Below are 117,116 nucleotides of genomic sequence, written 5' to 3' on the forward strand. Positions count from 1 at the left end.
GAATGATTTCTGTGGAATATGTTAGCTGGCAGATGAATTTTTTAGAGAAATTTTTTCATGGCAAATTACAGGAATTGATTCGTGTTGTGTTTGACTCCAACATTAGGCATACGACATTGCCAAAGTTTATTGGGAGGCAACCGAAAGAATGATATGCCGTCTGATCTGACTCAGCACATCAATCTTCCCCACTAGATTTCAGATCTGTGGCCACCTTCAAACCCAGACTGCAATTCGCTTGATTATTGGGGGACGCAGTTGAAGCGAAGCCTCTTAACACTAAGGGGCGACCACCAATATGATTACTATAATGGAGATCGAAGAGATTCGAGTATTTAAATGCCTGAGGGTCCGTCTAGATCAGGTTATTGCAGTTGACGGAAATTAAATTTAAAGTTTTTCAATTATAACATGTGGGGGAGTCCAATAGTCTTACTTTTAAGTTAAATATTCCGGATATACCTACATGACCCTGTTCTAAAAAAAATTACTTCATTTTCATCACGCTTTCTATATGATTTTTTTCTGAGCGCCAGAGTGATACTTCTATATTTTTTTTTGTGCTTTTGAATCTTTCAAAAAATAAAAAGCGAATCGCACAATTCAATTTCTACTTTACCCAAATGACTTAAATTGTGTTACAAGATCTCAATTCTAATTGAATGAACGGTCTACGTATGGTTGAGGTAATTGGACATAATCAGCAGCTGATGTCAGCGCAGTTGTAGAGTTTTTAACAACTTTTTTGTCTATAAACCACTTTTTTCTTTGTATTCTTTTTTTGTTTACGTTCACCTAACCTAACTTTTCATTTCTGTTTACGAAAGTAGACCATAGAGACTTTATATTGAGGAACAGTTTTTTTTTACTTCTCTTACACAACTCACCTACGATTATGTTACTACAAATATATGGGCATTTTCACAAAAAGGTCAACCACGAGTGGAAAACTCAAACTGTTCCTGAAAACTTTTAGTTGATGAATAATAAATCTCAAATGTGTTTACTTTATAAATATAAAAGAATTTTTCTTTTCCTTTAATTTTGAGCCGAAATATACAACGATTATACAAAATTTACAAAAATCTAACTCTTTTGACCAAATATACCAACTTTTTTGCGTGTAATATTCCCTTATTCAAAGCAATACTACGATGTTTTTATAATTTAAAAAGCTTCTACTGATAGTAACATAATGTTTAACAAGCAGAGAGACTTAATGGAGATCGAATAACGGTAGTTTTTTTTTTTGATTATTTCTGCTTATATTCGTATGTCGCGTCCGTTACCGAAAAATAACATTTATTGTTCTCATTAGTGCAAAAAGTGTTGAAGTATAAATTGCTTTCAGACTTTAAGCAAATAACTTATTTCACTTAAAAGTAGCCATTGACTCTCGACAAAAACGATTAATAAAATTTATTGGTGTTTGAAATTCGTCGCTCCCGTTACCGCGAACCTTAAATTTTAAATAAAGTCGTAGAGATTGCACAAGATTAAAATTTTATAGATGGCAAAAACGGTAAAAGAAACAAGAAAAGCAATAACAACGAAATATAGAGAGAAAATGAAAGAAAACCTCGAGAAATGGCAGGAATACAAGAAGAAAGAAGCTAAACGAAAGCAAGCGTACCGAAAAAGATTATCGCAAAAAATGAAAAGTGATAGCAATTTATTAGAAAAGAAGAAAGGAAAGGACCGTGTTAGGCAGCAAGTTTTGCGGCAAAACAAAAAGCGTAAATAATATTGATAGTTTGAATTGCGAAATTTACAGCTGTAAGCAAACGATGGGAAAAGCAATAAAAAAAGTTGAGCGTGCGTTACTCAAAAACCTGAATAGAAAAATAGCTGTCCACAAATCTTTATGCAATAAATATCTTAGGCCGACAGAAACGATGGATGAAAATACTACCAAGTCATCAAAAAGCCTGATGCGTGAAAAATTAATTGAAAATTCTTTTTGCAAGATGGAATCAGCGTTCAAGCTGATTCTCCTCCTGGGAGAAAGGATACAATGCTAATCAATGGGAAAGTAGTCTCAAAACGTTTTATGCTTATGATCTTCACAGAAGCATATCAACTCTTCAAAGCCGAATATGCCGAGGAAAAAGTCGGCAAAACTATTTTTATTCTTTCTAAGCCAACTTACATTCAGTTAATCAATAATTTACGACACAATATGTGTATCTGTAAGTACCATGCAAATTTTATTTTTTTACTAGAAGGCTGTGCAAAGATTATATCGCAGATTCCTGCCAAAGCTGGTTTATTTCTTACATCAGTTTGCTGCGACGTTATGAATGAAAAGTGCATGGCTAATACTTATGACAGCTGTGTACGCGATATTAAAGACGATCTAGTTCCAATACAGTTTATTAATCAATTTGATACGCAAATCAAATGGAAACAGTGGAGAAAAGTAGACGATTGCATAACTTTAAACTACACTATTGGTCCTTTAAGCGACTTAGTAGAGATTCAGCTACCAGCTTTTAAAATGCATTGTTTTTTTAAACGTCACCAACAAAATTACTTTGAAATTAAAAAGAAAAATTTATTGTAGCAGCTAATGAAATTGTTATTCAAGTTGATTTTGCTGAAAATTATCGCTTGACATGCCAAAACGAAATTCAAGATGCCCACTTTAGTTATAACCAATTAACAGTGTTTACGTGCGTAGCTTGGGTTCTTGGTCAAACCAAGTCCTAAATTCAACGTTTACTGCTTTATTCCAAAATTATCAATATCTTACAAAACCAGTACAAAGGAGTTACCAGCATTTATATTTTCTCTAATGGAATCACTTCCCAATTCAAAAATAAATTTATTCTTTCTAGTATTCCAAGACTTGCAGCTGAATTTTATTGCGGAATCTTAGAGTGGAATTTTTTCGCCACTTCACATGGAAAAGGTGATGTAGATGGAATAGGTGCCATAGTTAAACGAAAAGTATGGCAAATCGTTAAAGCAAGAAATATCATTCTCGGTGATGCCTTATGCTTCTATGAATGTGCTAAGAACAACATTGATGGAGTTAAAATTTTGTATATCTCTGGAACACAAATTGATAGTTTTTCTAATCAACTGTCAGAGTTATGGCAAAATGTTCCAAATATTAAAGGAGTTAAAAGTATGCATTGGTTTTCATATTTCGGCAGTGAATGTATTGAAGTTGCTCGGACGGCCATTCATTAAAGAAAATAATTAAAATAGACCATCCTAAAAACTAATAACTTTCTTCTTAATTTTTTAAGTCGTTTTTACTGTAATATTACTTGAGTTTTTATTTTCAATAAAATTGAAGTGTTATAATGAAAAAAATTCTATTTCCTAGCTCATGGAAAATTTTGTCGCGTCCGTATTTCTTCTATACTCAATTAAAAAAAAGCGAAGAGAAAATTATCATATTTCATTAACCTACGAATAACAGTCATCTGCTCGCATTTATTAACATATATATTGTATATATATAAATATCCTTAATTTGCTGAATTTTGTATATTTCTGAATGCCCCTCAAAAAACTTCTATTTTTTGTCGCGTCCGTATCACTTTATAATTGCTTATAACTACGTACTTATTTGTAAAAGATCTTTCCCGTATATAGGTATTAAAATCTATCCGTCAGCCCTTTAAAACAATATCAATATATATAAACTTTTACTTTGTCTTCATTGTTTTGGACGCACTTAAAAGCGTACAAATGTCGCGTCCGTTACCGTGAAAATGCCCATATGCTAATTTTATTTTTAATAATTACTTTTAATTTTATATTTTAATATTATTTATTATTAACCATAACCTTATAATTAAAATTGTAAAGCAGGCTAGAGCTATGACAACTACTACTCGTACTACTATCATATCATGCACTATATCATTATTTTCTGTTACAGAAGTAATTCATTGATTTAAAATCGGATAAACATCAATTTAAGATTTTGTGAAGAAAATATTAAATGTACTTTAAACTTTTATGCAATCCCCTCATTCAGTTGATTGTAGCTCCAGCACGTGTCGCCATTGCCGCATACTGTTTTTATAATGTTTACGGTGCCCCACTGTTAACATCGTGAACGACAATCGCCATTCCTATCGCTGCCGTCATCGCTGCTGTCGGCGACCTCGTCCTTCCGTCGTCCATCGGTCGGATTCGTTTTACATGTTGTCGGCATAGTTGTTGCCATCTCTACAGCTATCAACTTATTGTTGTTGTGCCAATTGCCTTTCGTAAGCTGGCCTTGCATAGCTTAGTTGCTGTTGCTGTTGCTGCTGCTCCTCTGTGCTCGACAACATTTTCCGCAACAGTGGTGGCTTGTTTTCGTTTTCTTCTTCCTCCTGTCCCCTCTGTTTAGCATATCCTTCATGCTTGTATAGCCATAGTGAACCGTTCGTATGCTGTCGCGCTGCTTCTTGTTGAATACCGACACATGTCCAGTAAGGTTCGGTTCAACGGCGACTGCGACGCAGCAGACGCAGTAACAGCAGCAACAGAGCCAACATCAACTGGTCTGTTTCAGTGGCCTTACGCTGCTCCAGCAACGTTCATAACTGGCAGTGACTGTTGGTACGGCATTGTTTTTGGACATAAATGTTGCTTCTACGGATGGCGGATGACGTGCGTGAAATGACGAAGTGTAGTCATTTGTTGGCAGCAGTGTGCGGAGGACGAAACGTAGTGTCAGAATTTGTTGCGCTTGTAGTGAGTTTGTTGTAGTTGTGTTTTGTTGTGCGATTTTTTGTTTGTTTACGAGTTTATAGGTTGCTGGCGCGTCGCGTAGATGCCGTTGGCAAATACATACATACAAGCACACGTAAGTGTATTTGCGTAAATGGGTGGGTGTGTGCCTGTGTGTTGTGAATGAGTGATTTGTGTAGTAAATTTGTACTATGTCTGATTTGCAACAACGGAAGAGTGGGAAGCAAAAGAAAAACAGTTAAATGAAAACAAAAAACAAAGGCAAAAAAAAGTAACAGGGAAGAGAGAAAACAACAACTACACGAAAACAACTACTCCGAAGGATTCCCATTTGTGCTTCTCTTTTGTTTTGCTGCATTTAATTAGCTTGGCAGCAGAAACAATTTAACAACAACAAAAGCTAAGCAAATTAAAATTAAAAACAGCAAGGAAATATATATATGCACGACAGCCAAGACAGACAACCAACAAGTAAAAAGTCATTTATGCAAAAAAGCTGTGAAATGTAGTGAATTCTGGAAAATGTTGCAGTGCAGGGGTGATTTAAATAAACGGTAGTACTCAATTTTAGAATCCACATTCAGTTCTGTTTTTTCACTTGTTTTGCTTTGCTTCATAGTGAAGCGCAAATTATTTCAAACACAAACTTCATTAATTAGTTAATTAACTAATTACAAAGGAAAATTAGAAATTCACACAGCAGTAAAGCAAACAAACCACCGAACCAGAGCGAGCAAGTGGAGCAAGCGGAAAAATGGAAAACGGAAGGCCATGACATGCAGGTGATGGCAGCGCAAAAGTAGAAGTAGGAAAAGTGGGGAAAGAACGCGCAACGGTGGCAGCTGAAAGGTGAAGGAAACAAGTGTAGTTGAGGCAAAGTTAGCTGAGTGAAAAAGAGCGTAGGCGAGGCAGGCAAGAGGCAGTGGGTTTGAAAAGAGAAGGAAAGCTGAGAAATACAGTTCTTTGGATTAAAGGTGAAGGTGGTAAGGAGAAGGGGCATGGACGAAAGAAGGCAATAAATGACGAAAAGCTAGGGTACAGGAAGTAACAAACAAGCGAAAAGGCTCAAGGGGAAAGGCGCAGTAAGGGCGCATGCAAATATTTGCATTTACGATGTGCATTAATATACTCTGTATGTAGAGAGAAAATGTTTCTTAAAGACATAGGATTATAGAGCGAAATTAGAAATACAAATGTGATAGAAATGGGCGTTTTTTTAACTTTTAGATAATGTCATGCGTGTGTTTAGCAGGCTATGTGATGGCCATTGCGGCTATGAAACATCGAATGTTAAGAGATAAGATCAAACCATTAGTACCTATCAGGGAAGCACTAAGACTTCAAGGTCATTTGCACCCTTTCCTCTTCATAATACTTTCTTCAGGCCAAGTATTCTTCTGCTTTTCTGAACTATTATATATTGTTTCCCTCATTCATGCCTCAAGGCGCGAGTCACAAAAGCGTGATTAGCTGGACCACATCTCGAACCTAGGGAGATGCGGGATCAGGGAATCTCGGCTGTGGGAATTGTTCGACGACCAGCTGAGAGTGTTCTTACTTATAGACCTGTACAATGGTCATAGCAGACTTGACAACTCGTTCATTTTACACGTATTCATAGACTCTTCCAGTCAGTCGTTGTTCAGACCATAGATAATAAGATGCAAAACTCTTTCATTTTGTGTGAGAGCCCGCGCAAGAGCTCGACAACATTACTAATCCCTGGGCTGATGAACAGCTGATAGTCGAATTGGCGGGTTGCCAAAAGAAAGGCACCAAACATAACTGAAGAAAACAGTTCGTTTTTGCATTAATGGAAAAATGTCCCGATTTAAATATATGTAATTGCATATTTAAGTCAAAATAAATTCAATTGAAACGTAATAATTTAAATTAAAGCTAGTTTTTAGAATTTTCCAAAGCTTCTATATCCTTTTCGGCGTCTTCTTTTAATTCGTCTTGGGTACATAGAATATGAATATATTTATATAAATTTAATTTTATTGAAAACTGTGAGTTGGCTTATGTTTGTAAATTTTTATATATGCGAATATTTTACGGCTAAAAAGCGTGGGTAAGGACATAGAATTTGAGTTTGAGATATTTTACAAGCATACTTTTGTTAACTGTTTTTAAGTTATAAAAAATTAAAGGTTATAATAAAGGTTATAGGCTGCCTGTAAACCATGGCAGTTCATTATTTGTGATACATATAGTGTTAGTGTTCAGTAGTGAATTTATATGCGCTGAATCGTGGTTTGCTGCCAGAATTTGTTTCGTTTTTTTTTCTCCCCCCCCCCCCCCCCCCCGAATCTTTCTCATGATCGCCGCTAGTAACGGCTCGAGTTCCATTTGCGTTGTTGCTGCAGTCTCTTTAGGCGATCTATCAGCTCCTCGTTCCCGTGAATGCCTTTGTGGCCTGGGCTTTATAAGATGAGTTGAATGTGACTGCCCGTAGCCAAGTGATTTAATCTTTAAAACTAGAGGACTCGTAACAATACAATATAGAGCTTTGTGTTCAACTTAACTGTCACTCGGAGTGGCGTTCGTGAAATGATAGAAAAAGTTGTTTACAAAAGCCAACCAGCAGGTAATGGCACATCTCCGAGCGCATTTCAGCTACTATTTCGTAGAACAGCATCAAGTCGTATACCATAGATTGTAGAAGAAGCTCGTCCAAACACTTAACAAATAATGTACAGACCAATCATATATGTACTTACACATATACGTCACTATTGACAGAGATAATCTCATGACGTTAAGGCTAAACTCTGCTACGAGACCGAATGAGCTGGAATTTATATGAATACCGAGACACTGTGGTCTTCAACGCAACGAACTGACCGATGAATTGGCAAATTGCGCTTACTTAGAGTGTTCAGTTGGACCGAAGTATAGCGAGAGCATTCGGGCACTTCAAGGCTCTCAGTAGTAAGTCTCCGTAATAAATTTCAGTAGTGAAAACAGGCGGCCGCCTTGAGATAATAAAAACAATTGCCCAGAGGCGTCGAATGACATGAGTTTAGAAGAAAAAGTACAAATTTATTGAAATTATCGACCTCCGCAACCACGTAATCTATTGTACTAATGCTGATCAGTAAGCTTGGCGCCCGCTTTGCATGCTGGACAGCGCCGGAAAATTGAAGTATGGGGAATTGTGCTGAACTGCAATGCCAAGCGCAAAGCACTGGAGGCTGTGCAACGAACAGCGGCGCTCAGAGTTGCCTCAGCCTACCGCACTGTCTCAGGCGCAGCAATTTTCGTGATCAGCGGGCAGATACCCGTCAACCTCATGGCCCGGGAATGAATGAATGTGTGGGACTCCAAGAAGAAACACGTCATCACTAGCTTCTCAGAACGGAGATGCCAAATCCTGCTGCGATGGCAAAACCGATGGGACACTGAACCGAGTGGCAGATGGACGGCGAAACTTATTCCATCAATTGACAAATGGGTCCAAAGGAACTTCGGGGAAGTGAACTACTTTTTAACTCAGTTCCTCTCGGGCCACGGATACTTCCGGAGGTACCTACACCGCATGGGCAAGGTAACCGATTCCAAGTGCATATACTGCGGCGCGGTGAGAGATGACGCTGAACACACTTTTTTTAGTTGTAACAGATGGCTCGCGGAAAGAAATGCTCTGAGGGAGCAGGTTGGCGACATCGCACCGAGCAACATAATCAGCAAAATTCTCGAACGCGAGGACAGCTGGAACGCGGCAAAGAAATACTTCGAGAATGTACTACGGACACAGTGCAACAAAGCGAAGCCGCGCAGATAGAGACACAAAAAGACGAGCCTATAGCATGAAAGCTGGCTACAAATATGGTGGGTGACTAGAATTCATCCTTTCCATCCATGTTCTGGGCCCTCCCGAAGTAATATAGAAAGCAGTTCCGGGAAGGGTATCTTCCCAGAAGGAGAGGAGGGATCATTTTAGTGGGCACACCACACGGCGCAGTAGACGACGGGGCGCAGTAGACAAGTGAGCGTTAAAATTTACGAAGACAAGAAGAAGTATCTCCTAACATAAACCAGAGTCTATATATATACCTATATAAGTATAATTGGCTCTTACACACTTTGGCAGTGCTTCTTCCTACTTGTGGTGTGCGTCTCTATGTTGCTCCACAAATGGAGGGAGCTGCAGTTTTAAGCCAACTCTGAATGTCAGATTTTTTTTATAAGGAGCTTTTTCATGGCAGAAATACACTCGGAAGTTTGCCATTACTTATCGAGGGGCGATCGCTATTGGAAACAACTTTTTTTATCATTTTGCTATTTCGAGCACGGAGATTCGAACCTACTGCGTTAACAAAATGAAGATTTTTTCCACTGCACGTGTGATTAAATAAATTGCTTATTCTACCCATAATATGGCATATTACATCATCTTGCCGAAACCAGCGGTCTTCCAGACGAAGTACACTCACTTTGGGACACTAAAAAATCACTGAGCATGAATTTTTTTCCATGTTTTTGAAGATATTTAAGTCCCTGGCCGACAAAGCTGTTGAGTTCAGTGCGTTTTTTGGAGCGCACCAGTACTTAGTTACTGACCTGTGATTTAGTGCCACTCTGCATGCGACAATTTTGCGTATTCACAAAATCAAATGAGCCTCATCATTGGGCGGACATTAGGCATTGAGCAAAGCACTAAACGCAGACTATAGAAATACATTCCGATAATGTACAAACGCAGCTCCAGCACGGATTCACAAATTAACTCGCTTAATGCCAAAATATGTACATATTTACCCGCTAAAAAAGGATTTAGAAAGCGCACTGTGGTTACAGGAAGTGGGTGGACGTGAATGATGCGATGAGAGCGAATACGTTAGAGCAACGGCCACAACCACAGCCACAGCAAAAACGACGTTAAGTTAGTAATAAAAATGGGAGGTGACACAGTGGCCTAATGGAAGCCTTAGCCCCGGGTGGACAAACAACGACTGAGAGTAGTTATACAATATTTTGCTGCTGATGGTAAAGGGGCTGTTGTTATTGCTGCTGATTATGATGATTGCCGAGCCGCATCACTTCGCAACCTCGCCAACGGGTGTACGATTATAAGCATGAGTTAAGTGATTGGTGAATGCCAGTGTAGCGCATAGTTTGCTTACTAGCTAGTAAATATTTAAAATGCCAGTCGATAAAGTGACTAAAGATTTAATAGGAATTGAAAATATAAGTGACAGCAGTAATCTGCAAACCGAAATATGTGCGTTTGAGCAATGGTGTACAATGAAACATTTGTATTTCAATATGAATCACAGTGTACTAAATCGCCGTTAAGAAATGCAAGATCTAGGTGTTATTTTTGAAGTCAGGTTATCATTCTCCAATCACTAAATTTTATTGTCTCCAAAGCATTCGCAATGATCTGTTTCATTAGAAGAAACTCTAGTAGCTCAAAGATCCTCAGACATTGAAGTCGCTTTATATTGTCTTAGTGAGAAGCCGTCTAGAATATTGCTCGTTAATATGGAATGCGTCCTACGAAATCCATTCTAAAAAGATCGGAAAGGCACACAAATGTTTACCAAATTCGGTTTGAGTAAGTTTGTTAGGCCAAACGAACCTCTTCATTATATCAGCAGACGGGAATTGTTAGGCCTACAGTCATTTTCTGATAGAAGAATCTACATACTTCTCATTAATTTTTGTTTATAATGTTATCAATGGCAACATTAACTGCAATGAGTAGACCAATCGCTTCCAATCGCACTTAGAAATATTCACATATTTGTTCAATCAACTAACAAAACCAATTATTGTGCCCGATTTTGTAATAATTAAAGCAAATTATATATTTTAATGTGAATATTAAGAGATTTGAACTTAATCTTTTTGTAAAATTTAACAAAAATGTATCAGTCCGTAAGCATCTCTCTGTAGACTGAAATAAATAAATAAAGAATAAGGCGAACTGCCAACACGAGGAAGCCAAAAATGGAATAAAATTAATATAGAAGTAACGCAGCGAAACAACTGCGCAAAATGAGAAAAGTTGGCCAATGAACAAACAGAAAGCGAATAAAGCCAAATAATAAAATAAAAGCACAAAATCAATCAAAAACAAAAAAAAAATGGATGGCAATCTTGTTGAAGTTTCGATGCACTCGAGACTGCATTCGATTTAGTAATAATACAATGCGTTTGTAAATGTGCGGCACGTTATAATTTCTGAAGTATGTCGCGATATGCGGGGCTGTGCCGTCTTAACATTATGGAATGCCCTGAAGCAATTTTTATTTTTTTTGGTGTGCGTAAATAACTTTGGAAAGCGATGTTTATAATGGAAGCAAGGGGGCGGAAGTGCGGTGTAATAGAGCGGACGAATTATAGACAGTTAGAATACGACGCTGTGCTCCGATAATGACATTTTTTATAGAAGTTTGTGTTCGGTTCCTAATTATAGACAACAAAATTATGAAAAAAAATTTAAGATTACGACGGCAATATAACGTCTTATTAACTCATATTTTTTTAAATTTTAAATCGTTGTTACTGATCCAGTGATGGATTCACGCCCAAAGTCCCATAACATTTATTTATTAGTTATACTTAATATATATTGTATATATACAGTAGATTCTGCTTTTATGCGGTACATACGTTCCGCAAGAAACAGCATAAAAAAACAGCATAAAAAAAGCAACCAGTTCTATAGTAAAACTATAGATAGGTTTCAAAAGTGCTAAGAACCGCATAAATCTGAAATAATGTCATAAAATAGCATAAAAAAAGGGTTCCATAGACCGCATGAATCTGAAATAATTAAATAAAATCGCATAAACAAAAAGTTGTATTTTTGAAAATTATATCTTTATTTAAGAAACGTCAGAATCGAAAAATAAATTTACGTCGTCAGAAATAGAATCAGACAATATCCGCATGTTGCGCATTCGTTTAGGATTTGGCGTAAAATCACTTTCGTCACTTGAGGATATGTACACGTCTGATCTAGATGGTGATGCAGGCGGTTCCAAACTTGTGGGGTTAGCATTTCTGATGTAATCTGTGATGAGTTTTTGCTTAGCTGGTTTAGAATCTTGTTTATACAGGTGGCGCAAAAGTAACCTTGCGATGTTTTTTGGCTGTAATTTAAAAAAATAAAATATAGCTTAAAAAAACTAAAAAACACGCTTTTATTGCTAATCGATCTAAAAGGTAGAAAATAAATTTTAATGACAAAGGGACCTATAATGAAGTAATAGCAAATCGAAGGATCAGTCATAGTCAACTACCTCAGAACAGAATTATAACAAAAATTAAGATACAAATAGAGTAATTCAAATTAGAGTTAAAAGCGTGGGATGCTTGATATAGTAAATATTACAATCATTCTATTGGCAACTACCTATGTACAGAGGGTTATGAAAGTGAAGCAAAATGCATCCCACGCTTTTAACTCTAATTTGAATTACTCTATTTGTATCTTAATTTTTGTTATAATTCTGTTCTGAGGTAGTTGACTATGACTGATCCTTCGATTTGCTATTACTTCATTATAGGTCCCTTTGTCATTAAAATTTATTTTCTACCTTTTAGTTCGATTAGCAATAAAAGCGTGTTTTTTAGTTTTTTTAAGCTATATTTTATTTTCTACTTTTTAGTTCGATTAGCAATAAAAGCGTGTTTTTTAGTTTTTTTTTTAACTATTTTTTATTTTTAGTATATGTAGGTGTTTACGAGTAATATACTATTACACAACCGCACACTAAATACTAACCTCAATGGTGGTGTGGAAACTAAAAATTCCCAATTTTTGTTTAAAAAAATACCCAATTCATGTTTCTACCGGTATGGCAATATTGGCAAATGTTATAAAAAATGCACATTTTTCAGCGCTCTCACGAGAAAAAGAGTTTCCCATCTAGTCATCTATGTTGTGTGTTCCGAGTCGATCAGATTTTTAGAAGCCAGTGAAAATTAAGCTCAAAGATTCCGTTACAGTCATTCATACATACAACCCGAGCTAATAAAAGTGTGTTAAAAAAATAAAATATTAATCCTGGCAATCCTAATAAGGATAATGGAAAATTTATCTCACATGTCTCACACTGCACTCGTTCTTCGTGACTATTTCGCCAAAAATTCCACGCATATCGTTCCGCAAATACCGTATTTGCCTGATTTGGCTCCGTGTGACTTCTGGCTATTCCCAAAACTCAAGAGACCACTACCGGAAATGGACTATTTGGAAAACTCGTTGGCATAAGTGTATTTCATCGAGAGGGCATTATTTTGAAGGGGATGAAATTGATTTATAAGAATAAATGACGATTTTTCATTTTACAACCAAATTCACCTTACTTTTTGCCCACAGGTAAAAAAAGAAAATATTAATCCTGGCAATCCCAATAAGGATAATGGAAAATGTTTATCAAATTATTGCATTGTCATCGGTCCTTGATAGGTGTGCAAAATTTCAAGTCGATCAGATGTTTAGAAGCCAGTGAAAATTAAGCTCAAAGACTCCGTTACATACATACATACATACATACAACCCGTCCTAATAAAAGTGTGTTAAAAAGGTCCGATACTCCTCCAGCGAAAACAGCACACCATACAGTAACTTTGAGCAGGTGTAATGGCTCTTCGTGGGTTACACGCGGATTTTCAGTGCCCCAGAAGCGTAAATTTTGCTTATTTACGTACCCGCTAAGATGGAAATGGGCGTCATCACTCATGATTATTTTTGATGAAAAATCATCTTCCTCTTGGTGGTGATTAAGGATGGCTTGAGCGTATGTTAGACGCGATTGGTGGTCAGCAGCTAACAGCTGATGCACCGTCTGGACTTTGTACGGAAACATCTTCAAATCCTGTATCAAAATTCGCTGTAAAGACCGTCGACTGATACCCATTTGCGTGGCAGTGTAGCGTAACATTGTCTATTTATTTCGCGTGTGTTTACTACACAAATGTCAAAACAGAACTGCCATTAGGGGCCAATCGTAAAATGTATAGCATTTTCTGATAGGAGGATTACTTTAGCGCCACTTGTTACAATTCTCGATAGGTCGAAATGAATTTTTTAATTTAAAAAAAAAACCGCACTATTTCAAAACCGCATAAAAAAGACCGCATAAAAACAGAACCTATTGTATATACATATATATTATATATCCGGGGGCAGAGGATGTTCTGGGCGAGTATCAATGAGAATTCAGAGCGAACAGATCAACTACTGAAAACGGTCTTATCATGCACAGTCAATTTGTGGATTTTAAGAAACTTTTAATAGCCTTTAATACCCATCGGCAAGGAGTGCCGAAGTACCTCGTTAGGTCTTTAAGCGCCCCACGCTATGGTAACCTGGAGGTTGGCCCTTGGCAGACCCCCGAATTGGCGTGAATGATAGACTACAAGGAGCCTATAGAAGTTATTTTGCTCACCTGAAATTTCTCAAAAATGAATTACTATCGAGGTTGTGTAAACTACAAATCCACAGACCAGTAGCATGGTTGTTGACATCTAAGATAAAGAACTACCATCTCCGCTTTGAACATAAAATCCTAAGAAGGATATTTGAACCAGAAAAGGAAGCTGGTGGGTCTGACAGAATTATATACAATAATGATCGCTAAAGCTCAGCGGCTGAGTTGGTTTGGACACTTACTCAAGATGGACGACAGCAGAATTACGAAACAGTTCTTCAACTCTCTTAAATATTATGGGCAGTAGAAAGCGTGGAAGATCGCCAAGAAGATGGGCAAAAGATGTTGATGCAGATTTACGCCTTATAAATACCAGGAGAAGCAGCGCAATGAACCGCAATGATATACATAAATATAATTGGCGATTACACCCTTTTTTAGTTTTTGGCTGTGTCATTTGGCGAGTTTTCTTTCAGCGAGAAAAAAATGTTTATAAGTGGAACAAACTCTTCACAGAATGTCGAAAGGATGTCAATGAAAAAAGTTAAAAGCTCAATTAAAATGGTAAATTGTTTTGTTCACTATTTTCTGCAACTACAATACATCGTGAGTTTTTGCCAAAGGATCACAAGCTTGACAAGGCATATTATCGTGAAGAATAGAAGTGTAGACAACCTATCATGGATATCGCATCATAATAATTTGTCAACTCGTACGTCACTGTATGTTTGTGATTTTTTGTTCAAAAAGAACATCATAATCGTGCCTAAGCCACCATTTCGAGCGCTGTGACTATTTCCAAAACCAGGAAGACTTTGTCACGCTTGAGGAGATAAAGACGGCATCGCTGGAAGATATCTGTACCGAATTTAACTTTATTTGAACAAAATCATTCAGAAGGCATTTAGTGATAAAAAGTATTATGTGGGTGTATCCCAATGTGCAGAGATTGTTGAATTTAGAACAAAGTTAAGATATTCTGAAACCAATTTTCCAGTAGAAATGTATATGCATTTGTAATAGAAAGATATGCTGACTTCAATGCCAGTAGTTCAGTGCAACTCCGGAACTCAAAAGCCCTCACATTCAACCACATACCCTATAAACTGGTTATTGAGTTCATTAGCAAGATAAGCACACTTAGCATGACCAATCAAGTTTGAACCCCGGAATACTGTGTGACATTTGTGTTAATGGAAAGAAGATTTCGGACAAACTTGCAAGAAAGGGAAGGGATCCAAAACCTTTCCCACATAGTTGGGATGAATTCAAACTAGTTTTTCCCTTTGTTTTAAGAAAACTGAATGTGTTTAGGATTTCTTTCAAATTTGTAGTGTAATGGAAATGGAAAGCCTTAATATTCCTAATATAAAATCTGTGTTTATTGCAAGTCACATGTTTAGATCGTGGTTTAGAGATTTACATTTAAATAATTTAATTCAATAAACTAAAATACGGTAGATAGACAAACGGTAAGTCACAGCCTTAATGCGCATTAACTCGTGCTTAACCCTCCTACTAATGCGTATTTACTTTGCTGCAAACACACGAAATCAATGAGCATTTAAACTGAATTTATCAATTCCAATATGACAACACTGCCCTTAATGTATATCTTTTTACAATATTTTTATTGCAAACTTTATATTGGTATTGACTAATATAATTTAACCCATTTTTTTTTTTATTTTTAATTCTAATTGTATGTTTGCACAACTCTAGCCAAAAAGATTAAAGCAGTGCAGTACAGCGGTAAAGTTGAAATACTAAGAACACTAGTCCTTCAAGGCATTGTTGTTTTCGTAGTTCTTCAGGCACCTCCCTTGTGGAGGTGTTTTCATATAAATGCACTAATTTATTTTTTGAGGCACAAGCGGGATATGCACCAAAGCCTGAAAGAACTGGTATGAAGTTCTAACTTAACAAATGAAAACAAAATCAGCAATTTGCTAAATACACAGAACTGCCAAATGTCACGTAAAAATGTCAAGGCCGATTAACGATGACTCGCCTTTTAGTTTTTAGCTCAAAGTGAAAAAATGCTTACGTGTGACCTATGTTTTTGGAACTAAACTTAAGTGAGATACTCTCTGCTGAAAGTTAAGTCCGGGGATGAATCCTGAAATTTTAGGATTGCACTGAAAAATCCCGAATACGTCGGCATTACCAATTACCGCTTTCAGAAAGTTATACACCAGCGCGAATTCCGGGATTTCGGAATTACACTACATATAAAATGGCATTCCGGGATCAACAGTTACCGCTGATATTGGCATCCTTAATAACCTCGCGAACTCTCAAAATTCATATAGTACATATACATACAAATGCACATATATTCATAGGCACACACATTCAATGCATACACATTTTATTAAGCAAAAATAACAACCGGGTCAAGTTATGACATCAAGATTCTAAAATAGAAACTTCGAATCGGGGTATCTCTAATGTAAAAACAAACACGAATGCGCCTATAAAAAGGCAAGCCACAAAACAAGATAAGAATGACAAAAAGGGGGGGCATTAAAGTGTAGGCCAAAAGGGAGGAAGCGTGGGGAAACTGCTGGAAATGGCGAAGCAGTGCAAAGCAACCCCCTTTATCGCTATTACGATGTTGAAAATTACACTCCGGCCAGCGAGCGGCAGGCAGCAGGCAACCATGTAACAATGCGGCTGTTATGCGGTAGTCGCTACAACAACATTGAGTCATAACAGAAACCAAGCACAGCAACTGCAAATTATGGTGGAGTAGTAGTAGTAAAAGAAATATTTTATATTGTATGTACATATACACGTATGTATGTGTATGCAGCTATCAAAGCTCATTGTGTGTTTTGGCCACATCTGTGAGTAAAATAAAGAACTCAGTTCGATCTATTGCGGCCACAAAACAGAAAATTTATAGAAATTACCTTTAGCAATCGCACTCCGGCAGCCAACCGCAAACTATTTTCATATATTTTTTTGTGTATTTTCGCATTCAAGACCGGCGTGAGGAGCAAGGATATCTAAATGTAGAAAAAAAAACTAGTGTGAAAGTTCGGCCTAAAACCGTCTAAATAATACCCCTCGCATTAGAATGATTACGGCATACTTAAATAAATTCACACATACATACACACATATACTTGTATAATACCTATATGCTTATTCCTGTCTGTGCCGAGAAAAGTACGTTCAACCTCGCCAGTGTAATAAAAATATGCAAAGCTTGTTCGGCTAAACAGGAAAGTATGAAGTGCCACAATGATTCAAGTGGCGGCATATGGTGGCACCTGTAACAAATGTTCATCGCTGTTTGTCGCTGGATTTTCCTACCTTTTCCATTTTGCGCTTGAACAGCCTCCCTTCGCCAAGGGAAGTTTGTCGGTGCAGGCAGCATGTCGAGGTTAGCCAGGCGCCGCAATTGATTTTCTTTCGACACAAACAAATTTACAGTATGCGCAAAAATACATACACACGAATACACTATACAAGTGAAGTATGTAAATATGTAGTTATGTAAATGAAAGATTAACTGTAGTGCAACTTGATGCTTCTGACACCTCTGTGTTTGTGTGTTTGCGTAAATTTACATACATTGAATGGTTATTTCGATCATTTTTCGCCCGTCGTTGTGTAAGCTTAAGCTAAGGCCAAAATGACCTGACAAATGACTTTTAACAGCATATCACACCTAATCAGCCACCAAACAGATGCCACTCACTACCCACTACCAACTACAGATTATCTACTACAAACTCGACGCTATATCAGCCACTCAATCAAGTCAGAATAGGGAAACACCCAACTAGTCGCTTTGCGGGCTAGCAAGCGAAATTCTGAGCTTTGAAGTACCAGCAGCCTGTTAGCAACGCAGCTCCTACCATATTTTATGTTGTGTATAGAGAGAATACAGTATGACGTCCAATAATTATAAACACAGAAGAAAAGTGAAATACTTTGAAATACTGAAATTTTTTAATCATATTATATATGCAAGGTGGCGCAAAATTAATTAAATAAAATAATTATATGAAGTTATACTAAGTTCAAAGGTTGCTCGGGAATGCCTGGCAGCTCTAAATGATATTGGCGCTATCTTCAAGGTCAATCTTATATGAGTTCCGAGAGAGATATTGTAGAAAATTGCAATGCCGATGAGTTAGCCTGAAAGGGTACTAATCCTCTACTGATTGAAAACAGAGCAATGTTGGAATTCCTTTGGCAACTTGCAAACTAAGGATAAAAAATAATATTCTCCAGGAGGTCAGTAGGTCATAGAGTGAAGAAAATACTTGTGTTACAACCAGGCTAATTTGGGCGCAACAGATAAAAAAAGGTCAGGAGAATTGATTAACCTCTCAACAGAGAACATCACGAAGCCCGTGGCTTGAGTCACTGGTCATTGGCTGTTATGTAGGCATTCTTCTAGGCTAGGAGTATACTCTCATGAATACTGCAGATGTTGTAGACGCGAGGAAGCGGAAGAATCAGTAGAACACCTCCTCTGTAATTGTCCTGCCTTAGCTAGGAGTAGCGCAAGGTTGTTAGAAAACTACTATTTTGACTCTTTTACGGAACTAGAGGGCATGGGGATAAATCCTATCCAGCGCTACATAAGGTCGTCTAAATGGTTCCGTGATAAATAACCCTAAGGTTCCCGTGTTACATAGTGGCAGCACAAAGAACCTAGATGGTACAAGTGAGTTGGCTACTCTAAACCGATTGTCACAGAAACCTAACTTAATCTAAATTTTGTTTAGGTCTTTTTATGTCTATACTTAGATACCTGTAGAGCACTCCTTCTGGGTGTTTGCCTGATCTGCTCCCCCTATTTGTGACATGCGTCTTGATGTTATTCCACAAATGGAAAGACCTATAGTTTCAAGCCGACTCCGAACGGCAGATATTTTTTTTATGAGGAGCTTTTTTCATGGCAGAAATACACTCGGAGGTTTGCCATTGCCTACCGAGGGGCGATCTCTATTAGAAACAACTTTTTCTTAATTTTGATATTTCACCGAGATTCGAACCAAAGTTCTCACTCTGAATTCCAAATGGTAGTCACGCACCAACCCATTCGGCTACGACGGCCGAACTCAAAAAAGTGGGCTGAATCTTGACTTAGCTAAGAATAGTTTGCACTGATGGGCAGACGGTAAGCAATACAAATGATGCGCTAAACTCAGAGGGTCTATCGGTGAAGAAACCTGCTGACATTAAGGGAGGGGTCTAGGGTTTGAGCATTTTTTTTAATGAGTGGAAACCGCCCTTAATGTAAAACAAAAAAGTGAAAAATCTCTCAGTGGGGGGGAGGTATTTTATATATAGAAGTTGTATACCAAATTTGAAAAGGATCGGGTAAATATTGTTGAAGTTCTAATAGTCACGGACTTTGAAAAAGTGGTTTCGAGAAAAACGCGTTTGAAAAAAACGCTCCGCTCGAAACGCTCGCAGCTGTCGCAGAGGAGTGGGGACAAAAACGTCTATAACTCCAAAAGTTTTGCTCCGATTGAGCTGAAATTTTGGGACAATATTTTTGAGATGATTTACTATAAGAAAACGCTATTTCCAAACAATCGATTTTTTGAAAGTCAACCCCTAGACCCCTCCCTTAAAATAACTTATGAGATTACTGATAGGTAATTTCGTTCCTGATCAAAACACTGGATAACGACATTTGCCCTGCTTGCCTTAGATACACCCATTTCGCTGACAATAAAAGCCTATCTTTATTATTTTGTATGCTTTGGGTAGACAAGAAGCAATAAAATAGTCCAATTTCTACCACATTGAAACTTTGAAATATTTATTATTTTTCGCCTTATTGAGCGTTAGCCAAGAAATATAATGTGAAAATTGCTATTGCAGCAAAAGATAAAAAAAATCGTGTTTATTTTTCATTTTGCTACCTCCATCTTCTAATATTTGCCGTGATACAGTATATGCTATAAGCTCGTAATACATACACAAGCATGCCATCTGTGCCTTTGAGTAAGCAGGTATGTATTTGTGCTGGGTGTTATACTAGTTATGAACCCATTCGCTATTATTAGCGCTGTCTGTCACTCATACGCCATGGCACACAAATAACTTACTCATTGGCTGGTATTTCTTGCCTCTTTCACTTCTATTATACTCTCTGCAGTTCTTTATTCCTCTTTTTTTTTTTTGGTTGTGTTATTTCCTTTTTGTTTCGTAGTAGGTCTTTTGTTCCATAAATTCCGCATAACATTTATGGGCAACATAAATTTTCCTCATGAACATAAATATGGTTTTAGTTTATTAAAACACATGCAGATATTTTTTAAAACGCTTATAAGAGACATTTTAAGTGGAATTGAGTATGAGTTATATATATTGAGCTACGCTTTGGATGAGAGATTTATTATAAGTAACGCGACAGAAATACAGAACTATTTCGCCACTTCTAAATATACATTTTTTCTTCAGTAAAAATTTAAAGACTTTTCAAATTTTGTAAATATGGCCAATATTAAATGAAGTAAGTAGTTCTGAATGTTTAGTGAGCCATATCTCTCGAAGCATGTATACATTCCATCAGATTATTTACCCAACTCTTTCATCGTTCCGTTTTATATATCGTCCCCTTTCTGTGTTAACCTCGTATCTACAACATTTAATTTTCAGTAAATCGATAAAAATGTATGGAGTTACTTAACTTCTTAAAAAATTTTAAAATTTATTTTATACGATACTTATAGTATATACGAGGTTTTTGAATTCGAACATGTAGATACGATAAAAATCGAAACACTCTGAAAAAAATTCTATAATCATTATAAACATTGTATCTTTTGTTTTACGCAACAAGAGTGCTAAGGAGAGTTTTTCACTAAAAATCTCAATTTCGAAAAAAATGAAGTTACGAGGTTAACACAGAAAGGGGACGATATCATATGTTGTGTTCATACTTTTTAGAGAAATAATATAATTTTATAGAATCAATTTTTTGCAACAAAAATTTGGTCTACCAAGGTAATTTCAATATTTATTTGAAAAAGGTATTTCAATCTATATACATATATTTTACATCTATTTAAAAAAAAAATTGGAAAAATTGCCTTTTGCTAAAAAAACTAACCAAAATAAGGAAAGACCAATCAGATAATGAAGCGGATGCCACTGATATGGAACTATTTGTTAATGAAAATGAAATAGAGGAGGAAGTCAATAGCACTAAATTTGTGAGTAGTAAAGAAGAGAATATTCGTTAAATAGTTCCTTATAAAAAAAGCGAAGATTATTTCTGGAAATGAATTAGATGCTATTGATATGTCTTGCAATGAAGAAATTTCCATCGAAAAAGCTGCTGACGGGACTTTATGGAAAACATTGAAAAAAGGTAGAGATGTAGGTAGATTACCGGGTTATACCGTATACAAAGAGGTCTCAAGCCCAACTGCCTAAGCTAAACGCATATTATGCTTGGTTTGGTAAGCAGGGCTTTTTAATTGATTATTGAGGAAGGCATGACATATATAAATTCATCCACCGAACTTGAAGCTTGGATTCAATAAAGAGTCCACCCAAGTAATGATTTCAACAAAGGTTTTTAACTAAAGGAAAGGTAAATTATAGAGACGATGTCGAAAACACTTCTACTTTCGTGTCGAAAATTCATGGTGTCGACGTACGGAAGATTTATCATTGAAGCTTTGTGCAAGAGAAATAGATGTAAGACAGTGTTTATATGTAAACAATGGTTTCCGTGAAGTTTTTAATAATGAATATTTTATTTCAATTTATTTCGAAAAACTTCTTTTGCAAAAAGTTGTGTGAGTGATATTGGCTCACTTCAGTAAAAATGGGTATATAATCAATGGCAAAATTAAGAAAAGTTTTTTCTAATAGCGGTCGCCTCTCGGCAGGCAATGGCAAACCTCCGAGGTTATTTCTGCCATCAAAAACCATAAAAATATCTGCCGTTCGGAGTCGGCTTGAAACTGTAGGTCCCTCCATTTGTGGAACAACAGCAAAACACGCGGCACTTATATATATATATATATATACATATATAATCAACTGTCGTAAATCAAGTGCTAAGCGTTTGAAGCCCGGCCAATTTTAATTTTCCAATCTTCCCAATCTTCAATTTTCGGTGTGCCTTTTGATTTTATTCCGCAAATAGTATATAGGTTCTGAATTCCAGTAGGCGTTTATGAGAAGCTTTTTATGCACGAAATATACTTGGAAGCTTGTCACTGTATTTGCTCTTTGTTTTTGGTTTTCTTTAATCCAAAGCCGTTACTTAGTGACATATTAAAAACTATGATACATGACAGATAAAAACTTATATAGACTTTCGGACTGAGCACCTGATTTTACACAGGAATTGGGTGGTCTGGTACTTGGCCAAAAAATATTTTTTAAAAATTGTTCAATACAATATAATAATAATAGGTCTCATGCTTAAAAGTTCAGCATACGCTGCGTCCCACTCTTTCTAGCTCAAGCACGAGTTGATATGTAAAAACTTAGTTGAACTCAAACTCTTGTATCAAAAATTGACTTTCGTTTTGTACTTATTATTGCTTCTTGGTAATTGATAATTTTATTCTGCGTGAATTTTTAGTTTAGTACAGAGTATAAGCAATGAGTGACTCAAAACATTTAAGTTTTCGCTTCCCTTAAACGCAACAATAAAATGCAAACAAAATAGAGAAAAGCTTTGAAAACTGAAGAACAGCGCAAAATGACTCATCCATTTTTGTTATTTTGTGTTGACATTTCTGTTCAGTGATATCATGAATAGTTTAACGCCAGAACAACTCTTCCAAATTGTGGAAATATACTTTGAAACAAAAATCTGTTTGCGAAGTTCATAGAGCATTGGCGTCGTCATCGGCTCTTATTTCTTTCGAAATGAGGGAGGAGCTCCCGTTTCGGTGAATAACGAGCGCTATTGAGCCATGCTGACTAAATTCGTGTTTCTAAAAAATAATCAGCTAAACACGACGACATTTGATTCCAAGAAGACGGCGCAACTTCGATTTATTGCAATATTCAAGTCACCATTCACGCCATACGATCATATTAATTGGAAAAGGGAGTCAAAAACCGGTTCGAGGCGGACATACATATATCGGATGGCATATGAAAAAATAAATGCCATGAAATTATCTACAAGATTATAATAAAAAAAATGTATTCCAACAATATTTGTGCTTTCTATTATCATTTTAAGTTCTCAAGTTCTTCAAAAAACACTCGCAGGCATGCACAACCTTGTCGCATCATGAAAGTTTTCCCAATAAGAGTGAATCTTTCCCGTTCGCGAGCCACAAGGCTCAGTAAATTTATCAAAACGTTTTTAGCCGCAGCCCACCGGCAAGCGTTAACAAACCTTACGAGCTTTCAACCTCTAATAAATAATCTTGGGTAACACTTCCTCAATCGCCGTTTCTCCTACTTTCCCTAAGCCAAACAATATGTTTTATGAAACGCGAGATATTTTCGCATCAAGGTAACTACTATAGAACATAGTATTTCAGCAGCGAAAGTTGATAGCCAGATCCATACTGACCATTGTTAGTAAATATCCTTGATTGAATGAACTATTCAGCAAAGTTCATATACATGCGGCGCGTGTTCATTAAATTTGATTTCGAACTTTCTGACATTTATGTAAGGCATATTTTCCATTACTCATTTTACTTGCCGTTTCACAGTCTTATTTTAAAGAGTAATAACTTCTGGCTTCAACCAAAACATTTAACATTGAATTGCCACGCACATATTCCCGGGCACAGTTAGGTGCGTAGAAGGACAGTCAGGTCGACAGACAAATAGCAACACAGTCAGTAAGTGAGGCAGTCATTCCATCATGACGACAGAATGGAGGGAGAGCAGCCAAGTATGGTCGAGCTAGCAGCGGAAGTACTGCAATGCCATCAGCACTAGATCTAAAACTAAATGAGAGCCGTTATACTTAGAAGTATTTTCTCTTTGCATTTGTATTAGTCATCATTTGACACACGTGCTTCGCAATTCGTCAGTCCGTTAAACCGTCAAACAGACTGTGGATTATATGCTTGTGTGCGCTGATATGTCTGTAGGCCTGTGTATAATTCAAACGCCACTCAGCGACGTCGTCGCTCCACTTATCATCAGCATTGCACCACTCACCTGCTTACCTACCACGGCTGTCTTGGCTGACCTAGCGTACTTTGCAGTCAAGTAGTCTATTATTGCTCCATTTTCGTTGGCTTTACGCACAAAATTAACATATATCCATATGTATGTCTGCATAAATGCATAGATTCGCAACTGGGAAAGACCGAGCGTACATATTATAGAGAATTATATTTGAGCATCGGTGTACTCGTCTAAGGTAAAAATGTACCGGGGGGGCATATTTCAAATAAATGTTAGAAATATATTGTATATATATATATAATTGGTGCGTACGCCCTTTTGGGTGTTTGGCTGAGCTCCTCCTCCTATTTGTGGCGTGCATCTTGATGTTGTTCCACAAATGGAGGGACCTACAGTTTCAAGCCGACTCCGAACGGCAGATATTTTTATGAGGAGCTTTTTCATGGCAGAAAGGCACTCGGAGGTTTGCCATTGCCTGCCGAGGAGCGACCGCTATTAGAAAAATGTTTTTCTTAATTTTGGTGTTTCAGCGAGATTCGAACCAACGTTCTCTCTGTGCCAGTAAACTTCGATCATCTCTGTAATTTTATCGACATCATCGGTATTTTCTTTAACATCAAAAATGCCTAAACGGAATCGGCGAAACCAAAATTGCACGTAAATAGCTTTTACAGTATCGGCACCATGAAGATCGCCTTTATCAAATAAATGGTATAAATGTAACGAAAGTGTTTGACCGGTACTTCTCGAGATATCGATCACTACAGCCATCTACCGAGAAAATAATGGATTTTCCCCTCAAACTAATATTTAATTAAAAGCAATTAAAATACTTGCATTTTTTAAATTGTCTTCCCGTTCTACAACTCAAAGCTAACGAATATTATTTGCGAAGATCGAACGAATTTGACCGGAAAATTCGAGGAATATAGTTGTAAGTTTTCGTTTGTCGAATGAACTATTCGAAAAAAAATAGAAAATACGACAATTAAGTTAGCAAGTACAAAAGTAAACTTATTTTCGAATCGAATTATAGAAGAGGCTCCCAGTGCTCATGGTTGCTTTATTGAAAGATTGACATTTGGGTGTCAATTTAGGCATTCGGCCTGATAAAAACAACGAACACTTGGTTATAACCAAGGCGCAATATACTCTTAAATAAAAACGCGAATGTCATAAAATATTATAAAATACGTTAATTAATTTATTGTATTGCAAAACTTGAAATTTGTATCATTCACAGCTAAATTCACACATTTCAGCCAGAGCCGAATATAATAAAAATATCTCCTATTTCCATTTTTATGTATCCACATACCGAAACCACCACAGTCAAGTGGCTTGTTTTATTAAAAGTCCGCAGATATGTATTCATCCAATTAGTGAATCTAAAATTTCTCGTTTTGTTTGCTGAATAGCTTCGCCATTCTATTTTTACCACAAACCATTTTTCTATTTGGCCAATAACTTTGATCGTTTTCAAACCTTTTTTTAGTGTGTTTTTTTTGGTTTTTTTGGTTTCGAGAACAATTCGCCTTACAATTTCGAGGTTTTGAATCCACATACATACATACACATACTCCCTTTACCCATTTACCCTGTAAAGAAAAATACTAGTTGTGAATTAGAATTCTACCAGTTCTTTTTTCATCCCAACCAGTTCGTGCTCTATCTCTAAAAGAACTAGTTTGAGACCATTTAAAATATAAAATAAACAAAGATCCATTCCATTCCATTCCAACGTTTTAAAATATCCTATTTTATATTACACCTATTAGGTTGTTCAATAAGTTTTGCGGTTCCATAAGAGAGGGCGTTCCTACTAACCTAAATTTTTGTTTATTATGTTTGTAAACTGTTCTTATGAATATAAGTGCAGCTTCATTTCAATCTGTCAATTCATCCTTTGTTTACAAGCCATTTAGGATCGACGTGTCACGTATTTTCTACAATGGATAAAATCAAGTATCAGTAGTGATTGAAATTTTATTTTTGGAAGGTTTAAAAGCAAAGGAAATTTATGAACGAATGTTGAAAATGTATATTATAAGTATTTTTCGCCATCAATTAGTACAGTAGAGAGATGGGTTGCTGGATTTAAACGTGGTCGTACAAGCCTTGAAGATGATTCACGTCAAGGACATCCAAGAATAGCAATAGCACCAGAAATTGTAGAAAAAATACAGCATATCGTATTGGAAAATAGTCGAGTGACTGAGGTAGATTTAGTAGAAGCCCTATGCCTCTCATTGGGCAGTGTAAGCAATATTTTGACTGAAGAGAGGTATTTCAGAAAGCTTTGTGCACAATGAATGCCGCATTCGCTACCAACGGAACAAAAACACATTCGAATGCGACTTTCTCAGTAAAATTTCGAGCGTTTTTGAAAGAATAAGGTGGATTTTATGCAATGATTCATCACCCGGTCTATTACTTTGATCCTAAATAAGAGGCTAAAGAGTGTTGTCAACCTGGTTCTTCGGCTTCGAAATGAATGAGTGTCCAGAAGAAGAAAGTGTTAGCACCAGTTTTTTGGGATGCGAAAGAACTTTTGTTGATGAATTACTTGCAAACTGGTTAAACAATAAATTCTGAATATTATTGTAATCTTTGAGGCCGGTTAAAGGAAAAAAATTCGTAAAACAGACCCAGTTTGCCAAAGAAAAATATTCGTTTTCATAAAGACAATGCACCGTGTCGCAAGAGCATTTTGACAATAGCTAAAATCCATGAATTAAAGTTCGAATTGTTGGAGCATCTACCGTATTCACCAGATTTGGTCCCTAGCGACACCTATTTGTTTCCAGACTTAAAAAAAATTTATGCGTGGAAAGCGTTTTTCATCTAATGATCAAATCATAACAGCTGTGGAAGCATATTTTATAGCCCTTCCCGATTCTCACTTCAGGGATGGAATTCATAAATTGGAATCACATTGGAACAAGTGTATTGATGTTCAGGGAGACTATACAGACATTTTCAAAATATCAAAATTGTATTTTCTTATCGACACTGAAACTTATTGAACAACCTAGTATTTCATAAAAAGCAACTGGAATCATACGAAATAATAGTAATAATTTCATATAAAAGTATATTTTTCCTTAAAATTGCGTTGCATTTATGCACCCATAGACAAGCCTTGAACTTTTTGATCTAAAAGAAAACCAACTCATTTTCAGACAAATTTACCACTGGTATTATTCTGGTCAATGGAGAACTAGTAAAATTTCTTCTATTAAATATCAGCAACTGAACTAGAATGCCTTCATACAAGTTTGGCTTTTCACTGGAGGGCACTTTTATATGCACATACATACATATGTATACTTTTATGTGCACTCCATTTTTTATTTGTCAGATTTAGAAGCACAGAATACAGAAGATAAGTGAGTGCAGAGTATTGTGCTCCAATAAATCAGGTTTACGTTTTTTTCGCAATAATCGATTTTTATTTGCCTTCTGCTTACAATGAAATATCACATACATACATACATACTTACATAATATACTATATAATCGCATTGCGGTATTTCGGTATTTGCTTAGGAGTCAAAAACTCAAGCCAAGCTGGCATAATTTAATAACAAAAATAATTGCTTATTGTGAGTTTAGGTTGAAAAGTTAATTGAATTCTTTGATTTCACTTTGATGCCTTTAAAGCTTTGGGTATGCCCAAATAAATATATTATATTTATAAAGGGTAATCAACTTGGTTTGTTTTTGAATAACTTTTTACTAAATAAAAATGATTTTCAGTGATAGAAATCTTTAGTTTGACCTTCAAGCGCTCCATCGCTTGTCTGTTTTACACTGCAGATGCCTACTTCACAAGTCTCAAACATAATATGATTGACGCACAATGCCATTTGAAAAAATTCCGATTGGTGATTAATTTTGTGCCACCTTTTATAAACAACTCAAGTGGAGCGCCATAAGTGCAGCCGAATGTGCAAGATTTGTTAAACTAAGGTGCCTACATCTAAGTTCATAAGCTGGTATAGCATCTCCTTGAATGCGTTTCAAGATTGAATCTCATATGACCCAGGCATTTTCCAATACATATGCAGTTTTAATTAGAATCATGGAGTATAAGAATCTTGTTCCGTGAGAAATTATGATGTTGCACTTCGAAAAATTCAACTGCATGCTGTTGCTGTTTAACTAACGCCTTTCGCAATATTATTAAATATACATATAATACAATATAAGTAAAGTAAATAAGTCATTGGAGGCTGATCTTCTCTCAGACTCCATGCAGCTGTGTTGCAATATGATTCCTAAATACATCAAGTAGCTGGTCATTGCCCAGTATATTCTTCGTCTTTAGAAGTATTGAAAGCTTGACTAAGTTTCTTAACCCGAACTAGTAAATTGGAGGTATAAAAGCCGGCTTCCATTCCTAAAGTACATTTCAAGGGACTTGCCAAAAATAACACTTATCGGCCAAAACGAGCTTTTAATTTGCCATAGGAGTTTTTTTGTTATTTTTCAATTTTTACTCCTTAAAGTTGAAAACATAAAACACCTACTGCAACTCGAAAATATGTTTAATAATTTTTGACAATTTTAAGACGTCGACCAGATTGTTAAGATCAGCTTGAGTTAGGAAATAAAGTTTCTTACCATCAAAATAGGTTCGATTATGAATTTACTTTTCAATTCCCTTACATGAAAGTAAATCGATGACGTAATTTACTTCGTTGTGTGTCTGATTTGGCACTGAAAGTATAGGTAAATCACAAGATTGATAGAATACAAGATTGCGCCATCTCAGGGCCGGGGCATCAGTACAGAAAACAAACAAACGAAAAGGAAAGAAAGTGCAGGCGAGAGAAAATGAAAAGCTAAGAGTCATAAAATAAAATTTATTATATATATATACATATATAATTGGCGCGTACACCCTTTTTGGGTGTTTGGCCGAGCTCCTCCTCTTATTTGTGGTGTGCGTCTTGATGTTGCTCCTCAAATGGACGGATCTACAGTTTCAAGCCGACTCCGAACGGCAGATATTTTTTTTATGAGGAGCTTTTTTCATGGCAGAAATATACTCGGAGGTTTGCCATTGCCTGCCGAGGGGCGATTTCTATTAGAAAAAACTTGTTCTTAATTTTGATGTTTCACCGAACCGACGATCTCACTCTGAATTCCGGATGGTAGTCATGCGCCAACCCATTCGGCCACGGCGGCCGCCAAAATTTATTAGATAGAAATATTTTACAAAAAGGCTCGTGGGTCCTTTAAGGTGAGGAAGGAAATCAATCGTTAAATTTCACGAGCTTAGAGTACTGTTAAATTTACGTTTCGAACTATAAAATACCCTGAAATAGCCACCTTTGATTTAAGGAGCTTTGATGACTGGACTTATCGTTGGCAAATGTGTATTGCTTCGAATGGAGCCTATTTTGAAGGCGACAAATAAATTTTGACGATTAAACAATTATTTTGCGTTATATTGAACAATTCCCGGTACTTTTTTGATAGAATGTATGTTTTGTTTTTATATTAATGCAAGTTGATGAACAACGTTTTTCGTCAATACCTCAGCTGTATAGATGAACAGACTTGACTTCAGCGCCACTAAGTGGTAAAGTTTTCCGCAAAATTATTTTTGTTACTATTCCAAATACCAGTCAAATTGGCATTAATCAGCATAAATACGCATTTTAATTATAACTCGACTCTAGTGCCACCTAGCGGTAAAGTTTTTCCAGAATATTTCTATTTCTAAATTCTACGGGCTATACCAACAAATCAACACCTGCACTACCACCTATAATTAAAATTTGAGCACCACCGCCCGGGTGGAATTATAAATCCAAATCACCTACCGACCAATCCAAACACACACGCACAGTTTTATCAAAATCGGCGCAGGCGTTTAGAACGACTGGTACTGAAAACCGAAATTTGGTAATGCCTTCAGGGCTTACATCTTTTTTTCTTGAAATATGGTTCACATTGCAATAAAAACAGTGTAAATCATAGTTCCAGACTTTTTTTTTAATTTTATATAATCAAGCTTTCTAGCCCATGAAATTTTAGTGTGTATGGTGAATGTATGATAATGTATAGGTACAGGATATATGTATGTACACATCCCCACATATGCACCCGGTATCTCGATTTAAGGCTTTAAAGTGACACACATTCTAAAGCTGTGAACTGTCAAGTTGAATTTTTGTTTTTAATTTATTAATTGCCTGCAATTAATTACTTGGCAATATTGTCCTCCTCTGCAACACAACCATTTTATATACATACATACATATGTACATATGTACTCATACACACATACATATGCAGTTAAAGTAAAAGCAGAAATGAGGAAATATACATAGTTGGATGAAAATATTTCCCCAACATTTTATATACAATGAAATGAAAACAACCGAAATGGGTATAAATCTTGTCAGTCTCCTGAGAATCTTCTCTTCTGATTTGGTTGTCTTAAAATTCTTCATATTTTACGTGCACCATGTACCTATATACAATATGTACATATGTATGTATGTAGGGTATGTGCGCATATGTATGCATAGCCTGTTGACTTCACAAGAAAAAAACTTATCAGCACTTGTTAGGAATCCCGAGCGGATATTGGTATGCAAATGAAGGGCCTCTTGAGTCGGGGTTACAAGCACGACATCTGTATAAGTATGCAAGTACATACATATATACATACATGTATGCGTAGGCGTACCCTGCAGAGAAAACAAGCAATAGTGAAACGATTAGGCTGTGTGTGCAACTTCCTATACATTTCTACCTAAATGGAGAAAAATTTTAAATCACTGGAAATTGTCGGTCATGCAGTAAATACAATATTTCAATTATTTTTTAGCATACTTTTCAACATGAATTGAACTGGGAAATTTATTAGAGTGAGCGTAAAATTGCACCAATTTTTTTTAGCAGTTTTCGTAGTAATCGTAAAGGAATGGCACAACATTTAATACTTTCCAAAACAGTAAAAAATACTCCACAAAATTATTTCTTTTGCATACGAGTATACATACATATGGTAACGAGTGATCAGATTGTGAAAAGTGGCTACAGATTAATGGCTACGTCAATAAGCAGAATTGCCGTATTCGAACTGAAGAGCAACCTGAAACCATTCAAGAACAGCAATTACATCCATTGAAAACAACCTTTTGGTACGTTCTATGAGCTGGATGCATCATCAGCCAATATTTCTTCAAAGACGAGACGCCAATGTAACAGTGAAAGGCGAATGCTATCGCGCCATGATACATCACTTTTTGATGCCACAACAATTGGTTCCAACAAGAAGGAGGACGGCGCTACTTGCCACACATTCGTGAAACAATGGATTTTCTGCGTCGTCATTTCGGTGAGCAGTTTATCTGTCGTCTCGAACCAGTGGACTGGGTATCAAGATCGTGTGATACACACCTTTGGACTTTTATTTGTGGGAGTCCGGAAAGTCTAAATGCTTTGGCATTGGAAGCCAACATTACCAAAACTATTCACGAGATCCCGACCGCAGTCCTCCAGCGAGTCATTCAAAATTGGTGTTTACGGAAGGCAGAATTACGGCGCAGTTACGGCCAACATTTAAAAGGGATTATCTTTACAAAGTAAATGTCATGAATGGTTCTACTCAAAAATAATAAATATTGTCCAATCAATTTGAATTTTCGTTGTTTTATTTCAATTTAAAAGCCGATACCTCCAAATTAATCACCCTTTATAATTGGTAAAAGCAAAGAAATTCAAATTTGAAAGCAAATAATTTGCGTTCTCAAACGAACTCAGTTTAGCAGCTGCTTTTTAAATCACTGCTGGAAACCGCTAGTGGAATATTAGTGTAGGTATTAAATTTCAGAAAAATTCGCTCATAGCCACAGCAGTTTTTCGTCAATTACGAACCACTTCGCTAAGAATGTTAGCCAAAGCAAAGTTATCAAGTAAAGGTCAAAACCTGTTCAGCCGGCACGGTCGTTGATTCAAAAGTTGACTATGACTTTTTACGCGGAGGGGAGACTTTAGTGATGTTATATTATTCTTCATAGTTTAGGGTACATCATATATAAGGTGGTGCAAAATTATTCATTCTATCGAAAGATTTATAATTTTTGCAAATGACGTCTGAATTCAATCCCATTACATTTGACACTTGTGAAGTAGACAGCTGCAATATACAAACACACAAACAATGGAGGTCAAAATAAAGATTAGTAAAAAAGTTACTCAACAAAAAAAATGGATGATTAATTTTGTGCCACTTTGTATTGCAAGTCTAAATGGAATGCCTCAATTTTGGTCATGAAATGCCCCATTATTCTTAGTCGAAGTATTGAAGTAACAAGAAGTGTCGCCGAGTAGTTTCTTACACATCCTCAAGGAATCAATCCAATGATCTGCATAAGGATGACATAAGTGCCTTTTCAGTGCTTTCCAGGCTTTCATACAAGTAATCCAACTCGTTCGGACTACTCGTGTGACTCTTCAATGTTCAAGGCAACCGATGGAGAATTATATTTAATAATTGAAATAACTTGTATGAAACCCGTCCATACACTTACATTTATACGTATACATATAGAAAGGGGGATCGAACGAGAGTCAGTATTGGTTCTATAGTCTGCCTAACAAAAGCGTGACAGCCATAACTTCGAAACTATTTGACCAACCCGATTCAAACAAACTGCATTGCATGGGCTTATAATTTTTATAACACGAAATATATTCAATAAAATGTATCTTCTTAATCGGCGTATCCATGGTGGATGTTCGCGATACAAACGTCATTGTGATCTTAGTCGTACGGTTGTCAGGTCATATTATTAATGATGCCATTATATTTTCGTCTGTTTTTCGCTGCTGTAGTTAGTTCGCCGATTGTTTTGAGGCCTGTCCACTCTTTGATGTTCTCTAGCCATGTCATTTTCTTCCTACCAATTCCTCTTTGTCCTTCAATTTTTCCTTGCATCAGCAGTTTTAAAATGTCATACTTGTCACCTCTTGTTATGTGTCCGAAATAAGCGACTTTCCTCTTTTTTATGTCCGTAAGCATATTCCTAGCGGTTTGCATTCTATTTAGCACTACGTCATTTGATATTTTGTCATTTCAGCTTATTTTCAACATTTTTCTGTAACACCACATTTCGAAAGATTCTAGTCGGTGTATGCTTACGGTTTTCAATGTCCAGGCCTCGCATCCATATAAGAGTGTTGACCATACATAAAATTTGAAAAATTTTGTCTTTAACCAGATTGGTATGTCCCGGCGTGTCAGTATCTTTTTGATCTTCATGAAGGCCGCTCTAGCCATTTCTATTCTACCTCTTATCACCTGATCATGGTCCCATTGGTCATTCAGCCATACACCCAGATATCTGAAACGTTTTACTCTTTCTATTGTTTTGCCACCTATGGTTAGTCTCGCATAGGAATAGTCTCTGCTGCTTTTATTTACAATAATAAATTTGGTTTTATCGATATTTATGTTTAGCCCGAAGTCTTTGCTGTGTTTTTCAACTTTGTTTACAATAGTTTGGAGATCCTGGAAATTTTTTGTTACTAACGTTGTATCGTCTGCGTAGCGAATATTATTTATATATATCCCATTAACTTTAATACCTAATTCTGCGTCATTTATTGCTTCTTCAAATATTTTTTCTGCGTACACATTAAATAATAGTGGCGATAGAATGCAACCTTGTCTCACTCCTCTGTAGATTTTTGTCTCTCTTGTGGTGCTGTCTCCGACTCTGATTTCTGCAGTCTGATTCCAATATAAGTTTTGTATACATTTGAGGTCATATTTGTTTATGTCCAAATCTTTCATTACTTCAAATAGCTTGTTATGTTGTATTTTGTCAAAGGCTTTCTCGTAGTCTATAAAACACATGCATATATCTTGATTGGCGTCCTGTAATTTTTGTGTAAGCATTTGAAGACTAAATATTGCTTCTCTGGTCCCAAACCCTTTCTTAAAGCCAAATTGTGTTGTTCCTATAGCGGCCTCGCATTTCTGGTAAATTCTGTTGTGAATGATTTTAAGAAAAATTTTTAGCGTATGGCTCATGGCGTATGGCGCATTGGTCTTTTTTGGTATCACAATAAAACGTGGATTTTAACCATGAGCTTGGATAATTAGCAGTTTCATATATGTGGTTAAACACTTTCATTAGGGTTGGCTTTCCACTGTCATTTATAAGTTTGAGAATATCAGCTGAGATTTCGTCACAGCCTGTTGCTTTTTTTGGTTTTGATAATTTTATCGCATATTTTATTTCAGACATAGTTATTTTGAGTATTGGATCATCTGTTGAGTCGTTTGTGCTGATATTTACATCTCTTGAATCGTCTTTGAATCATTCATGGACATATTGTACCCAAATATTGCGTTTTTCGTTTTCGTCTGTTATAACTTTGTCGTTTGTATCGTATAATGTATTAATTGCATTGTATCTTCTCAGGTTGCATATTTCCTTTAGTTTTCTGTGTAAATTAAAACTATCATGTAACTTTTCCAATCGCTCTATATCCTCACGTCTGCCCATCCATTGGTTTCTTGCGTCCCTTATTTTGTCTCTGATTTCCTTGTTTCTACGTTTATATTCGTCAATGTTTATGTTCCGATATTTCCTTCTCTCATTCATCAAATTCAGAATTTCATCATTCATCCATTTTTCTTTTGCTACCTTAATTTTTGTTCCTAGTGTATTAGTTGTCAGTATTCTTATCTTGTCAGCAGTATTTTTCCACCATTTAATTGGATTTTCACCAGTATTGCAACTTGTCAATAATTCATTTAGCTTGTTTTGGAAGTCATTTCTAATATCGTCGTTTTCCAATTTTTGTGTATCGATATGGGATTTTTTCTGTTTTGTTTTCCGTGATGTTAATCGAGATCGTATCGTTGCCAGCAATAAGTTATGATCAGAAGGAACGTCTGCGCCTGGTAGTGTTTTTGCCCGTATCATAGATGATTTAAATCTTTTGTTAATCAAGATGTAGTCAATTTGATTACGTTTTATATTTCTCATCCCATCTTGTGGTGATTTCCATGTGTACAGCCGTCCCTCTGGTAATTTATAATACGTGTTACCAATTATGAATTCCTCTTCTTGACAAAATTGCACTAGTCTATTTCCTCTTTCATTTCTGTCTCCTAGACCGAATTTTCCAGTCACATTTGTTGTTTCCTCTTTTCCTACTTTTGCATTGAAGTCGCCCATGATTATATTTATATCATGTTTCTTAGTCATCATTAGAGTTTTTTTAAGGTCATTATAAAAACTTTCAATCTCGTCATCAGTACATTCAGCATTGGGAGCATATACTTGGATAATATTTAAATCAACTAGATTTGTATTCAATTTTAGGATCGCCATCCTATCAGAGTATGGAATAAATTCACTAACTTTCCCACAATGCTTTTTCGCGATCATAATGCCTACTCCTCTTCTATGTCTTGAAGAATCATTTCCTGAGTAGTAAAAGTGTACGTCGTTTTTTATGCAGCCGTTTGATTGCCACCATGTTTCGCTTATACCAAGAAAGTCAAGTTCCAGTCTGTTAAATTCACTGATTGTGTTGTCTAATTTACCTGATTCGTATAAACTTCGTACGTTCCATGGCGCAATATTTAAGTTCCTTAAGTGTTTTATAATATGTTTACTCCTATTATTTGGGTGTTGTTTGTATGTAATTGTCATGGGAGAGTGCACCTTCAGTGGTTTCCCGTTGCCTTCTGAAGGATTATTCATTTCAATAGTTTTTGACTGCTAATACTCGTATCCTATTTTTTGCTTTTTTGCCGTTAAATGTCTTATATACACTGGGCATTGTTTACTTGTATATACGTGGCTGTCGTCTAGACCCAAATTGAATTTTTCGTGGCGCTGGAGAAATGTTCTTCATCCACTTCCAGTATAGCATTGAAGTACGTTTTGTTATTTTTTTGGACCGCGTATTGTTTCAAGACCTTTATTTCACCTTGCTCCATACATTTGTTTTGCTTCTTCAAGCATTCTACTAAATCTTCATTGTTCTTTTCGAAAGACATAGTTAGTGGTCGGGGGATCTTAATCTCGTATTGGTCACTTATATTTTTTTCCATTATTGCTTTAATTTTATTTCTTTCCTCATTATTCACACTATTAATTATCATAGTCCCATTTTTATGCAAAGTTTAGCTCTTTAGGGTTAATTTTATTATTCAAGTCTTGCTTTATAATAGGCACACGTTTTTTTATTTCTGGTATATCCTTTGTTTTGTTTGGGTCACTGTTGAGTTTTAACATGTTTGCATATGTGCTTTTGATTTTTTCCACTACCAATGTTTTGATTTCTTTACATAGTTTTTCACTCTCTTTACCCGCAGTTTCAGTTTTTATAGACACCACAATTCGCTATATAGGTTTGATGGCCATGATGCTTTTTGGTAAATTTTTTCATTTAAACTGCTTTCAAATAGGCGGCAAACAAAAATAAAAGAACAACCAAATTTTTTCGAAGAAACAGCCCCAAACATGAACCTTAGCTGGATGTTTAACAGTACATTGAAGTTGTCAATTATCAGCAGATCACCAGGACCGAGCAATCATTAGCCTAAAAGAAAGATTCCTCTTGAATATTACGTTTGTCCAATTATATTCTGAATTTGCCCTAGCCCATGCAAGTCTTTTTTTTTAATATGTGACAATGAGAGCAGCGGGTTTTTCAATGTGCTCCGGAATTTAAGGTATTCTGCATACAAACGTCCTCAAATCGTATATTTGGTTACAGTAACACTCCTTTTCCATAAAAGAACATCAACTTCACCCAACTATAAGGGAGGTATTTTTTTGAATTTCCCGGTCACGCTTTTGTTAGACCAACTGTAAACTCACTTTTTGCTTCTGTTGCATTATCTTACAGGGTAGCCTTGATACATATACATATAAATGTTTACGTGCCTATGAATGTGTATGAACTTAGGTACAAGTCAAGCTGTTTCGTGTGTACGGATGCGTATGCGTAAAACATAATTAAAACAACAAATAAGTAGCCATAAAAAAGGACCGAAAACATTGAGCTCCACAGCACGCATGCAAAACATGAAAGAGAATACGGCGAAAAGACATGCGAATATGAGAACGTAGGAGAAAATGTAAATGTAGATGAGTATAATGGTAAAAAAACTATAAAAATACACATAAACAACTGGATACATACAAGTGTTGTTGGTGCGTTAAGTGGAAAAAAGAAAAGCAAACTTAAAGTATGTAAATATGTAAATAAATATATAAAACACATACAGATACAGTTTGTTTCATAGAGTTTTTCATATGAAAATATTTTACAAGGAAAGCAATGCAGGTATTTATTTATATATTTTTATAACGAAACAAATTTATTATATTTTGTATCATTGTACACCCTGCTTAGTCCGAGCGAAACTTTTTCCATTCATATTCCCTCAAGGGAAAAGTGGGCAGTATGCAACATTTGGAGGCAGGGCATGACAAACAAGTTTACGGAGGGCTCGAAGTTGGACGGAAGAATTGGTTGGGGAGTAATCTGCAATGTTCCTTGTCATGTCGGTCTCCTTGCCGCGGGGATGAGGCTTAAGTGGCGAGTTAACCCCATTCTATGGAGATTAACTTACCACGAACTAAGAGGGCAGCTCCATATAGGAATTGGGTATCCACTCAACCGCGGAATGGCGGAATTGGTGGCCACCCAAGTACTATGAGGAGAGTACCGTACCGACAACCTGGCAGGAGGTATAAAATGCATTTTCTTACAATGTGGAGGCTAAACAAGGATCTTTCTGCACGAGGTAACCCACTTCTGGGAAATCCTCCCGTCGAGCAATCGACGGCTCGGGCATCGGATGTGCAGGCCCGAACCCCACACTCCCCTATGACCGGAACTGACACCCAGGGTTCCGGAGGAAGCGAACTACTAGTGGTGAAACATGGCACATTGGCTATGCCAATGGAGAGCCGAGTGAGTGTGAGTGATACACCGCCGTCGAAACGATCTGAAGCAACTGAACAAGTTGTGGAGGATGTGGAGATGGCGGACAATCTCTCAGTAGACTCAGACGGATCTCTGGTACCGAGTAAGTCTTTGACAACGGTTAAACCTGGTGCGAATCAGGTAAGTACCGGTAAAAAGACCGAAGTTATTGGAGATTCGAGCGCAGGTGTTGGTCTAACCGCAAGGCAGATCAAACGAAGGAGACAGAAGGCGAGGCAAGCCGAAGCACTAGCTAAGGCAAGGACTCAAGCTCCGTCAACTTCGACACCTATAACGGAAACGGGAAAGCGTGGCAGAACAGAGGATTCCTCTGTAGCGCTGCGCTCTTCCGGAAGCGAAACGGGGTCTGTGCCAACGACCGGGAAGAGGAGAAAGGCAAAGAAGAGGAAAGTCGAGAGACGGAATTCGGAAATGCCTGCATCCTCGACCCAATCCAAGGCAGACAAACCTTTGCCTGACAAGGCAGAGGCTAAGGGACCTCAAATGTCGAATGACACTCTTCCGTCAACGTCTGGCGAATCATTCGCGAGAATGGCAGCAAAGGCAATGACGGTGGAGATACATACCGACAAACAAGATGGTCTACTGTCCAAAGGGCAACAAGACTATCTTGACAGCTATCTTTGGAAAGCTATCGGTGAGTCGAAAGACGCGCCGACGTTCGAGGGGAAAAGCGTGGTAGACGGCATCGTAAAGGTGCACTGTTCCAATGCTTTTTCCCGAGAATGGCTAGAAAAAGTTATAGCAAAGATTCCAGCCTGCGAAAACAGCAAGTTTATTCTTGTTGAGAGTAGCAAAGAAAGGCTGGTACGAGCGAGTGTCTGGATTCCGGGTCCTTCCTGTAATTCAGCAGAACTCCTCAAACGCATCCGTGTTCAGAATAAGGATCTTGACACGACTCTCTGGAGAGTATACTCGTGCACCAGGCAGAAATCCGCTACCACTTCGGAGGCGGGTTCCCACCTGGTACTGGGTATCGATCTTGGGTCCCTCAAGGTGCTTAAGTCGAAGTACGGTTGCCGTCCTCACCTACATCTGGGGCGGATCCAGTTCCGCGTCCAGGATAAGGTGGAGGACAAAGCGTAAATATACTCAGTCTCATGACTGAAGTAATATTTACACAGATTAATCTGCAGCATAGCAAAGCGTCTACGGCTCTCTTGTGCCGTAGGCATGCAAAACTGCAAACAAACCCACACATAATACTTATACAAGAACCATGGGTATGTCACAAGCGTATCTGTGGTCTAAGTGCTATGTCGTGGGGACAAATACTTCATTGTGAAGGGAATGTGAGACCGCGAGCATGTATTATCATGCCGAGGTTGATCGAACACACGATGTTAAAAGAGCTATGCTCTGGAGATATCGTTGCTGCAAAAATAAAGTACTGGAAAAGTGGGAACAGTGTCGAAGCTATCATAGTTTCGGCCTACCTACCCTATGACTCTGTACAGCCACCTCCTTCGAGGTAGCTAAGAGAAGTGGTCAAGTACGCAGAATCCAATAATCTGGGGCTAATAGTGGGCTGTGACGCAAATTCACAGAACATTGTGTGGGGAAGCAGCAAATGCAACCCCAGAGGTCTCAAGTTACTGGATTTTATCCTGTCATCCGATTTGGTCATCCAAAACACTGGTAACAAACCAACTTTTGTGACCAGAAGGAGACAAGAGGTGATTGATTTAACACTTACCAATAGGTCAGTTGGAAATCAAATCAACCGATGGCGAGTTTTGGAAGAGGACTCTCTTTCTGATCATCGTCTTATCGAATTCCGACTGGGAATTGACACAATATCAATACCTTCCGGTAGGAATCCTCGAAATGTGGACTGGGACAGGTATGGTGAGCTTGTAACAGAGCGATTACCAAACCTGAAAAAACTCAAATCAGCAGAAATGATTGAAGATGCTACTAAGAAATTAGAAGGTACTTTAATCAACTGCTTTGAGGAACTGTGTCCACTCAGGCAAAGCAGACAGGGGAAAGCGGTTCCTTGGTGGAACCCTGAGCTGTCGAAGCTTCGTGTACGGTCCAGGAAACTTCTTAATAAGGCCTTGAAGACCAAAACAGAAGAGGACTGGGCCAATCATCGACTTACACAGAGAGAATATAAGAAAAAAGTACGGCAAGCCAAACTTGAATCCTATAGAAATTTCTGCAGTAACGTCGAAGAAATGAGGGAAACAGCGAGACTTTGTAAGGTCCTTCATTTAGACCGCTCAGTAAGGCTGGATTCCATTCGAAAACCTGATGGTTCATACACCATTTCCAAATCGGAAACGTTTAATGCTCTACTCGAAACCCATTTTCCGGGTAGTAGAACTCTCTCTGAAGCTGAGAGTGGCATGAACAATGACGGTGGCAACGGTGGAACCTCTAGGTACAGCTGGTATATTGCTAGTCGGATAGTGACAAGGGAATCGATAAGGGTTTCCTTATCTTCCTTTGACAACTTTAAGTCCCCTGGACCTGACGGAATATATCCAGTAATGCTTAAAAAAGGAGGAGACAGGCTGATTGAGGCCCTGAAAAGGATCTTCACAGCCTGTCTTGCATTTGGTTATATACCATCCCAATGGCGACGCGTAAGAGTAGTATTTATTCCAAAACCAGGAAAAGATGACTATTCCCTAGCAAAAAGTTTCAGACCAATCAGTTTGACATCGTTCATGTTGAAAAGTCTGGAACGAGTGGTGGAGAAACATATTCGAGTGGGGGTATTGCCGAGAAGTCCACTTAGTAGAAATCAACACGCTTACCAGAGCGGAAAATCATGTGAATCAGCCTTACACGATCTTGTTAGCAAGATTGAAGCTGGGCTGGAAGCTGACGAATACACAATGGGCGTGTTCGTGGACATTGAGGGGGCTTTTGATAATGCCACTTTCGGCTCGATATGTTCTTCTGCCGAACGACACGGAGTTAATCAAGCCATTATAAAATGGATATACTCCATGCTCTCTGAGAGGCTGTTAACCGCTGGTGGGAGCGACGACGAGCAAATCACAGTCAGGGCCAAGCAAGGATGTCCCCAAGGGGGTGTTCTTTCTCCGCTGCTGTGGTGCTTCGTCGTAGACTCCCTATTAGCGGAGATGCAGGAACTCGGCTTTCACGTCCAAGCATATGCGGACGACGTCTGTGCGCTAACATCGGATAAATCCTTAAGGAGGCTTTGCACGAAAGTGCAGAGGATTCTTGACAAAATCGATGATTGGTGCATGAGACAAGGTCTTTCCGTTAATCCGAACAAAACAACCATAGTCTTGTTTACGAGAAAACGGAAATTGGATGGACTCAGTCTTCCAACACTGAAAGGTATGACACTTGGTCTTTCCAACGAAGTTAAATATCTAGGAGTAATCTTGGATAAGAAGCTGACCTGGGAGACACACGTTTCACTGAAGGTGAATCGTGCATTGAAGATTTTTCAGCAATGCCGTAGAGCCTTTGGCAAAACTTGGGGTCTGAAACCTGCTGTGGTCCTATGGATATACACGGCACTTATCAGACCAATCATCACTTACGCTTCTGTGGTCTGGTGGCGACGGAGCATGGTTAAGTCCACAATCCGGGAACTATACAGGCTGCAAAGAAGTGTATGTTTATGCATCACGGGTGCCATGAGTACAACCTCTGGTGATGCCCTAAATGCTATGCTTAATTTGCTCCCCCTGGATCTTAAGATACAACAGGAAGCAATAAAAGCAATGTGTAGACTCCATAAATATGGTTTCTAGCACGAAGATGGAACTTCGGGACACAGAGAAATCTTTAAGTTGCTGTCGGAGCAGTATCCACTGTTTTTGGCACCTAAAGATGACCTGATACCCACAGTTTCGTTCGGAAGGAAATTTGATGTCAGATTTCCATTGCGTGAGCAATGGAGCAATCCAGAATGCATGCAGGGAGGTTTGACGGATATTTTCTTTACCGATGGGTCCAAGACTGAAATAGGGTCTGGAGCCGGATGGTACTTAAACGATAGTAATAAGTATCACTATGCTATGGGGGGAATGGCAACTGTTTTTCAAACAGAAGTTTTTGCCATCCTAAAAGTAGCCGAATGGATAATCGAGAGGAGATGGAGCGGGAAACAGATTGGAGTCTTCAGTGACAGTCAGGCTGCATTGAAGGCCCTGGAGAACGCGAAGCAAACCTCGAAGATTGTTCAAGAATGTAAGAAGAAGCTTAATTCTGTCGCAAGACAAAACAGGCTTGTACTTATATGGGTTCCGGGACACTCCGGTGTTCAAGGAAACGAAATTGCCGACGAATTGGCCAACCGTGGATCAGCGGTGCCCCCACAGGGGCCAGAGCCAATAATCGGAATCAGTCCCGCAGGAATCAAGAACTGGATCAACGATTATGTAGGCAATCTACATAAAGAGCGATGGTCCGGTCTAGAACGCTGCAGAACTGCAAAGTGTTTTGTGACAAGTCCGAACAGAAAACTGTCAAACTTTCTACTAAAACTTAGAAGGAAAGACATTCGGTTGATGGTCGGCATCATTACAGGACACAACCCATGGGGTCAGCATATGACCACCATTGGAATCATCGAGGACCCGGTATGCCTGTCCTGCTTGGAGGAGGCGGATAGCACTGAGCACTTTCTCTGTGAGTGTCCTGCCTTTGCTAGAGCGCGACTACGGGTATTGGGTTCCGATGTCATGGGAATGAGTAATATTCGTTCTCTAAAACTGGAGGATATTTACAGATTCGCCAAAGAATCTGGAAAATTCTCACAGGACTAACTATCTCTATCTCTGTCTCTATTCTTTCCTATCTCTTTCTCTGATACTTTTCTCCCTACCTCCTTAACTATCTACCCCCTTTCCAGAGCTTCAAATACAATGGGCTTTTTAGCCTGAGTGTTTTAGGAGCCACCAAATCTCCTGGTGCTCCTTGGCTCGACCTCTTCAAATTCAAATTCAAATTCAATCTGCAATGAGTTCCTCATCAAGCTCAAATTCGGGCTTCTGGACCACTCTATTGTTTTCCAAGCGGAGGTAGCCGCAATTAAGGAAGCAGTGGATTGGTTGCTTAGTTCTGAGGTACATAAATAGCTACTTTGACAACAAGGCGGCAATTAGGGCCTTGGACTCGTTTTTTATGCGTTCGAAATTAGTCGGGAAATGCATGGTTTCCCTCTCGATTGCATTCGAGTATATCTATATTAGGCTCATTTCGATTCCCGGTCACAGCGGCATAAAGGGGAACTGCTGGGGTGATGAGCTGTCTAGGTAGGGGATCCTGATGGCAGTTTCATCGCAAAATGAGTTACCTTTGTTTACCCTTGACAATCTGTGGTCTGCAACTGGAAAATGAGCCTCACGGCAACTAGCGAGCGCTGGGCTAGTGCGCAAACGTGCAAAGTCGCGAGATCATTAGGGCCACGAGTAGATTGAGCGCGCTCGAGGGAACTTCTAAGTCTAACAAAGCCGCAGCTTGCGAATAGGGTAGGTATCCTTACCAGACATTGCCCGTTAGATGTCCCTGCTGTAAGACTTGGGATTGCAGAAGCTGTCTGGAGGACGAGGTAGAATTATCTCAGCTGCCCTGCTCTCGACAAGGTTGAGACATCTGGACTCTTACTTTTTTGCTACACCTGCAGATATTTCGGGTTTAAATATCACACATCTCGTGAAATTCATTAGTAGATTGAAGCGGCTAATACGAACGTAATTAACCACTCTTGGTCGTCATCATCTAATCCGAAGTCCCTTCTTCCTTTTTTCCACTGTCTGGTTCGTTTCCTTCTTCTTCCCCCCTCCCCCTATGTGGTATCAAGGCAAGGGCTGCCATTTGCCCTAACCTAACCTATTATATTGTTCCGCCATTTATGAAAAAAAGTAATTATTTATTTAAAGCGATTTAGAACAAAAACAATTAAAAAGATGTTATACTCGGCACTGTCGCAAATTCTTTTCACATATCAACAAAATAAGAGCAAAGACTTGAATAATTGTATGCTAATATTTGAGACGACCGTTTGCTACAACTACCACCGGTTGTAAGCTCCTGGACATTGATGAAAATCGTTTTTCAGACCTTCTTCCTATGGAATATTCTTCCATTCCTCTTCGATGCACCGTATTGAAAAATTTTTGCATGTAGGACACCTTTTTGTCACTTTCTTTTCCAAATGCGACCATAAATTTTCAATTGGGTTGATATCTGGGCATTCGGCAGGCGTATCTGGCACTTTTCAGCAATTATGTAGCAACCAAGACCTGCATATGTAAGACTTGCGCCTGAAATCATTACCTTGATATAATTTGAACAACAATTTATTTGGATTTTCTGGATCGGTGAGTTCAAATTTTTTCACACTCGTTTCAAATTGTTACGTAAAATGTCTAAATAGATTTATTTTATCTTGTTGTCTTGAATAATTTTTATTTCACCATCACCTTTGACAAAAATACAACCCCATACGATTACACTTAGCTTCCCAAATTTCACTGTGAAAATAATGTTCTTGTTATTAAGGGCTGGTAGCGGCTTTCTCCAAACTTTGTTGGGTCCAGCGAGGTTATATGGCATTATTTCTGTCTCATCAGAAAATGACAAACGTCATGCCAAATATTCCACTGAGTGCGAAACGGCAGTTAGAGCAAAAGAAAGTAATTTGTCAACCTTAGCTTGCAATAGTTATGTAATTTTTCTTTTTTTTCCTACTAGAACTTTTCGAACTATTTCGTCACCTACTTTCACCTTTCACACCCTGGTGGTCTTCCAAATCCGATGCTCACATTATAAGGCTGCACTGCGGTTTTTCGTCAATTTATTTCACTATTGAACTTACATCAGCGGAGTGAGCTTTTTTGGTCTGCCACAGGCGTGTTTTAACTATAACCAATTTTTGTTTTCTACGCAATTTACATTTTTTTCTTGCGTTTTTTATCTTTAGAGTAATTATAATAAAAAGGGAATTCATAGTAATACGCCAGCTCGAATCTACTAAGAAAATATCTAGTGATACTTTACAATATTACATTGTGAAAATAATAATGCGACAAACTGTATGTACTATATGTATGTATGAATGAGCATGTGTTGGTCGCGTGTGCAAATGTTTTTGCTCGTAATGCTACGCGGAAAAGTAATAAGAGCGTGGAATGCGATAAAAGCTGATATGTAGTAAAAACAATTCACTAAATTACTCTGCGTATATTTTGAACTATTTTCATGAGTATAACAACAAAGCGCATGCACATATGTACATACTTTGTTTAACACATACTTTTTTTGTTTTTGTATGTTGTGAGGGAAGCCACCCTCAAGTGGCTCCCTGAAATCAGGATATGCCTTTTTTACGAAGAAATCCCAACGCAAGGCAGCCGTCATTATAGGGTGCCCAATTTCTCACAAAAATTTTCAGAACATATTAAATTTCTAGGAAATATACATACATACATACATTTATATGCAGATCAAAGAATATAAAAGTGGTGATTTTGGTGTGAGAGGTGAGAAATGTCTTGAACAACCTGAAAGGCTTGAAGATATAGAACTGAAAGCATTACTTGAACTGATAAAAATATAAAGTAGTATATACATACATATATACAATATATCGTCCCCTTAGTATAACAATAGCCTATGTGCTCATAGGCTATTATTTTTTTTTTTTTGAATTTTTGGATTCTCCATCGTCGATTTTATATGTGGTCAAAATTTTGTCAAATTCTAGTTCCACAAAGTGGGTCAAAACGTCAGTCAAAAAATAATAAATATTTACAGACATAATGCGATTTGAGTGAGAGCTACTTTCGACAAAAAGTTTTAAATTCATTTTCTCAAAACATCAAAAAAAGTATAGGCTATTTTAATACTAAGGGGACGATATACATATAAACCCTATGATCAAAAAGTACCGGGAATGTTTAAATAAAACATGGCAAATTTATTTTATCTCCTTCAAAATATGGCTCGTCTGAAGCAACACACACGTGCCAACGTTTAACCCAGTCCTCCATGCACGCCTGGTAGGCCGACGAAGGGATGGCCTTCAGCACCTTCGTCGCACGCTCTTTGATCTCCTCTATCGACTAAAATCTCCTTCCACGAAGTGGTAACTTCAACTTGGGAAACAAAAAGAAGTCACACGTCAAGTAATCAAGCACAATTTGGACTCGATGCGATTATTATCATCCTGCAAAATCCAATAATTGTTTGACTGATGTGAACAGTCACCATATAGACACTAATGATCCGATGGCGCTAAAATGTAGCAGATGTGTGTCTTATAGTTCTACCAACTTAAGAACAAAATATGGACCTGGTGCGGCATAAGTTCGTAGCGTTTTTACCGAAGACTTTCATTTAAACTTAAAACAATAATTATGATATATCAATAAGTTAATCAGCGTTGCTGTTTACAACCTCTTTCCACCTCTCAACCAATTCGTTGATGCCGTCCCGCCTAAAATCGCTTGGTCTGGTGTCAAAGAAGTTGTTGATCCAGTTTTTAAGGACCTCTTTGTTATCGAAGGTAAGGCCCTTAATATGGTTTGACAGGGAGCGGAATAGATGGTAAACGGTCGGTGTAAGGTCCGGAGAATACGGTGGATGCTGAAGGACCTCTCATTCGAACTCTTGGAGTGTGACTTTGACGAATTGTTCAACAAGGGCCTGGCGTTGTCGTGAACGAGTATGGTTTGACCATGTCGATCAGGTCTTTTCAGTCGAATAGCTTCACTCTCACGGTGTAGCAGGGCAATGTAGAGCTCCTTGTTGACCGTTACATTTTTTAGTTATATGTTATTATTATACTAAACTTGACGATCGATTTTTTGAGGGGCCGCGTGATATTTCTTCTTCTTCTTGATTGGCGCGATAGCCGCTCAAGCGATTTTGGCCGAGTTTAACAAAGCGCCCCAGTGAACACGCACCAAGTGAATCCAAATCCTTCTTCATCTAATCTTTCGATCATAGAGGAGAACTTTAGGGCTTCCAATCCTAGACGGGGAAAGTTTATTTTCTGATGAAAATGAAAATGCAGTTCCCTACTGAAGTCCGAAGCGAGAGGTGATTTGGGGCGGATAGTCCATAGCCTTCGATTGGATTTTGCAAGCAACTCTTCAGCGGTAATTGCCAAAAATTCTTAATAGTTTGTTGCGCGAATCGTTCAGTTGGCTGGCAAGCCAGCGTTTCTGGATTGGATTGCACATTATCGGCCACAGCGGATAAAGTCTCAACGATATGCACTGGTGTCTGCGTAATATACTTAAGATGTGGTGGCCAAGAGCTTTGGAGATTTACACGCCAAAAAAGCTTCAACAAAGAAATAATGTACAGAGCATACTCGGCGAATGCCTGACGATAAAATATTGCATACCGTCTTGACTCCGTCTTGAACCTGCAAAGAATGATAGAAAGAGGCAGGCCACTGATGGCTTGGCATAGGACTACTCGCAGTGAAACTGGAAATCGTTCAATGCATTGAGACCTATGTCGAGAAATATAATGTTTGGAAAGTTTTGTGGAGTCCTTAAGCTCCTAAAGGAGCATGTTATAAATAATAATACTCTGGACGACGTTGGCAGTCGTAAGTTTTGCTGAGTAGACATCCAGCATCTCTTCTGGCAAGCATTTAACCTAACCTAACTTAGCAACCTAATGAACGTTTTGCAGAAACTTTAGTACAAAAAGCGTGAAGGATGCGTCATTTTGGTCAGAACTTCTTTTCAATAAGCACTCAGTCCGACTATTATTTCTTCAAGCGTAAGCGTTTTGATCCCTCTGCGGAGACGATATTTTGTGAAGGAAAGAAATGTTGAGTGTTAAAACAACCTATGATCCATAAGATACCAATATTTAGACCACCCTATAAGTGATGAGTATATTTTATTACATGTCTATATTAGATTACTTTCAGCAACTCTCAGCTGTGGTGGGCGTAATCCATTTAACTTTCTAATTTTTAAATAGACAGATTGTAATATTTGGGTAGAAGAGTAAGCCAAATTTATTTGCCCAAGCACGATTTTCGGAATTAAAAAAGTTGGCTTGACCTACAATCTCTCATCGAACGTGGTGGTGTTCCAAAAAAGCAAAAAACTAGGAACCAGATTAGTGCGGGAACAAAAGGTCTGATGCAAAACTTTAGAAATAGAGTACAGCTGGCGGTGATGGTGGAGATGTTGTCTGAGTGGCACAGCCCAGGCCCAATTAGCACAAAAGATGCCATTTTGCTACACAACTTGTAGAACCACTTCTTTTTATTAGCCAAACCTTCTTGATTTGACTATGAATCTTACTAAGTTATCTATTTCCCTTTATGCAATTCTTTCTTTCTCTGTGTCCTAAAGCACCCTGACTTGGGCACTCATACCAATAGTGAAAGACTGTTTCCTTAGATTCTTGTCGATTGCAGCTCCTGCATCTATCGCCGTACCGCCACCCCATCTTCCTAGTATGGTCTGCCAAAGGCTAGACGTAATTCTTAATATCTCTGCTCGTGGCTTTCGTAACAACTCGTCAGTTCTGGATTTGTGTTAATTGGGCCACGTTTGTTCAGTTATTTTGTAGGTATCCGTGTTAATCCATCTGTCAACGATCTACTTCTGGAATAGCGAGAAGATCTCTCCTCTGCGCATGCCTTAGGGATAGTCTATTTCTACCGCTTCGGATTCGTCTTGCCAACTCATCAGCTTTCTCATTTCGTTCTATGTTCCTATGGCCAGGTACCTAGATGAGAGTGATGTCTGTCGTGCGCGCTAAAGCATTAAGTTCTTCTTTCCTCTTTCTTAAGAGTAGAGGTCATAAAAGACCATTAAGTCAAAGTGCAAACCTCATATAGAATCTAATCTAAGAGTCCAGGTACTCAATACCTTCTGTGAGGAGGAAAAGACTAGAAAACCGCTGCTCTCAAATGGACGAATCTGCACACTTGCAGATTATTGCTTTCACGTAAGCCGATACGCAACGAACGAAAAATAGAAACCTACTGAGTATCGCAAAAACAAATACGTATATCGCTCTTTACTGGCAGGTTATGGGACATGCGACATTTGACGTTAGGTATGGCAAGTCCTAAATAAGCATTTTTTCAGGTACTATAAAGATGAGTACTTGAGCAGTTGAGGAAGGCTGTTCAAATTTCTGCAGATCAGTTCTTCGAGAACCTGGCCATAGTTTTGTTGAGAGAAGTAGCAGGATTCGCTAAAAGAACGGGAGAGCTTAATAACTTATAATGGCAAGATTGTGAAAATCTGGCCTGGATATGACAGAGGCCCCTTGTGGCCACCGAATCAACCATTCTTAAGTGCAGACTGCCTGACTTAATACAATAAAAGCAAAGCAAAAAATTATAAAAACCAAACAAGGTATAAATACAGGCGTCTAAGAACTTCAAAAACAAGAAATACAGTCGAACTTCCATATAGTGAATTCGCACGGGACCTGAAAATCACTTCACTATATAGAAACTTCATTATAAAGAAACATTGATTTTTTATGTCATTTTATTTAAAATAATCAGTGAGTTTGGTTTGAATTACAGTCTTCCATTTTTCATTTTCAATAAAAGCTTCCAAATCATGTAAAGAGTTGAAAACATTAATCGGCACGTCACTCCTCATTTCCACAAAGGTTCTAATTACGCTAATGGATGAAGTAGCTTGTATCAACGTAGGTAATGCCTCCTCAGTTTCTGCCAATTCTTCAACGGTCAAATCGTGTGCATCGTTATCTGAAATAATATTTACATATTAAATTTTTGTTTGACTTCCAGGTTCAGCTGGAACTCCGCGACTTTCAAAAATGCTGTTGAGAATATCTTCTTCGGGTGGGTTGTCCGAAGTCTGCACACCATTATCAACATTTACGTAGTCATCAATCGATGCTTCGACATTTGCTACTTTTTTAAATGAAGACTGTAAAGCAGCCAAATCCGATATTGAAAGAAGGTCCTCTTCATCCCAATGCTCAAATGGAATCTGCATAGCATCTTTTGAAAATCCAGCCTTTTTAAAACAGTTGGCAATTGTTTCTGGTTTAACATAGACATTCCATACATTGCTAAGATTTCGAACTGCTTGCAGCAAGTCTATGGCCATAACAGAATTTCCCTCATCCACTTGAGTCAATATATTCGTTAAAATTTCTTTTTCTGTAATGTTGTTTCATGTTGTAATTAATGCCTTGGTCCATTGGTTGCAGTAACGAAGTCATGTTGGGAGGAAATTAAGCGAGATGAATGTTTCTCAACTTGTCTCTTACATCTTTAGGGTGGGCAGTGCAGTTATCAACAAAAAACAACACCTTTCTGTTTTGATCACAAAATTTTTTGTCGAGTTTTACAATCCATTTCGTAAAAATCTCACTGGTCATCCATGCTTTTTTGTTAAACTCATAATCGACACCTAAAGATTTTATTCCCTTGAAGCACCTCGGATTTTTGGCCTTTCCGATTACCAGCAATTTTAGCTGTTCTGATCCAGTCATATTGCTTCCCACCAGGACAGTTATTCTCTCCTTGCTTTGCTTCCCACCAAAGCATTTTTCATTTTTGAATGCCAGTGTTTTAGTTGGCAAGCATTTGAAAAACAAAGCAGTCTCGTCGGCATTAAAAATGTCGTTAATGTTGTAATTTTCAATTAATTTCGGTAAGACGTTCGTTACCCATTCATCACGGTTTTCTATGTTGGCGTCAGCACTTTCCCCACATAATGTCTTTTGAATAACGCCATGCCGACTTTTGAACTTGTCTAACCAACCTGTACTTGCCTCAAATTCGTGGTGTCCTAGTGCTTCCGCAAAATCTTTGGCCTTTTGCTTCAATAATGGTCCAGATAAAGGGAGATTCTTACCACGTGCAACGAGTAACCATTTCAGCATTGCTTCGTCAATATCCTCAAAATGGCAAGGTCGAAGTCTTATGCGTTTGGTATTTACTGCCAAATCCTCCGCATTTTTTAAAATCACTTCCTTATTTTTTAAAATATTTGATAAAGTGCTGGGAAGAACTCCGAATTCATTGGCAATATCTTTTTTTTTCTTTCCTTCATTAACTTTGTTAATCATTAATAACTTTTTTTCAAGCAAAATGCTGCTTCGATGCGTCATTTTAACTTCAATCAATGAATAAAACTGTAATAGCTCAGCTCTTTCTGTTTTAATTTTGGGATTCCCCTCATTACAGTTTGTCCACATCTAACTGTAATTTTTTGCAACAGAAAACTTTTGAAAAAATTCACTATATGGAGACAAAAACTTAGGACGCTTGAATTTCCAGCTGTAAAATTTGTTCATTATATAGAAAACTTCACTATATAGAAATTCATTATAAGGAGACAAAAATACACCGAAAGTAGAACGAAAAAGCAGTGTCTTCGAAACCAGTTCATTATAAGGAGAGCTTCATTATATGGAAGTTCACTGTAGAGAAGTTCGACTGTATAAATAAATCGGTGAACTTATAGCTTCAGTGTACAAAAATCGCAACATGCAGCCATTGCCTTTCAACTTTCAACACACATATATATGTACATACACATATATATAGGCTTTAGCAAACAAACGTTTATGATTCCCAACAGCTATCTTGGCTTTGTGAAGTTTTAGTCACTACTCCTGCCTCCCGCCGCTTATCGCTCACTCGTCCATGCTCCGGCACGTTTTCGTCTTATCTCTAAATTACTTTAACAATGTTTCGGGTCGAGCTGAGCTTGTGTATAAACGCCTTCTAACCTGTTGGGTTGCTAACTGTTTGCTGTACGAGTATGTTTCCGCCCGCATCTCGCAAATGAATGCGCTCGCACGCACGACGCCACTTCACCTGATTGATATTCTTAGTTAACTTTTTACCTTCACATTCCCTTTCCTTTGCCTTCCATTCCACGGATGACCTAATGAGGCCCCCTTCCTCTTTCCTTTTCATCAACTCAAGCGTCTACGTCTATTTCTTACTTTTCCTTTTGCTTCACACACTCATTTCGAAGTCAACGGAAAAATGCGAACAATCCTTGGCGTTTTACTTATTCTAAGCTTCCTGTTAACAAGGAAAGAACAACAACTATAAATCTTAGTATGTAGGTGAAGTATTTCTGTGAATGAAAGTTTGCATTGTTCGCCTCCACCTGAACTCATATTCATGGATAGGCGGGGAGTGCATACATGAACAAATACACATACGCGCACATTCGTGCATAGAAATTCTCGCTGCGTTGATTGTCGGAGAGAAACAAAAGTTAATTTTAGTTTCGAGTTTCTAATTGTAAGAATTAAAAAAAAATGCTCGGTGGTAAAATACGAAGAATTGGGCACTCTGAGCACGCAGATAGAAGTTTTAAGTTAGAAGAGGAAGATGTGAAAAACCATTCTTAGAAATGGATGTTGCTTATTAGTACAAGAAGACCTGACAAGGAACGAAGATGGTTGTATTGATATCTTGGTAACTTGGAATTCTTTGATTCTAACGACTGTAGTAGGAGTAAATATTCGAAAGGAGCTCAGCAGCATTGATCTCACCAGTGGAGATGAGCGATGTTGTCTTACAGCCGGGGCCGGAGCTGAGGCGACTTTTTGTGAGACTACTGATACATCTAGAAACTTACTTGTTTAGTTGCTCAGCCAAGCTTTTAATACAATTTTATGGTTTGTTTTTTCTCTAGTCTTACCAAAGGTATACAACAAAATCTACAGTACCTCTCGCTTGCTTATTAGTGAGAAAACTGTCCAACCTTTCCTACTGGCTGAAACTTTCAGCAAGAAGATTTAGGATGTATGTATGTGGTTGAAACATATATGAAACATAATTTATTACTCTCTTGGTACTGTAGTCAATCAAAAAATGCAGCATTCTACGACTTCCGGACCTCTTCTTCTTGATTGGCGCGATAATCGAGAAAATTTTCCCGAGAAACTTTTAATGGAAAAAATGTGATAAGACCAGCACTCGAAAGGATTTTTTCAATTATTTGATGTTTTATGCCCACAGTGGAAATTGGGCCCGGGAGCAACCAAACAGTAGTCACGCATAAACTCACTCGGTTACGCATAAGCACACTCAAGGGAAAACTGTTCGTAAACAGAATTCGGGAAAGGCGGCTTAATACGTGAGGTGCTTCCCTCCATTTAAATATGTATATACATATACATATATAACACCAGTTTACACCAAAAATGGTCCTCGACCAAAAGGCGTTTTTTAAACTAAAAGAAAAATGAATTTTTTTTTTTTTTCAAAGAACGGTTTTCGAGATATTCCCAAAAAACCCGTTTTTTGGGCAATAGTGCAGTTATTACCTGCAATCTCGAAAACAGTGCGCGCCATTTCTTTGAAGTGCATAAATTTCGAAAGGCACATACATAACCTACATGCCAATACATAATTCGTGTCAATGGAAGTCGTAGTTTTCGCAAAACAGCTGTTGAAAGTTGAAAAAAAGGCATTTTTGATTAAATTATCAAAGTTTATTAACTTTTTTCTGGAACAAAAAATTTTTTTATATCGACATAAGATAGGTTTTCTGAAAGACAATTTTCTCACCTACATTTGAAGTCTAAGTTTGTCTGAATCGACAAAAAATTGTAGAAGTTATGACCCATAAAGTCAACACGTGTGATTTTGCAGCTTTTGACTTGGCTATATTTGAGGTCGAAAATACGTTTTTACTCTTGAACTTCTTCTTTTATGTTGCACGGAATCTTCACGAAGTTGCATCCAGCAGTAGTCGCTCATCATTCCTTGATCCCAAAAGCCCTCATAACGTTTTTCAATCGTAGCAATATCTTGATGAAATCGCTCGCCTTGTTCATCACTTTCAGCCCCCAAATTCGGAGGAGAAAAATCCAAATGACTGTGAAGTAGGTGCATTTTTAACGACATGCGAGCACCTGTTAACAAAAACAAAGTTAATTGTAAATTTTCCAATAATTTTCCAATCAATTTATATGATAAATATATTTTGGAGTATGTACGTTTTACAATACTAACCAATAGTTTTAAAGTATTTCATCATTGTATGAAACAATTGACGGTCGTTGTTGCTCCTGTTGTTTCCCAAGAATCCATGAACAACTTTTTGGAAAGTTTTCCAAGCTTTAGCTTCGGAACTGTCAAGGCATTGTTGAAATTCTGTGTCCGTAAACAATTTCTTTATCTGTGGACCGACGAATATACCCGCTTTGATTTTCTCTGTTGATAATCTTGGGAACTTGGTTTTCAAGTATTTAAGGGCTGTGTTTTCCGGTTTTTTTTGTCAAAGCTTTCACAAAATTCCTCATTAGCCCAAGTTTTATATGCAAAGGGGGGAAAATAACTTTTTTTTCTCAACAAGTGCTTTTTTGGTAACGTTGTTTTTTCCCACGACATGCTCCATACGCTTCGGCCAAACTTGTTGAGTGAAATGTTTGTCATCCGCTTTGCTATCCCAAAGACACAAAAAACAACTGTATTTGGTATAGCCACCCTGCAGACCAGTCAGTAGAGCGACAACTTTCAAGTCACAGCATATTTTCCCGTTATACGAACTGTAGTCAATTAATTGAAGGAGCTCTTTCATTGTCTTATAAGTTTCTTTGACATTCGTAGAATGAGCAACGGGGATCGATGGTTTCTTGTTGCCTTTGTGCAGTAAGACAGCCTAAATACTATACTTGCTACCATCGATGAATAGACGCCACTCATTTGGATCATGAGTTTCTCCAAGTGCCGCAAACAACTTATTAACATTATTGCTGTAGCAAAAATTTTCTGTTTTTGAGAAATACTGTTCGAAATTTTTATTGCGGTTTCGGTAATACGTTACGTTCGTACCTGATTTCAAATAACCGCGTTCCTGTAGACGTGAAGCTAGGAGTTCTGATTTTTCTTTCGATAAGTTGAGATCACGACATAAATCGTTTAATGCTCTCTGATTAATTGGCTTTGCCTTCTGACTCGATGTGCTTGGGGAACTGCCGACACTCGAAATCGAAGCTGTTATTCCTTGAGAACTGAGGGACTCTGCTTTTGGTGTTGGTGGTTCACGTTTTGGATATTGGGTAGAATGTGGTGCGCTTTTTGTCACTGATGACACTTCGGGATATATAGCTTTGCTATATTTTCCTCCTCGAAGTTTAGTCAGGCAAAAATAGCAATCACTCACATGATCAATAGGCCACTCAAATGGCTTACCAAAAGATAAGTATGACCGTGAGCCTTTGGTAAATTCGTTCAAACGTGCAGAACATGTAGCGCAGACAGAGTTTGGAGTCCACGTTTTGTCCATATCTTTTGCTCGTAAACCAAAATATTGCTCGTAAGCTGCTAATAAATGCGTGGTCAGCTTTTTTCGAGACTCTTTTTTTTGAAGATATATAAACCACAAATAAAACAGAATTTATCTGGTGCGTGCTTGCACATTTCAGTGTATTTTCTTATAACACAGATATAAACAAAGAAAAACAAAGTAAGTTCTGCTCTAATGCAAGGCGCAATCTCAACTGCCCGACCGCCTGATGGACTTACGAAAGGAGCCTGTATAATTTCATCATCTCATTATTCTATTGCTCTCTTTCTTTCACTTATGTATTCCGCGCCTTACGACCAGACCTTACTCGACAACAGAGTCCGTCTCTTTTCCTCTGTCGTCGTGCACAAATTTATACTTGCAGAAATATGGCGCCACCGAAAATTGTATACAGACGTACAATGGTCATACCTACAAGGTCATGCCTCTTATTTAGCTAGAATTGGTACAATGGCGACATATATATATATATATATATATGTAAATATATATATCTATTTGTATGAAACAAATATTGTTTTTAATTATAATGAGCCTAAGAACAATTATTTTGCGTGACTCAATACGCAGGCTGACATGATTTACTTTTGTTCGAAACCGTATTGTATACATCAAAAGGATATATGACAACGATGAAATTGTCTTCATTCACATAATATGTTATAACTTCTACAATTTTTCGTCGATTCAGACAAACTTAGGCTTAAAATGTAGGTGAAAAAATATTCTTTCAGAAAACTTATCTTATGTTGATATAAAAAAATTTTTTGTTCCAGAAAAAAGTTAATAAACTTTGATAATTTAGTAAAAAACGTCAAAAATGCCATTTTTCAACTTTCAACAGCTGTTTTGCGAAAACTACGACTTCCATTGACACGAATTATGTATTGGCATGTAGGTTATGTATGTGCCTTTCGAAATTTATGCACTTCAAAGAAATGGCGCGCACTGTTTTCGAGATTGCAGGTAATAACTGCACTATATATCTCGAACCCCGTTCTTTGAAAAAAAAAAATAAAATTCATTTTTGGTTTCAGCGACCTCAAATTAGTTTAAAAAACGCGTTTTGGTCGAGGACCATTTTTGAAAGTGAAAAATTGTAAACTAGTGTAATTGGCGTTTACACCCTTTTTGGGTGTTTGACCGAGCTCCTCCTTCTTTTTATGATGTACGTCTTAATGTTGTTCCACAAATGGAGGGGCCTACAGTTTAGAAGCAAGTGTCGGAGAAAATATCCTCGTGGCAGACCAGTGTACTTACATCAGCTGAAGACAGGTCTTTTTATATGAGTGAGATGCCTGAAAAGAAGAGTCCCAGGCCTTTCGAGTATAGAGGAAAGTGATATGGCAGATGAATTTACAAGGCAAGGTAAACCAAAAAATAAATTCTTTCTGAAAGGTTTATAAGGCGCTGTGTGATAGAACTAAGGTACGGTTTATGGAACCTCCTGGCAAACGTAGCCAAAAGGGCAGCAGAAGCGATGACGCAATGTGTAATCGTTGAAAAAAGAGAAAATATGAACCTAATATTCATGCTGCTGGATCACTGAAGTCGAAAAAGCGATTTCTTTTCAGCTCCCGATGCAGAGTTTCGTAACGAAGTAGCATCAGATAAAGATGAGAATCGTCTGAATAATCCAGAGACTAACAAAATCAATCGTATCATTCAACCCCGCAACGCCTAAGCCACGTAGAAGTTATAATGGACCTGAGGACACTGGGTATTAAAAACTGGAGATCTGTTACCGAGGATCGAGCTGCATGAAAACGAATCGTGAACGAAGCTAAAGCTCAGTCCGAGCTGTAGAGCTGCACAATGATGAAGGTTTTATTATATTATTATTATTATATTATTGGGTCATAACGCCTATTGTCCCATTGTCGATTGTAACCTATAACTGGATGCTTCTTATGCATTTCAGCACTTCCTCAGGCTTTTTCCAAAAGTTCGTCAACGGTATCACGTACCGGTTTTTATTCTTATTCCTTTTGCCTCTTTTGAGGTTGCAATAATATTGAATTTAAGGCGAGCAGGTAATTGGCCTACCACCCCCGAGTCTGCGTGCTCAGACAGGTTCTGCTTAAGCATTCCCTCTGTGCGTTAGATATTATACCGCCTATTCTCGGCTGTCACGTACAGGCGAGATTGATAGATAGACGCAGTGGCTGTGTTTTACGCATATCTCTCCCATTAGTAATCCCGGATGCCATATGTTCCATACAGGAATAAAAGGATATATGTATATATATAATAGGATTTTTTCATCATATTACCATTTTTTTGTTTTTGTTTTTTGGGATGGGGAGAATAAAAATGTCAGAAGCATTCGATTGATGCCGTCGCGCCAATGATATGTTAGGCATGCTCCCGATACTGTCCGGTAATCACAGGTTACTCGCAAATCAGTCACCCTATAAACCTGCCTGGCCTCTCGTAGTTGTGTTTCTCGAGGTTGGGTCCAAAGAAAAGCGGCATATAACAAGATAGAGATCATATTACCCCTTATATTTAGAGTAACGCCACCTAGATATGCCAACCTTCGTCTTGCAAGACCTACACATTCGCAGAGGGTGTGCTCTTTTACTTTTGAAAGACCACTTATTATGTGATTAATGCCTCCTGACTTTTATTCTGCTCGGTAAATTCTTTCAGCTTTCAGTGAAAGATCGTTCAGTTCCTTAATTCTGGAAGAAGATTGGCGCAAAGGTATTTCCAAAAATGATTTTATTGCTTCTATACCATTCAGAATAATTTGTTTGGTGCTACAGTTTATTGAAAAAATTTATTGACAAAAAATATTATTTTTAAGCTTTAAGTAAATTTAGCAAATGGAGTTTGTGTCGGCCAATTGCAATTGAAGAAAGGAAAGTTCATTGCATGTTCTCTCCTTCGGATTGTATAGAGACTCATCACAAAATCGAAAATCCAACATTTATTAGTACTTTTCAGTAAATGCGCCTAATGAGGGAGAAATACGGCAACAAATAGCAGATGGAACAAATGTTGAACAAAGTTTTTCATAGAACATCAATTCGCAAAACTTTTTTGCTACGCTCCTTTCACCTCAAATCGTTCAAAACCTTCCTCAGAAACTGCATAACAGCAATAACAATACACAGTTTCCCTTTCCGTTGACTCTCAAATCGGAATGCAGCCTTTTTCTCTTCATTCATATTCATGTGACGAAAGCGACTACCAGTTATTGTTGTGAATGTTGTTGGCTTTGTAGTGGTAGTACTCCTTCTTGTTGCTTCTATGTTCATTTCTGGTCGCCTTTTTCTTGGTTTTTGTTTTTAACTTTGCTATTCTTAATGTTGGTGTTGTTATACACCCTTCCTTGTTTACTTCGTCTTGTTGACTTTTTGCTCTTTTAACTCATTTGTATCACCTGTTGTGGTCATTGTCGCCAGCACAGCACGGCACAGCAACAACAGCACAGCTTATCGTTGCCAAGCGACTAAACAACTAGTCAGTTAGTCTGTGTGCTTGACTAACCAGTGAAATAACCACTCACTCGAAGTCAGTGCTTTGGTGCTATGAAATTTATTCCATAAAGACAAGTTTTTTGTTATGAAATTGAGGGACGCAGTGGGACAATTTTGTTAAACTAGAACGTGGGAATAATCTAAATCACCCAGCGAGGGCAATTAGTTTCTCTAATTCGTTGCTAATGGCTTTCCAATTATTTCGTCTTTTTAATTTTTTTAAGATTTTGATGGCCTACGAAAACGTTAATTTTATAAAATGGAAAATTTCTCAGATGTTATCTACTTACTGATTCCTTCTGAATACGTATTGCCGATCTTTTTATAGAGTTTTGATTTTTTAGTGGGCAACAAGAGATATGTAAACATTGGACCCTTTTGGAAGCGAAATTCATAGTTATTCATTATCATCATTATCATTCTTTGGCACGACAGGCCTCTGTGAGCTTTGATCAGCTGCACGTGGGACCTCCGTACCATCTCGATCATCAATATTATTCTCAACGAGCCACATGGGTTGTTCGGGGCGCACAGACACGAATTTATATTCAAAAACTAATGTGGTACTATGATATTATATTTTTATTAAAATCAATTTTGTGATCAATGGCATTTATTTTTATATAAATGTTCACACCCATAAATAATGTTCTCCCTTAGGGAATGGGCTATGAGCCTGAGTGTGTCCCACAGGACAACCGCTTCAACCTTAGGGAAGACAAAATATCTGATCTACTCTGATCCCTACTTCTTAGTAAAAACTTTGGTTAGATTTTGTTAGCTGAGGTAATCAGTTCAGTGATCTCATATAAGCCTCGCTGATCTCGTAGAAATTTTCCTTATTGGAAGGTATGGAAGGGTATGCGAAGAATATATACATACAAGGTTTTTATTAATTGCATGAGAACTATCGATTTCGATAACTATGTTTGGCCAGCTGAGAAATGCAAAACAGTGTTGAGATTTTTGTTCAGTTTAAGTTTCGGCAAGTCATTGTGATTCGTTTAACGTCAAAATTGTGGGAATTAACTTTGAAAAAAAAAACAGAAATCTGTTGGCGAGGCTCATAGAGAGCTGGCGGTGTCATCGATCCTTATTTCCAATTGCCACCATTCACGCAATACGGCCAGATTTACTGGAAATGTTGTCAAAAATTGAACAGATCGAATGGACAACATAACTTGTAGCTGAGGTGGGTATATGCCGAATGTCATATTCACAAAATAAATGCCGTGAAATTATCTACCGGATTCCAATAAAAAAGTTCCCTCCAACAATATTTCTGTTTTCATTATCATTTTAAGTCCTCAAGTCCTCAAAAGTCCTAAGAAAACACCCGATATAAATTCAAGCAGCTGCAGTCCAGGTCCGTTTTTCTAATAAATCGAGTGGTTGGAAAATTTCACTACTCTAATACTAAGTGTTTCTAAAGCCGCTGTCCCAATGCAGGCTGTGAAAGCGTCTATGAACGCTGCCAGAATAATAGAGAAAAAACCAATCGACGCGAACAATTTTAAATGTCAATGACCGAAAAACCCCTGTCAAATAGAACATTGCACTATTCGAAGCTTTAAGCGATTCAAGCACCAGAAGCAAAGCTGCCTTTTGGCCAATTTTCACGCATTACAGTATATTTCTTTTCTTTTATGGCAGTTGTCGAAGTAAAGCAATTAAGCCCTTAAGTCGTTTAAAATTACGAGACCCAACTCAACTTTAATTGAATTATAGTTTAGAGATTTCTCAGTCGCGAAGATTACTTTTTAGGCACCCAGCAACTAAGAAGCAAATTTTCATATCCATATTCTCACTGAAAAACAAAATAGCTCCGACAGAACATTCCATCAATCTTGTCATATTGAGAACATATTCATATGTCAAACAGGTGAATGGTATTCCGCGCCTACTTTTCGACAGACACCACCTGTCATATAGTGAGTACTCGCATGAATTGAGCGTCAGTGACGGTTTGCCGACGTTGAAAGGAAAATGTGTCGATGAGTATGAGCGAATATGCACTTTCACTTTCATGCACAAGCACTGCCATGTATGCATATGCACAGAAAAATATACCAACAACAACAATCATGGCTTCTCACCAAAGCCAACGACCGGCCTCTTGGCTGCAGCAATTCCAGCAGTGATTACAACAATAAAATCGGCAGCAGAAAAAACACCAAGTATGAAATGAAGCACATCAAATGCCAAGCAACTCAAAGTGCGGCCAGAGGGTACGAAAACAAAAAAATTGGCAAAAGTAACAAAAAATAAAAGTGCATTCGTATGCAGTAGGCGAAATGTTTAACCAGCAAAGAGACACGGAGCTTTGAGTCACAAGTGAAAGTCTAGAACAGCAAAAAAAACAACAAGAAAAAAACAGAACATTCGCACAGCTTAACAACACCAACAACTACTTAGAGCATAAAACGCACTTACATACGAGTATGCGACAATAAAAAAAGGAAAATATGCAGCTCTACCGACATACATACAAACATATGTATATATATACGAGTACTTGTTCCACTCAACGCGTGTCATTTACATATTGTTTCAATAGCACACGCACAGTACAAATGTACGAGGTGTGTTCAAAAAGTATCGCGAATGTCGTGTTTTTTCAAAAATTATTTATTTATTCATTAATATCTATTTTGACCCCTTCAAAGTAATCCCCATGAGATATTATGCACTTGTGCCAAAGTTGTTTCCAATCTTCGAAGCACTTCAAAAAATCATTTTTTTATCTTGGTCAGCTCTTCCTTCGATGTCGTCTTTATCTCATCAAGCGGAGCGTAGCGTCGTCCTTTCATGGGCCTCTTCAGTTTCGGGAACAAGAAAAAGGCACAGGGGCCAGATCTGGGGAATACGGTGGCACAAGGAACGATGTGTGAGCAGGGCCAATTTTTGTTCTTCCACAAATCCGGGCGTTTCTGGCGGATTGCTTCGCGCAAATTGCGCATGACTTGCAAGTAATATTCCTTATTGACCGTTTTACCCTGTGGCAAGAACTCATGGTGCACAACGCCCCTGCAATCGAAGAAAACGGTAGGCAAAACTTTTACATTCGACCGAACTTGTCGCGCTTTTTTCGGTCTTGGTTCGTGCGGCAGCTTCCATTGAGATGATTGAGCTTTGGTTTCCACGTCATAACCATAAACCCATGATTCGTCACCAGTTATCACCCTCTGGAGCAAATTTGGGTCGTCGCAGACAGAGTCCAACATCTCATTAGCAATGTTCATACGATGCTGCTTTTGGTCGAAATTGAGCAGTTTTGGTACGAATTTTGCGGCGAGCCAATCGATATGTCTAGGTCAATTTCTCTAACAGTGATTCTACGATTGGCCAATACCATTTTCCTCACTTCATCAATTTTTTCGTTTGTTGTTGAAGTGCTTGGGCGTCCGACACGCTTTTCGTCCTTCACATCTTCTCGGCCTTCTGAGAACATTTTGTACCACCGATAAACGTTGCTTTGGCCCAAAGTAGCTTCAACATTCGGAATGCATCCGCACACTTTATTTCGTTTTTCACACAAAATTTGATGCAGGTTCTTTGATCCATCTTTCAAAATGGCCGAACTCGTCGGCATGAGTAAGAGACATGACTACCAACATATCGCCACAAAAAAACCGAAATTCGAATATACGTAACCTACGAAAACTCAAAATTCGCGATACTTTTTGAACACACCTCGTATGCAGGTATATGCATTTATATAGACGTGGTCCTAGGGGACCAAGAGCCCAGTGACTCCCTTTACAGACTCAAAGGATGTAGTACAAAACATTAAAATGCGCTTGCAAATTTTTCCTTTTTACAATATTATTAGCAGCACGTAGGTGCATGTATGTACTTATGTGCGAATGTATTGTATATGTGTTAAAATTCAGGCTGATCCGAACTTTATATATCTACCCTTTTAGAGGATGAGCACTTCAGTTCAAAATGAGTAGCCGGGGTTCTCTGGCATTAAGAATATCTCGGTAGATACGGAGTCTCGTTGTTGTTGTTGTAGCAGCTCATCAAGCTTTACCAGTGCGGTGTAGTAACCAATCATCATCGTCTATATCATCCAAGGGTAGGCCCAGGAACCATGCTGTTTCGACGAGTTGGATCACGAGGGAGAGAAGTGTTAGATGTGTAAACAAGCTCTGTGTAGTGCGCTAAATTTCTGTCCGTCTGATGTTAAAAGCCATAGCTTTCGTTGTACATATAAAGAATGATCAATTTAGAAGTATTGGATTTTAAATTGAAATAAAAGAACTAAAATTCAAATTAATTGGGCAATCTTTATTATTTTTGTGTAGAACCATTCATGACATTTAATTTTTAGAGATAATAACTTTCAAATGTTGGCCGCAACTGCGGCGTAATTCGGCAATCCGTAAACACCAATTTTGAACTACTCGCTGGAGGACTTCGAACGGTATCTCGTGAATAACTTTAGTAATGTTGGCTTCCAATGCCTTAATCGAAGCTGGTTTATCCACAAAGCATTTAGAGTTCACGTACCCTCACAAATAAAAGTCCAAAGGTGTGATATCACACGATCTTGGTACCCAGTCCACTGGTTCGAGACGAGAGATAAACTGCTCACCGAAACGACGACGCAGTAAATCCATTATTTCATGGGCTGCAGCACAAGTATCACCGACTTGTTGTTATAGCAAATGTTGTGAAGATCACGGTCTTCAATTTCCGCCATCCAGTATCAAAAAGTAATTTATCAAGGCGCAATAGCGTTCGCCTTTCACTGTTACATTGGCACCAGTCTCGTATTTGAAGGAATTTCGGCCGATGATTCCTTCAGCGCATAATCCGCACCAAACGGTTGTTTTCAATGAATGTAATTTCTGTTCTTGAATGGCTTGGAGTGCTTTTCAGCCCAAATACGATAATTCTGCTTATTGATGTAGCCAATAAGTCAAAACTGCGCCTCATCGCTGAGCAAAATGCGGATTTTCGGCAATTTTTTCAGTAGCCCAATGACTGAAATTATGACGCTTTGGAAGATCGACCGGCTTCAAATCTTGGACTAGCGCTATTTTATATGCTTTCAAACCATGATCTTGGCGTAAAATCGTCCAAGTAATGCCATAAAATAGGCCAAGTTGTTGAGATCGGCGCCGAATCGATTCTTCGGACCTTCGGCAAAACCCGTGTTCTAATCCATCCAGTATCATCCAATAAAGGAAAATCATTCTCAATTTTCCGATGGTTTGCCGAACAGTGCGTTCGGTAGGACAGTTGTATACACTAAAAGTTGGCCTGATCGCGCGATGAACACTTTGCACAGAGAGTCCATTTTCGTAATACAATTGAACGAGTTTTAAACGTTGTTGAGGCGTAAGACTTTCCATTATGAAATGTCAATGAATACTTACTGTGAAAAACCCCTGTTGCAAATAGTACCTCCAATCCGATCACCTTTTATTTATAGGTATTTGTTTTCCCCATGGCCATGCGAATATTTTTAATCGCTCTAACTACTCCAACATTTCACGGCCTAGACTTGCAAAAATTCTCAATTAGTTCCAGAAACATTTTTTCGATATCTAAAAAATATATCAGTGTATTTTTTATGAAATGAATGAAGAGAAATCTCGTTGCTCAAGATACCCCCTCATGTAGACTAAATTTTTAATTAAGCAGATTTTCCAATGCCTTAACCACAAATTTTTAACATCTGACGTTTTTGGGAACATCACAAATATTAACAAAATGAAAGTCCCCTATGCATTCCGGCTGTATTAGCCATTGTGTGTATGTGTGTATGAATGTATGTATGTACGAATGTAAGCACGTTTGCAGTCACACTTTTGAAATCCTGCACTCACGTATGCCACTTGGCATTTGAAGTGTGCCAAAGTGGCGAAGTTGCACTTTTCGTTTGTTCTTGTTTTTCCTACTGTTGCTGATGTTTTTCGTGCTATTGCTGTTGTTGTTCCTGTTGTTTTTGCTTCCATTATACCCTTTGCTGTGTTGCCATTCTGCTGCTTGCTGTTAGCTAAGACACTTTTAGCGAGCTTTTGGTGTTGTTGCTTTTGCAACGAAATTGTTACTGTGCTGGCACTTAGTACGCAATTCCTGCCAGACCAAGAGCTTCAGTGATTGGAATGTGCATGTTTAGCATTTGTAAATCCTCTATAGACAAGCGAGTACACTTCCAAGTACGCATGGATCTACGCAATTTCACCCACCAAACCCAAATATCGAGAGAGACACAAAAATGAAAAACTGTGCTCTGACGGCGCTGTATTTAATCATTGAAAATTACGTTCGATAGCAATAAATTTTGACCGAAAGCCTTTGCCGCCTTCGGAAATTTTACAAATTATTTTCGAGCTTTATTTTTAATAATATTCAAAAGGGAAATGGAAAGTAAAAACACTAAAATGACTTTCCTACCTTAACGGACTTGTTCCACGCTAGAAATTAATCATCCAATTTTGTTTTTAAGTAACTTTTTTACTAAATAAGACACTCTATTTTGACCTTTACGCTCCATTGCTTGTATCTTTGTATACTACAGCTGCCCAGTTCACAAATGACAAATATGATTGACGTACTATACGACGCCATTTGCAAAAATTATAAGTCTTCTGAAAGAGTGATTCATTTTGCGCCACCTTGTATTAGAAGGTAGTAGAGGAATTTTAACCAGAAACAAGGCTTGAAAACTATTTGTTAAGTTAGGCGTTCACACTAATTCCCATTGCGTTACTAGGAAAGAAGAATTGCTGGGTTGGATTGTGCGTAGGTACATTTCTTCTGGCTGCGATTGGCCGAGGTTTCTCAACCTTCTCCGCGCTAGATTTCGTCTGGCATAGCCCCATCCCTTAACTTAATCTTCACTCCTGAGCTTTTCCTTGATTATATTGTTGTACCCCAGCAAGGAAGAGCTCAAATCCTGCTAATGACGAGGCCGCAGCCTCTCTTGCCAATGCGTCCGCTGGGAGCTGCAGAGAAATACGGTGTTAACTGCCCAAAATTTGCTACAATGTCCCTTGAGAGATTGCCTCCAGAGGCCAATCTCCCTTAACTTGATTGCACTTTGAGCAGCTATGGAAATGACGGAAAAGTCGATGGGAAGTAAGTACAAAACGACATTCAGGGCAGCACTGGGCCAAGTTCTGTATGCTCCAGTTGAAGAATGCAGTATGCAGAACCATTGCATTTTTTGCGAAACTTAAATCCATAACTTTTCATTAAATTTGCCCAAAAATGCGCTGAGGGAGTCACTCTTATTTGATACTTTTTCTCCGCAAATTTTTAGCCATCGAATTCCATGCCTCTTCTTAAAGTTTGCAAACCAACCAATGGAAGCCTCCAGGCTTTTCCTGAATGTTGGCAGGTAATAACTTAGCTTTCTCTTTTAGCATATCACTTGTAACTGGTAACTTATTGCCCTATTTGGCAACTGAACAACGCCTTTTCCATTTTTGGACACTCGGTAAATTTAAGAGTTTTCCTTTTACCGGGACCGGATTCAGATCGCGTAACAAACTTTTTTATGGTCTATTAATATTTTTTTAATACGAGTTGTTGTTGTTCTATGCACGTGAAATGTTTAGCTAATGCATTAATGGAAATTCCCGTATTGAATTTCTTCAAAATGTCAATTTTTTTTTTATTGTAAGCAGCGTAAATTTAAAAAACTGTCATTTTGTCTGCAAAAGAAACTTTAGCTGATTCAATTCAAAAAATCTCATTACCAAATTGTCATCGACGGTACTTCCCCGAGCTTTATTCTCAAAAATACAACATAAAAAGAACAAAAGATAAAGGCAAAACAAAATATGTTGCAAGTATCGAGGAAAAAATATCTAATGTCCCAAGTACCTACTAAGTACACAATGAAAAAAAAAATGTGTCGGAAGAATCCAGTTTCTTCTGCGTTTGAAAGTTAATCGACAGTCATTGATTTGTTACAGGCAACAAAATCAAATTTTAAAGTTTAAGTCAAGCTTTTAAACTACTTTAGGCGCTTTTGTCGTTTGAACTTCGATGCAGAATTCAATAAAATAAAGTAAAAGAATTTATTGCAAAAAGTTTTAGTAAGAAATTGTGCACAAAATTGCTCGGAAGAATTGTTCGAAATATCCATAATTTACTTGTACACAAGCGGCAGCACAAATATACATATGTACATATTTATGTGCGGCTAACTTTTGAGTTCTTCTGCTGTGTGACTCTAATATTTTCGATATTTGTAAATTCTAAAGCAGAAGTACACTTATGCATGCATATGTATGTCTAAGTTTTTTTTACACACTTGGCATTTAACTATAACAGCAGTATTTATTGCGCTCCTCAGTCGTCGCTCTCTGTACGTACCTCAGCACAAAAGCACCTCTCATTCCTAAACTTAACGCCTATTTGTAAACTCTCCTTCCTTTGCTCCATCACTACATCTCACTCACAGTTAAGCTTGTTAACCGGCTGTACTGCAAAGCACAATTCACACTTAACTGCACTTCATATACAATAACAGCAACAATTGTTAATGCTGTTGTTATAGCAGCTGCAGCGGCTGGCCAACCTTTTGAACTTTATCGTCATGCAGCTCTCACCACCCCTCTACAACGGCTCACTTCATTTTACTCTTATTTACATTTGCTGCTGCCATTGGGTATTTGCTCTTTTCTTTTTGTTCCTTTTTTGTTGCACTTTTCATTTTTATAGCCAACAGTTGGTGCTGGGTACCTCTGCTAACTCTATGCTATATGCAGTATGTTGTTATTGCTGCTATTACGCTATTTGTTTGTGTTATTTGTTTTGCTCATTGGACTACAGTTGCCTTTGCTACTCATTCTATTGAACCACCAACAACCATTTTAGCCCATTTGCTTTTGATATCTTGTATTTGGTTAACTTTTGTGTGGCTTGCTGCAAATGTTACACTTGCCTGCCCAGGTAACGTTATTTCAACTACTGTTGTCGTTGTTGTTGCTTGTTAGTATTGCTGTTGCGGTATGCGAATTGTTGCAAATGCGGTGGAGCGGTTTGTCGGTTGATCGGTCGGTCAGTTGGTCGGTTCGTGGTCTGTGTGCGCAAGTAATTTGCTTGCTAGCAACAAATACACATCTGCTATCACGCACGTTTCCATACAATCAAGCACACGAGTAAAACCGAAAACAAATACACTTACTGGCATAGATATGAAAATGGCGCCAATAACACAAAAGCAATAGCACAGCGATTGGTTGCGGTTGGGTGGCTTGGTATTTATATCGGTAGGATCGCGTAGAGAGAGGGCTGCATTTGAAATCAAAAGCGCTCTACTGCTCCCCTTTTATTTATTAAGGCACGCACACATGCGCGCGCCATCTGCAAGCAAATGAGTTAAGTTAAATAAGCAGTGCAAATGAACTGTTGCTAGGGGAGGGAGCACTGTAGGTTTGGAGTTGAATGAGTTTTAAGTTTAGTTTAAGTAAGCAAAGAAGTAGTGGTGAGGGGTAACGAACTTTTAATATAAATAAAAGGGGTGTTTATTTTAAATTTACGAATTTCGTCCAAAATTGATTGTTGTGTAAAAAAACGATGCTTCACATGAACTGATATTCCAAGTTCGCCTTATGGCATACAATGAGATTGAGGCAAGCTTGGACATTAGCTCCACTCACGCATTTGGCCGTCATAAAGATTTATTTACATATTGGATACATCACAATTTGGCAATCGCTTAAAACGGGCTCGCAGCGAATGACTCTTAAGGTGAAAAATGCATATTCCTCAAAAGTGTGACTATAGACCTATAAGTGTATTGCCAACCTTTTTAAAACCATGTGAAAATTTAATGACGAAACTAATGCTGGTGTTCGATAAGGATCTGTCCCCGGTCCGCTTTTACTTACATTCTTTTTTAATGATGTGCAGTGATTATGACTTTTTACTAATTGTTAAGTTTCATGAATAAGTAAAAAAAAATGAATAGTCAGAAAGGTGTTGTTTGCAGTTTTCCATCTTCTGTAAAAAAATTTCCGAGACAATTACTTAATTTCTTTAATTTGAACACTATGTTATTCACCTCACAAATAATATAGCTACAAAATTATGCTCGGACAAACTGCATTGCAAATCAGTTATGGGTTTTAAACGTATTTGAGAAGAATTCAGCCGAAGTAAGCTGGATGCTGCAACGTTAACGTACCATCGTACCGCTCTCGATGTTTATTAATTGACTTAAAACCACTTGATAGCAGACGATCTATTCTATCGTGCTCATTTAATATTCGTATAATTTCTGGATCTATTGATTGTCCTTCCCTTTTAAGTAAAATTCAATTTAATATACCCAATATGAGGCTCTGACAGTACGAAACCTTTAAAATTGGCTTCCCGAGAACCAACTATGGGGTGTATGCTCCGATTCCTAGGGCATGTGCAGAATTAAATATGTTTTTCAATTCTTCTGGTGCTGATTTTACATGGCCGTATGGGAGGATGGTTCCATGTGTAGAAGTCCACGCAAGTGGGGAAAGTTACTGATCGCCATTCACTTGGGAATGGCCAGGACGATTCTTCTGCATATGGTTCAAGCAGCTCACAACGGCCGGGATTAGCCCACGTATCCTCTGGGTAGCTTCCGAATATCCGTTCGGGAGTGAGCTAACGTGAGAAGGCGAAACATTCCAGGATAGCTGGTTGTACGTTGGGTTTGGGACCCGCCACTTAAAAATCGCCCCCAATGAAAAGTTTAAAAAAGCCTCGGATAAGACCTCCCTATACTGATGACGACCCCTGCAAACGAACTAAGGATTATGATTTGAGGGCATGCACCTGGAATATCCGGTCCCTTAATGGGGAAGGTGCCTCTGCCCGGCTGGTTGATGTCCTCGTGAGAGTAAAGGCTGACATCACTGTCATCCAAGAGATGCGATGGACGGGGCAAGGAAAGAAAACCATAGGACCTTGCGACGTCTACTACAGCTGCCATGTAAAGGAGCGCAAATTCGGTGTCGGATTTGTTGTGGGAGAGAGACTTCGTCGCCAAGTACTGTCGTTCACTCCGGTGGACGAGCGTCTCGCAACAATCCGCATCAAAGCCCGTTTTTTCAACATATCACTAATTTGCGCCCACGCCCCGACGGAAGAGAAGGACGATGCGACCAAAGATTCCTTCTATGAGCGCCTGGAACGTTCCTATGAGCGCTGCCCCCGCCACGACATAAAAATCGTGCTTGGCGATTTCAACGCCAGGGTGGGCAAGGAGGGAATTTGTGTTCCCACAGTCGGAAAATTCAGCCTGCACAACGAAACATCCGGTAACGGACAGAGGCTGATCGACTTCACCGCGGCCCGAAACATGGTAGTCTGCAGAACCAGATTCCAGCACAAGAAGATTCACCAAGCACCTGGCTGTCTCCTGATCGAAAAACACGAAACCAGATCGATCATGTTGTGATAGATGGAAGACACGCTTCTAGTGTATTAGATGTACGTACGATCCGAGGACCCAACATCGACTCGGATCACTACCTAGTTGCAGCCAAACTGCGCACACGCCTCTGTTCAGCAAAAAACGTGCATCTACCTACGCAAAGAATGTTCAACATCGAAAAGCTGCAATCACAACAGACAGCCAGAAGATTCGCCACTCGACTCTCACTCTTGCTCTCAGAGAGTACTGCCCAACAAACCGGCATGCATGAGCAATGGAGCAACATTTCTCGTTCTCTACGTACCGCCGCCGAACAAGAAATCGGATTCCGGCGAGCCCGAAAAAACAATTGGTACGACGAGTAATGTCATGCTGCCGCAGAAAGAAAGGATGCCGCCTATAGAGCCACGCTGCGATCGGGCGCAATGTGAGCCATGTGGGATCGCTACAGAGAGCTGAAAAAGGAAGAGAGACGTATTATCGGAAAGAAGAAACGAGAGGCCGAAATACGTGAGTGCGAAGAGCTTGAGATGCTGGCCAACAGGAACAACGCCCGAAAATTCTACCAGAAAGTTCGGCGGCTTACAGAAGGTTTTAAGACCGGGGCGTTTTCCTGTAAGAACAAAGACGGCGAACTGGTGACTGACGTACAGAGCAATCTTAAATTATGGAGGGAACACTTCTCGAACCTATTAAACAGTGACAGCTGCGCATGTCACCGAGAAAGTGAAGATCCCGATACCCCAATCGTTGACGACGGAATTGTCGTTCCGCTACCCGATCATGACGTGGTGAGAATAACGATAATGCGGCTAAAGAACAACAAAGCCGCGGGCGCCGACGGACTGCCGGCTGAGCTATTCAAACATGGCGGCGAGGAGCTGGTAAGGTGCATGCATCAGCTCCTATGCAAAATATGGTCGGATGAAAGCATGCCTGTCGATTGGAATTTAAGTGTGCTCTGCCCAATCCATAAGAAGGGCGATCCTGCAATTTGTGCCAATTACCGCGGGATTAGTCTTCTAAATATCGCCTATAAGGTTCTAGCGAGCGTATTGTGTGAAAGGCTGAAGCCCACCGTCAACCAACTGATTGGACCTTATCACTGTGGCTTCAGACCTGAAAAGTCTACCATCGACCAAATATTCACAATACGCCAAATCTTGGAAAATACCCATGAAAGGAGAATCGACACACACCATCTTTTCGTCGACTTCAAAGCTGCATTCGACAGTACGGAAAGGAGTTACCTGTATGCCGCGATGTCTGAATTTGGTATCCCCGCAAAACTGATACGGCTATGTAAGATGACGTTGCTCAACACCAGCAGCGCCGTCAGAATTGGGAAGGACCTCTCCGAGCCGTTTGATACCAAACGAGGTTTCAGACTGGGTGACTCGCTGTCGTGTGTCTTCTTTAACCTGATGTTGGAGAGCATCGTACGAGCTGCAGAACTTAATCGCTCAGGCACAATTTTTTATAAGAGCGTACAATTGCTGGCGTATGCCGATGATATTGACATCATCGGCCATAACAACCGCGCTGTTAGTTCTGCCTTCTCCAAACTGGATAAAGAGGCAAAGCGAATGGGTCTGGTGGTGAACGAGGACAAAACGAAGTACCTCCTGTCTTCAAACAAACAGTCGGCGCACTCGCGTATCGGCACCCACGTCACTGTAGACAGTTATAATTTCGAGGTTGTCAAAGACTTCGTCTATTTAGGAACCAGCATTAAGACCGATAACAATGTCAGCCTTGAAATCCAACGTAGAATCTCTCTTGCCAACAAGTGCTACTTTGGACTAAGTAGGCAACTGAGCAGTAAAGTCCTCTCTCGACGAACAAAACTAACACTCTACAAGACTCTCATCATGCCCGTTCTAACGTATGGCGCAGAAGCTTGCACGATGACAACATCCGATGAAGCGACGCTTGGAGTGTTCGAGAGAAAGATTCTGCGTAACGTTGCGTTTGCACGTTGGCAACGGCGAATATCGCAGACGATGGAACGATGAGCTGTATGAGCTTTACGACGACATAGACATAGCGCAGCGAATAAAGATCCAGCGGCTACGTTGGCTGGGTCATGTCGTCGGAATGGATACAAACGCTCCGGCTTTAAAAGTATTCGATGCGGTACCAGCTGCTGGTAGCAGAGGAAGAGGAAGACCTCCTCTGCTTTAGAAAGATCAGGTGGAGAAGGACTTGGCTTCACTTGGCGTGTCCAACTGGCGCCGGTTAGCACGAGAAAGAAACGACTGGCGCGCTTTGTTAAACTCGGCCAAAGTCGCGTAAGCGGTTATAGCGCCAATTAAGAAGAAGAAGAAGTATGGCATCTTAGTCAATCAACTTAAATCGTTCTTTTCTTAGTAACTACTAAACTATTGTACATTAGCTTAATATAGTCTGTAAGAATGTATCCATTCAAAGACAATAAATAAATAAATGATTGATTTTTTATTCGCTGATTGTGAGCTACGGCAAATTGTTTCGCTACTTCAGTCACAGTTGGTATTCCAAGATCACCATGAAGGTCGCTATTTCTTATATAATATGGCGTATTTACTATGATCCGCAGGATTTTGCAGACGGTGGATAGAGGTGATGTACTTTGGGCTAGCACATCACCAAAATAGTATAACGTAAGTTCAAACCGGTCTTAGCAATTGTTTGTAAATAAGTAATTTGTTACGGATTGATAAGCTTGAGAGCGTACCAATAAGGTAATATGGCTTATTTAATTTCAAGTCAAACTCTTCTCTTTTTTTCGTGACATAAGCTGGAAGTGTCATGCCCAGATATTGAGCTTCGTCAACGTCTGGGGTTATCGACTCATCGGTGAATATTGACTTGTAAGTAGCGTTTTTTATTCATATGCTCTGACTTGCTTTTCTTTAGCTTTATTCTCCATTTGTTAGCCCTTGCTACATGGGCTACATGGGCTAAGACTGAAAAAATAAAAGTTAAAAAACTATCGGTGAAAATTTCACTTATATGTATATGAATTTGTTGAAAAAGCATAACAGTTACAGCCCCCGATTCAGAATAAAACAAAATTAATCACTTCATTGAAAGATTCCCTTACAAATTTTTTCTAGTTTTATAAATAAAAACAATTTTTTATTAATTAAACTCGCCAGTTCCCAAGCGAAACTGATTTGGGAAAAATTTGTTTTTTGAGTTAAATTCCTGGTAAATGACACTTGACGGCAAAACGTAAATAAATTAGAAGTTTTGAAAATATTTAAGTCAATTAAAAAAAAATGTCAACTAAATAAAAAAAAAACTTGACATTTTAACTTAAATTTTTTTAAGAAATTTTTTTTTATGAAATACTTTTATGCGTAAAAATTGTATTTACACGTAAACATTTTTTTAATTATAATAGAAGAAAATAATAATTTACTACGTAAATAACAAATGGTCTTTCAAAAATGACACCTACACGCCACTGGTGAATAATTCCTTTTTCATTTCATATTTCACATTTGTCAAGTAGGCAGACGTGCAATTTTACTCTACAAGTCGTTAAAATTAGTAAAACTCATTATGAAAATTGCCAACCTTTAAGAACAATATATCGCAAAATTCGTGATTTTTTCGGTGGAAATAATAGTCTGAATGAGCCGACAATTCAAAGGTTGATGAAAAAATAAAAAAGAGGTTGTCTGTAAAGTCGGTTTACTGACGATAGTTTAACGTGATAACGTCATAAGAAAATACTGATTGAATGGTTACATTTTTCAAAAGAAAATTTTAATTTTATTTGTTTGATAGATATTTTGTATGGATATAGAGAATGAGTTAACATTAACATAACATAATATACTTTAACATAACATAACACAACATAACACAACATAACATAACATAACATAACATAACATAACATAACAAAACATAACATAACATAACATAACATAACATAACATAACATAACATAACATAACATAACATAACATAACATAACATAACATAACATAACATAACATAACATAACATAACATAACATAACATAACATAACAAATTACCCCGTATTAAAGCACTTATCAACAGCTTTCATTTGATACCCATATTGTACATACACAACCAAAGGTTACCCGGGTCCACGTTTTGACCTATATCTCGAGACCCCAGTCACGGAGCGGCATGAAAAATACTCTGTACTAAAGCATTCACCAACAGCTTTCATTTGATACCCATATTGTACATACACGTCCGAAGGTTACCCGGGTCCACGTTTTGACCTATATCTTGAGACCCTATCTACCAATAGGTATTCAAACTGTACGGAAATCATCTTCAATACCTACTTAACAATGTGTGTAAGTTTGGTTTAATTCGGTTCAAAGACACGGCGGGTCCACGTTTTGGCATATATTTCGAGACCCTAGTCATCAATAGGTATGAAAATTACCCCGTATTAAAGCACTTATCAACAGCTTTCATTTGATATCCATATTGTACAAACACATTCTAGGGTCCACGTTTTGGTCTCTATCTCGAGACCCTAGTCACGGAGCGGATGGAAATACTCTGAACTAAAGCATTCACCAACAGCTTCCATTTGATACCCATATTGTACATACACATCCGAAGGTTACCCGGGTCCACGTTTTGACCTATATCTCGAGACCCTGTCTACCAATAGGTATCCAAACTATACGGAAACCATCTTCAATACCTCCTTAACAATGTGTGTAAGTTTGGTTTAATTCGGTGCAAAGACACGGCGGGTCCACGTTTTGGCATATATTTCCAGACCCTAGTCATCAATAGGTATGAAAATTACCCCGTATTAAAGCACTTATCAACAGCTTTCATTTGATACCCATATTGTACATACACAGCCAAAGGTTACCCGGGTCCACGTTTTGACCTATATCTCGAGACCCCAGTCACGGAGCGGCATGAAAAATACTCTGTACTAAAGCATTCACCAACAGCTTCAATTTGATATCCATATTGTACAAACACATTATAGGGTCCACGTTTTGGTCTCTATCTCGAGACCCTAGTTACGGAGCGGCATGAAAAATACTCTGGACTAAAGCATTCACCAACAGCTTCCATTTGATACCCATATTGTACATACACATCCTAAGGTTACCCGGGTCCACGTTTTGACCTATATCTCGAGCCCTATTTCCAAAATAAAATATAATCCATGTTACTCGTGGAGGATGTAGCTTTCGAATGGTGAAAGAATTTGCAGTTCATTCAATGCAATGAGCAAGGTAACTACATATGAGCAAGGTAACACTAATGAGCAAGGTAACACTAATGAGCAAGGTAACACTAAAGAGCAAGGTAACACTAATGAGCAAGGTAACACTAAAGAGCAAGGTAACACTAAAGAGCAAGGTAACACTAATGAGCAAGGTAACTACATATGAGCAAGGTAACACTAATGAGCAAGGTAACGACACATTTTTTCGTGCGTGCAGCCTGTTAAATCGAATTATAAGACGTTATCACGTCAAAAATTTAAAAAAACTGGTTGTGTCGAAGATGGTAAAGGACTGGCAGGCGAAAGGAAAGACTGGAACCTCTGTATGATGTCAAGATTTGATTTTCAAGTTGAGCCGCAGATTTTCACTCAGTATGTCCATATTGGTTTCAGTATTGCTTTATATACGAGCAGCTTATTGTTGCAGCGAAAGCTCTGATTTATGGTCAAGCAACCAATAAAGGGTATGAAGTTTTTTGTAAGCTGCTTCCGCTTTGAAAATATTTGATATCGCCAACTAAGATGTCGATCAAAATGAATGCCTAAGCATGGTCCGTTTGGAGTATCTCGCAGTTGTTAAGATGCACTGGGAGACAATCGTCCTCATGAAAGTTATTTGCGCAGATTTCGCTACATTGACATTTATACGCCATTCGTTCAGCCTTGGGCTAAAGCTGTCAAGCTTTTGCTGAAGTTGATTAGAAGCAGTAGACGCATAACTATTTTCATGAGTATTTGAAAGGAATTATGAGGAACATTCATTTTAGTTTGTGTAGCAGGCGAAATCGTAATCAGAGTTGATCTGCTCGATGGGGGAATGATGTTTCCTGAATCCAAACTGATGCGTACGGATTTCTTAGTACAATTACAGGGTTGAGCCGATTTAGTAAAATTTTTCGAAGGCTTGCTATAATATAGGCTGTAAGCGTCCAATTATCCCGTAAGTCTAAATTAAATACCATCACTTACACTTTCGAGCTACTTTCCAAACGTAATTTAATCAAAAACCTACTCCATCTTTTATTATATTAAATCAAGCAAAGCATTTTTGGAAATAAAAAATGCTGCTAATATATTTATATTCTTCCCATCTTGCATTGATATTACTTAAACACACACGAGTACTTAGCATAAAATGTTTCTACAAATATATATTTTTCTATCTTATATTTGCAGCTCGTCCCACTGTAACCGCTGAGGGCACAATTAAAACCAGTTGCAAAGCAAGCCATTTTTGGTCAAAGGAAAAAGTTCAAAACTAGCAAAAGCATTTACCAACGATAAAAAAGTAGCGAATAATGCAAAAACAACAATACAATGCGTGTATAACAAAAATAACAACGTACTTGTAGAAAAAACCGAAAGTTGACTTAAACAGCAAACGAAAAACAAAAGTCAAAATTTAGCAAAACCAATACAAATCTAAAAACTAAGAGAAGAAAGACAAAAGAAAAATAAACATTTAAATTATTTTAAGTCAAAAGCAGTAAAAAGAGAGCAACAAAATTGAAAGTGCATAAACGGCAAAAGCAAACGTTTGGGGAAGGGGCAAGAGGTGAGTGGCTGTGTGGCGGGCAAGATGTATCAGAGTGCGAGTTAAAAATGAGCGTTGAGGTGGACTTGTGTTTGTCTGCTTTGGGGTTTTGTGGATTAAAGTTTCTATGGCGCAGTGCAGCAAAGGCGAAGAGCGAACAGTGACAACAAACTGGTTTTCCTAGTGGATGGCCAACTTGAGCGGAAAATCAAGAAAACAATAAGAGCAATAATCATAATAATAGTGGCGTTAACTAAGCGCCAAGCAAACGCAAGGCAGCCAACAACAATAACAAGCAATGTTGAGAAACAAGAATTACATGAAATGTAAATCTGCGAGGCAGCAGCCGTGGTGTAAAAAACAGCAACTTAAGGCGAGAGGTGAGTGGTGAGGACAACAACAAAAGCAACAACCATAAGCAGCAGCAGTGGCCACCACATAGCAAGAAGAAGAAAAAAGGCAAAAACAAAGACTTTTACAAGCAGCCACACCACCAAAAAAGCTAAAAAGCAAGAGTTAAACCAGCAGCAGCAAGCACCACAGCAACAACAACAAATAAACACAAGCGCAATAGCAGTAGCAAAAACTCAATAGCAGCAACCATCTCAAACGCCATTGAGGTCGGCCACAAAAAAAAAAAAAAAAAAAAACAACTCTCACACACACCAAAAAGTCAGTCAGTAAGTCATCGAGCGAGTTAGCGTGCGGGCGCGTACAAATGTCGCGGTGTAACTTAAGTCTGTCAGTCACACTGAGGGAGTGAGTGAATGTGAATGAATGGCGTGTATAGCAGCAGCCGCAGCCACAATAATAACAACAACTCATCGTCAGACACAATTATAAAGCATTTTGAGTAAATTACTAAATTTTTGTGTTTTAAGCCATTGAAAGTGAATTGCGGCGACAATTGTCGTTGAAGCAGATGTAAAGGGTTGCTGGTGGGCGCATATTTAAATGCGAGGCAGCAGCAGCAACAACAGTAATAGTAACAGCAAACAAGTTGCTTGCGTTTATATACAATTGCAGATATATCTGAGTGCGTGTGTGTATGTGTAAATGTGGCAAGCGCCAGGGGCAATACAGCCGGACGAGAGTTTTTAATGTGAAAGGTGGGGAAATGTTGGCGCAATTTGCGAAAAGCTCTCAAAGTATTTTAAAAGTGCGTACTTAAAAAGAAGTGATAACAAAACAACAACAACAGCAAAGACTAAAGTGCAGTCAAGCAGCAAGATTGTAGCAATTGTAACTGTAAAAGTGATTTAAGTGCAACCATAAACTCACAAACACAACAAATAAAGAAAGTTGGGTAATAAAAAACACGAGAGCATTTTAAAACGCAGTTTTGACCAATATTTTTTTTTGTTTTGTTCAACTTATCTCCTTTCGATATCCATAACTTAAGCAACCTTTCGCGTATTGCTCTGTAGCACATTTTATTATTGAGGCAAATTTTCCTACTTGTGGCAACTCTTTTTTCGTCTACTTAACGCCGTAACATTCTAAGTTAAATGGCCCTGAACCTTGCTGTGGACTGAGGTCGGAAGAAAAGAAGTTCGTTGGTCACTGGCCAAATTCTATCGGCAAGCGACTAGGGAAACAATTCCTAACGTCGGACTTAGGAATTTCTGATAAGCTACTTTCACTCAGCAGTGTAGATTTAAGACTTCTAACTGGTTACTTCACAGACCACTGTAGCCTAAGGTACCACTTAAACAAAATCTGCCGATTCGGTGAAATGGACATTGAGAATTCAGGGCCTGCACTAGGCAGAAACCCATGGTGGTACTGTCGTGCCCCCATATAAATTATGGAACAATAATCCCCAGAATGTGTTAAAATTTTTAAAAATCTTTAAAATATAGGGCACATCAGCAATAGCTCTATTTTGGTCGCAGTGCGCAGTAGCCTAATACGAGTAATAATAATAACATTCTAAGGTTGTAGACAGAGTGGAAGCGAAGCCGAAGACGAAGGTAAAGGCGTTGCGCAAACGGTCAGCTTGAAACTGTGCGGTACTTTCGGCGGGCATGATCGGAGTTTTATTGAAATGTTTCCATTGTTTTTCAATAAAAGACTCGATACAACAAACTTCTCATTTCCATCTCGCGCTGCCCGGCGTCAATTTGAAATCCCCAGTGAAGCCTTTCCCACCACCAGCAGAGGACATACCGAATGATTTGAAAAAGTTCTTTGAAAATATTCATTAAAAAGTGATACTGTCGCCTTCAAAGTACTTCCCATCAACTGCAACGCACTTATGTTAGCGTTTGATCCAGCGCTAGAAACATTTCTGGAACTCTATTTTCGGCATTGTCATCATAGCCGTCTTCGATTTATCCATTACTTCCTTTGAGCTGCTAAGACGCGCTCCCCGTTGCCTCAATCAATCAGAAAATCATCGCATGGAGTCATATCAGATGAACTCGATGTCTGGTGAATGTCGTTTTTGGTCAAAATTCACGGATAATGATAGCACTGGTGCAAAATCCACAAATCCTATCTTCTCATTCGAATTGCTTCGCATAAACCTCTCATAAAGCCTAAATAATAGTTTTTATTAACTGCCTTACCTTCTGGAAAAAGATCGTGGTGTGCAATATCGTTGTAATCCATAAAAACCGTGAGCATCAATGTCTTTTTTGGCTGAAAACGTCGTAGCTTTTTTGGACTTTATGCATTCGGAGCTCTCCACTCACTCGCCTGATGTCTGGGCTACGTGCCGTACTCATAAACCCACGAGTCGTCTCCAGTAATGACGTGTTTGGTGAATGTTGAGTCGGATTCAGCCTTGCAAATCATATATTTGGCGTTATCAACGCGCTCCCTTTTTGCATAAAATTCAGTTCCTTAGGGAACAACTTTGCAGCAACACGACGCAGACCCAAATCATTAACTCCATATCCAATGAAGTCGCTGAATCTTATTTCACTAAATTTCGTCACATAAAACTTCTACAACTAATCGGAAATAATCGAAGTCAAAAGTTCGCTAAATTACAGATATCCATAAATCATTCGCAAATGATGTTAGTTCTTACTATCGTTCGCGTTATTATAAACTTCGCGGGGCATAATAGGAATATATCGCAAATTTTCTTCATCAATTTTAGAGCAGGCAATCATTGACTGATTTTAATAATTTTTTTCTTAAAATACTCGTAAGTGATTTTGAAAGAGATTTTCTAGGCGCGAATTTCAAATGTTTGTTATTATATCAAATCACTCCTTTGAATAGGGATATCTTTGTGAAAAATTCGGAAAAACATTAAAAATAAAAAAAATGTATTTATTCAAATTCGGTTTGGTATATTTTTATTGTAGTTCTAACCAACAGCGGCGGCCGTAGCCGAATGCATGACTACCATTCGGAGAACGTAGGTTCGAATCTCCATGAAACACAAACATGAAGGAACAATTTTTTCTAATAGAGATCGCCCCTCCGAGTGTATTTTTGCAATAAAAAGCTCCTCTTAAAAAACAAAATAAAAAAATATCTGCCGTTCGGAGTCGGCTTAAAATTGTAGGTCCCTCCATTTGTGGAACAACATGAAGACGCACGCCACAAATAGGAGGAGGAGCTCAGCCAAACACCTAACCCCAATTATGTATGCAATTATGTATGTATGTAATCAACGGTAATAGATCCCGGCAAGTACCCAAATTTCCAGCCCCCCTTAAGAGGTGAAATCATCCCCCAACTACTTAAAAACTTTTAAGCTAATTTTTTTTCACGGACAAACCTAAAATATTATATTCACTGAAAAATTTCAAAGCATTGATCCTTGATTGATCTATTGGTTCTAACTGCGCATTGATACTCGCCTAGAATATCCTCTACCACCGGATCAATTTTGTCGACGAGTATGTTGATGAATAATTGGTCGGGCTTAGAAGAGAGATACCCCTACAGTTGTTGCAGTCACGTTTATTAGTCGTTCATCTTACCTTACTTCAAATAAATTGCAAGTGACAACTACAATGTTTTTCAGAAATAACAGCAAATAATAAAATAATAAATCACCATTAAAAACAAAATTGCTAAACACAAGCCAACATATCAACAAAACAAAAATTCAAATTGTATCATAGCAGGTCCAGTATAAACTATAAATACACATCCAAAAACAGCAAAACATGAACAAGAAAATGTTGCAGCCGTTGCTTAAACTATTGTGACGACTGTATACTATTTTCGAAAAAAAAAAATTATAAACTACTGCAGCCATAACAGAAATAATTGCTAGGCGCGCAGCAGGAAATGTGGAATAAGACTACCACAAACTCAGCTTCAATTCAACTACATTTATAAAAACAACAGAGACTAAAAAATTTAGCCACACAGCAACTTTCTTTACGAGGGGCACCATTTATTATATGACCCTTTGCAGCTCTAAGTCTTGTTAGCTGTTCGTTGATATTTCCACTGGAAAGTTGAGTTACTTGATAGTTATGTGCCAGCAAAAACATAGAACTAAAAATAAGACAAATAATTGGCGTGCTTACTTCTGTTAGGTGTTTAGGCAAGCTCTTACTCCTATTTATGTTGTGCGTCTTGAGGTTGTTTCGCAAATGAAGGGACCTACAGTTTAAAGCCGACTCCGAACGGCAGGTATTTTTAATGAGAAGCTTTTTCATGGCAGAAATACACTCGAAGGGGCGACCACTATTTCAAAAAACTTTTTCTATTATTTGATGAATTTGTGCATCTTCGAATGGTAGTCACGCACCAACCCATTCGGCTACGGTGGTACGCATAAAACGAATTCTTAAAACAGTTTGTGTTATCCTGTCAAGTGAGCAAGGATGAACTTCCCTCCACTTCTGATGATGATATCCCATACTTGAGCACCTTAAAACGCTATCGAAACACGGATAACGGAAAACGCTATCGCGGACATCCTCGATCGAGGTCCAAAATTAGTTGTTCCAGAAACGTAAGTGTGCGTTGAAACATAATGCGTTGCAAAAACTAATTACCCAAGCACAATATAGTGAGATTGAAGGCATACCACCAAAAAAGGCATACCACCAGCACACATTAAATATTGCATGATGTTGTTGCGTGTTGTAACAACATACACATTTTTCATTTTTTTTTTCCTTGTTCACTCCACTCGGGAGCATAGGGTCTCGACAAGACTCAGCCTGCCGCTACCAGTCATAACTAGTGGGAATTCCCACCTGCCGTTGCTTAGAAAAAACGCCTTCTTACTGCTTGAACCGCCATCTGTGTGTCACATTTTTCTGACAGAATGATCACACAGATGGTTGGTGCGTCTGCGCTATTACCGCGATTGCCCGCTTCCTCCTGTGGTGCCACTGATGCAATGTGTAACAGTGTCTTTTTCTTTGTTTTTTTGCTTGTTTTACCACCCACAAGGCAAGTAATGCGCTGACTTTTGTGCGGGAGTAAGAGTTGGGAGGATAAGGTTTTTGGGGTTGAGGAATAAAATTATTATTTTTTTTCTTTTTTGTGTAGAAACTAGGATAGTAGGCAAGTTTGGAAAAGTGTGAGGAGCGTGCTTTACGTGGGATTCGAACCCACTACCTCTGGGATAGCAGGCTAGTGCACTTACGCAGACTACCGAGCCCGGAACATAAACATGTTCCCATACATATACGGGGAATGCTGCTGGTGTGACAGTCCTTGGCCGGTTATAAATACGGGGCGTTCCGGTAACATAGAAGCGACTGACGTGGGAACGAAACATTGTATTTTGGTTTGCAAAAAATTGCTTAATCGTCTGATTAGTTTTAGTTAGACGGACTCACACTAGTTACACAGAGCACAATTGTAATCCCGAAGAAATATTTTCCTTATCCCAACTCTGACAGGGTAGAGGACAGGGTAAGAAAGCTACTATAGCTCTATTTTCATGCAAAAAGCCCATAGGACGTAGGTGAGGTCTTTCTCCGAAGAATACTGACTGGCTGTAGGACCTACCCTTTTGACCTGCCCTTCTCACCTAAGTGAGTAAGGACTAAACCTTACAGGTCCGGTGTGATACCACTGTGGGACACGGGTGACTCATATATTTTTCTTCGTGAAACCATTCCTAGTCTCAAGGAATGCTCGTCAAATAGGCAATGACCGGTTATACAAGTCACGATCTTCGAGATATCCTCTCGTGAAAAGCTACGCAGTTATTTGCCTTTTTCGTATATATTTGCGGCCACAATTGGCCTCTTTGATAAAGCTATTTTTAATTATTCGCTTGCTCGTGGTCATAAGCACCCCAATGGACCTTCTACCGCTAAGCAGTTGAAAAGTAGTACTTTTCCTAACTAGCTAATCGGCTTTACAATTTCCCTCAATATCTCTATGCGCCGAAACTCAAATAAGGTTGAAGTTGAATACGACACCAATATAATTTAGAGCTGCCCGGCATTCCTGTGCAACCTTCGATCTTAGTATAGCCGCATTCATTGATTTAATAGGCCGTAATTCCTTCGAAAATACATAGCCAACCTATCGTTTAGCTCAGAAATTTAATTCCCCCATCTCCCATGACCTTGGTTTTGGTCACTCTCTTTTTGACGGTGTGCCCGCCTTGAAGAGTCTGTCGAAGGTGAGTCTATGAATAGAGTAGTCCATTTCTTGTTTGTGACTATTCAGGGTATGCAAAATAGAGACGTCGCCAAGCCACCGGTCTTGCCTTAGTGACATACAGTAGGTTCTGTTTTTATGCGGTTTTGAAATAGTGCGGTTTTTTTTTAAATTACAAAATGCATGTCGACCTATCGGGAATTGTACATATAAACAAGATTCTAAACCAGCTAAGCAAAAACTCATCACAGATTACATCAGAAATGCTAACCCTACAAGTATGGACGATATATAAAGATATAATTTTCAAAGATACAATATTTTGTTTATGCGATTTTATTTAATTATTTCAGATTCATGCGGTCTATGGAACGTATCTATAGTAATAATATGGGACTAGTGCCCTTTTTTATGCGATTTTATTACATTATTTCAGATTTATGCGGTTTTAGCATTTGAAACGTATCTATAGTTTTACTATAGAACTAGTAGCTTTTTTTATGCTGTTTTTTTTAATGCTGTTTCTTGCGGAACGTATCTACCGCATAAAAACAGAACCTACTGTACTTTTATCTGTCTTATGTCTATAAGATCAACACAACTGACGAATTAATGAACCCATAAGTTTTTACTATTAGTTAACAATTTAAATAGCGACCCTCGTATGCATATTATATTTACAAAAATAAATACCAAAAATGACTATTGCAATAACACAAAAGAAAAATTGCAATACGCGTAGGTCGCTTGACTGACAACATTCAGTGATTTTTTGCCGGCTTTGTTGTTGTTACAATAGTGTTTTTAATGATGCTTCTGCTCTATGGCTCACTTTTTTCTCAAAACAGCATCGTTTTTGCGCCTCCCGCATAATCTAACACTAGACTTCTGAAAAAAAACTCGACAAAAAATATGAAAAATAGTGGCAGTGTTACCAGCACCAACAAGAACAACACGAAGTCACAGTGACAGCTTTGTCAGCAGCATTGAAAAAGTGCAGCCGGGCCACAATAGTGACGCAATGGTAAAAACCCGATCAAAAGCGATACAAAAAAAGCAAAAACAATACTACAAAAAGATTAAAAACACAAAACGCTCAAGCTGTGCTACTGCACGCCTGGAAAATTAAAAAAACTGACTATAAACAAAGAGACCAAAAATAACAACAAAGCGGAAAATAATTTAAAAAAAAAATCAACAAAAAATTAAGAAAATATAAAGTATCTACAGCAACAGAAACAACAACAAACCCCACCACCGCAGCTTCGACCTCATCAACAGCTAACTGGCTGGCAATACTTGTGACTATTGTCCTCTTCCAACAACAACGCCATTAAGTCGACCATGTCACCACTTGTCAGCAAACTCAGCAAGACTTTCCGTTGGCTACGCTGGTCCACCATTTGTGCCATACTCTTCTATATGTTCTTCATTGGACTGATATTGCACAGCACCACCTACAAGTTGCAGTATGCACTCAAATCGGAGGGGAGTAGCGGCACCACGTTGCAGCGAGGCAAGTCATCGGAACAACATCTACAGCAACAAACAGAAGAGTACTTATACAAGTATCCAATGGAAGCAGAAGTAGAAAACGAAAACCAGCAGCAGCAAAGCAAACCAGCCAAAGAGATGCTATTGCTGCGGCATCATCAAGAGGGAAAGGTGGCAACGGAGTCAGAGTCAAAGTCGGAAAAGATGGCTATGGCAGCAGCGGCGGTAGTGATGCTGGAGCAGTCGAGCGCAGCGAACGGAAATAATGTGCTGAATACACCGCCGGAAGCCGGGCCGGCTACAACAGTCCGGCAACAAAATGACGAAGGCGACGACAATGCAGGGGCAGGTGGTGTTGGTACCGTTGTGAGTAACAGCGCAGCTGTCGCTGTGGATCGAAGTGGCACGCGGCAGCGAGGCGGCAAATCTAGCGAACCGGAAACTGTTATTTTAGCAGCGAGCTCCGTAAACGAGAAACAAATTCTCGAGAAGGCATTCAAACGGTGAGTATCGCCTTGTGGGTGACCCATCCCTGCACACAAGAATACTGAAGCGGACTAATGAATAGAATTTTGTTATAATTAATTGTTTTCTTTATCTGCTTCACAAAAGCAAATGAGAGCAGCGAGCCGAGAGGGGAACAAATTATTAGTGGTAATTAAACGCTATCATTAATATATTTAGGTCAAATGTCGCCAAATCCAGGCAAATTTCCATGCAGTATTTTGCAGTGGAAGACAATAAATTCTTCTTCTTCTTCTTAATTGGCGCGATAACTGCTTATTCAATTTTGAGCGAATTTAACAAAAGCAATATTTTCTTTCTTGGGCTAGCCGGTGCTAGTTGAACACACCAAGTGATGCCAAATCCTTCTCCACCTGATATTTCCCACGCAGAGGATGCCTTCCTCTTCCTCTGCTAACACCAGCTGGTAACGCATCGAATAATTTCAGCCCGAGCGTTTGTGTCCACTCGAACGATCTGCGCCGTTGCCAACGTGCAAAGGTCTAAAAAACTTCCGCAGAAGCTTTCTCTCAGGCACTCCAAGCGTCGCTTGTCATCGGCCACGCTTCTGCTCCATACTTTAGGACGGTCATGATGAGAGCCTTGTAGAGTGTTACTTTTGTTTGTCGAGAGAGGACTTTACTACTCAGTTGTATACTTAGTCCAAAGTAGCCATTTGTTAGCAAAAGAGATTCTTCGTTGGATTTCAAGACTGACATTATTATCGGTGTTAATCTTGCTTCCCAGGTAAAAGAAGTATCTTACAACCTTGAAGTCATAACTCTCAATAGAGACGTGAGTGCCGATACGCGAGTGCGCCGACTGTTTGTTCGACGACAGGAGGCTCTTCGTTTGGTCCTCGTTCACCTCCAAACCCATTCGCTTTACTTCTTTATCAAGTTTGGAAAAGGCAGAACTAAAAGCGCGGTTGTTAAGGCGATAATATCAATATCTTCGGCATACGTCAACAATTGTACGCTCTTATAAAAAATTGAGCCTGAGTGATTAAGTTTTGCGGCTCACACGATCTCTTCCAACATCAGGTTAAAAAAGTCACACGACAGCGAGTCAGCTTGTCTGTCTCGTTTGGTATCATACTCGGAGAAGTACTTCCAAATCAATTACGAGGTTATTAAGAAGCTACGAATATCAGGATGACGAAAAACTTTCTTCAGCACGGGATTAGGTTGGCGTGGAACTGGTGTGCGTAGAAGTACTCTCAAAGTCCCATACTTTCAAGGTAAAAAATTTCATTCGATTACATTTAATATCTTGAGCAAAACGGTTAAATCTCGGTAATCCTACCAAAGGTAAAAATCTCAAACCATCTCAAATGAAGGAAAAACTGAGAGCCCCTTTATATTGGGGTCATCATCATCATCGGACAGCTTTACAGCACGGTGGAAGGTTTAGCTTCGTTCACGATTCATTTCCATGCATCTCGATCTTCGGTAACCATTTTCCAGTTTCTAACACCCAGTGTCTAAGAATTTTAGTCTTGGACGTCTTCGGGCTTTAGGTGGTACGGGCTTGTTTGATACGATTGATTTCTGAGAGCGATCATCAATTATGTGCATAATACGGCCCAAGCTTTGCGGTCTTTGGGACTTTCACGATATCCTCGCCATTGTTTAAACCTCGTATTTTAATTCCGTACTAACACCAACCATCGACTTCTGCACAGAATGTGCCTCCAATACTCAGCCATAGGATTTCGCTTTTTAATCCTTTCATCAAATATCGTATTGCAGAAAAAATTACGCTAGGGGAGCAGCAAACGATATGAACTACTTTTGTTCAGGGTTACAAAATCGCCAAAGACAAGTTGAAATCGATGAACTCAAATTCCCAAGCCCATCCATTGGTTTGAGTTATGACGAATGCATGTGGATGTTAGTGCGAGTATTCCCGATAGTCGCTTATTTCAGTTTTTTTGTTGTTGCTTTTTTTTGCTGTATTACAATCTGCGGTTGCACACAAGCACCCAAAACGATTTTGCATTTTACACAGGCACACAAACAAACTTGCATTCAACTGGCATTACTTAGTCGCTTATGCAACAGCGGGGCGGTGCCAACGGGGTTGATCGAGTGTTGCGGCTTGGCGCTGCGGGTGTGAGCAGATAATTATTATGTCGTTTTTGCACTTACTCTCTCATGGGCACACTCACACACGCACACAATGTGATTGCGCAAGTAAATAAAGCCGCTACACAAAAAATATATGAAAGCTAAAATTGCATGAGGATGCGCGTGTGTGTATGTGCATGTGGTGTGAATATTTGCTGGCATTTTAATTTGCTCCTTTTCAGCGTACACGGCGTATGAGTGTCCCGCATTCCTACTTATCAAAAGTGTTATTTGCGCGTCACAACCACATTTTCAACATTTCCTTTCTTCTTTCTTTGCTGTTGCCATTTGGCATTTGCTTTTTGGTTTTCGGCTTTTCTATATTTTTCGCTTTGCGTGAACAATCAACAACATCAGCGGCGCTCGTCCGACCGTCATCCGACCTCCCTTCTTGTTACTTCTGCTGCTGAATAAATCCTAAACGGAATAAAATTTTAATTTGTTCCACAAAAAACGCACCCTAGCGGAGGTACTGTGGGGTTTCATACATTTAAAAATATTCATGTTCAAATTCTACAATTTGAGCATTCATAGTGTGTGAGAGCGGTGGAAAAGCTATTAAAAATGTGAATAAAAGAATACGAGGGGAAAAGCATGTATTTATAATTTTTCGTGTGCCACCTGCCACATGCGCCTCTGGCAGTATTTTGGCGCAGTATTTCGGTAGATTATGCGGATAAACAGAAATTATTTACATATGTATTACTTTTTCTGCATCCGAATGCTTCATTACACTTAAAAATACATCCTTGTAGAGAAATTAAGTAGGCTAAAATTTTTCTAAAGTTTTTATTCGACCGCTTTTTACTGACTTTCTTGTTCGATGCCCATTTTGCAATATCTGGTTTGTTTTATTTTTTCTTAGTTCTGCAATCATTATTGAATTAACTTTCTGATGAGTTGGTAGATACTTGAAATTTTCATTGGCTCAGATATCGACGTCATGCAATGTACAAAATAATAATACAAAATAAGAACGAAGAAAACTTAAATGGCGCGGGATCCATTTTTTATGAAAAAATTGCATTTGTGATACGATTGTTGTTATCGGAAAAGTGGAAAAAAAAAAAAGAAAAGGGCGAACTATGTTGCACAGCCAGCCTGGAGTTGAAACTAGAAACATACGACGATAGTGCGAATGGAGACGCTTTTAGTCATTTTATTTTATGCTGATATCCGGATGGGCATGCGAAAGAAAACAAACAAAACAGCGGGTTTACCGATTTTAATAGATTCGCCTTAATATTTGTAGACAGAGAAAAATCGTCAAATCCTCACCTGTGTGGTTCAAAGAATTTAATAATTTTTTAGCTACTTTTTGCGGTAAATTGTTGACACTTTTCGATCCAAAGATATTGAAGGTGGCGCTCAAAGTCTTAATCATGCAGTTCCAAAAACGAGTTGGCTTCAAAGTACTCCCCATCAATTGCAATGCACTTATGCCATCGATCTATGCAGCACTCGAAACATTTCTGAAACTCTATTTTCGGTATAGCCAACAGAGTCGTTTTTGATCTTTCCATTACGAGCGATTTTTTGACTAGATCAAACAGAAAAAATCTCAGGCGATCATATCAGGTGAATTCGATGACGGTAGGAAAGTACTCGTGTCGTTGTTGGTAAAAAATCCACGGAAAATAATAGCACTGTGCGACGGTACGTTATCATAGAGCAGAATCCATGAGTTGTTACCCCTCAAATTCTTTCATTTTTGGCGAATTGCTTCACATTTTTAACGCAAAGTTTAATACAAAGATGTTGGTTCGAATTCAAATCAATTTTTAAAACTCTTCTTTAAAAGAGATAAATTTACTCGAGGCGGCGTAACTCTTACAATGGTCACACAATTTTGGTAGGAATGTTAATCAAAGATGTGGTCACCTAACAAACAAACAACACCTGGCGGTTTTTCCGGGAACCTTTTAGCCAAGATGGTATTCCTGGATTCCTCTGCTTCTTTATTGGTGCGATAACCGGTTAAGCGATTTTGGCCGAGTTAATAAAGCGCGCCAGTAATTTCCTCCTTGTGCTAACCGGCGCCAATTAGAAATACCAAGTGAAGCCAAGTCCTTTTCCACCTGATCTTTCCAACACAGAGGAGGACTTCCTCTTTCTCTGCTATCACCATCAGTTTAGAGAGTATTTATTGCAACAGAAAAATCAATCAAATTTTACTTCCGCTACATATGCATATGAGGGTATGCATACAGGGTAGTCAGTTGAGCGTATGAATTTTGAATTTTCAATTTCTTTGGCTTTGGTAGCTGGAGTAAGAGCCGAGATGGATAGTTTACGCTTGAACAAAGTGGGAGAATTTGAAAACGAATATCGGGCAACGAAAACCGAATACTAAACCGAAACGGTCATTTCAATGAAATTGAGCTTGAAGAAATTAATTGATAACTATTTATGCCTCTTTTATTTATAGCTAAATTAAATTAAATTCCTAATGTTTGTTGGACCACCCCGTATAATTATTGGCACATACTTCATTTGTTGAGCGTTTGGCTGGGCTCCTCTTCCTATTTGTGATGTACGTCTTGATGTTGTTCCACAAATGGAGGGCGCTACAGTTTTATGCCGCCTTCAAAAGGCAGATTTGTTGTTTTATGAGGAGCCTTTTGATGACAGAAATACACTCGTAGGTTTGCCATTGCCTGCCGAAGGGCTACAGCTATTAGAAAAATCCCTTAAATTGTGTTATAGGAAATTAGATAAAATTTGATTAGATTAAACTAAACTTCACTTCAAAATTCTTGCAGATAAACGTAAATTTAACTGCTATCTTAGGTATTATTTTAGTAATATAGGGCCTCCTTATTAAGACAGTTATAATAGTTTCGCCTTACGAGACTCGGTTGCAGTCCTAGGAAGCTCCTACGCTGCCGCTTTCCTGAGAAGATATCCGCTATTTCATTGCCCGTGTATTCACAGTGACCAATTAGACATATCAGGTGTACCCGATTCATGGATGTGACGTCTATCAATGGTATAGGCAGTTCCTAACAGCTTGCCAGTAATTTCCCATATGAATTTTCGGCCTCTTTGCAGTCGGCCGGCATTTAAACCAATTTACCACAAAATATACAGTTTAGTTCTAAACATAATCAGATAATGCTAACCGTCGCAATAGCGCAGTGGTCCAGATTACTCAAGCGAGTGACCATCCAAAGCCCTGGCTGGACTGGGTTAAGATCTCTGTGTTCACAACCTGTAAAATTAATGAAAGGAGAATCCTGCAAATCTCTTCACTAAGCTTCACATTTTAACTAGTTCACTTCAGCACAGTGATGCCCGTTGATATATACGAGTACATCTGTATGTATTTATGTTGCAATAAACTTTTGCTTTGCTTATATTTACTCGGGTCCACTCTGCACTGCGATGTTTAAAATGTAAATTTACAACGCTTTATGCGCCTGAATTTGGAGCAGAACCTGTCCGCAACACCTCAGGGTTAGAAATGAATGAGCAAAAAGTAGCAACAACAATGGTCTTGATACCATTAAAAAGCAAATGAAAAGTTTCTATTTTCTACAATTTTTGCTCAATGCATGCATTTACATATACACACAAATACATGCATACCCGTACGTATGTATGTAAATATACTTGTATAAATCCGATACATATACACCTACGCCCTCTGTATGTATGTAGGTATGTATGTTTGTAGAAATATACCAAGTTACGAAATGTGTGGGAGGGAAATGAGCTCTTTACCAAAAAGTTGTGATAATCTTAAAAGATTTGCGCTTGAAAATAGTTGCCTATGTATGTGCATATATATATACATGGGGGCATACATACTTACATAATTGTAAGTTAGTTTCGGTTGAATGAAGTTTTCCGAAGGAACTCGTAAGCAGCAGAACAGAGCTTTAAATGTGTTTTAGTGGGCAAGTTAAAAAGTTTTAAACGGTACTTTGCGTTAATTGAATGGAAAATTTGCAATTTTTAAAGCGACTATACAACGTCAGCCTAAATTTTTGGAAAGTACCTTTGGAAACAAGAGTATCTCTAGCCCAATTAACAGTTTAAATTGAAGTACTTAGTACTTATTATCAAAAAAGAATAAAAGTAAGGGAAAAGGCGAGGGATACGCGTTTCGTATGTCGTTGGCAGAGTGGAAGAATTTTATTGATTGGAGATGGGCCCGTCTTCAACTAAATTCTGAAATAGAGCGTTCTTGGACCATTTGCTAATATAGAGTGTTTTCGAATAGGCTGCTGAGATAAGTCAATCTTCCACTCAGCCCTCGATATACCTATTTATAAGTGAAGATCGATCTTTTTAATAAATATTTACATTTAAAAATTCAGTCCTTGGATCTCCAAATATAAAAAAACGTATTACGAGTACCTCGACTTAAAAATTTTGTATACATTGAATTTCGCAGCGTGCTGCCACCTATTTAAAATTGTAATAAGTAATTTATTAAAAAATAAGCATAAGTATTACAGCATTGGTATCAATGCAATTATTAATAAAAGTCCAGTTCCAAAAACAAATGTTTTTAATAGCGTTACCAACTGCATTTTATTGCAAAATTAACAAATTGTCCCAAATTTCACTTAAATATCATATTAAGATATATGGAAAATAGGTATCAAGAGGACGATTTTTAAACAAGCGTTAATAAAAAGCTATTTTGATTAGGTGTTGCCACATGATTTTTATTCTTAAAATCAGCAACTTATGACACATTTTACTTGAATATTAAAATACAAATATCAGATTAAAAATGTTAAACAAGCTTTAATAAGAAAATATTTTGATATGGTGTTGCCACATGATTTATTTCGTAATATAATACATTATGATACATTTTACTTGAGTACTTAAAAACAAATATCAAATAAAAGATGTTAAAACAAGTTTTAATAGGAAAATATTTTTATTTGGAGTTGCCACATGGTTTTTATTTAAGAACTGTAACCTGAGATACATTTTACTTGAATATTAAAACATAAACATCAAATGAAAAGGGCTTAAACAAGCTTTAATAAAAAAATATTTTTATTTAGTGCTACCACATGGTTTATATCTTAAAACCAAAAAGTTTACACACATTTTACTTGAATTTAATAGATTAATATAGATATCAGATGAAAGGTTTTTAAATGAGCTTTAATATCAAAATAGATTTATTAAAAAAAAGAGATTTAAATTAAAAATTGTATATTGTAACTTTAAACAGTTTATTTAACTGCCGCGGTGTAGACAAATTTTATTTGGGCAATCGAGACCTAAACACAATTTTACCGATTATGGCAACTTCAGCAAGTGAACGAGCATAATTAAATTAAAATAGTAATTTCTCAGATGACAAGGCAAATTTCACCATTTGTTCAGGGAAATAATTTATTATTCTTATAACAGGGTTTAGGCCTAAGCATTGCTGTTCTACGACTATGTTAAAAGTACTTGACGCCTTGACAATTGTGGCATACATATTCCTCCTTTGCCTATTGGATTTCTGTAGATTATTTGATTCGGTAAACTACGACTTTTGTTGCAAACAGCTTAAACACTTTTTTGGATATTCTGATAGATCTGTCAACCTTATGATTAGCTTTCATAAAAGAGGAACTCAAAAGGTACATTTATGCAAGACTGGCTCCTGCACGTCTCGTTTTTAGGGCTCCGGTGTACCGCAAGGATATGTCCTTGCCTTCTTTTACGAAAAATCAGGATTGGTAAGATCTAATAGGGATTAAAGTCTGATTTTCCACAAATATTCCTACTTGTCCTCGTCAAGAATGTTTTTTATGAGTGATGTGAGGCTCTGGAATTCAATTCCTGAATCGTTCGATGCAGTGATGGGTGGGAATAACTAAAATAAATAAATAAATAATTCGCGCGTTCACTTCTGTTTGGCCCAGCACCTCCTTCCGTTTGGGGTGTGCGTCTTGACGTTATTCTATAAATGGAAGAACCTAAAGTTTTAAGCCGACCCCAAAGGGCAAATGATTTTTATGAGCAGCATTTTCATGTCAGAAATACACTTCGAGGTATGCCATTGCCTGCCGAGATGTGATCGCTAAACTTTTCTATTATTCGATTTTTCATGCACGGAAACTCGAATTTACGCCCGGTAGTCACGCACCAACCATTCGGCTGCAGCGGCCGCAGGTAGGTGTAATTATAAAGGGGTAATACGCGATTGCTTTAATTCTGTGCAATGAATATGGCTGTGATTAAACTGTTACCTCACTGTTACTTTGACCCTCTCTCTCTCTCGTGTATGTTCTTATTTATGTGACTGGCAATTCATTAGAGTTGTTATAAAGTACTAAGAAGTCGTGCAAATCCAGCCTCATTTCTAAAATAAATTAAAATAAGTCCTAAATTTTCGTTATTTCTTCTCTACTCTTAGTGCCGACCGCGATCACAACTCTGAGCTGTCAATACAAGAACTCGCCGTCTACATCAATCAAAGGATCATCGATCACATTGAGGAGGCAATACAGAATAACCCACGCGAATTTCAGCACGTAGACGTAGCGCCCGCAGACGGATTAATAACTTGGGAGGAGTACCACCATTTCTTTCTCAAAGAGCACGGCATGACCGACGCAGACATCGATGAGCACAATGAAATCAAACACACTGCATTGAATAGGAAAGCGCGCGAAGATATGATGCGCGATAAAGCGCGTTGGTCGGAAGCGGCGCGCACCGATCTCTTCAGCTTGACGATCGATGAATATCTCTCGTTTCGACATCCCGAATCGAGTATATCAAATTTACTCGAATTAGTTGATGATTTATTGCGACAATTCGATCAGGATGGTGATGATCAGCTGACGATCGAGGAGTTCTCCGAAGTAAATGTAGACGATGATGAGGATTTGCGCAGAAAGTCGCTTATCTCACAGACAGTGGTGGAGAGGAGAGAGGAATTTAAACGTATCATTGATAAGAATAACGACGGCAAGGCAGATAGAGAGGAGCTGCTGAACTATGTGAATCCGAAGACGCCGCGTTATGCGCTACAAGAGGCAGCGACACTCTTCAGTTTGTGTGATGAGAATAAGGACGGGCGACTGACTTTGAATGAGGTGAGTGAGCTGGGGAGATGTTTTGTTTGAGGAGAGAAAAGAAGATTCAGTGTTAAGTTGATTTCATATCACTCTCTCAGTTATTGTTGTATTTTTTGTTTTTGTAATTAATTGCTCTTTGTTTATTCAGTTGACTGAGAATGCGGAGATTTTCCTCACATCCAAAATGATGGACGCGGCTAACAGTTTTCATACGGAGTTCTAAGTGCACCACACACACATAAATTGTATAAGTATTTGTGTTTATAAAAAGGCGGTCATAGCGTAGAACTGAGCGTAAAGAAAATACAACACAAATGATTTTCACAGAAGTCAATTCGTAGCAATAGAAAAGCACTATACTCGTATATTGCACAGTATGTACTTGTAGATGAAAAAGTGTCGATTAATTTTTTTTTTTTTTTTTTCTTAATCATGAATTTTAGCTTTTAATGTATATTTTTATCTATGGATTATTTAAGGAGAACAAAAAACACTGAAAATTTAATTTGTGGTCGCTTCAAAATTTAACTGAAATTCATTAGCACCACAAATAAGAAAAAATACTCAAATTAATATTAAAAAAAAAAACAAATCGAAATGAAATTATAGGAAAAGTTTAAATAAATCTTGTTATTAGTTTTATTAAAAACAATTTTTTTTGTATAAAAAATGTGTACTGTTCTGTAAGGAAAAATTGGGTTGGTAAGAAAGTAATTTCGGGTTTATAGTGTGAAATAAAACGGATTATTTTATAAAAAAACGAATTTCGTATTCACCATTTGCTGCGCTGAATATTTGTCATGCTTGTGATAAATCAAAGATTTCGCGTTGTTAGTAATCTGAGTCTTCAGCAGAAAAAACTGAACTAAGTTCGGTACCAGTTTCTCATCATTCGAAAGCTCTGCCACTCAAAGAGTTTTGCAAATTTCGGAATAAACAGTAAGCTGATGAGTCCAGGTCAGAATCACAAATATAATGGCTAAAATAGTAAATAGCAATTTACTACTTATGCGTTCGAAATAAGCCGTGGAATATTGGAATTATACTCTTTTGGGTTCCGGTCACTGATAAACTGGCTAGACAGAGGACCCTAGAAATGGTTCCATCCCAAAATGAGAGGATTGGGGTTCCCTTGAAAACCTGTGGTCTGCACCTGGAAAGAGGAACCTCACGTCTACTCAGTGAGCGCTGGCTTAGTGCGCAGACATGCAAAGTCTCGAGATCCTTCTGGTCACGGTTAGATCGAGGGAAATTCTGAGGCTAACAAAGTCGCAGCTCTCAAATTTGGAGGGTGTCCATTCGGCAAGCCTTGGGATTCCCTGGGCATACAGGTACACTGTTTGTAGGACGAGGTGGAGTCATCACACCTGCGGTTAGAGCAGGGTTAAACATTACGCACCTGGTGAATTTCATCAGCAGATTGATGCTTTGGTGACACCGTGAAATGTGTGTATAACAAGGGGTTACAGAAAGTAGATAAGGTAATATAAGATATTGGCATTAACGTAAACAGGGAGTGCTGCAGTCTTGGACATTTTTTTAGCCCGACATCAAATTCCATGTCTTCCAACTTTCAAAGCATCATCTCTAATTGGTAGCCGCATCTATAAATTCATAGAATCAGCTACACTTTTCCTAAAAAATATGTATCTACAACCAGTGTAGACCGGATATTTAGAAAATATGTATTTTATCATCCTTTAGCCCTTCTCGGCTTTGTGCCGACTGTAGATAAATAGCCCCGTCCGGTGCAAATGCGAATGAAGTCAAATATATCCAATGAGACAACCAGTGAACATTCTTAACCCAGCTCTACTCAACCGGGCAAGGAAATGAGTATACCAACACAATTCTTAATTCAAATTTTCATGGCCAAGCGCCGTCATCATTACTGAGTTATTTCTAGCCAAAAGCTCAGTCATAACGTTTCTTTCTAAACCTGGACGTGGAAAATTAATTGGCTCAATGATAAGATGACAATACATAAATGCGCACCACCGTAAGGTTTCTGGGTTTGTAATGGCGCAGGTTGAGATTTCTAGAGTCTTAGCTGGAATCAAAAAGGGCCAACACGTCCTTCACAAAGGAGAGCTTAGCACTGTAGCCATACGTACCTGTTTCCATCCCCTCGCAAATTTTTCATCCATTTGTATAGCTTTGTCCATATACTTGGTCCCATAATCGGACTCCCGCTGATAATCTGACTTCACCTTGGCTTCGAAAATCCTCAACTGCGTACATCTCCGAGTGTATTTCTGCCATGAAGAAGATCCACATTCTGATTGAAATTTTGACATTCAAAATACCAAAACTTCAAAAGCATTTTATGGTTGCGCCTTGAAAAAAATCTTGTGTGTTTTTCGAACCAGAAAGTACTTTCTTGCTAACCTAGTTTTACTAAATTAAAAATATTACAAGAAATGTGGCATTATTAGTGATATTAGTTCATTTAATTCGCAGATAATTGTAAACTAAAATATTATTAAGCGACAATTTTGCTATGCATTTTTTTATTTGCAATTCTGAAAAATACTCGATAAGTATAAAATTAAACTTAAGTTTTTCGAACTTAGTTGCAATTGTAAAGAATATTTTATTTTAAATAAAGGAGTTTTTTAACTTAATAAAAATCAATATTATAATTTGTTCATTATAAACAAAATGTATAACATTAACAAGTTAATCTGTTTTTCCAATTTCTTGTCACAACCCTTCAACTTCTTCATATTGTGCATGGCCAAGGCGAATCTATTCAAGGTGGTACTGGCAAATCATCTGATTGTTTTTTTCTTTCGCCGTGTCCATGTGGCTGTCAGTATAGCATGAAACAATGCGAATTCATTACTTGTTTTCTACTTTGCTAGTGATACCACCTCTAATGAATGCGCCTTGTGCATGGCCGACCACTGTTCTAGAGAGAAGCGTTTCAATTATTGTATTTACGCAAATAAATATTAATATCTCCCTTCAAAAAGTACGCATAATTGGCAAATGAAGCAAAAAAGGTTTAATTATTCATACACGTATCCCAACGTTTATTCCTCTTATTTAAGCGAATTGCTTTTAATTTCCTTGGCGCCTGTAAGGATGCAACAACCTGTGTTTTTGTTAATTACTTTTGCCGTGCAGATCCCTGCATCTCTCAAAGGACTTGGATAAATGGAAAGCGTGCACTACGTGTATACTGCAGGCATGCACAAACGTCTCGCATCAAGAAGCTCCTCGCAGTAAGAGCGACTCTTTCCAAAAGTCTCCGAGCAATAAGGCTCAACAAATATATCAAATGGTGTTCAGCTGTACCACATGGCTGTGCGCTAACAAACCTTACGAGCAAAAGTGGGAGCTCAGTTACCGCTATCCTTGGTTCGTCCTTCTCTCTGAGCTATTCATCAGCATTCAAAAACATTTTCATAGGCCAATTTTGGAATAGCCCTCAGCTATATTTTTGGGTACTTTGATTTATTTCTAAACTGAGTCATTGTAAGAAGAAAACCCCACACTGAAACTCAAACGAATGCAGAGCTGTCGGCAAAGTATTGCATAGTTTTTGGTAAAATAAATATCTTCGTGATAAAAAAATTACGGATGATGTAGTGGAATCATCTCGAAATTTGACAAAGTATAGGTTTAAGAATTTCGGTTCTTACTCTTTAACTAAACCTGGAAAGCTCTGACGCCTTAATCTCGGCTGCCTACGGATCTTTCTCATTTGTCAACGTTTTTCTCTTCGTAAATCTTAATTAGTCACCGTATGCCTAGTCCGCTGTGTAACGGGTATCCGCCGTTAAAATTAGAACACATTTCTTCATCATCATTGTTTTCGTGAATCCCTAACGGGGTATAGGGCACCAACAACAACTGCACCATCTCGTCCGATTACTGGATACTTCACCTGCATCCAACAACTGAGGATGAATATGTAGCTACGTACGCGGATGATCTGTCATAATGGCCAAAATTATTCATGCTCCTGTAGCTTTTAAGCATTTACAAACTAATCTTGATAAGATTTGCACTTGCCTGAATAGATCGCGAATAAAAGCTAACGAGACAAAATCAATGCAAATCACATGCACACTCCGCAGAGACTCTTGCCCTCCAGTAACACTAAATCGTTGCCAAATACCCCAAACTGATCAAGCCAAATACTTAGGTGTTCGTTGTGATCGCCGATTTACGCGGAGCTCCTACATATTCCTAAATCGGAAGCAACTTGCTCTAGATCAGCAATATCACTGGAGAATAAAATTTTTCTATATAAGTCAATACTTAAACCTATATGGACCTATGGAATCCAAATATGGGGTTCAGCTTCAAACTCAAACCTTGAAATCTTACAAAAATTTCAATCGAAAGTGCTACGCATGTATGCCAATGCACCTTGGTTTGTCAACAAAGAAATTTTACACCATGATCTAAGGGTTCCAACTATACGTGAGGAAATCAGTTTTATTAGTCGCAGATACAACAATCAGCTTGCTACTCATCCAAATCCACGCACATCCAACTTACCCGACGCCAACATGCCAAAATAGGTTAAAAAATATGTACCCATTGACCTGCCACAAAGATTTTAATTATTCATAAATGTAATGTAATTTAATAATTCAAATAATTCAACTAATGTAAATATTGTTTTTTAATGTAATGTAATGATACTTCGAATGCAACCGATAGCTTACCCTTGGGCAGCACATGGCATCTAGCCTCAAAATAAGTTTTTTTAATTATTGAAATGGTTTTTGCGGAAAAGCAGCGCAAGGCAACCCACAGGCAGTTTCTGTGCAAGTTGTCAAAAGCCTTTTCAAAATAGATGAGCATCAAATTAAGATCGGCTCTGAACTCTAAAACAAACAAACGTTTTAATAGCATAAAATTGCACAGTACTCGTATCTCTATCCTTTCATTCCTTCTTACCTTTCGTTACTTCCTAATGGCACCACAATGGGTGGTATCCTTATCAACTGCCTAAGTGTACCCCTCGCTTTACACGAGATAACAGGCATACTTTAGAATTTCGCCTTCTTATGAGGAATATCTTCCCTCAAACCTAGAATGATAGATTACCAGGTTTGCCCAGCCGGGCAAAATTGTGAAAGTAACTTAATTTAACTTTGAAAACTTAATAAAATTACTTTTTTTCTTTAAGATAAGAATGCATAATTTGGCAAGTTCTCTAGATATTTAATTATTATTTATTTCTTTTACTTTAATAATCAATAATCTCTGTCTCCATTTCAGCATGAAAAAAAAGCATATGCGGATGATGTTGCTTGTTTGGTAACCGGCCCTTCGCTTATGAACATCAGCAGGAAGATGCAGAAAACTCTGGATATGATTAACACTTGGTGCTGTGCAAATAGGCTATCGGCAAATCCCGCCAAGACTGGTATTGTCCTCTTCACCAGAAGGAGGAAGCTTGATGGACTCGTTCTGCCTAAGCTAAAAGGAATCACAATCCAACTATCCAAGGAAATTAAATATCTTGGAGTAATCCTCAATATTAAGCTCCTATGGAAATCAAACGCTGAAATAAAGACATCCAAAGCACTGACAGCTTTCTGGCAGTGCAAAGGTGTCTTTGGGAAAACGTGGGGTCTTTCTCCTAGCAAAGTCCTATGGATCTACATGGCTATGATAAGACTTATTATCACCTATGCATCAGTGGTCTGGATGAGTAGACTCTCTCTCGTGGGAGTCAGGAGGACCTTATCGAGACTACAATGCACTGTGGCCATCTGTTGCACCGGAGCTTTTCCGACTACTTCAGCCCTTAGCTAAGATGGGCTCTAAGGCCAACTTCTTTGACCCAGAGCCCGTTTTGCCACTACCTTCTGCGGCCATCACAGCCACGGTTAGCAAATGGGTAACTACCACACACAAGCGAGCTTGGCAGGCTGAGAGAGGCTGCAGATGGACTAAACTGATGTTACCTGTCATGTCCGATCGACTGTCGCAAACCCTTCTGTCAATAAATAAATACATTTTATTAAAAAAAAATTTCAAATTTTAAATGCTATGTCAGGAAGCTAGTTTGTCAATAATAAAAATGTTAAGCTCAGATCCTTAAAATGAGATTTTTTTTATAATTTACCAGGTTTTCTGGGCGTTAACATTTTTTATTTTAAATAAAAAATCTTTAAAAATTCATAGAAAATTTGTTACGTTAATTAAGCAAATTATTGAGCGTTAATTGAATTTTAAACATAAAGAAAATACTTCGTCTTACTGAGTTAATAAATTATGAATTATAGGACTATGAATAAGTTCGTGCGGTTTTACAACAGATGGCGTAACTTGATTATTATTCCATCGATCCACATTTCCAAACATTCATTGGAGAGCTACTGTCGTAAGGCACAAACGTCAGTATAAGTTTTTTATTTGAAGCGTAAACAACAATATTTTTACCACACTTGAAAATGTCGAATTTCGTGCCAAATAATGTGTTTTTGCGGGGAATTCTTCTTCATTATTTTAATATGAAGAAAAAAGCAGCCGAAAGTCATCGTATCTTGGTGGAAGTTTATGGTGAGCATGCTCTATCTGAGCGAACGTGCCAGAAGTGGTTTGCACGCTTTAAAAGTGGTGATTTTGGCTTGGAAGACGAAGAACGCGAGGGTGCGCCGCCAAAGTTCATGGATACCGAATTGGAGGAATTGCTCGATCAAGATCCGGCTCAAACGCAAGAAGAGGTTGCAAAAACTTTGGGAGTTGATCAATCAACCATTTCCAAACGTTTAAAAGCCATGGGAATGATCCGAAAGGTAGGCCATTGGGTGCCGTATGAATTGAAGCCAAGAGACGTTGAACGCCGTTTTATGGCATGCGAACAACTGCTTCAACGGCACAAAAGAAAGGGTTTTTTGCATCGAATTGTGACTGGCGATGAAAAGTGGGTCCATTACGACAATCCAAAACGTCGGGCAACGTATGGATACCCTGGCCATGCTTCAACATCGACGTCGGCGCAGAATATTCATGGCCTGAAGGTTATGCTGTGTATCTGGTGGGACCAGCTGGGTGTTGTGTATTATGAGCTACTGAAACCGAATGAAACGATTACGGGGGATGTCTACCGACGACAATTGATGCGTTTGAGCCGAGCACTGCGAGAAAAACGGCCGCAATACGCCGATAGACACGACAAAGTTATTTTGCAACATGACAATGCTCGGCCACATGTTGCACAAGTGGTCAAAACATACTTAGAAACGCTCAAATGGGATGTCCTACCCCACCCGCCGTATAGTCCAGACCTTGCGCCATCCGATTACTATCTCTTCCGATCGATGCAACATGGCCTGGCTGACCAGCACTTCCGTAATTACGATGAAGTCAAAAAATGGATCGATTCGTGGATTGCGGCAAAACCGACCGAATTTTTCACAAAGGGAATCCGTGAATTGCCAGAAAGATGGGGAAAAGTAGTAGTAAGCGATGGACAATATTTTGAATATTAAATTTGTAACCATTTTACTTCAATAAAGTTTCAAATTTCGAAAAAAAACCGCACGAACTTATTCATAGTCCTTATATAAATTTTTAAAATTCGTGAAACAACATCAAAACGCACACTACAATAGGAGCTCCTCGGCAAACCACGCAAAAAAGTGTGTACGCGCCAATTTAAATTTAGGAAACTAAAAACAAAACATATTTTCGTAGATATATAAAATAAACTGCATACCGAAATGCCACTGATTTGCCACGAAACGCAAATTTTCCATTTGAATTTTAAATAAAAGATACACCACTGTTTAAAAGTCCTTTAAAAACTTTGCCAATTTCGTTCAAGCAATCAACAACAACAACAAACACAATTCTTCCATTCATCAACGGGGTGCGCTTCAATTTTCTTACTCATGTTTTAGCGAAATTGAATACATGAAAAATTTATAGTGCACAAACAATTCCGAAGCTATCAAATGCAATTCGTAGCTCAATGTCATTTCATCAGCAATGAATGACGAATGAGATATGAAAAAAACGTGAGCGAAGAAGCAAATGCAGAATGTGGAAGAGTTGAAAAGAAAGCAAAACCAGACAGCCACCCACACAATTTTGGGATCAAACCTACCAAACTACCAAACCCCCTCCATGCCACCAGCGCATATTACTTTTTCGCTCCCATGTCAGTTTATTGCGATGACGAAAAAGCAAGCTGCATTTTATTTCTTGCTCGTTTCCCCCCTTCTTTCCGACGCTAGTGCTCTGGCTGCTGCTGCTGCTACTGCTGTTTCCAGCGTTGCTACTGCGCTGCATTGCCATTTATGTGTGTTGTACTGTGCGCTGTACTGTCATTTGTATTGCTATCGCTTTTACTGTTACTTTTGTAGCTGCAGGCAATTTACACGTGCCACTATAAAAATGAAAATTTACACACGCACATCAACTTCCATTCAACGATTCACCAACTGACGCACGCAGCAACATTTACATACACACATCCATACATACATATATACACAATGGTAATCATACATCTGCCATGGATATTTCCATAGATTTGCAATTGCATTTCACTGTTGCAGGATGTATATCCCTTTCCTTTTCCGGTAATATGAATGCAATAAAACGTGACTGAATATACGATGCGAAAAAATCAATTCGGTGAATAGTTTTAGTGAAACCATAGCAGAAGAGAATTATGGATTTGCTGGAAATCGATGAGTAATCGTATAAGCTTTCACACTTTTGAATAGCAGAGATTAAAGGTAAATTTATTTTATATTGCTTTTTTAGGAAATTATAATTCAGAACATCTCTCCTGCGTGCTGCACTTTTAAACATCAAATTTTCAGCTGTTCTAACTTCGTAAATTTATGCTCAAGAGAAAATGTATTTTTCAAAAATCTTCTCTTACGCATCATTTCTAAAATGTATTGCACCGACATGGACCTGTAAAGCTCAGGAAGAGTTCCTGCCTTCTACTCTCACCACTTTTTCTTGTTAAGCAACAACGGTAGGCTAACGAAATTACGCTATACCCGCTATATAAGAAACATGGGAAATCCGACCTAAGCTTGCTGAAAAAGATCGAAATCAACACATACATCTTCATAGTTTTTACCAGCAGCTTGATAGGCATATTAGCAGAACTTTATCAGATGGGTATAAAAGGTAAATAATAATTCTAATAGCGGTCACCCGGCAGGCAATGACAAGCCTCCGAGTGTATTTCTGTCATGAAACAGTTCTTCATAAAATACCGTTTGCCGTTCGGAGTCGGCTTAAAACTGTAGGCCCCTCCGTTTGTGGAACAACATCAAGACGCTTGCCAAAAGTACGAGAGGACCTCGGCCAAACATCTAACAGAAGTGTTCGTGCCAATTATTTATTTATTTTATTTTTGCCCCCATTCAGTGGCTATACCACTGTGGAAAATGTCAGCTTTTGGTATCTAGCCTAACCTGACCTCTTCAATCAAAAAAAATATTATACCGCTAAGCTATTTCTGCAAATTTAGAAACTGGAAATAGTCCCAAGAGGCTAAATCAAAACACTGCCCTAAGAAAGCAGAATTCGTTACCGTATTCATGCAAATTCGCGATATCCTGGAGCAAAATAACTTCCTTCCTCGCAGATATTTTTGGTTTTAATCGTCGTTAAATTGCCAATCATTCCCTCTAAAACAACTATTGCCTTGACCTGGCCAACAGATCCACCTTAACCGTCTTTGGATTCAGTTAAGAACGTTTACCGGCGTCAGTGGGACACACCAAGTGTCTTAGCTAAGTCCTTCTCCACCTGATATTCCTCTGCTGATCCAGATCTGCCTTCCCCCTTCCATTTTCAGAGCCGGAGCGTTTGTATCCATTCGGACAGCATGCGAAGCCGCTGGATTTTATTGTTAAGTCGACAATTGTATTGCCATCGTAGTCTGTAAGATTGCAATTTCTTAGACTAAATAAATAAATTAAATAACTACATACGTACAAGTTGTTTCAGGTTTCACTGAACTCGAATCTGAAATTCAAAAATTACAAAATTCAAAATCACATTCCTCGGCAATGTTCCTCAGTTATCAATGCATCAAACCCTGTCATTCGTACATTTTATTTGTGACGCGAAAAAATTCTATGAATTGCTTAAAAGTAAAAAACCTTGTTTCCATAGATGTCCCTAAAATTTTTTTTATTATAAAAATGCTATAAAGAGGTATGCAATTTATTCACCATGCAATTCAATCTTTTTTAGAGATGATTTCATGAAGAGAGTAAAATATTCGAAATTGGCTGGTATTACGACATACAAAATATTTTTCGTTATTAAAAATTCCAGACATCATAACAAAAATGTTGTGATTTACTGGCGCGTGAATAAACTTTTCTTATGCAATTTTTGGTAACAAGTTTAGTATTATGTTATCCGAGAGAAATCCGGATGGATGTGGTGGAAATATTGAAATGAAAAGCAGTTGAAATGGAACTGCTTAAAATAACACTCGCAAGCAATTTTAAGGAATACATCTTTCAATACAATGAACCAACAACAAATTGCATGTATTTTCTTGATATTACATACATATAATTTACATATATGTGTATGTACGAGGGTTGCCTTTTACATTTTAAGCTCCATTATGAAAACACCAAAAAATAATAATGAAAATGGCTTTATAGTTTTTTTCAAATATTCTCTTTGGAAGCCAATACCTGCATTCGCTTGAACTAATTTTCAGGGCACTTTTGCCACTCAGAAATGGATACCTACAAAACGATCTGCTTAAAAGCTTCCCACCAGCTTCTTCGGACGTTGAAAAACTTTTACTTCGCACTTTATTTTTGATGCTCGGCAACAAAAAGGAATCACTAGATGCCAAGTTACGACTGTAAACCGGATGACTCATTAATTCAAAAACTCTCTTGTTTGAGCCGATACACGAGAACTCGCTTTGTCTTGGTGCAGGATGATTCGTCTCCAGCGGTTGGGTTTCCTTAATTCTCCGAAAACTTCTGGCAAACAAATTGTTGTATACCACTCAAAATGGAGTGTTTTAAGATTTTCTACTGGTACACTGGCGACATGGCCAGATTTGCCGAAAAAGCAGGTGACCATTTGCTTTGAGGTGCTTCTTCCTTGTAAAACTTTTATTGAACGATGACAACATCCGATGAGGCGCCCATTGGAGTGTTTGAGAGGAAGATTCTGCGGAAGATCTTTGGACCTTTGCACATCGGCGATGGCGAGTAACGCAGGCTATGGAACAATGAGCTTTGGCTGGGTGCAAACACTCTGTTCTGAATGTATTCGATGCGGTACGAGCTGGTGGTAGCAGAGGAAGAAGAAGAAAGATGGTCGCTTCTTAACACATCAGTGCCAAAGACCTCAAGCTTGATTCAAGCGAAGGCGAGGGAGACGCCCAGAAAGTGGTCCGCCTTCTCATCCTCTTCTCCACAGGCTGGGCAGAGTGCACTCTCTGAGATGCCTACCTTTTCCATGTGCTTCGCTTATAAAAATTGTACTCAACTACCCTTGAAGTAGTTGAAGGTCTGTCTAAGACCATAAACGCAGCTTTGCTTTCGCTGCAAACATATATAGATCTGCCCATCTGTCCATCTGCTTTCCATAACAAGATTCATCTCTTCATGAACTGCATGCACCTCCGCTCGAAACACAGATGTGTGCATTCCAAGAGCAAAGTGTAGTTTTTCCCCTCTTGATTCCACGTAAACGGCAGAGTTGGAACCGTGCTCGGTCCTGGAGCCATCTGTAAAAATGCGAAAACAGTGTTTGCCGGGGTCATTTTCTGAGTCTTCCCACAATTGAGCTTCTAGTAGCACTACACTGTATCTCTTTTTAAGAACGACTCTTGATGGCATGGAGTCACAGGCCATGGCGAGGATCGTTGAATCGAAGTTCATGCCTATTCTGCTGACCAATGCCGGATAGGGGCCGTACCAATTCCCATTGTGTTTCATCCTGCAGATGGCCTTCAAGGCCTCTCCTTGGATGAAAACATCAAGTTGTGGTAGACTAATCAGAGCATCTTATACCGGGCCTGAAATAGTACCGGGCCTGAAAGATAGAAAAAGATACAGTGCAACAGATCGTCAAAGTGTGTTGTAGTCTAGATAAGGTCCTCTTTGCTCCCACGACAGAGAGTCTACTCATCCAGACCACTGATGCATAGGTGATAGGTCTTATCATAGCCGTGTAGATCAATAGGATCTTGCTAGGAGAAAGACCCCACGTTTTCCCACCCTTGCACTCCCCGAAGGCTGTCAGTGCTTTGGATGCCTTTGTTTCAACGTGTGACTTCCTACGGAGTTTACTATCGAGGATTACTCCAAGATATTTGATTACTTTGGATAGCTGGATTGTGACTCCTTTTAGCTTAGGCAGAACGAGTCCATCAAGCTTCCTCCTTCTGGTGAAGAGGACAATACCAGTCTTGATAGGGTTTGCCGATAGCCCATTCGCACAGCACCAAGTGTCAATCATATCCAGAGTTTTCTGCACTTTTCTACAGATGTTCATAAACGAAGGGCTTGTTACCAAGTTACGCATTTACGTAAGATGATAACCCCTCAACATAGAGCGGCAGCACAATGTAGAGCTAAATGGAGACATATTATAGAAAAGTCAATGGTCCACCCCGGACTGTAATGGCGATGTAATGAAGGGATAAATATTTCGATAAATTAAGGAATATAACTTCTTTCAAGTGGTCGTATGAGCTGGTCCTGCAGTCGTGTGAACCAGCCACGTGTATAAAATAGTGAAGGAATGCGGAGTAGTCATGGTTGCCAAGTCACCGGTTGAAAACCAATGAATTTTCGCTCAGAAATTTTAACATACAGCACAAGTAAACGCACACAAAAAAACAAAGAAAAAAAGCAAATAAAAGCCAATTTTCAATGTATGTCAATGCAGATTTACTCATGTTGCATGTGCAACGTACGACCGCTGCCACTTTAGCGCCACCACAGCTGCCGTTCACTCACCACACTCGTTGGGGGCGTTATGTTTTATCCATATGTATGTTTGTACGTATGCGAGTATGTCGGCATTTATTTGCCTGGCACTCTGTTTATTTGCTGCCATCGTCATCCATATCATCGCCGTCGTCATCATGCATGCACTTACCAACTTTTCAAGCAGCTCAAGTTATCCTCATTTTATTGTTGTTATTGTATTGTTATATTGCTGCACTCGTTGCTAGTGCTGCATTGTTGGTTTTATTGCTATTGCAATATTGTTGTTGTTTTTACGCTGAGTAGTGTATTTCATTGCTACCGCCACTACAACTGCGCACACACACACACACACACACACACACACACACACACACACACACGCACGCATGTATGCACTCACAGGTTCATACATAAATGTATTTGCAGTTAGTTGCCAAATATTTGCAGAAGCAGCTAAATTTCCCATTGCATTTGCATTCATTATTGCCAATAAGCAGCTTGAACAACAATAGCAAAAACAAATATTTTGCATGTGTATAAGTTTGTTTGCGCACGCAACGAACCAATAACGGGAAGAGAGGATTTGTCGCCGGGCGCCTTAACGCTCGAAGGATGTGGCAAGACATGTGTCTTAGGGAAGTTGTTGTGGCTGTTGTTGTGCTATTTTTGCAGACAGCAGCACAAGTGAGTGTCAAATGTCTGTTCTGTCACTAGCCAACTGCCGACGGCAACAATACACGGCAGCAGCAGCAACAAAATAAGGGGAAAAGCAAAACCATCACCATCAACAACAACTATAAAATACAGTGCTTCTAGCTGCCACAAAGCGGCAGGCGAATGGAAATGATATTTGCCAAAATTTCAAATACATATTCAATAATTTGGTAATGTTTGTTGTTGGCGCATGTGTGGGATGTACAAACTTAGTAGCATACAAATAGGCGCGTATGAATATTTTAAGGCTGTTTACATAAGTGCAAGTGGGAGTACATGCATGGGTCTCTCTGTATGTGTGTGCGTGTGCATATATTTAGGTTGTCAAAACAATTCGGACATTTTGAGGCTCCCCGCCAGCCTCACTAGTCTCACCACCACCATCAAGCACGTTGTTCTGTCTATTTGGAATTGATGAACGAAGAGCAGATATGCAATCGACAATGTAAATATTGACTTAGCTTCGAATGCATTTAACACATATTTTCAAATACATATATACACATATACGTACAAGGTGGGCCATATAGCGTTTGCTTTTCGAACCACTTATTTTTTTGAGAATGGTAACACAAATGACATGTCAAATGTGTTCATAATTTACTTCAAGGTTTGACATTAACGAAATGGGTCGCTATACGCCTGAACAAAATTGGGAAATATTGAAAATCTATTTCCAAAGTGCTGAGTCTTCTTCTTCTTCCGTGGTTACAGTAAATGGCGAGCGTTACCGTGACATGCTCAACGAGTTTTTGTTTTCAAAAATTGAAGAGGATGACATGGACGACATTTGGTTTCAACAGGACGGTGCAATTTGTCACACTGCCAAAGTTACACTCGAGCTTTTGGCTACCGTTTTTGAATTCCGATATCAATTGGCCGCCTCGGAGCTGTGATTTAAGCCCGTTGGACTATTTTTTGTGGGAAGCCGTTAAGGACAAATTCTATGCGAACCATCCAGAGACGATCGATGCTTTAAAACACGAAATCGAAGTTGCCATTCATGAAATTGGAGCCCAAACAACCGAAAATGTGCTTAAAAATTGGGTTGATCGAATGGCCTACTGTAAAGCCAGTCGCGGCAGTCATTTGAACGATATTATTTTTCATTCATAAATGACAATGTTCAATCTTCAAAATAAAAAAAAAGTTTGAAAAAATATTGATTAGCCGATTCAAAAAGCAAATTTCACATGGCCCACCATACATATACATAGGTATGCACATGGGTGAATGTTTCATGCGCATGCAAGTGTGTATGCGTACACAAATACATATACACATGCGCATAAAAACATGATAAGATAATACCTTTTTATATTGTTTGTGTTGTTGTAATTTCCCATTATTGCTACTGCATGTATGCTCAAGAGATTCTTCTTCTTCTTAATTGGCGCTATAACCGCTTACGCGATTTTGGCCGAGTTTAGCAAAGCGCGCCAGTCGTTTCTTTCTCGTGCTAACCGGCGCCAGTTGGACACACCAAGTGAAGCCAAGTCCTTCTCCACCTGATCTTTCCAACGCAGAGGAGGCCGCCCCCTTCCTCTGCTACCACCAGCTGGTACCGCATCGAATACTTTCAAAGCCGGAGCGTTTGTATCCATTCGGACGACATGACCCAGCCAACGTAGCCGCTGGATCTTTATTCGCTGCGCTATGTCTATGTCGTCGTAAAGCTCATACAGCTCATCGTTCCATCGTCTGCGATATTCGCCATTGCCAACGTGCAAAGGTCCAAAAATCTTACGCAGAATCTTTCTCTCGAACACTCCAAGCGTCGCTTCATCGGATGTTGTCATCGTCCACGCTTCTGCGCCATACGTTAGGACGGGCATGATGAGAGTCTTGTAGAGTGTTAGTTTTGTTCGTCGAGAGAGGACTTTACTGTTCAGTTGCCTAATTAGTCCAAAGTAGCACTTGTTGGCAAGAGAGATTCTACGTTGGATTTCAAGGCTGACATTGTTATCGGTGTTAATGCTGGTTCCTAAATAGACGAAGTCTTTTACAACCTCGAAATTATAACTGTCTACAGTGACGTGGGTGCCGATACGCGAGTGCGCCGACTGTTTGTTTGAAGACAGGAGGTACTTCGTTTTGTCCTCGTTCACCACCAGACCCATTCGCTTTGCCTCTTTGTCCAGTTTGGAGAAGGCAGAACTAACAGCGCGGTTGTTAAGGCCGATGATGTCAATATCATCGGCATACGCCAACAATTGTACGCTCTTATAAAAAATTGTGCCTGAGCGATTAAGTTCTGCGGCTCGTACGATGCTCTCCAACATCAGGTTAAAGAAGTCACACGACAGCGAGTCACCCTGTCTGAAACCTCGTTTGGTATCAAACGGCTCGGAGAGGTCCTTCCCAATTCTGACGGCGCTGCTGGTGTTGAGCAACGTCATCTTACATAGCCGTATTAGTTTTGCGGGGATACCAAATTCAGACATCGCGGCATACAGGTAACTCCTTTCCGTACTGTCGAATGCAGCTTTGAAGTCGACGAAAAGATGGTGTGTGTCGATTCTCCTTTCATGGGTCTTTTCCAAGATTTGGCGTATTGAGAATATTTGGTCGATGGTAGACCTTCCAGGTCTGAAGCCACACTGATAAGGCCCAATCAGTTGGTTGACGGTGGGCTTCAGCCTTTCACACAATACGCTCGCTAGAACCTTATAGGCGATATTTAGAAGACTAATCCCGCGATAATTGACACAAATTGCAGGATCGCCCTTCTTATGGATTGGGCAGAGTACACTTAAATTCCAATCGGCAGGCATGCTTTCATCCGACCATATTTTGCATAGAAGCTGATGCATGCACCTTACCAGCTCCTCGCCGCCATGTTTGAATAGCTCACCCGGCAGTCCGTCGGCGCCCGCGGCTTTGTTGTTCTTTAGCCGCGTTATCGCTATTCTCACCTCGTCATGATCGGGCAGCGGAACGACAATTCCGTCGTCAACGATTGGGGTATCGGGATCTTCACTTTCTCGGTGACATGCGCAGCTGTCACTGTTTAATAAGTTCGAGAAGTGTTCCCTCCATAATTTAAGATTGCTCTGTACGTCAGTCACCAGTTCGCCGTCTTTGTTCTTACAGGAAAACGCCCCGGTCTTAAAACCTTCTGTAAGCCGCCGAACTTTCTGGTAGAATTTTCGGGCGTTGTTCCTGTTGGCCAGCATCTCAAGCTCTTCGCACTCACGTATTTCGGCCTCTCGTTTCTTCTTTCGGATAATACGTCTCTCTTCCTTTTTCAGCTCTCTGTAGCGATCCCACATGGCTCGCGTTGCGCCCGATCGCAGCGTGGCTCTATAGGCGGCATCCTTTCTTTCTGCGGCAGCATGACATTCCTCGTCGTACCAATTGTTTTTTCGGGCTCGCCGGAATCCGATTTCTTCTTCGGCGGCGGTACGTAGAGAACGAGAAATGTTGCTCCATTGTTCGTGGATGCCGGTTTGTTGGGCAGTACTCTCTGAGAGCAGGAGTGAGAGTCGAGTGGCGAATCTTCTGGCTGTCTGTTGTGATTGCAGCTTTTCGATGTCGAACATTCTTTGCGTAGGTAGATGCACGTTTTTTGCTGCACAGAGGCGTGTGCGCAGTTTGGCTGCAACAAGGTAGTGATCCGAGTCGATGTTGGGTCCTCGGATCGTACGTACATCTAATACACTAGAAGCGTGTCTTCCATCTATCACAACATGATCGATCTGGTTTCGTGTTTTTCGATCAGGAGACAGCCAGGTGGCTTGGTGAATCTTCTTATGCTGGAATCTGGTGCTGCAGACTACCATGTTTCGGGCCCCGGCGAAGTCGATCAGCCTCTGTCCGTTACCGGATGTTTCGTTGTGCAGGCTGAATTTTCCGACTGTGGGACCAAAAATTCCCTCCTTGCCCACCCTGGCGTTGAAGTCGCCAAGCACGATTTTTATGTCGTGGCGGGGGCAGCGCTCATAGGAACGTTCCAGGCGCTCATAGAAAGAATCTTTGGTCGCATCGTCCTTCTCTTCCGTCGGGGCGTGGGCGCAAATTAGCGATATGTTAAAAAAACGGGCTTTGATGCGGATTGTTGCGAGACGCTCGTCCACCGGAGTGAACGACAGTACTTGGCGACGAAGTCTCTCCCCCACAACAAATCCGACACCGAATTTGCGCTCCTTTACATGGCAGCTGTAGTAGACGTCGCAAGGTCCTATGGTTTTCTTACCTTGCCCCGTCCATCGCATCTCTTGGATGGCAGTGATGTCAGCCTTTACTCTCACGAGGACATCAACCAGCCGGGCAGAGGCACCTTCCCCATTAAGGGACCGGACATTCCAGGTGCATACCCTCAAATCATATTCCTTATTTCGTTTGCAGGGGTCGTCATCAGCATAGGGAGGTCTCATCCGAGGCTTTTTTAAACTTTTCATTGGGGGGGGATTTTTAAGTGGCGGGTCCCAAACCCAACGCACAACCAGCTATCCTGGGATGTTTCGCCTTCTCACTTTAGCTCACTCCCGAACGGGTGTTCGGAAGCTACCCAGAGGATACGTGGGCTAATCCCGGCCGTTGTGAGCTGCTTGAACCATATGCAGAAGAATCGTCCTGGCCATTCCCAAGTGAATGGCGATCAGTAACTTTCCCCACTTGCGTGGACTTCTACACATGAAACCATCCTCCTCAAGAGATTAGTTTCTTATTATTCTGCCATTTCAATTTGAAAATTTATTTAGAATATTTACTATTGTTGCATGTAAATGCGAAAGGAATCATTGAAATAACCATACAGAGGGTGTTCTTTGACGTGTGTGTGGTAAATATGTGAAAAAAGCGTATCAATTTATTTGTTTAGCAGTTTATCCAATAGCTCAAGGCTCGTGTTGTCGATATTAACTATAAATAATGTCAATATTTTTCCAAATAAAATAGAAATTTTTGTCTGAATATGTTTCTATCGGGTGTTTTTTAAGAGCTTGCAAGCTTAAAATTAAAATACAAAACTATAATATTGTTGGAAAGAAAATTGTCTTTATTAGTAGTAGCAGTATTTACTAGGTTGTTCAACAAGTTTTGCGCTTCTATAAGAAAAACACAATTTTACGATTTGAAATACCAAGATTCCAAAATACGCTTCCACAGCTGTTATGACCTCATCATTTGATGAAAAATGCATAATTTTTCAGGTTTAGAAACAGATAGAAGTCGATAGGTTTTGAATCTGATAAATATGGTGGATATTCTAACAATTCGAACTTTAATTCATGAATTTTAGCTATTAGCAAAATATTCTTGTGGCACGGTGCATTGTCCTTAAGGAAACGAATATTTTTCTTTTGTCTTTTTTCACGAATTTTTTCCTTCAACTGGCCTCAAATGTTACAATAATATTCAGAACTTATTGTTTTAACAGTTTGCAAGTAATCCACAAATAAAATTTCTTTCGCATACCAAAAAACTGCTGGTAACACCTTCTTGGTCGATTTCTGGGTACGAACTCGTTTCGGAGCCGAAGACCCAGGTTCACACCACTCTTTACCTCTTGTTTTGATTTAGGCTCATGGTGATAGTCCCAAGTCTAATTCATAGTGATTAATCGACGCACAACACGACCACTTTATCCTTTCGATAACGTTTGAAATCTTGCTGAGAAAGTCGCATTCGAATGTGATTTTGTTCCATTGTTAGCGAATGCGGCACCCAGCTTTCTGAAACTTAATACATCAGTCAAAATATTGCTTACACTGCCCAATGAGAAGTATAGGGCTTCCACTAAAACTCTTTCAGTCACTCGATTATTTTCCAATACGATTTACTGTATTTTTTCTACGATTTCCGATGCTATTGCTATTCTTGGACGTCCTTAACGTGGATCACCTTCAAGGCTTGTACGACCACGTTTAAATCCAGCAACCCATTTATCTACTGTACTAATTGATGGCGAAAAATACTTATACACTTTCAACATTCGTTCATAAATTTTCTTTTCTTTACACCTTCCAAAACTAAAAATTCAACCACTTTACGAAACTTTATTTTTCCATTGTAAAAAATACTGTGACACGTCGATACTAAAGAATGAATTGACAGATCGAAATGAAACTTCACTTACGTTCATATAAAAAGTGTACCAACATAACATAAAAATTTACGCCCTCTCTTATCGAACAGCAGAACTTATTGAACAGTCTAGTATATTTCAGAAAATTATCTTTCAGAAATTCAAAAAATTTTAAAATTCCTTCTATCTTCTTCTATATAAAAGTTAATGTTTGTCTGTATGTCACCACTCGCCACAAGTGGCGCTGCAGAGTAGCAACTTCTTTAGAATTTTTCTTAAATTTATTTTAGTTGTGGAGTCATCGACTAACATTCATAGCGTACGGTTGTGTTTAGTAGCGATATCGGTGATTTTCGTTTGCGTTTCAATCGCGTTTCATTTGCGTTCTTTGTAAACTTTTTTTCAAATTTGTTTTACTCATTATCTTTAACTTAATAAGACGTCCAATTTTTTCTGGTGCTCTAATAAGGTTTTAAGGTAAAATGTCCCCTGGGGGACCTTCTCTTGGAGATAACAGGTTTGCCCTGTTGTCCTCAAGTCCCAAACCAAAACGAAAAAAAGTACAAAATATTACAAAAGAAATATTTCCGGCTCTACCTTCGGTGAAGAAAGATAACCCTAAATATATTGTAGGAAGTGCTATTAATTCCAACAAACCACTAAACAAATATTCTTGCTTTGCTGTCCACAAAGCTCTAAAGAATATTTCCTCAGAAAATATCGAAATATCTAACCTAAGAGATGGCAGCTTATTGCTTTTTGTGAAGAACGCTTCAGTTGCGAAAAAATTTTTGGCTACTACTAAACTTATTGGAATTTGCGATGTAAAATTCGAAATGCACCATAACCTCAATCATTCCAAGGGTACAATATTTGCACCTTGTCTCAACGACATTCCTGAGGCTGAGATAGTTGAGAATATGAGCGATCAAGGGGTAGTTTCAGCGTATAAATTTGTCAAACATATTGAAGGTCAAACTATTGCCAGTGGTGTTGTTTTACTTACATTCGATTTATACACATTACCAGAAAAAGTTGAGGTCTCCTGGTATACCACCAAGGTAAGGCCGTATTACCCCAACCCAATGAGGTGCCGAAATTGTCAAATTCTTGGCCATACCACCAAGCGCTGCAATAATACACCTGTTTGCGACATATGCGCTCTCCCCCCTCACACCCCCTCGTCATGCTCCCGTACTCTCTGTGTAAATTGTTCGGGCAACCATGCTGCCTCTAATAGAACATGCCCGAAATATGTGCAAATGAAACAAATAATAGTCATTAAAACGGACAAGAAGTGTAGCATGCGTGAAGCAATAAAAATGCATCGAATGCAAATTCCTCCTGCTCTTAATGAGCATTCCCTCTCCTTTTCAACAGCAATAAAAAATTCAACTTCCAACCAACAAATAAATCCCAACAACGAAATTAGCACTAGCAATCTCCAAAAAAACTCTACTCATAACAGTAATGAAAAGATACTTAAGAGAAACTCTTCCAACGAAAATATTCCAAACACACCAACTACATCATTCAAGTCAACATCAACCTTATCCTCCAACAACAATTATAATATTCACCTAGAAACCGGTTTCCTCTCCTCTAGCAGCAACAACGATAATATCAGCACCTGTAACATAAACGCGAAAGAAAACAATGAAAACACCGATAGAACTATTGATCTCGCAGCTATTAATGCAGTTGATAACTATACTACTAATACCAAGATTACTTCCTTACTCTCACAGCTCTCTTCCTCCGACACTTCTTCACCTCCTCCTCCATTATCTGCCTATAGCAATGAAATCCATTCACATAACATAGAGTAAGTGATGCGAATATTACAGTGGAACATAAATGGTCTTTTTAATAACTACGTCGACCTAAATATCTTAATTAACGAATTCCAACCAGAAATAATCGCATTACAAGAAACTCACATTCCATTTAATAAAACTGCATACCCTCCAAATAAATACATCAGCTACTTTCATAATTTCCCTCAGAACACCAGTTGTAAGCAAGGTATTGCATTCTTCATTAGAAGAACAGTTAACCATAAATTAATAACTGTTAACTTTAATATATTATGTTTAGCTATACAAATAGACATTGGTTTCAAAATTACCATACTTAATTGCTATATTCCTCCCCATCAAAACTTTAACTGCAAGGAGTTAATTGATTTAATAAATATATCAACCCCATTAGTAGTCTTGGGAGACTTTAATGCTTGGAGCCCTTTATGGGGCTCTAAAACCACTAATGGTAGAGGAAAAACCATTGAAGACCTCATTTTATCTCAAAATCTTATTGTTTTAAACGATGGCCAACCAACGCACTTTTCAACCCACAAATCTTTCACCCATCCTGATGTAATCCTTGTTTCCGCATCCATTTCTCCCAAATTTTCCTCTCGCACTCTAAGCGAACTACATGTCAGCGATCACTTTCCTCTGATAACGTCTATTTCCATTCCAAAGTGGTACGAAGTCAAGCCAATATCAAAGTTTATTACTGATAAGGCAGACTGGGTTAGGTTCCAAAGCATTGCTGTTGATTTAACGAATAAAAAACTAGTATCACACAACATCAACAGGGAAGCAGCTAATATTAAATCAATAATCCGTTCTTCTGCCCACATAT

General features: G+C 38.6%; 1 protein-coding gene across 6 annotated transcripts; it reads left to right on the forward strand.

The window, feature by feature from the left end:
* Positions 1 to 4,574: 4,574 nt before the first annotated feature.
* LOC128861641 (45 kDa calcium-binding protein) lies at positions 4,575 to 97,406 on the forward strand. Of its 6 annotated transcripts, none has more exons than XM_054099928.1 (5): positions 4,575 to 4,813; positions 76,729 to 78,392; positions 84,481 to 85,629; positions 94,139 to 94,823; positions 94,954 to 97,406. In XM_054099928.1, exons 3-5 carry the CDS (start codon positions 84,977 to 84,979, stop codon positions 95,026 to 95,028), a joined length of 1,413 nt encoding a protein of 470 aa, XP_053955903.1. In that variant the 5' UTR covers positions 4,575 to 4,813; positions 76,729 to 78,392; positions 84,481 to 84,976; the 3' UTR covers positions 95,029 to 97,406. The 6 variants fall into 6 exon arrangements, with proteins under 6 accessions (XP_053955903.1, XP_053955920.1, XP_053955925.1 ...); XM_054099945.1 differs by having other exon boundaries at positions 76,729 to 78,245; XM_054099950.1 differs by having other exon boundaries at positions 76,729 to 78,195.
* Positions 97,407 to 117,116: the final 19,710 nt, after the last annotated feature.

The sequence above is a fragment of the Anastrepha ludens genome, chromosome 2 (genome assembly GCF_028408465.1).
Source record: "Anastrepha ludens isolate Willacy chromosome 2, idAnaLude1.1, whole genome shotgun sequence".
In the NCBI taxonomy this organism is placed as follows: Eukaryota; Metazoa; Arthropoda; class Insecta; order Diptera; family Tephritidae; genus Anastrepha; species Anastrepha ludens.

Bases quoted from the DNA above. Each gene is read 5' to 3' on its own strand.
- LOC128861641 (XM_054099928.1), top strand. From the start codon at position 84,977: ATGTCACCACTTGTCAGCAAACTCAGCAAGACTTTCCGTTGGCTACGC. The intron at 85,630-94,138 runs GTGAGTATCGCC...CTCTACTCTTAG, and splicing joins CTCGAGAAGGCATTCAAACG to TGCCGACCGCGATCACAACT. The intron at 94,824-94,953 runs GTGAGTGAGCTG...TTGTTTATTCAG, and splicing joins GGCGACTGACTTTGAATGAG to TTGACTGAGAATGCGGAGAT.